General features: G+C 46.2%; 3 protein-coding genes across 4 annotated transcripts; 1 reads left to right on the top strand and 2 right to left on the bottom strand.

Annotated features, from left to right (window-relative positions):
• Positions 1-19,666: 19,666 nt before the first annotated feature.
• On the bottom strand, positions 19,667-25,747 carry Atp5mj (ATP synthase membrane subunit j). The gene is made up of 4 exons (XM_076921033.1): positions 25,587-25,747; positions 21,539-21,662; positions 20,720-20,743; positions 19,667-19,829 (listed from the first exon to the last, which is right to left on the bottom strand). Exons 2-4 carry the CDS (start codon positions 21,660-21,662, stop codon positions 19,795-19,797), a joined length of 183 nt encoding a protein of 60 aa, XP_076777148.1. The 5' UTR covers positions 25,587-25,747; the 3' UTR covers positions 19,667-19,794.
• A 4,078-nt stretch (positions 25,748-29,825) lies between these two features.
• On the top strand, positions 29,826-123,838 carry Tdrd9 (tudor domain containing 9). 2 transcript variants are annotated; one of them, XM_076921032.1, is made up of 36 exons: positions 29,826-30,151; positions 44,018-44,124; positions 50,463-50,560; positions 51,747-51,968; positions 52,481-52,603; positions 54,696-54,776; positions 56,065-56,229; positions 59,850-59,953; positions 65,426-65,490; positions 71,332-71,386; positions 73,789-73,873; positions 74,846-74,903; positions 76,365-76,469; positions 77,501-77,598; positions 78,813-78,944; positions 79,652-79,817; positions 79,914-79,977; positions 80,050-80,113; positions 80,385-80,429; positions 81,293-81,346; positions 84,026-84,142; positions 85,559-85,666; positions 87,541-87,641; positions 88,869-89,042; positions 91,496-91,607; positions 92,748-92,960; positions 93,997-94,086; positions 95,036-95,296; positions 97,414-97,569; positions 98,014-98,084; positions 99,312-99,421; positions 100,148-100,244; positions 104,619-104,757; positions 108,529-108,647; positions 121,968-122,040; positions 123,127-123,838. In XM_076921032.1, exons 1-36 carry the CDS (start codon positions 29,943-29,945, stop codon positions 123,226-123,228), a joined length of 4,143 nt encoding a protein of 1,380 aa, XP_076777147.1. In that variant the 5' UTR covers positions 29,826-29,942; the 3' UTR covers positions 123,229-123,838. The 2 variants fall into 2 exon arrangements, 1 of the variants encoding a protein (XP_076777147.1); XR_013106558.1 differs by lacking the exon at positions 123,127-123,838 and having other exon boundaries at positions 108,543-108,647.
• Positions 38,098-40,152, bottom strand: Rd3l (RD3 like). The gene is made up of 4 exons (XM_076921031.1): positions 39,971-40,152; positions 39,720-39,858; positions 39,033-39,338; positions 38,098-38,731 (listed from the first exon to the last, which is right to left on the bottom strand). Exons 3-4 carry the CDS (start codon positions 39,329-39,331, stop codon positions 38,437-38,439), a joined length of 594 nt encoding a protein of 197 aa, XP_076777146.1. The 5' UTR covers positions 39,332-39,338; positions 39,720-39,858; positions 39,971-40,152; the 3' UTR covers positions 38,098-38,436.
• Positions 123,839-142,555: the final 18,717 nt, after the last annotated feature.

The following is a 142,555-nucleotide window of genomic DNA, read 5'->3' as shown; positions in this document are numbered from 1 at the left end:
CATAAAATAAAACTTACAAGTGTGTGCCAGTGCCCCGTGTTTTTAGATTTAAGTACGGAGAAAGGCCTACAGAACAGACACAAACCCCCATATCAGAGTGGTTATCTCAAAGTTACCTTTCCTGTAAAGAGGACAGGGATAGAGAGCGAGGAAGACATAAGATTGGTTAGCTTCCAGTCACTTGGGTTAGATAACAGGTGGTTTGGGTTGGCAAAGTCTGGCAGTGAGTGACACGTGTGAGCACCTCCATTGTGATTTTAATCTTGCTTTCCCAGTGGCGTTCTAGATTTTGTATTTAACAACAGAAAGACAAGTAGGTCAATATTACACATTTATAAACATTTCCCTCAGAAAATAAGTTTATTTTTCTCCTGACTTTGGGAGAAATGCATATATAGCTACAGATCCTGCAATGGTCCTGCTGTGCTCCCTGGGGAGTCGTCCTGGCTTCCTAAGGTGACCACTTGAGCCTGAAGATCCCTCCCTTCTTCTGGTAGATGTTCCCAGAGCTGGTGTTGGTGCTGGGTGCTACCGTTTGAAGGAGTCATAACTGCCTTCTCCCATGGCCATGGCCTATTTGAGGGGAGGCTCCCCACAAACTTCTGTGAGCTGGAGCAGTTGGATAGCTTCCCCAGACTGGGGAAGTGAGGGACAGCCCGGCTGAGATGCAAACATAAGTTCTCAACCCAAAGTCCAGGCTCTAAGAGTTAGTGCTTGGGATGGTTTTTCTTTTCTTTTTTCTTTTTTTCTTTCTTTCTTTCTTTCTTTCTTTCTTTTTTTTTTTTTTTTTTTTTTTTTTGGTTTTTCTAGACAGGGTTTCTCTGTGTAGCCCTGGCTGGCTTCGAACTCAGAAATTCACCTGCCTCTGTCTCCCAAGTGCTGGGATTAAAGGCATGTGACATCACTGCCCGGTGGGATGGTTTTTTCTTTTTAAGATTTTTTTATTTGTGTGTGTGTGTGTATGTGCAAGAGCACATGTGTTCTCTGGTGTGCACACATATGGATGAAAGTACTCATGGAGGCCAAAGAAATTGTCAAAGTGGTGCTGGCACACGCCTTTAATCCCAGCACTCGGGAGGCAGAGGAATCTCTGAGGTTCTAGGCCAGCCTGGTCTGCAGAATGAGTTCTAGGACAGGTGGACTACATGGAGACACTGTCTCAAACAAACAGACAGACAACAACAACATAACCATACACACATACAAAAAGAAAGAAAAGAAAAAGAATTTTCTGTGTTCCCTAGAGTTGTAGGTGATTGTGAACCACCCAGTGTGGGTGCTGGGCACTAAACTTGGGTCCTCTCCAAGAGCAGGACTTGCCCTTAAGTGCCAAGCCATCTCTCTAGCCTTGGTGGGTGGTTTGTTTTTCTATGCAGAGTTATACCCTTGTAGCCCATGCTGGCCCTTGTAGCCCATGCTGGCCCTTGTAGCCCATGTTGGCACAGAATTCACTACTCCCAGTAACTTTCCTGCCTCAGCCTGCTGAGTGCTTGAATTAAAGGCGCTCTAGAACAGTCTACAGAAAAGACTGAGCAGCTTCCCTCCATTTTCTCGGACCTTCCTCCTCCCCTAGTTCCTTCTGGTCATCTGAGTGTAAGTCAACAAGCTGAAGTGGGAGGAAGACTCAGAGTATCCCAGTCTTCCTTCCTGCTCAGTCTTGACAAGCAGTGGTGCCCCAAGGCTACCCTGCAGCAAGATGATCCTCCCTGGGACCCCGTAGGAGCCACACATGGCTCTGTTCTGAGAGAGGAACAGGTTTAGATGAGAAGCCAAGCCGGGCGGTGGTGGCGCACGCCTTTAATCCCAGCACTTGGGAGGCAGAGGCAGGCGGATTTCTGAGTTCGAGGCCAGCCTGATCTACCGAGTGAGTTCCAGGACAGCCAAAGGCTATACAGAGAAACCCTGTCTCGAAAAACCAAAAAAAAAAAAAAAAAAAAAAAAAGAAGCCAAGAGCGGCCTCTGACATCTCGGAAAACCTCCAGACTTCATGACAACAGCTTTTATCTAGAACGGAAAAGAAGCCGGAAGTGAGCGTGAACAACAGAAGCCAGAAGCTCCAGCCAGTCTGAGCAGCTCTGGAGTCCCCATCACAGGAGGCTAGGCTTGCATATTCCCATAACCACCTTCAGCTCTGCTGAGCCTCCTTCTGTCTGCTCTGGGCCACAGGGACCTTCCAGACTGGGCACCATGGTGATTCAAGAGGATGGCCAGTTGTCTGTCGGTCCAGACTAAAGGGCTAAAATGGCCCTGCAAGGCAGACCTGGGTTTTGAGAGCCTGAGCCCTCTGGCTGTGCCTCCTAAGGCCCCTCTGTCCCTGTAGGGCCTGGCCCGTGGAAGCACACACGGTATTAGCTTTAAAACCAGCAGGTGAGGAAAAGCCAGGTCTAACTGACCTCCTAATTAGGGTGGCTTGAGCAAGCTGTTCCTGAGCCTCCACCCCATGACAGAGGCAAACCAGGGCTGCTGGGGACCGAGAGCACAATTACAGCTCCAGCCCCCTCCTGCCCTCTTCTGCTGGAAGCGGTCTTCCTCCCTTCTGTTCATCAACCAATTTTTCTTCCCATCAGCATGGTGGGGGGCAGGGCTCATGGATACTGCGGCTACAGCAGCACCTGTGTTCTTGCTCCAAGCTGAAGCCATATTGCTCTCCTGGTTCATCAGAGACCAGGCTTTCCTTCCTCTAGCCTTGGACTGCCTACCTGGAAAAGCATTGTGTTGGGTTCCATTCAGGCTAATCCCTCATTAAACAGACACGCCCCTTGAAAGTTCCGGTTTCCTGGTCACTCAGTGGGAAACCCCCGTTCCTGTCCTATCTTCATGAGAGAACGGGGAGCCGAGCTGTGCAAACTGTGGAGGCCCCACTCTGCAGGAAAAAGATCTCTCTAGGAGCCAGCAGCAGATGCCCCTGGCCCTGGCCATGCTCATCCTGCTTGCAGGGACTCATGAGTCCTTCTTCTCCCAGCCCCACTTAGATGAGGCTACAGGTGAGCCAGACTCAGCGATGACCCCAGAAGCAGAAGGAAATCCTGAGTCACCCTGGCCGGGAGCAGGAAGTGGTTATCACCAGAGCCAACACTACCAAAGCCCAGGAAGCCAGAGTGTGACATCACGGCGATGACATCACCAGCCAGCAGGGATAGGAAGCATCTGCCAGCTTCTCAGCAGCCAGTCCTGTGCTTCTCCGTCCATCCTCTGTCCCTCTGTCCTCCGTGTGAGCTGCGGTCTACCCTGAGCACCATGGCGGAGAATAGGTGGGTGAGGGCCTTGTCTAGTCTAGTAGGACACAGTGTGTGTGGTTCAGAGCTGGCAGGCAGAGCCTGGGTGGTTAGGAGGCGGGGCAGTGCTTGGGACAGTGCTTGGGACATTGCTTGGGACCACCCTCGGGAAAGGCCTCACTGAGCTGTTGGTGGTATCTGCTTTGGGGCTTTGTGGGGTTCTGGGCCAGTTAAAACTGCCCTTCCTGATGGAGGCAGTTTCACACAGCCTCAGTGTGGATGGACTCTGGCTATTTACAGGGTTGTAGGAAGAGGCTGAGTCACCAGGTAGCCTCCCTGAAGGCCTATGAAACTGGTCACCAAGGTCACAACCCTTATGAGGCTGGTGGCCTGGAGCATCTGGACCCTGACCCGACTGGGAGTCAACTCTGCCCTGACAAGATATCATCTGCAGCCCTCTGGGCTTGGGGACTGTCACTTTATTGGTTTTGAAGTGCCTTGTTATTTTTTGGTTATAGAGGTGATGTGGGCACATGATAACGTCCTGTAAACATGAGTGTGTGTGGGCGATGTTGTTGTTGGTACCACCTCATGATGGGATGACTCGCCAATCATAATTCACCAAAATCACAACTCATCTAAGACCCTGGCAGAGAGAAATGTCATAAACCCTGGTCCTTCCCCAACTAAAGTCCATCCACAACACACTTGTTGGGAGCCTCGGTGTGAACTGTAGGGTATAGGTCTGGGTAGGAGCTGGACAACAGAGTTGCTGACCCGGCCCGCCTGCCCTCCCCCCACCCCCAGCTGCTGTGACCACCCGGCACGCTGCTTATCTTGTTTCCCCAGATGCTTCCTGTGTGGGATGCAGGGGTAGGAGTGAGGGCTGGGCACACTTCCAGATCCCTGTGCTTCAGGTCGCTCTGGAGACCTGGTGTATCCCAAAGCTGAACCGTGGGGTGAGGACTCCTGATGGTTTGCACGTGGGTCTTGAGGGACAGACTGAGGGGGCACTCAGTGCCTGCATACCATCCTGTGATAAGGGTCCTCACCCACAACGATGCTGTAGGAGGCTGCCCCTGCCGGGAAGGAAGGGCAAAGCCCACTTCCTGTGCTGCCCTTGGAATGCCCTAGCCATGGAAGCAGGTCAGGCCTCAGGGCAGCCCTCATACCAAGCTCCACTAAGTGGCACCCCTAGTTACTTCTCTTCAGCCCAGACGGCATCCTCTTCCTCTAGTCTCTGAACACAGAGGAGCATGCAGGGACAGACCAGGGTGCAATGGTGACACGTCTGAGAACTCCACGGAAAGGACCAATTGTAGGTGCCCTCGGACACTGCCAGGCTTTCACCAGGCCCCCCTCCTTCATATCCTCTGGAACTTGTTTGCTCAATCCTGGTTCTGGCCTAGGAGTCTAGCTTCCCAAAGGACCTCTGAGACCAGAGCCACCTCCATTGTATGCTTAGTGGGGTTGGGCGGGAGCGGGGTGGGTGGGTGGGAAAGAATGCCTAACTAGTTACAAACCTTCCACATTCACAAAAGCTTACGGTTCATAATGGAATCTTTTCTGGCCCACAGCCCTGCAAAGCCCCAAAGCAGACACCACCAACAGCTCAGTGAGGCCTTTCCCGAGGGCGGTCCCAAGCACTGTCCCAAGCACGGCCCCGCCTCCTAACCACCCAGGCTCTGCCTGCCAGCTCTGAACCACACACACTGTGTCCTACTAGACTAGACAAGGCCCTCACCCACCTATTCTCCGCCATGGTGCTCAGGATAGACCACAGCTCACACGGAGGACAGAGGGACAGAGGATGGACGGAGAAGCACAGGACTGGCTGCTGAGAAGCTGGCAGATGCTTCCTATCCCTGCTGGCTGGTGATGTCATCGCCGTGATGTCACACTCTGGCTTCCTGGGCTTTGGTAGTGTTGGCTCTGGTGATAACCACTTCCTGCTCCCGGCCAGGGTGACTCAGGATTTCCTTCTGCTTCTGGGGTCATCGCTGAGTCTGGCTCACCTGTAGCCTCATCTAGGTGGGGCTGGGAGAAGAAGGACTCATGAGTCCCTGCAAGCAGGATGAGCATGGCCAGGGCCAGGGGCATCTGCTGCTGGCTCCTAGAGAGACCTTTTTCCTGCAGAGTGGGGCCTCCACAGTCTACACAGCTCGGATCCCCGTTCTTTCTCTGGCAGCAGGGCAGAGGTCTTATCTCTCTCCCTGATTTTAAGTTGAACTTCCGCTCCACCTCCTGCACCTTACCTATCCCAGACTGCTGTGTCCAGAGGAACTTGGGTCACCTAAGTTCTTTTTGTTTGTTTGTTTTTTGTTTTTTGAGACAGGGTTTCTCTGTGTAGTCCTGGCTGTCCTGGAACTCACTCTGTAGACCAAGCTGGCCTCGAACTCAGAAATCTGCCTGCCTCTGCCTCCCAAGTGCTGGGATTAAAGGTGTGTGCCACCACTGCCCGGCAGGGGCACCTAAGTTCACTGTCATATGGGCATACACTGCCTTGCTGATTGGTATTGCCACCTCATCTGCAGTTGAAGACCGTTCACCCTTGACTGGACCCCAGTATAGTGTGCCGTCTTTCATCTTTCTGCCACATGTGCATCAGGTCCAGGCTGGGGTGTAGGAGGCAGCATCTGGAAAATGGAAGCAACCAGGGTGACTTTCAGATGGGCTCTGGAGACAGGACCACTTACTGTGACACTTTGATCTGGGCCCAGCACTTCCTCTTTTTCCTGGCTGGCTCTCAGGCAAGCCCTGGCCTAGGCACTGGTGTTCTACTGCCCTCTTGGGGACATCTCTGCTTTTGGGCTCCACCTATCTGCTACTTGGTATCCCTTCTGTCTGCCAAGCAGCTTCTTAGACCTTTGCCTTCTGGTGGGGCCATTGCAAGCCTTGTACTGGCTCTGGCACCCTCCAAAGCCACCTTGGCACCCTTCCTCACATGTGATCATGCTGTTGTCCCTTTTCAAATGCAGGCTCTCCTCAGCTTCCTCAGCCCAGGGGTCACTGGGCAGCAGGTGAGGTTTCCTGGGAGGAGGGCCCTGGAACTCACTTTTCATGGTGCTCTCTCTGGAAGGATGTACCATGAAAGGACTGTGGGCTGACCTACAGCTCCACATACTCCTAGTCACAGTGGGATCTTTAGGAGTAAGGTGACAGGTCTGGGGAGGCCACTGGAGCCCATGGACGAGTGAGAGGCTGGGTTGTAGGGTCTGGCCTGGGGTAGTTGCTGGTTACGCCCATGGGAAAGGGGTAGGTGGTAGATGCTTAGAGGCCAGAGAATTTGGACCTGGAGGAAGGGTTTGACAGAGCACATTGGAAAGGCCTGGATACCCATCAGGGGAGGTCTGCCTGTGGGGCTTGGAAAGGTACCACAGTCAGCACTGTATGCAGGAAAGGTCCTTTAAGCACAGAGGCCATGAGTGTGTGGCAGGTGTCTGGAAAGACCCCGGGCTTACCTGCTTTCTGCTACTTCTGTGCTGTAAGAAGTCAGTGTGCTCAACTCCTTTGTTTTTTGTTTTTTGTTGTTGTTGGTTTTGTTGTTGTTGTTGTTGTTTCTGTTTTTCTGAGACAGGGTTTCTCTGTATAGCCTTGGCTGTCCTGGAACTCACTCTGTAGACCAGGCTGGCCTCGAACTCAGAAATCCGCCTGCCTCTGCCTCCCAAGTGCTGAGATTAAAGGCATGCACCATCACTGCCTGGCCGACTCCTTTGGTTTTGCTGAGGATTTTACCATCTTGTTAACTTTGATCTGACACGTCTTTTCTTCTGATGAAAACTTCTCTAATGTCTGGCACAGTAAACATGACAGCGGTTTGGGGGTCTTCCCAATGTAGAAGAACTATTTGCTGGAGCGCTGGCATTTGGCTCTTCCAGAAACTCCTGTAGGGCCAGAGTCCCTCCAGACCCAGCTGGGGAGGAATCCTCTGGCATAGAGGCTAGCCTGAGGTCAGCATACAGGCGGTGGTGTGTGCCCTCTGTAAGTGGATCAATGACCTTTTCCTAGGGCTTTGAGAGGCAAGGAGCCAGGGTGGCCGCAAGGTGGTCTTATCAGTCTTTAAGGCTGTCAGCCTTTCTGCAAACCTGCAATAAGAGTCCACTTTATATTTTATTCTTTAAAGTCACATGGGAAGCCAGGCATGATGATGCATACCCATAATGTCAGCACTGGGGAGGTTGGGGCTGGAGGATTGCCATGAGTTTAATGTTAGGCTAGGTAGGGTACATACAGACTACCCAGGTTACTCATAGGAAGACCTTATCTGAAAATAGGAACAACAAAAAGTAAATAAAATGAAAGAAAGAAAACCACATAGTAACTCTTACAGTACACTTTTGTAAAAACTGAAGCATTGCCCACAAATTTAAAGTTCATCTTGACAAGTCCCATCTGATCTTGCCCCCTGTTCAAGGTGTATTCACTATTTTGTTTTTGGGCTCATTTTGTATTGTTTACATATGTGGACGAGTTTTTGTTGGTGCTGTTTGTTTTTAGATAGGTTCTCACTGTGTAGTCCTGGCTGGCCTGGAACCTACCATGTAGACCAGACTGGATTTGAACTCACAGAGAGCCATCTGCCTCTGCCTCCTGAGTGCTGGGATGCACCATGATGTCTGGTAATATATACGGGTTTTAAATCATGGTCATTGTGCATATAGCTCGCCTCGGCAGGTCTCTCTTGGAGCTCTTATTGCTTTTGTTTGTAGGAACTGACTTTAGGACCTGTCTCTGATGCAAAGGACCTTATCTACAGCCCTGTCCTCTACAGCAATCCTGACTCCATTTTATCTACGAGAAGGCTGGAGCTGTATGTGCGTGCGTGCGTGCGTGCGTGCGTGTGTGTGTGTGTGTGTGTGTGTGTGTGTGTTGGATTGATTTGCTCAGGGTCTGGAAGAAGACTAGGAGGAGCAGGCATGGCCGGTCAGCAAGGAGTGGTGACCAGGGCCCCAGCCACAGGGCAGCAAGGGCTGCTGGGGAATGTTGTGACTCCAGCAGTGTTGGATTTGGGGATAATGGGGGAAAGATAATCACTCTGGGACCTGAAGGCATTACTGAGGTGTAATATCTGGTCACATGTTCTCCCTCCCAGGCACCAGGCTCCACTGCTGGCCGGGCTGGATTTGCAAAGCTGGGCCCTGCCCTTTAGGACATCAACTCTGACCCACTTCCACACCGACTGCTCCCAGGTGTTCTCAGCCCTATTCCTAAGGGGAATGCCAGTCCTCCTACCTCACCAGCATAGAGTGGCCTCTCTACCTAATGTCTGTCCCCTAGGACCTGGGTCAGGGCCAGGCATACGCTGTTATAGAAAGGTCAAGCTTGCTGGGTGGTTGGGGGTATGACAAACAATGAGGCCCACCTTGGTCAAGGGGCCAATGTGGTAATTGGGGCAGGTATCCATCAGAAAGGCATCCATCAGAACAGGAGGATAAGTGCTGGGAGATGTTTACCTGTGTCCTAAGCCTGGCTTCCTTCTGATTCAAGGCTGCTTACTATTTGCCACCCTGAAATAGTTAAAACCTGGCATCTGGCAGATCATGGTCTTACTCCACTCTTCTGAAATGAGCCTCTCTCAGCTCTCTCTCAGCCTCCATTCCTGGTGTTTGGGTGACTCAGGCTAAGGCCATCCCCAGTTCTGGGCAGTGTTCTTGGCCTAGTTCCCCACTTGATTACCTTGTTCAGTCTCCTTGGAGACCACTAGCTACAAAAAGCTACAGGTGCCCTGTGGTAAGGGCACCTTCGCTCAGAGCTGTGGCATGGGCCTGAGAATTCCTTAAACCGTGGTCTACTGCTCAGTGGACCATGGGGCTGGCCAGGCCAGCTGTACTCCCACAAGAATTTTTCTTCATTTTAAATAAAATTTTGTTAAAGCAGAATTTTATAATCCAAATTATATCTCTTCGCTTAGCTCTCAACTCTGTTACCTAAAGCAGGACTCCCACCCTAAGCCATGTCACAGTAAAGAATTTTAAAGCTAAAGGAAGGAATGCCTTAATTTTGCATTTTGCTAAAAATTCTTTTTTTCTGGGGCCTTTAAACAACTTTTGGGGACTGGTTCTCTCCTTCCACCATGTGAGCCTCACGGATCGGTCTCAGGCTGTTGGACTTGGCTGCAGGCACCTTTACCTCCTGAGCCAGCTCAGCAACCATTTGTCCATCTGTCATTTTAAATCAAGTAATTTAGGGCCAGCATTGTTCACTAGATCTGGCATCTGCTCAGTACATAAATAAGACTCAAGGTTTATTTTTCCTTTTTTATTTTATATTTTTCAAATTTTCACAATATTAATGTTGCGAACTATTTCTAAATAAATAAATAGTTTTCAAATAAACTATTTGAAAAATGCTAACATTTTTCAAATGTTTAGATATTTTCCTTTGGTGAAGCATGAGTTTATCTTCACGGCTCACGATCCCTTTTAAACAGTTGTAGCTCTGTGCTCTGTTAGCTGCTATCGGGCAGCTGTTGAGCTTGGTGGCCTTGCAGGACAGCTATAGTTCCATCGTCCTTAGAGCAAAGGGGTTGACTGGAGATTGCATCATATGAAGGGGATCTGAGGTATGAGCCTCCAACGTGGCTGTGGTTCTGCCAGCAAATGCAGGGTATGTGGCTTGAAGCAGAGGTGACAGCAGCTGTCCACCCAATGCTTGCTTTTGCTTTTGAGGCAGATGCCAACAGGGAAGCTAACAGTTTCTGACCTCATATGTGAACAACAGGCCATTTCAAGGTAGCTCATGGCTATGCATTAAGATGTTGCTGGGTATTTTCGACTCTGCAGTGTACTGATATGGGGGAACAATGCAGACAGCAGGAGCAGCAGCAGCAGCAGCCACTGAGGACAAGGACATGTTCCCTGTGTTAACACGTTGTAAACCATGTGCTTGTTGAGGTGACACATCTTGTCTTCTATAGTCTCCATATTGCTCCCTTCTGCCCTATTATTCTGAGGACAACAAAAGAGCTTTCTGTTGACAACATTTACCAGATTCACTCCAGGAACTGAACTCTAGGCTGGGGCCCAGAATAGATGTGCTTGAACAGAGTTCTCTCAGAGACATGGAGGAACAGCCAAAGCGGAGTGCTGGGACACTGAGAGACCCCAGGGGAGGTGGAAGAGATGAGCTTACCTGGGCCCGTTAAAGGACACTGGTATCCTTCCTCTAGGTTCCCTCCAGAGAAAGAGCTGTTACCAGGTGGGGATGAATCCCCCTGGTATTCCCCCACCTCCTCCTGTAGGATCTTGGCAGTGAGAGAGCAACACGTTCCAGTGTCTCCTTGATGATGTACCAGCCATGTCAGCCCCCCCATCGTGCACAGTGAGAGAAAAGGCCTGTGGGACATGCCCATCTGCAAGGGTTAACTGAGAGATCATGAGGATAAACGTTCCCTAGGCCTCAGCCAGCTGGATCCTGTGATCCAGAGCCTGGTGCTGGCGTAGCCAGTGGACAAAGATGCTTTGTTCATGTACTAGAATAAACACTTCCCCTGGATATTTACTCCCAGGCTCAAATGTAATATGGGGTGTAAGTTACTCTTTAACAGGCAATTGGATACTGGCTGTTGAGTTCTGAACTAATTTCCTGGAGGGAAGGGATGGCCATGTCTGCCCAGGGGATGATCAGCCTCTGGAGCACCTATGGCTGGCCATTACCAGGACCCTGAGAACAGACACAGGGGCTACTGCAGTCTTTTCCCAGAGGCAGAGAGAAGCTAAATGAAATGGAGGCCCAGCAGAGGGGATGTTTATTTTGCCCAGGCAAGGAGGCTGTCTGTTCATCCCCCTGCATCCACACCAGCTACTTGGGAGAAATCAGTCATATGCTTTGGGTAGGAATAGGCTGTCCAGTGCCATGATCCCCAGCCCCAAGCTCTGCTCCCACCATTAGCTATTCCCACCCAAGTCCAAACCTGGTCTTCTAGATCAGGGTCAATGGCCGACATACCATGACCTGTCAATCTTTAGAGACTAAATAAAACTGCACGGGAGTGAGGAGTGGTGATTACTTGGCAGAGTTCTTGTCTAGCATGTGGCAGGCGCTGGGTTCTGTCTCTGACATCACAGAAATAAATAAATAGGTTCTGCACACGGTTTTACATGTCAAATGTTAAAAATCTAGATGAGGACATTGCACAGAGATTGTGTAAGGATCCATGGGGAGGAAAGGAAGCCATCTCCCTTCGTGCCTCCTGCTTTTATTGGACCGGACCTCTGCCCCAAGGGAGTTTGTTCATGGCTTGCTAGAGCCCCACTACTTGGTACAAAAAGATGAGCAAGGCTATTGACTTGACCCTGCGGGTATATGGACCAGAAAGAGAAGAGGAGGGAATCACTTTGCAGGAGGATGATGTGAGAAAATGCTATGTGGGTATCATGGAGGTCCCTGCACGATGCCATCCTCCATGGAGGGCACAGGAGGACACAGGGGACAGACTCAGGAAGAGGTGTGGGAGGAAGTGAGTCAGAAGCCCTGAGCTAGAGCAACAGAGAGCTGTCCTTTCCTTGACTGTTTGGTGGTTTGAATGAGAACAGTCTCCATCTGCTCAAAGATTTGAGTGTTTGTTCTTGGAAAGGTTCAAAGGGGTGTCCTTGTTGGAGGGGGTATGTCACAGGTAGTTGGCTTTGAGGTTTTAAAAGCCTATGCTGGGCCCAGTCTCCATCTCTCCTTGTCCATCTTGCAGATAAGATATACATTCTTAGAAATTGCTCCAACACCATGCCTGCCTGCCACCATGCTCCTCTCCGTGATGGTAAGGACACACCCCCTCAGACTGTAAGCAAGCCCCCAATTAAATACTTTCTTCTGAAGCTTACCTTGCTCATGGTGTCTCATTACAGCAATAGAAAAGTAACAGAGACAACTTGTTTTGATGCAGGGTCCAGCCACAGTACTAGGATCCAGGATCCTGTGTCCTATCAGTAGATCTGGGCTCCATGAGCTCTCGAGAGAGGCATCTCAGGATGGTACCTGTGGGCCCCGGGCTTCACTCTTCTTCATGCTCCCAGCTGCTTTTATTGACAGGTGGGGAAATAAAGAAGGTCAGGTATGGAGTCGGAGGCGTCATGTGTGCAAATGAGTCAGTACATACTCCACCTGTAGTAGACTTAGGTTGACCCGTATTGGTTCAAACACTGAGTGTGTGGAGATCTAACAGATTTGGGTGGGCAAGAAGAGAGTCTGAACCTGGGTTCTAAAGAGAGTAGAAACCTGTCTGTGGTGGTCATTCTTGGTTGTCAACTTGACTATATCTGGAATGAACTAAAACTCAAGCAGCTGGGTACATCTGTGTGAGATTTTAATATATATATATATATATACATATATATGTGTATATATGTATATACCTGTATATATATGTATATATGTGTGTATATATATACACACACATATATACATATATATATTCTATCAGTTCTGTTCCTCTATAGATCCCTAGTACACTGCCTGAGGGGGTCAGGTAGCATGAGACAGTTGTGGTTGGTGGGGATGGAGGAAGGGCATTCTGGCCTGTAGTGACACTAAGTATTTCTTTATTTTATGTGCATGTTTGGATGTGTGCACGCGTGCATGAGGGAGAAAGAGAGGACTTCTCTAGATATAAAAATCCTCAGATGTTCAGAGCCTCCTGTAAAAGGTGTAGTTTGGTGGCTGGAGATAGGGCTTCGTGGTTAAGAGGGCCCAGGTTTGATGCCCAGCACCCACATGGCAGTTCACAACTGTCTGGACTTACAGTTCCAGGGGATCCAACATCCTCTTCTGGATTTTGTACAACACCTGGTACACAGACATACATGCAGCAAAAAATCCTTAAGTATAAAAATTTAAACTAAACAATCTTTAAAAGAAAGGTGTGTGTTGCACAGAAGCTCACACCCTTCCCTCTGGCCTTTAAATCATCTCTAGGTGACGTTTAAGAATTGAAGCAATGGATCCAGGCACATACCCTTAATCCCCACACCTGCAGAGGCAGGTGGATCTCTGTGAGTTCAAAGCCAGCCTGGTCTACAGAGTGAGTTCCAGGACAGCCAGGGCTACACACAGGAATCTTGCCTTGAAAACCCAGTGGGGGAAAATCCGATGCAATGGAAGTGTTATGCGAATAATGCTATGTGAATATTACCTGTCCTGTCCTGTTTAGGTTGTAAGAAAAAGGGTAAGGGTGTGTGTATGTTCAGCACAGATGTACTTTTTTTCAAATACTTTAAATTTGCTATTGGTTACATGTGTGGCTATGGAATTCATGGATATTGAGAGATGACTAGATTTTTTGAACTGTATAGTGGGAGTTGGAAAAGCACATGTGTCCTAAGGAGCGCTGCATTAGGGAGGAAGGCAGAGCCTCTCATGATAAATTTAATGAGACAAAAATAAGGCCAAGGGGAGCCCAGCATGCTGGTCTAATGTGCCTCCGGGCAGGGAGGGGAGAGAGGATCACTGTCCCAAGTCTCCAAGTTGTACTCCTTGAATACTAGCCTCTGTCACCTAGCCCTTGTGGGCAGGAACACAGTAAGTAGGTGGAGGGTGGGAAGGCAGGATGGATGTCTAGATGCACAGCCCTGCTTCTGTAGCTGTTTCCCTCAGGAGGTCTGGAGGCTGGGACCAGAGAGGGACACTCTGTAGAAGAGTGGACATTGTATCAGGAAAGCTGCTCTGAGCATGCTCTGCAGGTGGTGACGCCTTGCTTTGGGCTTCCTTCACAGGCATGCCCTTGGAACTCAGGGACTCCTGTGTGCATTGTCATCTCCCCAGGGGCTCTGCAGGGCGGAGTACCTGACCCTTTCAGGCCCAGAGCAGTAGGTCTGCCCTTCTGCCCCAGGACCCCACTGGGGAATAGCTACTAGCCAGCACTGATTACCTTGGACCTGCAATCAATCCCTAAAGAAGATCTGAAGGAAACAACTCTCCTCTGCCAGTTCCCATGGCTGGAGAAGCAGACACTCTGTGGGGTCAGGAGAAGCCTGAAATATCTAAGAGTTGGTACCTGCTGTCCATTGGGCTTGGGGAGCATGCATCCCTCACAGATTGTAAGGCAGCAGAGCCTCTGCAGATGGGGTGAGTCTCACCCACTCTTGCTGCCTGGGTGGATGCAAGGAAGGTTACCAGTTCCAGTTTCAGTAGAACAGCCATTTGGCTATCAGGCCAGAGTGGGGACAAAAACACAAGGTCCCACTCTGTCCCTTTTCAAAAGAGAAAAAGCCTGTATTTCTATAGCAGAGTGACTTCATTGTGGCTGTAAGAACCTGAGCCTGTTAGGACAGGTAGTGTCTCTGTGTGGCTCCTCACTGTCCCCACAGCAGTTCCTTTGTGGGGCAGGAGAGATGGTGGCCTCCTGCCAGTCTCCTGGACACTTGAGGACACTAGTAGTCCATCATGATGTTCCCGAGCCTTGGTTTGGGGCTATCAGGTCACCTGAAGACAGGTGGGTGGGAAGGGCACTAGTGAACCCTATGTGTGGTTGGGAGTCTTCTTCTGTTCCTGCCTTCTTCAGAAGGCATCCAGAGTCCTAGGGTGGCCTATCAGGTGGCTCCCACATGGTGCCAATCTGGGCAGGGGTGGGGTTTCTGATCCAAGTTTTATTGGGAGAATGGTGGCCTGTCCCCATGCAGGCCTGAGTGGCCAAAGGTCACAGGCTGCCCTGAGGTAGCATGAACCTGTGAGTTCAAAGCCCTGGTTCTGCAGAGAGAATGCTTCACTAGCTTTCTGGCCCTCCCTTCAATGTTTCTGCCCAGCATGGCCTGAAAGCAACGGGCAGTTGACCATGGACTGAAACTTCGAGACTATGAGCCCCAAATAAATTATTTTTGAAATTGATTTTCTCAGTTATGTTGTGGCAGCAACAAACACTAACAAAGTTCTTTTGAAATTTATTTATTTATTTATTTATTTATTTATTTATTTATTTATGAGACAGGGTCTGTCTATATAGTCCTGGCTGCCCTGGAACTTGCCATATAGACCAGGCTGGCCTCAAACCCACAGGTCCTCTCTTGGGTCTTGCCTTCCAAGAGCTGGGATTAAAGGCACATGCCACCACGCCTGATCTAACAGTTTGAAACCACAAATTCGAATTGTTTAATAGACATAGGGCCACCTAGGCTATTTCTTTCTGTTTTTAACACTTGTGTGTGCTCTAAGAGAATAATTTCTGTTTTTGTTTTGCTTTGTTTTTTTGAGACAGGGTTTTTCTCTATAGCCCTGGCTGTCCTAGAACTCACTCTGTAGACCAGGCTAGCCTCAAACTCAGAAGTCTGCAGCCCGGCAAAAGAACAATTCCTAAGCGTTGGTTGGTTTGCTCCTTCCCCATATGGGCTCTATGGATGAACGCAGGCCCAGCATGCTTACAGGCAAGGGCCTGTGCCACCATCTTGCCAGCCTATTTTTTCTTGGCATGAACTCTGGAATGATGGAACTTGCTTACATGGGATTCCACCATTTCTTCTATCTTGTAGTATTTGTTGGCATTCTCTTATTGTCCTTTCGATCTGTATGTGTCCAGTTACTGAGGACTGAAGCCAGGCCAACACTCCTGTTACCGGTCCACACCCTAGTCCATGTCCCTTTAAGGTCTGTAGACTCTGTACCGACACCTGTCCATTTCTGACACTGTCTTCTCTGCCAGTTTGGCTGGGGGGTTTACTCCTTTATTGATCTTCTCAAGGAACTGGCATCTATGTTCATCAGTTTTGCTCCATTGTTTTTCTGACTTCAATCTCACTGTAATAGATTATCTTTTGATTTCTTGGTTATTGTTTCTTTTTGACAGAGTTTTCACTATTCAGCCTTACTGGCCTAGAACTTATTAGATGAGGCTATCCTGAAATTCACAGATTTGCCTGCCCTGTAGTGCTGAGATTAAAGGTATGCACCACTATGCATGGCTCTACAGGGTTTTGTTTGTTTTTTAAATTTGCCTGTATAGTTTCTAGAGCAGGCTCATAGTCTCTGTGCTTCAGTCTCTAGCCCACCTGCTGGTTGGTTGACTTTATTCTTCCTCAGTCAGTGGGTTAATCAACAGGGTCCTAAAGTTCAGGTCTCTCGAGGCTTGTCATCTCTAGACTTCTTAGCCCTGGAGTACAAATTTAATCAAGTTTCTGCCCTGGCAGAAGTGGCCATATTCCCAGACCTCTGCTGCTACACTGAGCCAGATCTTGTATATGGTGGTGTGGCCCGTGGAGTGGGAAGTCCCAGCCTCATTTCCTTGTCGTTATTAGCAGTCGTTTATATATGCTCACTAACAACACTGCTTGTTGTGTCTTGCCAGGGGCTAGAAATTATATTGATAGGGAGTGGGAACATTGCTCAGGCTGGCCCAGCCTGTGCCCCTCCTTGCTATGTCTCTCAAGCAGCTGGTTGGGGCTACAGATGCACATCACACTTGGCTATGAATCTACTTAACTGCCATGCCTGTCCATTCAATGACACTTATCAGAAAACCAGAATGCAGGGAGGAGCTGAAGAAACAGCTCATAAGAATGCTTACTGCTTTTTTAGAAGACCCGGATTTGGTTTCAGTGCCTATACTGTGTAGCTCCCAATTCCAGCTCCATGCCCTCTTCTGGCCTCTGTGAGCACACGAACACACGTGACACTCAGACATACATACACACACACATAAAACAGCAAAATCGTGATCCGTCTCTTAATGTTCCTCAGTGCCCAGTAGTGGCAAGAGCACAGTTGTCACCTATGCTCCTGGCCCACAAGGACACTATGGTGATCAGTTTGCCCACATTCTGGCTCCACCTACAGGCCACTTTCGGAAGACTTGCAGTTTCTGAAACCCCGGTGGATTCAGATTTTTTACCAAGTGATGTCTGGATGGCACAGTTAAGATGTTCTTTCTTGGTTGCTTTTTAAAAACATGCTCTCACCATGGAAACAAAGCTGGCTTCCACTTGTAATCGCCTTGCCTCTGCTCAGGAGTGCTGAGATTAGGAGCCTCTGTCCCTGCTCCCAGTGTGCTACAGACAGCCCCACATGGACTTGCTCTCACTTCTCTAATGGAAGGACCACTTGGTAGAAATGGGGGAAGAGCAGCTGCCAGCCTGTGCGGGAAGCAATTCCTGAATCCTTCCTGCCTGGCACGTGATAGCCCCAACTGCACTAAGCTGTGCACCAGATGGCAGCTGTCCATGAACTAAAGCAACTGTCAAGGGGCTGGTGGGAGGCAAGGCAGCCTTCACGCCTGTTTCTAGTGTGACTGCCCCTTTCTAAGACTTGGTTTGGGGCATTAAGCACATCTGGGGGAACTCAGAAATATTAACTTGTCAAGCTCTTCCCCAGACCAGTGGAAAGGGACACACAGGAGCCTTAGTCCACGCCAAGGGCCTTTAGTTGGTTCCAGTGCAGACTGAGAAGAGCGGGTGCAGCCAGCTATTTTGTTTTTTATTGTTGTTTTGAGTCAGGTTCTGACCATGGAGACTCCGGCTGGCTTGAAATTCAGTAGCGTAGAACTTTACTCAGGATATCTGCTTCCAGAGCTGTACTGGACAGTGCACGTCAACTTGACCCAAGCTAGAGTCTTCTGAGAGCGGTAAACCTTAAGTGAAATGTGGGCCGTAGGCAGCCTGGAGGGTGTGGGAGGACCCAGCCCCACCTGGGGGGGTGATGCCTCCCCTCAGCTGGTGGTTCTGGGTGCTTTAAGTAGGCTGGGGGCCAGGTGTAGTAGCACAAGTCTTTAATCCCAGCACTTGGGAGGCAGAGGTAGGCAGATCTCCATGAACTCAAGACCAGCCTGGTCTAGCAAAGTAAGTCTAGGATAGACAGGCTTTGTTACACAGAAACCCTGTTCTCAAATCAAAACAAAACTGAAACAAAGAGAAAGCAGGCCGGGGTGGGGGTGGGGGAAGATGGCTCAGCAGTTAAGAACACTGGCTGCTCTTCCAGATGATCCAGGTTCAATTCTTAGTACCCACATGGTAGTTCACAGCTATCTATAACTCCAATTCCAGGGTCTTCAATACCCTACAGATATAGATGTGAAAACAATGCACGTTAAGATAAATAATAAAACAACCAAGCAGGTTGAGCCAGCTATGGGGAGCAAGTCAGTAAGCAGCACCCCTCCATGGCCTCTGTCAGTAAGCAGCACCCCTCCATGGCCTCTGTCGGTAAGCAGCACCCCTCCATGACCTCTGTCAGTAAGCAGCACCCCCCCATGGCCTCTGTCAGTAAGCAGCACCCCTCCATGGCCTCTGTATCAGCTCCTGCCTTGGCTTCCCTCAATGAACTGTGATTCAGAGTATGTAACCCAAATTAAGCCTCTTCCTCCCCAAGCTGGACATCGTGTTTTACCATAGGTTACCCTAGGAGAGGAGCTATGGAGTTAGAGGTGTGTCCCACCACCCTCTAATGTATGAAGACGTCCAGTGTAGCCTCAAATTCATCACATCATTAATAAAGACTCAAAACTCTCTCCTCTGGCCTCAGCCTCCCAATAGCTGAGACCACAGGTATGAGGCACCATGCCTACCTTCTCTGTGAACAAGGTCAAAATCCATAGGACAGGCTGTTCTAGAACTTGTGACCATCCTCATCTCTGCTTCCCTCACACTGTGGCTATAAGTGTGCAACACAATTCATTGTGTTTTTTCACACTGCTTATTTTGCCCTATGATTAATTACTCGGATATAATTTTGCCCAGAGATTATGCATACCATGTGCTCTAAGGCTACCTTACCATTAAAAAAAAAATGTGTGCAAATGTGTGATCATGCACATGAGGAGGTCAGAGAACTTCCAAGAGCTGGCTTTCTCCTTCCCCACATAGGCCCTGGGAATCAAACTCAGGTTATCAGGCTTGGGGAAGTGCATCCTTACCCACCACACCAGGCTTCTTTCCGTTAAATTTCTTACTGATGGGTATACATGTGTGTGTTATATGCATATGGAGCCCAATCAGGGTGCTGGGTCCACTGGAGCCAGCGTCAACAGGTACTTGTGAGCTGCTTGATGCGGGTGCTGGGAACCAAACCTGGGTCCTCTGCGAGAGCAGCGAGTGACGCGGTCTTAACCACCCACGCAGCCATCCTTCTGGCTTTCTCCTAAACTTTCTTTTTTCAGACAGGGCTTTCAGTAGTTCAAGCTGGCCATGAACTCCTGAACTTGGGATTCTCCCTGCTTCAGCTGGGATTAGTTATGTGTTTTCCCCTTACCTTCTTACTGATCCTAGTAAAAAATTCCTTAAAATAATTAACATCTTCTTTCTCAAAATATGAAAACAAGACAGAAAGGTCAGATGATAGGCAGAAGCAAAACCATTTGACAAATAATTATTGAATATTGGAATCAAAGTTAACATCTAGATCCTAATGTCCAATCTTAAGGCAGCAAACACTGCTTCTCATTCTTCAGGCTTCCCAATGAAGGTGGCTCAGAGGTTCTGACAGAGCCTGCTGCATTACCAAGGATTTACTCAGGGGAAGCAGAGAGTGGTAGCCACAGGGAGTGGGGCGTCTCAAACACATTTATTAATGCCACATTATAAACGGTACTAGGTGAGTGTACAGTGATGTTCTGTGTTCCCATCTAACACAGCTGGCTTCAGTTTAGCTGACGTGTTCATATTCGGAGCAGTCAGTGATGGCCATGGGCAGGTGCAGGACTGGAGCCTTTGAAGAAGAGAAACAAAGTGGAACGGTTTAGCAGTACAGAATGTAGCTTATTGTTTGAAGTAACAAGTCAGAAAATGCAAATATTCATTTTAATGCTACAAAAAGCATGGGGGCTGGGCATGGTGTACACACCTTTAATCCTAACACTTGGGAGGTAGAGGCAAGAGGATTTCTGAGACTCTTCATCAAAAAACAAGCCCTATTCCCCACAATCCAACCAACCAACCAACCAACCAACCAACCAACCAACCAACCAACCAACCAGGCTATCCAGAATGGGGATGTGGGCCACTTCAGTGGAAAATACTGAGCACAGTTCCAGGTTTGTGCAAGTGAGGCTGTTCCAGCTGTCCACCTGGAGTGGAGAAAGCTTTCTTCCCAAAGCTCAGGAAGTCAGTCCTGGGCTCCAGCTGTCCACCTGGAGTGGAGAAAGCTCTCTTCCCAAAGTTCAGGAAGTCAGCCCTGGGTTTGTGTAAGCTTCAAATGACCGCAGTTTCACTGCCACCAGAGAAACAGAATAGACACCCAGTGCCAGGGCACAACTTTTGCAGCCATTTTCCTTCAAAATTACATGGAAACATCACGAGTTTCAGTAGCATGCTTGCCCAGCTAGCCTGCCCCTTCCTAGTGGCATCAGCTACCCGCTTTCTCTGTCACTGCCAGAAGTGTAACTTGGCCCAAATGGCTACGCATGGTTTTGCTTTTTAACATTTTGGTTGGTTGGTTTTTGAGATAGGGCATCTCTGTGTAGCCCTGGCTGCCCTGGAACTCAGAGATCCATCTGCCTCTGCCTCCCAAGTACTGGGATTGAAGGTCAGCTGCAACTTCTTGAAAAGCTAAGATGGACTTTTTCACCCCTCAAACATTCCAAAAAGCAGAAATCTTACCTTTCAAAGCTTTACTTCTTTTATCTAAAACAGAAAGGAGCAATCAGTCACACCAGTGCCCTACAGAAGGGCCGCTAGTCAATTTACTAGTGAAAAGCAAGATGTGATAGCATGCTTTCAGAGGGATGCCTGTGTCACAGCCGTTCCCTGTCCACAATTTATATCTGGAGCAGGTGGTCTGGTAGCAGTGGGCGCACACACCCATGGCTGCCCTCCCCGGCCGTCCTCTCCCTTTCCCGGTTTCTTCCTGTCTGCAACAGCCTTCTGACTTTCAGGTCAGGTCAGGGGTGTGTGTGTGTGTGTGTGTAAGTCAACTGTGCACATGAGGAAAGCATGCACTATCTTTTTTAGTCTGGCTCATCTCATTTAGCAGGATAACCTTTATTTCTACTGCAAAAAAAAATTTTTTTTTTTTTTTAATGGCTGAATAAAATTCCACTGTGTGGAATTGTTCAGGCTAAGCTCTCCTAACAAGGGCCATTTCAGCTATTACTCTATGTTTTCTTTATCTACATTTGCTGATGAACGTCTAAGGTCGTAGTTACGGACTAGCCAGATGGCTCAGCAGGTAAAGGTGCTTGCTATAGAAGCCTGGTGACCCAAGTTCAATCACTGGGACCCGTGCACAGGTGGAAGATGACGACCAATTACATACCCTGAACGAGGGCTATGGCGTGTGTGCTCACACATGTATGTGTGTATTTACGTGCACAGGAAATAATAATTTTAAAAGTCAAGGTTCCTTAGTAGATAAGAATGATTTTTTTCCCTGAACACATTTCCCCCTGCTAAATGCAAAGAAATAAAAACATAACGTACCAGCACTCCGGATTTTATAAAGGATGAGGCTCATCAACCCCACTCCTACCCAGATCTCCTGGTAAACCTGGGTATAGTAGGGTTTCATGGGGACCCAGACTTTTTTAATGAAGGTTTGAAGCATCTGAAATAGAAATGACAAACATTAAGATAATTGCTACTGTATACCTAACTGACAAGGTATTTTCATCATTTCTACCTGACAAGAGTGCTATTCTATTCCCCACTGCCTCTGTGGAGCTCTCTGAACTCCTGACATCCCTCCAGCATCTTGCTAGCAGGCTGTCCCTCCCACAAGCCTCTCTGCCACTAAAAGCTGGCCCCAAGCCAGACATCATTCTTTTGACCTTTGGGTAGAAACACTCCTTATAGCATCCTTAGCATTTCAAGTCGAAAACAAAACAAACAAACAAAAACACAAACCATGGTCAGGTGTGGTCATTTCCTAGAAAATGAATACCGAGGCCTGTTATACTAATACACTTAAACCTCCAGGAGCTCAGGCCTGAGGTTGTCAGACAAATACAGAACAAATGGTACAGAATGAGCCAAATGTGACAGCCCTCAAAGTAATGTTCCAGTGACTGTTACAGGTTACTACAGATTCTAAACTAGATACCCTAGTGTCTCTCTCTCTCTCTCTCTCTCATTAAACTCTGGCAGAGTCACACGGGGAAAGCGGGATTCAAACCAGGAGAGACAGAGCAGAGGGCACGGGCTCGCCCTCTGCAGGCGGCTACCTTAGCCGCTGTGCCACCGCTGGCTTGATACCTCATTCTCAAATTGGGGCTTTGAAACACCTGATGAATTTGACAGCTGCCAGGAGGATCCAGCTCTGAGCCCTTCCCACCTGGCTGGGAAACCCTGGGCTGCAGTGCCTTACCTTGCTAGGACTACTGCACATAAAATCCTACTTTGCAGCACTATAGAACTGACATACTGTTGTGGCAAACCAGAAAGTGTTCACTGACATACAACAGTATATTATTCTTATAGCACCAACTGAATTTAGTCAAATGGCTGTCCTTGAATTACTGAAACCTGGACCATATTCACTCAGCAAAAAATGAAGGGCACATGTGGCTGTCGAAGGAAGAGACAAGAGAGAGCCAGGCCACCCAGAGAAGTGTCTCCAGCAGAAGCACAGATAGTGAACTCGAAGATGGGAGAGAGGGCGGCTGCCCCGGTTTCACCCACTGACTGACATAACCTCACTTGTGTGACAGGGGTAATACGAGTCGCACTTCACGCGGCTCTAGGACTCTTGCATTAGTCCGTGTAAAATGCACACAGCCGTGGCATGGTGTCAGGAGTGCTTGTTATACAGAGTGCTTCTGCTGGACTAGGGAAACAGGGAAGATGTGCACATGTGCACACCATTTACACTAGAATTTAGGGATGTCTCCTGGGGGCGGAGATGGGGGTGGGACAGCTCAGCAAGTTCCTGTCCCAGAATCTATAAGATGGTTTACCACCATCTGTGATGTACTCCAGTTCCAGGGAGTCTTTTGACCTCCTAGGGCACCAGACAATATAGAATGCTTATTCATACAGTTTGACATATTTCTACACTGTGCCCCAAAGCTATCAATGATCCAAACAAGACTGGATCACAACAAATCTGGCCCATATTGCTGATTACTACAGGAATCAACCTGCCTCTAAGGCCCCACTTTCTGCTCTTTCCTACGGGAGTGAAGGTAAGTGGAGGGAAGGCCTGAAGGGTTGCTAGTCCAGTGAGAGTTAACCTGTACAGTGGTGCTATCATCTTATCGTAGATCTGTCTATCTGGCCTTAAATTTCCTTCTAATATGTGTATCCAAATGTTCTAGTAGGATTGTCCTGCTTCAGATACCATTACAAGGCAGCCTCTGGAAAGCGTGAAGGAACCCAAGTCACTGAGTCAGTACAGAGGCATCTTTGTGGGACAGGCAAGCACTGAGAGAGAACTGTAGGGGACCAGTGGGCTAGAACCCTTGGGGCCCGGCTCTGTTCTTGACTTCAGGAATTCTCTAAACTTCCTTTATCAGGTCTCTCTGTCAAACATGGACCTCTTACTTTCTCCACAGACTCTTGAAATGTAAAGCATCCTAGCCGGGAGGTGGTAGCACAAGCCTTTAATCCCAGCAAACCAGCACTCAGGAGAGTGAGGGTACCTCTGTGAGTTCAAAGCCAGCCTGGTCTACAGGATAGCCAGGGCTACACAATGAGAACCTGTCTCAAAAAACAAAACCAAACACCCCACCTCCCACCCCAAACAACAACAAAAAAATGAATCCAGAATAGCACCCAGTGCACAGCGAGCACTCCGCAAATGACCAAATCAATAAGGAATTACTACAAAAACTCAATGGAAAGCAGCAATTCCTAGGCCACTGGGATTCTAAGGAAGTACTTAAAGAGGTTTCCTCTCATAGGCTGGGTAGAATTATTGAGCTATATCATGGTATCAGTGCCTGACTTTTAAAATTTTTTTTAAATCATTTATTTATTTACTTACTTATTTTAGTTTTTTGAGACAGGGTCTCTCTGTATAGCCTTGGCTGTCCTGGAACTCACTCTGTAGACCAGGCTGGCCTCGAACTCAGAAATCTGCCTGCCTCTGCCTCCCAAGTGCTGGGATTAAAGGCGTGTGCCACCACTGCCCGGTTTAGTGCCTGACTTTAATCCTAACATTTGGAAGGTAGGGGCAGGCAGATCTTTCTCAATTCAAGGCCAGCCTGGTCTATCTACAAAGGGAGTTCCAGGACAGTCAGGGTCGTTACAGAGAAACCCTGTCTTGACCTCCCCATGGCCTGAAAAAGAGATGTGGTATCACAGGAGGGTCTAGAAGGAAGAGATAAAGAGAAGGGTGTAAAGGGAATTCAGTGACCTTGGTACGTTGCTCAGGATGGAGGGATCCTGGCACTATGTCCTTACTCTAAACTGCCATGGGTCCCAACACAGTGGAAGCCTGCTGCCATCCAGTACATTCATGGATCCCCCCTTTTGTCTCTTGCTCCTGGACTTCCCTTTTGGTCAGCGTGGCTGTATTTGACTACACAAGTGACATGTTCTTAGTGTTCAGTAAGGCCTCTACTCTTCCCACCTAAGTCTCTCTGACCAACCACGTTTTCCAGTTGTTAGTTTTACAATACCAGATTCAATAAAAGATCATCCTACTCGAAGGCCAAATGGCTGTCTACTGAGACTGCCTATGCCTGCAGAGTTTGTGAAAATTACAGTAATAACAAGCTATTACCTGGCAGTACACTGGAAAGAGGGGACATGTAACGGTCTGAGGCTTATAATGTGGTTTCATACAATTTCAAACATCGGCCTTGCCAAAGCCAAACTTGGAAGAAACTTGTGGTATATGATGGAAAGACGGCACTAACTTTGAAGTGATGTTTCTTGGCTTGGATTCTAGCTGCATCCCTAACTAGCTGAGAAACTTGAGTAGGTAACAAGATGCTCACAGTGGATGGTGGCATGCTCCTCTGCCAAAGCTTATAGTTTCACAGGTCCATCCATGTGTCAGCACAAGGGCATAGTCCTGGCTGAGTGGACCTCCACTAGAACCTAGCTCCTGCACAACTTCTCTGTGAGGATGGATACTAGGGCCCCTACTCCTCTAAGTCCTGAGGAATAATCTCTCAGCATAGAGATTTGATGTCTGAGCACACCCTCGCTGACTCTTATTGGTCCAAGGGACTGACAACAACCCCTCTCCCCATACAATCAGGAAAACTAGCTCCAGAAACACCTTTTCAGTGCGGAGGGCTCAACGCCGTGCACATCCCCGCCCTCTGCGTGACTGAGTCCCGGACACTCTTGGGGAATCTGTTGGACTGACTCCGGGCACCCTCGCACTCCCTTCGTCACAGTCGGGGGGAACCCCGTGGACCCTCTTTGCAGTTGGCGGGGCAGGGGCTGACCCAAGGTCAGCGTGGATCCCAGAGTCCGTCGCCTGCGTTCGCGACCTACCAGGGCCCCACCGCACCCAGTCCCGGACTCTCTTCATTCCCCCGGTTGGGAACACAGCAAAAAGCCCAGGTCCCGCTCTTACCTCAGCAGAACCAAGGCCACAGGCAACACCAAATTCTGCAACAGAATGGGAAAGGTCACAGAGCACGCAGGCGCCGCGCGGGGCCTGCTGGGAAACCGGAAGGAGCGGAGACGCCACACGCCGGCTGCCGGACCTTCCGCGCCTGCGCACCACAGCGCCCCCAGTGGTCGCCCTGATGTTGCAAGCTTTGGTGGGGGGTTAGTCAAAACCAGCAGGAGTTGGGAGAAGAAGCCTACTGTGTTTCTAGATGTCATAAAACTGACCAGATTTCCCAGGGTTTGTGGGTTTCCAGGAACACAGGACTTTCAATGCTGAAACCAGGATAGTAGATAATCCGGACAAATTGATCTTAAAGAAAACAAACAAAAAGCCCCTTTTGCATGGTTTATGCCTTTAATCCTAGCCCTCAGGGGACAGAAGCAGCAGGATTGCCATAAATTTGACTTTCAGGCCAGCCTGAAAACCTAACCCAAAAGCGGTGCGTGTTGGCTCAAGCCTTTAATCCCAGCACTTAGGAGGCAGAGGCAGACAGAACTCTGTGAGTTCAAATCTAGTCTATTTTAGTGAGTTACAGGAGATCCAGAGCTACACAGTGAGAACCTGTCTCAAAAAATAAAAACAAGCCGGGCGGTGGCGCATGCCTTTAATCCCAGCACTTGGGAGGCAGAGGCAGGCGGATTTCTGAGTTCGAGGCCAGCCTGGTCTACAGAGTGAGTTCCAGGACAGCCAGGGCTACACAGAGAAACCCTGTCTTGAAAAAACCAAATAAATAAATAAAAATAAAAAATAAAAAAATAAAAACAATCAATTAAACCAAAGGCCAGGCATAGTCGCTCAAGTCCTCAATCCCAGCACTTAAGGGCCATGCCATTGGTGCGGGGGTGGAGGGTGGAGCTGTGGGTCTATTGAGTTTGACAAGTTGTTGTCTGGGCTACTTAGTGAGACTCTCACACTCCCCCCATCCCCCAACAAACAAAAAGATCAAAGGAAACAAAGCAACAATGGAAAAGGGCAACCCCTCTTATACTTGAATTTTTTTTTTTTTGAGACAGGTCTTTCTATGACATGTTATGTAGACTAGGCTGACCTCAGATTCAGAGATTTGCCTGTCCCCGTCTCTTAGCTACTGGGATTAAAGGCTTGTACCACTATGCCAGGCTTTTGGCATTTCTTGCCATTTTCCTTTGTATTGTTACTTTTTGCTCTACATAGTTGATTAAGCAGCCATTCTGTGCATAGTAATTATTCTTAAAAATGTTCTAAAGTGATGCAAAGACTTCTGCAGGAGCTCTGGGAACTAGACCTAAGTTGGTTTTTTTGTTTTATTTATTTATTTTTTAAATAAGCATGCTAGCTGGTTGTGTGGTGATTTAATTCTAGCACTTGGAAAGTAGAGGCAGATGATCAGGGTTTTAAGAGCATCCTGAGACCGCGTTTTACAAAAACAAAAACAAAACAGATGAACAAAAATTTTTCTTGCCTGTTTTTAGTTTGTTAAAAAAAGATTTTTTTTTATGTGTATGAGTGTTTTGCTCACATCTAGGTCTGTGTACCAAGTATGTGCCTGTTCACTCTCAGAAGTTAGAAGAGGGCATTGGATACCCTGCAGCTGGAATCATGGATGGTTGTGTTCTAACACACTGGTGCTGGGATTTGAGCCTGGGTCCTTTGGAAAAGCAACAAATGCCGTGATTCACTAAGGCATCTGAAGAAGGGTGGGGAAGGCAGAGAAGAGTGAGCGCAGTGACCACAGTCCCGCTCTGAAGGGAAAGGGGCTTTGGGTCTGATGAAGCTGCATACAACACTCAGGAAGTTTGCTATTTCAGGGCATAGATCCTCCAGGTTTAGTGGTTTCTAAGGCCTCAGAGGACCAAAACCTTTCATCATAGTAGTAATGTCTGCCTTTTCTTGCTAGAATTCTCTTATGTGCACAATGGAATTTTCCAGAGGCTATGAAACGTGTGATGTCATATAGTGTTAACAAACAGACAGAAAAGCTGCTGTCTTCCATCCAGTTAGACACTAAGGGACTGGTGAAGATTTCTAAGTGTCACTCTGGGGCTGGAAAGATGACTCAGCAGTTAAGAGCAGCGGCTGCTCTACCAGAGGACCAGAGTATCCAGCATCCATATTGGGCAGCTCACAGCCGCCTTTATCTCCAGCTCCATGAGGATCTATCATCCCCTCCTGTCCTTTATGGGCCCTGCACTCACATAGAACATACACTTGTACATACCTGTAAATAAAAATATAAAATTTTCATTTATGTAGGAATGTATATAAAATCTATATAAAATATAAAAATTTAAGTGTTGCTCTTCCATATGAGCCTCTTGGAAATATACTGATTATCATAAAGTAATAATGCTTGACGGCAAGTGAGCTTTTAATTGCTATTTTAAGTTAATCAGTACTGTCTTATTTTGATCTCTGTCCTTGCAATAAAATATTCTGATTAGAGGAATTTGGAGAGGAAAGGGTTAAGTTCAGCTTACACTTAAAAGTCTAGCAATCTAGGGCTGGACAGATTGGCTCAGTGGTTAAGAGCACTGGCTGCTCTTTCAGAGGTCCTGAGTTCAATTCGCAGCAACCACATAGTGGCTCACAACCACCTGCAATGGTCATCTGATGCCCTCTTCTGGTGTGTCTGAAGACAGCAACAGTGTACCCACATACGTGAAATAAATAAACAAATCTTTTTTTAAAGGTTAAAACAACAACAACAACAACAACAACAACAACAACAACACCCTCACAATCTATTACGGAGGGAAGACAAGGCGGGAACTTCAGGCAGGAGCCGAAGGAGGAGCCATGGAAAAAAGGATGCTCAGCTCCGCCTGCCTGGGAATAGCGCCACCCGCGGTGGGTTGGACGTTCAAACATCACCCACCCATCAACCAAGACAATGTCTGACAGACATGGCCACATTCCAGTCTGATCTGGGCAGTCTCTCTGACCATCCCTATTTGAAGAAGGTCAAGACTTCTTCAGATAATTCTGGGCTGTGCCAAACTGACAGCTGAAAATCATTTGGACGAATATATAAAACTTCTTGGTTGTGATCCCCCGTAGACAGATATAAACCATAAACAAAAGCTCTTTAGGGTCTCCAGGCAGTATTAAGAGTGTAAAGAGGGTCTGGACAGGTAACTCGGGTTTAAGATGTGTTCCAAAAAGAATATTTCATTTTGATTTTTTTTTTTTTTTTAGATAATCTCTTACTCTGTTGCTCCGGCTGGCAAACTGTTTCAGGCTCCCAAGTGTGAGGATTACAGTTGTGAACCACCATGAGGAGCATCATAGTAAGCTATCCGAAGACGTTTCTAACCAGGAAATCAACAGCCTTTTAATGTAATTTCAAATCCAAAACACTGTAAACCATCTAAAATTTCAGATGTTATGGGCTATCCCAGCAGATTCATTCAAAGCGCCTAATGTTGCATTTTGAGGCTAAAATGTGGGCAAAACTGAAGCGGTTTCTCTTGCTTTATGGAGAGTGCTGTTTAGCAGATGCTTCACTGGGAAGTGTCGTTAGCAGTTTGAACTGTATTCTCCCAGAACCTCAAGCTGCTCTGTGAATTAAGTCAAATCTGCCCCAAAGGCCAAGGTCTAAGAGCTACCCAATAGTCTTTGCATGACCTAGAGCTTATAAGCCTTTTAAAAATTGCCTGATCTTTGGGTCATGTGAGAAGGAGACACTAAGAGGTGCCCTACTTAGAGGGAATGAGACCGTGGTTCAGCGACTGCTCTGGTGTCCCTGTAGGCATAAAAAGTTATAATCTCCATGGTTTGTGGTCCAGCTCCAGCTGAATTTAGTCCTTGTGGAGCCCTAGGCCAGGCTGGTAGCAGGGATGCAGTAAATATTTTCTTAAATTCTTATTTTTGTTAGTTTTCTTATATTACATCCAAACTGCACTTTTCTCTCCTTCCTCCCCAGTCCTGTGTCTTGGCTCCCCCTCTTCCCTTCAGAAAAGGGGAGGCCTCCCCAGGGATAGCAACCAAACACGGAGTATCAAGTGAGTCCAGTAAATATTATCAGCAGACTCTGACATCAAAACCACAAGAAGCTGGTCTTCATAAACACGGTGCCTGTCCAGGTCACCTGACTCCAGCTCACAGTCCTCGTGTGTGCGCGCGCGCGCGCATGCTCGTGCGCTCCAGAAGCCACGAGGCCCCCACGTGCACGCAGGGCCTGGCCCCACCCTCTTGCGTAACACAATCTGATTGGATGGCCTCAGTGAGGGGTGGGGGTAGGGGCTTCTGGAACGGTCGTTGCGGTGCTAGACAAGGCAGTGATCTGAAGCTTTGCCACCATTGGAGCTGGGCAGTTGAGGCTGCTCTTGGGCACCGAGGATGTTGCGTAAGCTCACGGTCGACCAGATAAACGACTGGTTCACCATAGGCAAGACGGTGACCAATGTGGAGCTTCTGGGTTTGCCGCCCGCCTTCCCTGCGGAGGCGCCTCGGGAGGAGGTACAGCGCTCAGAGGAGGTCGCCAGCGAGGCCCCTGCGGCCCAGGTTCCAGAAAAGGCCATAGCACCAGCCAGACCAGCCTTTGGGAGGTAGGGAGCCCAGGAAGGGATGGGGGGGGGGGTCCCCTCAAGCAGGTGAAGAGCTCGCAGTAAATAGGTGCTCTGCTTGTTTTTTGCAAGAAGCTGAGCATCCCAAGAATTTGGTAATTGGTTTATTTTAATTCCGCAGCCTGTTTTTTTTTTTTTTTTTTTTTTTTTTTTTTTTTTATCTTTGTTTCGAAAGAGTTCTGTGTAGCCCAGCCTGGCTTCAACTTATGCCTCGGTGGATAACCTTGAGTTTTTCAGCCTCTGGCCTCCATTTCCTCACGTCCTGAGATTACAGGGGTATGTCCACGGCCCCAGGTTCATAGACTGCTTTGAAATTTTCATCGCAAGGATTTCGGTGTGTGTGTGTGTGTGTGTGTACACCTGTGTGCTAAGATACCTGGTACCTGGTTAGAGTAGGTTCTTACACCATGTAGGCACCTGGGGATTGAACTCAGGTCGTCAGGATTGCTGATGATAAGTGCGATCAGCTCAGGCATCTATCTCACTGATGCAGACTCTGCCTACCCTCCTTTCTGAAGGTTTATTTCATGTTTGAGGTGTGTATGTGTGGGGAGGGAAACTCTCTAGTGCTGGAGTAAGAGGTCGTTGTGAGCCACGTGACCTGGGTGCTGGGAATGGAACTCAGGATCTCTGCTAAGCCATCATTACACACCCCTCCTCCCTGGTCTCCCTGACCCATCTGGACTTCTCAGACTCTGGTTTTTGAAGTTAGCCATAGGTGACTAGGAACTTTGTGCAGAGTCACCCCTGTTGTTAAGGTACACACAGCGGTGTGGTTCCACACATGGTGTGGATTTGGACACGTGGTGGTGCACGTTCGTCGCCCTCCTGGTATCGCTGGCTTTGAAATCACTGTGCTCCACCTGTTTTTACTATTCCTTAACTTTCGACAATGGTTTTTGTTTGTTCGTTTGTTTCCCTTCTCCAGAATGTCATGTTGTCTAAACCACAGTCTATAGCCCTCTGACACTGGCTGCTTCCACCTAGTAATGTGAAGTTGAAGTTGTGTCTGTTTATGGTACTTTTTAGCATAGACTGGGAACCTCCTGGTTGAATGTGACGTACTCATCTACTGGGTTGTTCCTAAGTTCTGGCAGTTATGACTGAAACTTCTGTAGATGTCCATGTGAAGGGTTTTGTGAAGACGTAAGTTTTCAGTACATTTGTACATTTCAGTAGATCAACAGCAAGGAGTTTGCATGCTGGTACCTTGTTCACTTTTATTGTTTTAGGGTCATGCATTTGTGTAGGTGTCCATAGAGGCCAACAGAGGGAGCCAGATCCTTGGAATTGGGAGTTGCAGGCAGTTATAAGCTGCCCAATTCACACGCTGGGAACCAAGCTCTGGTTCTTTGGAGGAGCAGCAAGTACTTTTATCCATCAAGCCGTCTCTCCAATTTCATTAATCTTCCATCTCTCACTGTCTTTGGGTTAAGAAGCCGCTTTCAGTTGTGTATGAACGTGGTGGAAATCAGGCTGGAGGGATGTCTTCTGTTTAGAAGACAGCTGCCTGTGGTGAGGAGAACCCAGCACAGTGTGTGGTACCCTAGTTGGGTCTCTCTGCTCCCACCCTAAATCCAGCACCATCTGCAGTTGAGGAGCCTTTGTTTTCAATAGAAATTTATTTTGAAACAGTGTTTTATGATTTTGCCCAATTTAATTTTGAACTGGGCATAAGTATTTCTATGATATATAGGTGTGTGCGCATGTGTGCATGTGTGTGGGGTGTGTGCGCGTGTGCATGTGTGTGCATGTGGGGTGTGTGTGCACGTGTGTGCATGTGTGCATGTGTGGGGGGCTGAGTGTGCATGTGTGTGAGGGGTGTGTGCACATGTGTGCATGTGTGGGGGGCTGTGTGTGCATGTGCACGTGTGTGCATGTGTGCGCACGCGTGTGCGTGTATGTGTGTGTGTGTGGGGTTCTAAGGATGGGACTAGGGTCATCAGGCTTGTGTGGCAAGTGCTCTTCCTTCTGAGCCATCTTGCTGCCAGTGTTTTCAGTTTTAAAAGGTCTTCTGGTTAGCACTGCTTCAGTCTTCTGTAGAGTCAAGTACAACCTTTAAATCTTTGGTAATTGTGCTTTTTGAAGGAACCCAGGGGACATAGAGGGGCTACTTTGTTTATATTTTTCACATTATTTCTTTGAGTTACTCTGGTAAATGACTTTGTTCCATAGCTTCTACTTAAGGGTTTACAACTGCTTTAGGTTTCCCTGGGGAAATGTAATGTTTTAATTCATTTATTTTGACATTGGAACTAAATATTTGTTGACCTTATCAGAAACTAAGCTAATAGATTCAACTGTCATTTTAATTGCTAAGAAGCAATTTTTAAAACTTTTCAATTCTTTATGGACTAAGACTTGTTAAATTGACAGTGAATTTGCAGAGCAGTGAAATGAGAAAAGGTAAGCCATTACAGAGTTAGACTTGTAACTTGTCAGATTGCTGTAATCATTTTAACTTACATTCCTAGCGAGTTACTAGCAATGTTTTTCTGAGTAGTGCTAGTGGGGATGGCATTTCCCTGCAGTGCCTTCCTGGACTCTAAACGTGCAGTGCTCCTAGCACGTGGAAGTCACTCAGATCGAATGCAGCTGTTATTTAATCCTTACAGCAGCACCTTAATGTTATCGGATTTTTATCAGTTAATCATCTGATGACTTTGTAAAGGAAAAAATGGCTTTGGGTGGCGGAATGATGTGCCCAATTTGCTGTGGCAGGTAGTCCTGTTAGGCAGAGTGACTTCACAAAGATGTGTGCCACAACCTATGAACATGCAGTGATACATGGAAAAATGTATGTGTATGAGTGTTCTGTCTGCATGTATGTGTTTGCACCATGTGAGTACCTGGTATCCAAGGAGGCCGGACGGCTGTTGGGTGCTGTGGAACTAGAGTTATACATGGGTGTACGCCACCAAGTGGCTGATGGACGTCAAAGCTGCAACCTCTGAAGAGCAGCCAGTGCTCTTAGCATCGGAACCATCTGTAGAGTTCTGGGAAAAGGGATTTTGCTGGCATAATTAAGTGTTGGGAGCCGACTTTAGTAGAAAGCAGTTAGATCAACTTTGCAGCCATCTGGAACCATATACCCTGCTGAAAGACTTGGTTTTCAAAAGCCTATAACAGCTGAAGCACACTCTGATAAATATATTGTTTATCCCACATAGCTTGTTTTGCTGTTTAGTGACCTCAGCTGTATGGTGCACGTGGTAAAGTGTTTTCACCTGTGTTCTCCTGCTTGCGTTGATAAATACCCCAGATTTCCTTTGAATAAAGTTGAGATGGGACGAGAGAGACTGGACGAGAATTAAGACCTGACCACATATCCTGTCTTGTCTCCATTCTTCGAGTCTCTTGCCCTTCCAGCTCTTGACCAGAGCACTTAGCCCCAAAGTGTTGAGGCAGAGTGAGGGTCTCAACAATTAAGATTGGTTTTTTTTACATGTGTTTACTGTGGGTATGCGTGCATCCACACACATGCAAGTGTATTTGTATGCATCCAGAGGCATGCAAGCGTGTCTGTATGCTATGTGTGCTGCAGCATGCACGTGGAGAACAGAGGAGAACGCATAGGACTCACTTCTCTCCTTGTATTATGTAGGTTCAAGGGATTCAGTTCAGGTTGTCAGGGATTGAAAGCAGGCATCTTTACCTTGTGAGCCATCTTGGCCACAGACTTTTTTAAAAATTGGTACTTGAAAAGCGAGTTATCCTCCATGATATCAGTGTGCCATTGACAGATGGCCATTGGACTTTCAGAGTTTGGCTCTTTCCTAGGTCTCCAGCCTATTTGCCTAGCTGTAATTATTGAACTTGTTCTTGGATGACTGTATGAACTAATGCCTTAAATCTCTCCATACATATACTTACGGTGTTTCTCTAAGAATTCCTGCTACATCAAACAAGAGTGTGTTTAGACTGGTAGTTGAGAAGAGGGGAGAATGACAGTTGCGTTTGTTTGTTTTTTGAGATAAATACATGATCTTTCTTCCCCAGCCTCCCAAGTTCTGGGATTAAAGGCCCGAGTCCTCAAGGCTGGTCAAGTGCTTTCTTTTAAGCCTGCAGATTGAATCTCGTGCCTCATGGATGGTAGCTAAGCACACAGCTGAGCCCCCACTCAGCTCTTGTACATACTCTTATGATAGAGGCACCTACTTTATAGCAGAATCAGAAACAACATGTGAGCGAGTACCAGGTGGTCATGGGTGACAAAAAGATTTCTGTCTGAGCCAAAAGAAAGAGAAACCCTTGAAAGAACCAGTATGAGGGAGATACACAGATGTGGACACAAGAACTCTTAGCCGTAACTGTAGTGAGTCTGGTTGAAAGAAGTCAGGCCAGAGCTGTACTACTGGGGGTCAAGATTCTGAGCCCAGTGTGACAAGAACACTGACACACTGTGTGTGTGACACACAGTGGATGTGTATGGTAGGTCTGTGGATGGTAGGTCCTGGTGGGGGAATGTAGAGATAGAGCAGAAAGCTCTACGATTTGATCTCAGTGTCTGGAGCTGAGCGCTTGGTAAGATGGATTGAGAAAAAAGAGAATTTTTTTGGGGGGTGGTGGTGGGTGTGGAAGGGTCAGGAAGCCATGGTGTGAGGCCACCTCTACCCTGCCCATGCATCTCTGAACCCTGCCCATGCATCTCTGCACCCTATCCATGCATCTCTGCACGCCGCCCATTCATCTCTTTGCATATTTTGGGAGTCGTCTATGTGTTGTTTCCCACGAAGAACTTACCAAGGGCAGAATTATCACTGAGTTGCTGCATTCTCTGCAGCCTCTGACATACAGTAGACACTCAGGGATTTGAATGAATGAAATGCCTACCAGACCCCAGGTTTTGCCTCACCAGTTCTTTATTCTAGACAGGAGAGTTGCTCCCATATAAAATGGGAACATGACTGCTCCAAAGTGTGATTGAGGGGAAGATTTCTATTTACTTCCCTCCCCCCCCCCCCGCACCTTCCCTTCTCCCTCTTGCTCTGGCCCAGAGGTTTTATTTATTTTATGTATGTGAGTACACTGCTGCTGTCTTCAGACACACCAGAAAGGGACATAGGATTCCATTACAGATGGTTGTGAGCCACCATGTGGTTGCTGGAATTTGAGCTCAGGACCTCTGGAAGAGCAGTCAGTGCTCTTAACCGCTGAGCCTGGTTTTTTATTGTGGCTAGGTGGAGAGTACAGGCATCTGGAAAAGTCCAGAGCAGGGAGAGAAAGTAGTAGACTGAACATGACCAGCAGAGCGGACCAGGCCGTGTGAGGGGTGAGGGAGGAGGACCAAGAGAGGAAGACAAGGGAGAGAGCCATGGACCCACTGAGCTGGAAGGGTGGGGTTATAGGAGACAAGAAGCTAGGGTGGGAAGGATCTGGAGGAGTTTGGGGCAGGGGTTGGGAGAGAGGAGTTGAGGAGAGCCACAGGTCCTGAGTGAGCCTGGAGGCCAGCAGGCACTTTGGTGTGCTAACGGGCACTACAGACAGCCGCTCGTCCCTTCTGACAGGTGAGGAGAGGGGAATGAGGGCCACTGTTGGAAGCAGGGCTTCCTTCAGACCTGACAGCTCTCTGATTCGGCCCCACCCCCCACCCCCAGTGACTCATAAGATAGACGTCACTCTCCAGAAGTATGGCTGACTTCCCTCAAGGCTGTTTCTGAGGATGTCTAAGTGTGCAGTACAATGAGAATGAAAATGAGGATTATCCTGGCAACTTACCGCACGTTTCCAGAGTAAGAGAGTGGCTATTGTTCACACATTACCATCCTGAGGAAGCCGCGTCTCTTGCTCATGTTACTGCAAGAACCTTCCGTCTTTGGTCTGGCTTCTCGTGATTTTCTGTTCTAGCACCTAGAGGAATGTCTGGCATGAGGCCAATCCTTAGTTACTATTTATAGAATGAAAGAATTCTCACACCAACACTCCCGCTGAGGCTGAATACACAAGTGACTTTCTGTGGCTGCATTGCTATTGGACACAACTGGAATGCGTAATTGAGGCCGTCAGTACTTGCCTGAATTACTGTGATCTCTGCGGCTGTCTGATGGTCTACTGTTGTTTTCTGTGCTGACGGCTCCAGCTGCACTTTTTCCTGGCAGTATCTGCATCTGCTCTTCTATATGGATTGTTCCCCTCTTGGGTTTTCCCTGTGATGGATTCCTGTCACCAGGGCCTGCTCACATGTCTGCTTAGAGAAGAGCTTGTGGTCGTCATAGCTGAAGACTTCTTCCCCTGCCTTCCTCCTAATTCTTTCCTCACTTTCATCCTTTTTCCTTCTCCAAGCACTGCCTGCACTCCATTTTTTGTTATTTGTGTTAACCGAAGGCCAGGCTTGCCAGTCATCTTTGTACTTGTGTGTTTCTGCCTTTGATCTGTCCCCATCCCAAGGGAACCCAAGCGATTATGAGACCCTCGCTTTTATACCTGGGTGGGCAGGTGGTCCTGTACCCACTGACATAGAACATGGAGTTGCTGAAGAACTTGAAGGATTGCTCTGTGTGCGTGTGTTAGACACAGTTTTAGCTTGTGTGTGTGCATGCTATGATACATGTGTGGAGGCGTGTGCATGTACATGTGTGGAGGCCAGCACAACTCGTAGGAGCCAGTTCTCTTTCTATTTTCTGGGTTCCAGTTGGTGGCAAGTGCCATTACCAGCTGAGCCATTTCACCCTCCCCCCTTTTTATATTTATATATTTACTGAAGTTAGTTTCTTACTGGCCTAGAGCTTGCCAAGTAGACTGGGCTGGCTGGCCTGCCATCTCAGGGATCCACCCGACTCTGGTTTTAGAGCTTATGCTACCATGCTTAGTTGTTATGTAGATTCTGGGCATCAGATTCAAGACCTCAAGCTTTCATGGAAGCACTTTACCAACCGAGCTGCTTTCTTGTTCCCCACCCCTTGGATTTTATTCTTTTAGGAAACAAACAAACCTCCTGAGACTTTGGTTTTGACATGTTGATGGTATGCTTCCTGTAAGCATGCAGGAGGACTTGTCAGATAGGCAGTGTCATTAGCACTTGGACTGCAGGAGGGAGCCTGGGCTCAGGGGGTGAGTCCAGCTCCACCAGTTACCTTGCATTTGGTAAGGCACTGTGCTTGTCTGAGTGGTTTGCTCCTTTGCCAAGTGAGAATAATATCTCAGATGTACAAGGTTTGGATTAAAGGAGAGGTAATGCACAGTACCCAGAATGGAGAATTACTTTATCATCGCTAGATAGATTGGTCTGGCTAGTGATAACAACTTTGAAGGTCTGTTGTATAAAGTACTGTACAGCTGTTCTGTGGATGAACTGATTTTCTCTATTTCCTAGCTAAAAATTTTAGCTACTGTGCCCATACCATCTTCAATAAAATGTGCCCAAAGCACCTTACACACACACACACACACACACACACACACACGCATCCGCATCCGCATCCGCACACACATGCACGTACACACAGATTTAACCTCAATTCCTTTGCTAAATTTAGGTATTGCAAACAGCTTGAGGTATAAAACCTGGATGTGTTTAACCAGGATTAGAAGTCAGATTGCCGGCGTCCCTGCGAGCTGCTGTGAGGTTCTGTTGGGTTTGCGTCAGACTCAGAAGGCGCGTCATGGCATTTTCTTTCCTTTCTTTGTTTTGGTTGTTAAGCAGACACTTAAGTATACCTTTTCTGGGACTCTGGGCTTCCTCACCCTCCATTTGTCATGTGTCAGCTTGCCTGCCTCATGGCTGACCCCTGTGCCTCGCTCAGAGGGCATGAGTCTTAAACTCCTACCTATGGCGAGTGAACTTCTCTCAGAAACAAGTCAGGGGAAAGAAAACACCGCCATGCTTTTAAATTGAAGATGGTTGTCATGCTCATGGACCCTTTGCCTTGTTCCCATGAAGGGCTGGGTCACATATGGATGTGGAGTTCATTTCAGTTGCGTTGGCAGGAGAAGCTTACATTAATCATTTATTTTACACATGGGCTCTCTTAGAATAAAAGCCAAGATTAATTAACTTTCACAAAGGATCCATATTAAATTTCTTTAGTTCTGTGACGTTTGACATATAAGAAACTTCAAACATTTAGACAGTATTTTAGTTAAAAGCATACTTTTCATTAAAATATTGAATATTGAGTTAGAATGGTTAGAAAACAGTACTACTTAGAGAAGTTGACAGTACAGGAATTTTAACTAAACCCTAATGTTGTAGCCAAGAAGCTTGGGGTCATATCACTGTTTGTCCTCAGCAGTGCTAAGGGTGGTTCTGAGGTGGTCTTGTTAACTCCTTAGCTCGGTGGGTAATAGTATGGCAGGTTCCATCCTCGGTATGACCATGGTGGAAGCCTGTTCCTGGCATTTCTGTCTACATAACGTGAGATCGTGGGTATCTCGTCTTTGTCTGGCCTCTCAGAGCTTTCACCTGGGAGTGCAGGGGCTGGGGGACAGTTGATGTCAGAGTCCCACAGGCCGACATGATGACCCCCTCTGTCAGGACAGCTGAGGAAGTCTTTCAGAACTTGCTTGAAGATGTAGACAATTTCCCAGGGAAGTACATCATTTTCTGCCAAAAGTTCTCGAAATCTAAGGGAGATCCAGGGGTGAATATTTAGAAATTTCTCTTGTACCCCATTTCCCAAATGTAGCTTACGTATGTAACTGTGCCCTAGATACTTACCTTTTTAGTAACAGAAAAGCATTATAATTAAGCTTTTAGTGAAGAAACTTTGTAATTAAAGTAAATTTCTACCAGTAAGCTGTCCAGAGGTATACAGGACTTTACCAGATAGGCATCCAGTACATGTGATTAAGCAGTTTATGTAATGAGGCAGATTTTAATGTAAAGCTCACACACCACAAGACCATAAAGAACCTGGTACTCTACCTGCTGAGAACAGTTCCCGTTTGACAAGGTTGTACTTGTGAGCAAAGGACTTCCAGTTGTCTCTGTTCGGTAGCTGGGATGCTTGTGTGAGGAGGCTGGTAGCTTCTCAGCCAGTTGTAGTCCACGCCTGTCCTTTTCACCTTCTGTTCGTTTTCAATCTCGTGTATTAATCTCTCTCGCTCCTTCAGATGCCATTTTAACTCCCGAAGCAGAGTCTTTGTCACTACCTCGGAGCCAGTGTAGCGTGTTTGTTTGTAGGAATAATTTTTTGGCCATTTTACCCAGCTAAAAAGTGGCATTTTTAGGCTGTGGAGATATTAAATGTTTAACTTACTTGCATAAAATTTTTATGGTTCTTATCTGTAAATATTTTTTCATTACTATTGCCAGAAAAGTACATGAATTTTTTCTACTGGTAGAACATGCAGGTCAAAATAAGATTAGAATGTGGATTAAAGTCTTTCAATGTCTAACTAGGTCAGTGCTAAACCCGAGCTCTGAAAATACCTAGATAAAAACTAAGCAGAAATGAAATAAAGTCAAAGATAATAATACAAACTGAACAATTTCTGAAAATAACACTTGCTAATAGAAGTTTTTAGGGGGCTTTGAAAGATCACTGTCTTGAAAAGTGCTGTCCACAAGCACACGTGTGACCAACTCTTAGTAAAGAAAACGTGAGCTTACCTGCCGAGCCGGAGGTCTGCTGAGGGAATGCTGCCACAGTCTGCCTGAGTTGAGGATGAAGCTGTGTTTCTCTCAGGCAGGTCTCATTCCTGGGGGTGTCCTCCAGGGAAGCAAATGTCTCTTCATTTACCCACTGGAACTGTGTTTGAAACAAACAACTTTCTATGTTAGGAATGAGGCTCTGTTGTCTTCATTTGGAGAGAAATATGTATATAAAACCTTTCATCTTGATGAATTATATAATTGTCTACCTTTTGAATGTAGCTTATTTTCCTTAAAAAGGATGCTGGCAGCTACGGATGCTGCTCCCAGATGCATGCTGCAGCGTCTCCAGGAGTGGAGTGAAAGCAGGCGTCTGAGGCACCACAGATGCTCCGAGCTGAGGAAGAGTGCCGCGTGGTGTGAGGCTCTGCTATGCAGAGCTGTGGGTCACAGGTCCTGCCGTATTTTTATGCCTGTAGAGCTCTAAAAATAACTACACTTCTGCTTTTATTCTTCAGCTTAACTTTGAGGCAATTTGGAAGCCAGGTCACTGTCCCTTCTAATGAAAGCAGGAAAAATAGATCAGACTTGACTATATGCAAAACACACACTCTGTGAAAGCTAACTGTAACTAAGTAAAATGGGCAGAGCATGCTGGCACCAGTCATGTGTGGGACAGTGAGCAAATGTTATATTCTACATTCATTTATTGCTTATAAAATAGCAAATTTGTGCATTGAAACAGGTTGAAATGCTAGAGGACACTAAAGCACCTAGGTGATAACTAGTGTGTATATGAGCATCACTGTTCATGGTGGGAAGAGATGGGTTATCAGTGAAAGTAGAGACGTGAACAACGATATAAATAGAGCTAAACAGGGTGGGTGTGCTTAGTGGGCAGAGTGCCTGGCATGTGTGGGGCCCTGAGTTCCATCCCGAGCATCACATAAAATCAGGTGGCAGTATTGCATTCCAGTAGTCTCCACTTGGGATATGGAGGAAGGAGTACCAGAAGTTCAAGGTCACCCACGACTGTGTATTGAGTTCAAGTCTCAAAGGTGCAGATGAAACAGTTACAGCCCCTGCTTAGGTGAGCTCATCTATGCCTTGGACTTTGCTGTACAAGTTTTCTGTTTCAGATGTTTTCTTATGAAACAGGCCAGCCGATAAAAGGTCCTTTGCTTCTTGGTTTTCTGTCAAGTGATGACATTATGTAGCTTTTCCTTTTATAACCTTTATTTCTTCTGTTGCTTTTCTTCCCAATGAGCCAAGAATAATACATTGTTCCCATCAGCCCTGTGTGCCATGTGTGATCAAGAGTGACATGTGTGGTCATGCTGTAGTTCTGTAATGTCTGGGAAAGGCCAGACGTCAGGCTTCATTATCCTCAGTGGGAGGCTTTCGTGTTACATTGCCTGCAGTAGCGGGAGAAAGGAAGGAGTGCTGTTTATGTGACAAGGTGTCCTTGCAAATTAAAACTAAAGTTGTACCAAGTCTTGCCACTTTTCCCTTTGAACAACTTTGTTTCTCTTCAGACTCCCCTTCCCTGAAGTGGAAACTAAAATATCCATGTATTAGAGAAGGAGAACAGCCCGGTTTCTGCTCAGGTGCTGCGCAGTCTTGAGTTACTTCCCTGTTGATCCGCTGCAGTGCCGGGCATACCAGCGCTGCGCTGCCCGGCTCAGGCTGCCCCTCAGTTTTGTTCTATTTTGAGACAGGGTCTCAGTGCGTAGTCCTGGCTGTCCTGGAACTTACGATGTAGACCAGGCTGCAAACTTTCAAACTTAGATGTCTCCACCTGCCCCCACCTCCTGAGTGCTGGCATTAAAGCACATGCCACCAGGCTGCCCCTCCCACCCCCACCCTAGATTCAGGTCCACTGACCACTCAAATGCTTAATCTTTCTCTTTTGTTTTTGCTGCTGTCCAATCATGTTTTGTTTGTTTTTGTTGTTTGTTTGTTTTGCTCAACTCATTTCTTTGTCTTCAACACTTTTGCCTGGCCCCTACTCTTGTTTGAACTTGCTCTAGTTCCCTTCTCTCCTCCGATCCTTAGGTGCTCTGAGTCAGCTCAACTATGCCTCGTGTGTTTGCTGGAGCTCAGTTGCTCTGCAGACGTCTACTGAGATCTCTTGTGATCTGGAGGCTTAGAACCTGAGGTGACTCCGTTCACTAGACAGGCCCACTTCCTGCTTTCCGGGGGCTGCCCTCCTAAGGGAAAGATGAATATGTGTGAATAAGATAATTACAAGTTGTCTCATGTTATTTAGTGTTCATGCCCTGCTTACTTCAAGTCAGATGAGGGGATCAGGCAAGGACTTTCTGGTTGGGATAATTCCTTTGAAGAGGGATTTATTTGTTGGTTCTTGATTCAAGGTCTCACTGTGTAGCCCTTGCTGGCCTTAGATTCACTGTCCTCCTGCCTCAGCCTCTTAGGTGGATCACTGGCATAGGCCGCAACGCCTGCTGGCCTTTGAGCAGACTTCAGTGGCCTTAGAGAACATCCTGATCTGTCTCTCTTCTCTCCTCGGCTTACTGGGCTTCTCTCCAGCTTCTGTGAGTGTTGCTTGTGTCTGACCTTCCCAGGGCTTTAGTCACCACCTCAGTCCACATGAGGACTCTCTCCTTTGAACTCACTGCACACACGTGTTATCTAGTGCTTGGTGTGTGCTACTTACATTAAATTTCATTTTCTACTTTCTTATGAAATTGTTAAGGTTAAAGTAGAGACCACATAACATTCTCTGTAAATATCTCTCCCACTACCCTGCAGTTAGAGAATGTCTTAGAGAATGTCTTACTAGAGAATGTCTTATTAGAGAATGTCTTACTAGAGAATGTCTTATTAGAGAATGTAGTCTGTGGGCAAGGCAAGGCTCTTCCTTTTTGAATTAATTTTTGCTGTTCATCAGGGTAAAACCAGATTAGCGTGAGAGCTTATCAACTATGAAGTAATTTAGTAAATGGGTCACTTCTGATGCATCCGAACCTTGTTAGCTATTGTGTATTGAAGACCTGAAACATCTGGGTCATTCTCTGTGTGATATTGTCTTGTTTACGTGTTTTCTTTTCTTTTTTCTTGTATGTGGATAGACTATTGAACCCTTTTACAGGTTTTAACTATGAATATTGTGAAAAGTTACCATTTTATCCTGGGATTCTTCTTTTAGTTTTTATTTCTGGATTTAAAAATACTTTTATTATGGTTCAACTATACATGTGTGTGTGGGGGGGGGGGAGGGGGATATGTGCACATGAGTGTCCATGGCCAAGGAGGACAGAGGCTTCAGGTGTGCCTGAGCCAGAGGTGCAGGCAGTTGTGAGCTGTGCAGTGTGGATGCTGGCAGCTGAACTGGGTTCATGTTCTGCAGGAGTGGTGTGTCCTCTTAACTACTGAACCATCTCTTTCACTGGGTTGTTTGTTTTTTCTTTTTTCTTTTGAGATAGTGTCTTGTAGTTCAGGCTGGTCTGGAACTTACTATGTAGGCCAAGCTGGCTTGAACTTGAACTCCTGCCTTAGCTTTCTGAGTGCTGAGACCACAGAATTCTCTGAAAAGCTTTGCTCTGTATTTATGGTCAGTGCATGCTTTGTTTCTGGTGTGGCATTTCACAAGCCCCCAGCTTAGCTTGCTGTGCTGTGTCTGACGTCTGAGACAATGCTTTCAAAGTGGCAGGTGCTCTATACGTGTTTGCATATTGGATGAGTTCTTCTATGCATGCTTGCATGCATGGCTTTATGTGTGCAGATTTGCAGGGTTCTAGGGAAGATGGTGAGGCTGTAGGAGAAGCATGTTTTAAGGTCTTAGTCTATCTGCAGGTTGCCCTGTGTCAGCGTGGATGGTCAGATCACTCACCTCCTCTTCTTCTGCTAGGACTTGCTCTTTTTGTCAGCTTAGTTTATTTTTAAAAAAAAATCAATTTGTATTACTTTTTAAATTTTACTTTTATTTGTATGCATATGGGTGTATTGCTTGCATGTATGATGTAAGTCTGCACCAGTTTTGTGCCTTGTGCTTGTGGAGATCAGAAGAGGCCATAAGATGCCCAAAACTGGAGTTACAAGTGGTTGTGAGCCATCGTGTGTGTGGTGCTGGGAACTGAAGCCTGCTCCTCTGGAAGAGCAGCGGGGTCTCCTCACTGCCACACGTGCCCTCTTTTCAGCACCATGCCTCTCAGTGTTTCAGTTCATCTCTATTTGCTAACTAAATTCGAGCGTTTACAATTGTTAGTGATATCTGTGTTTCCCATGACTTCCATAAAATAACCTCTCAGAAACTCTGTGCAGCAGTGTGGTGACCTTTTAACTGTTCTTTGCAGGTCACTCAGCCAGAGGAGCTCAGAAATGGAGTATATTAACAAATACAGACAACTTGAAGAGCAAGAACTTGATATTTATGGCCAGGATCAACTACCCAGTGGACCAGGTAAGCAGGTGTCCTCAGACACCTTATATGTGATGCATGGATAGTTCATTAAAACCTCATCGTGCATTAAAACCTCATCGTTCCAAACATTTAAGAAGTACAATATTTTGGTCAAAGTTAAAAAAAAAACTTATATGGCTTCTTAATCAAACATTTTTTGGGGAATGAGTGTATGGTAGATTATAAAGTATTAGTTTTTTAAATCTTAAATATAGAGCCAAAATGTCCTGTTCTCTGAAGATTAAATCTCTATTTACTCCCTTACCTTACTATTAATTAAGAACACTTAAACTGGTTCTTTAGCTGGGCGTGGTGGAGCTCACTTAACCTCAGTGTCTGCGAGGCTGAGGTCAGTGCTCAGCCTTGGAATCTTGGACTTTGAGCTGTCGGGTCTGCAAATCAAGTTCCAGGTCACCCAGAAAGTCTCCGTCTCTAAAAACAAACCAGCGGAACTTAGGAAAGGGCTGAGAAGATGGCACAGTTGGGGAAGTGTCTGCTGCACACAAACAAGGATCTGAGTTTGGATCTCACTCGTCCACATAGAAGCTTGATGTGGTGGCCTGCATTGTGGTCCCAAGGCTGGGAGAGCAGGGGCTGGCAGATCCCAGCAGTAGACTGCCTAGAAAACAGATGAGCTCCGGTCTCTGAGAGACTCTGTCTCACAAACCAAGATGGGGAGTGATTGAGGGAGACACATGGCATAGATCTCCACATGCATGCGAACATGTGACCATGTGCTCTCATGATCACACATAAGAGCACATGAATGCATACACACCACACACACACACACACACACACACAGAGTAACAAGAACACATGAATGTATATACAACACACACACACACACACACACACACATACACAAAGACTAACAAGACCACATGAATGTACACATACCACACACACACACAAAGAGTAACAAGAACACATGAATTATATATAACACACGCATGCAAAGACTAGATTTTTTTATAGTAAACATTAAAACAAAATTTTAAAGAGTAGAAATATATGAAATAAAAAATGATTTAAAATTTTTTTTTTTTTTTTTTTTTTTTTTTTTTTTTTGAGATGGGGTTTCACTCTGTAGACCTGGCTGGCCTGAAATTCCCTGTGGAGGTCAGACTGGTCTAAGAGTCACAGATCCATCAAACACTGCTTCTTGAGTTGGGTGGGCTTGCTGATGCATGCCTGCTAAACAGATTGTTCTCCATAGGCAGGGTGCACTGTGAGCTCCCGGGCTAAGTTGCTGCCATTGTTTTATTTGTGCTGGGCCCTTTCCTGTGAAGGAGGCTCCTCTGAGGGACTGGCCTGTGCCCACCTAGCCACCAAGCTCTGTCCCCACTCCTGCCCCATTTACTTGCACTCCCATTAAAGGATGTAACAGTTATGGAAACATTTCCTTATTTGCTTTTAGCCTTTTTAACGATTAGAAAGTGCAGTCTGTACCCAGTAGGACTACATTAACTCTAGCCTCGGGATTTATGTGAGCGTCTTGATAGTACAGATTGCTGCGTTCTGTTATTCCTCGAACATTCAGACATTACTTAATGCACATCCCTTCATTTAGTTTTGTGTTTTAATTTTTTTTTAAGGTCTTTGTGATGTATTTTATTTCTTGTCATTTCTTATTCACCTCAAGGCAGAAGCAGCCTTTAGTGCTTTGTTTTTTCTCTGTGTTCTTGCTTCAGTGGCATCTTCTGTCTGTCTCATTTCCCCTTCAGGGACTTTAAGAGGCTCTGCATTGCTGTTTCCTTTGGGTTGGATTCTGTCCTAGCTGCATTTCTTTTGCTGTGGCCATAACCCTTAAAAGAAGCAACACAGGGCAGGAAAGAGTTTGTTTGTCTTTTACCTTCAGGTTTCAGCCCTTAGCTGAGAGTCTAAGGGTATATTAGCTTTCTAACAAGAAAATCAAGTGTGTTTATGTGTGATCATGAGTGCACATGGTCACATGTTCACATGCATGTGGAGATCTACGTCATGTGTCTCCCTCAATCACTCTCCATGTGGTATCCACTCTATGCACTTGGGTTGGAAAGGAGAAACTGTGTTGAGCATGCAACTGTAGCCTATGGCTATTGCTGGGGAGTCAATGGCATAACTAGAACTTCACAGCTCATGGTGATTGTTGTGGCCGCACTGAGGTCATACGCTGCTTTCATTTACAGGTGTCCTTCAGGCTCCACAGCGTGGAACACTTTTGAATAGCTAAGCAAGTCATACAAAAACAGAAGTTCAGGGTTTTGTTATCTCTCAGGCAATTAAGTGGCTCACAAGTACAGGGAAATAGTCACAATTATCTTTGAAACAAATCAGAGCTGCTCTGAGCAGCTCACACTTAAGGGGATGAGGGAAGGGACTTAACGAGCAGACACTCCTGATGAATGAATCCCAAAAGATAGATGTCATGAAAACCTAAACCCAAATGACATCTCTCCACTGCATAGAAATCTTATTAGAGTTTCTAGGAAGCCTGATTAGTATGCTACTGGTTTTAAAGTTGTGTTTGAGGCAGTGCTCTTCAGCTAAGTTCTTTCTATGTAATGAAATGTTTTCTAAACAAGCTTATTGGTAATCTCATCTATATACTTAGGTATAATAATACTTACCTATAATACTAGTGTTAAAATGTATTATTTATTTTTATTGTTAAAGGAGAAACCAAGGTAGGAAGCCAGGCCGTAGTCCTTTCAGAGCTGCTGTTAGGAGCAGGGAGCGCACAGTACACTCAGCTGCCTGCCTGTCCCTGCTGCTCAGCCAGCTTTCTTCACGCTGGCTGATGCAGTTGTGGGCTGCCACCTCAGTCTACCATCAGGACAACCCTCTGAAGACATGCCTGTAGCCAACCTGATGTAGACAGTTTCTTGGTGGAGGCTTCCTCCTCAGGTGGCAGGGTTGTGGCAGGGTGACATTAGCGCTTCCTGTCACAGATGTGATTATTCTTGTGTTCCTTGGAGCAGTTAGGATTCCCTGGAAACCTCACAAGGTCAGGCAGAGAGGAGAGGCTCGGGTCTCCTGGCCTCATGAAGTCCTTACAGAGCTCTGTACCTTGGTGCTACTGTTTTTACTGTTCTTGCTTCTTTGATGGTGTCTTCAGATAGTCAACAGAAGCCACAGTGATCTTTTGTTATAAATGTGGAGGTATTTTAAAAAATATTTTAATTATGTGTAATGTGTCTGTGACTATGTGTGTGTCTGTTGTGTGAATGTATACACTTGAGTGATGGTGTTCATGGAGACCAGAGGTGTTGACTCCTCCCAGAGCTGGAGTTCTGGGTGGTTGTAAGGCAGCTAATGTGGATACTGGGAACTGAGTGGGGAGGGGACGTCCTCTGCGAGAGCATTGTACACACTTAGCCACCCTGCCATCTTTCTGGCTCCAGGTGTGGGGATATTTTTAATGGTTGTTTCATCCTATAAGCTTTTCTTCTGATCCTGTAGGAGAATAACCTTTGTGGAGTGCTGAGGAGAGAGCAGGGCCTCTCCTTTAGCTCAGCTCAGTTTTGAATACAGAACATCACCCCACCCTTGAAGAAAGTGAAACATTATTATTTTGAAGATTTATTTTTCTGTTTAAGGTATAAATCCAGTAATTAATCCAATAAATCCAGCTTGGGTTTTTGTTTTGTTTTTTGTTTTTTTTGTTTTTTTTTTTTTTTTGGTATGGATAACATCTAGATTTTGTTTGTCTTTGTTTTTGTTTTTAGAGACTGTCTCACCATGTAACTGGCTAGGCTAGCCTGAACTCATAGCAACCCACCTCTGTCTGCCTCCTGAGTACTGAGATTAAAGGCAAGATGGTGTCTAGATCATATCTGTCACACATGGACAGGTTCTAGGTTTTAAGGTAAACCTGATGCTCTCCGTGGCAGCCAGGTGACATTGAATTTAGCTGTGGAGTCGGTTACATCCTGTGACCTCTGGACTTGTGTCAGATTTTAGCTTGTGTGATCCGAGACGGATGTGAGGAGAGGAGCGGTGTCTGTGGCTCCCGTTCTCCCAGTGCATAGGACATAGTTTAAAGTTTTGATAACAAAGAAAATGGAAAATGAGAACAGCATAGTCTGAAATTGCAGTATTTTTATTTTTTACTTTTAGTCTTGTTTGTCACATGTAATCTGTTGGTTTGCCTTAAATTATTGTTGATGCTTTTCTTTTTCTTGTTTATACAATCCATCAGTCACACAGCTGGGACACTTCTGCTGCTGCTTTCCTGTCTACCCCGGGGCAGTGTCAGTGAGGGCAAGGCTTGCTCTGGGTTGGGTCTGCTTTAGCCAGTGACCTAAAACTGTCAGGTGATATCTTGTGCTACGTGGAGAAAGACTGTGGTTTAGATGCTGTGCCAAGGGCTTTTGATTTTTTTTCTTGTAAATGTTCTCTTTAAGTAGCAACCTTCAGAATGGATGTGGTCAAGTCCTGCAAGTCCGTCCATGTTGTCAGAGCAGCACGGTTCCTTTAGTAATACCGTGAACCAGGTTCAAGGTTTCTTAGCAGAAATAGAGACCTGCTTCTTTTTCCCACTGTCCTGCGTCCTCATCACTCTCTGTCCGTGGATGCTTATCCCTCAGCCTCTCTCACTTCTCCCCAGCTGCTCGCCTGCTCCTCTGCCCTCGCTGTATCCGTCTTCACGACTGTGGTGGCTTCTTCCTTTCCTGACCACAGGAAAGCAAGGACTCAGTCTTAAAAGCTTGGAGACATAGATGTCCCTGAGAGCAGACTGGTATTTTCCATCTCAGGTTCTACTAGAACTGGAGGCCACTGCCTAGTCTGTGAGGATGACAAGTTCAGTTGTTTTCATTTTTCAAATAAAATGGTTTAACATTAAAAACAAAAAGCTTCAGGGCAAAGCAGTGTGTGGCAGTGTGTGTAAGCTCAGGCCTGTAATTTCAGTATTCCTGAGATAGAGGCAGGAGATTGCATAAAGAGTTCAAGGTCATCTGTAGTTATATAAAGAGTTCAAAGTCAGTTTGGGCTACATGAGATCCAGTCTCAAAAATACAAAGCAAACATATAATACCCACCCCCAAACCAACCAACTAGCCAAAATAACAACAACAAACATCTATATCCACCCCAAACCAACCAACCAAAATAACAACAAACAAACAAACAAACCCAACCTGGCCCATACCAGAGAAGTTGGGAGCCACCGTGAATGAAAGTAAGACACAATATGGAGAGACTTCATTTCTATGTGCTTTTCAGTGTGTAGAGAAGGTGGTCAGAGACCAGCACAGAGCAGGGCTAGAGATGTCTTAGGAAGAGGACTCTCTCCCAGGAAGGAATAGATTTTCATTGACAGATTGTGACAGACCTGGATATGCTGGCTATAAACTTAAGAACAAGTACCTCACACTCAAATCCAGATGCAGGAGAAGCTGGGGTCGGGGAGGAGGATGTGGGAAGACCAGGGTTTGATCTCTAATGTAACTCCGCCAAATTTAAATGTGTGCATATGTATGTATATATTAAAAAAAATGTGTGTGCAAGGCCTAGGGTTTGATTCCCAGTGCCACAAAATAAAAAAAAAAGTAACACTTTAGTTACACATTGTTAGACTAATTATGAAAGAAAGATTGAGCACATAGTTTTTTAAGGTTAGAATAGGAAGTTGATGTATACAGGAAAGGATGAGAAAGAGAGAAAGGGGACCATGGAGGCAGAGGGGTTCAGTGTCAGTGAAGGCACGGGAGAGGAACATGTTTATCTGCAAAGGTTGTAGGCAGGAACTCCAGTGTTTTGTTCTTTGCCAAGTGGTGACCAGAGGCAGTTTAGAATTAAAGGTTGGCCAGAGCAGGCGCACGGGTTTACAAGGGAATGTTAAATAGGATCAGACAGACATCAGATCAAATAGATTAGCACAGCAAACAATCCCGTTTCACCTCACCCAGAGTTTGTGAGTTGTGTTTGATTTATCTGTCTCCATTATTGATTAATTTTGTAGCAAGGAGTGCACACTTCACCAGTTGTGTACACCACCAGAATCCCACACCTGTGAGTGGCTGTTGAATCAAGTGCTGCGTACTGATGTGTCAGCTCTGTTGACTTAGGAGGCAGTGTAGGCCAACAGTGTTGGTGCCTGAGATGGACAGCCACAAGCCTCTTGGTTGCTTGCCTACATTATTAATAGTGGACCCTCCAAGGGGGAAGGACTATCAGTCTGTAGAGAATGTATTTAGCACAGGTGTAGAAGAGTGTATGTCTGTGTGTATGTATGTATACACATGCACACATGTGTGTGTATTTGTGACAAGACATATACACAGATTAGATAGATCATTGGCTTGTTTACTTTCATTTCAGCTACAAAATAACTTTGTTTTGTCTGAATACAGGTCTAAGGTCACCACTGGCTAAGTTAAATAATGTGACATGTATCCCAGAGACAACTTACAAATATCCTGATTTGCCTATAAATCGGTGTAAAGAAGAGGTAAAATTTCTCCTGATGTAATTTTGTTGTTTGTTATAATAAAGCATAACACTATCTGGTAACATGTGGGGAGTTAATGTACACAAGCCAGAAGAATAACCAGCAGCGCGTGTCACATAAAACCTCCCCACAGCCCAGCTCAGAGCCCAGCGCAGGCTGCTCATGCCTCGCCCAGATGGACCTGTGCCCACCTATACTTCATCACACTGGAAACTGACAGTAGTATGCCCTCCCTTCCTGGTGGAGCTTTTTGTGTAAGGAGCACACAGCCAGGTGTTGCTCTGGAGAAGGCCGGTGCCGGAATCTGCACTGGGGCTGTGTGGCCCCTGCTCTCTTTCCTGCTTGTTGGCTGACTTACGGCATGCACACATCTTTTCATGACCAGTGCTAAGGCACCTGTAGGAATAGGTTGATTAGATTTTTGACTAGTTATATGTTGTTAATCATGGTTAAACATAAGTAAATTTAAACTGTTACTTGTTTTAGTTAAAAAAAGAGTTATAGATAAAATAGGAATTTTTCCATATTTCATTTTTATTTGCTGAAGATTGAATTATGCTTTTATGGAGTAGATATTCTTTATTTGTCTTAGATTCTGAAACCCACTTTCATTTCTATTTGCTGACCATTGTTGATTGTTGGAAGGGTGACTGGGATCTTACAACACTGCGTGTACATTGTAAGGGACAGTGTTATTAATTGCTCAAAATTTATCTGAGCAACTTGAAATGAAAGTTTAAAGTCATGTCATTATATTGATAGTTTTTTTAGTAGAATTACATCCAATCTCTTTATAAAATAATAGACATTTAGACTTAGAACTACAGAAATCAAGTTTGAAAGTTTCATTTTTTTTAAAAGAAAAAACTGAGACACAGTGCCCTGGTGACTTTGGCCTGGTTTCCATAGTTGTCAACGGTTGTGCATGGGGTGTGGTGTCCACTTGTGATTCCAGTACTTGGGAGGCAGAATGGTCTCGGGGCTACATAGTGTGGCCTTGTTCCATAAACCAACCAGCCAGCCGACACCCCAGTTATCGCTGGTAGAAGTGATCTTTTGTGTGATGTTAAGGTGGTGGACTCCTAAAGTTAGGGTGAGCCAGTCTGAAAGTCTTCTCAAGACAGACTTTACCTTGTTGTCTAATCTGTACTGATGGTGAAAGGTAATTTTTTAAAAAAAATTTCAGATTATTTCCTTGATAGAAAGCAATTCTGTGGTGATCATACACGGTGCCACAGGAAGCGGCAAGAGCACACAGCTCCCACAGTATGTCCTGGACCACTACACACAGTGCTCAGCCTTCTGCAACATTGTCGTCACCCAGCCACGGAAAATAGGGGCCAGCAGCATCGCCCGGTGGATCAGTGCGGAGCGCTCCTGGGCGCTGGGTGGCTTGGTCGGCTATCAGGTGAGATGCAGCAAGAAGCAAGCTTCCTCTTCTTGTTAAGTTTTTTACTCTATGTAAGTCGATGTCAGTGTATACCTACTTTCTACTGGACATTAAAGACCAGAACTATGCTATAATTTAAAAGTATTGAAAGTAAAATTCTTGAAAATAATTTAAAATTACTTCTGCAGTTGAATAGGAGAGAAGGGAGAATTCTTGGACTGGTGCTTTTTATTATTTGATCTTTTCAGTTAGACACTTGTAACATATAAAGCCTTATCACATTAAAAAACCGTAGACAGCATAATTGCATAAGCTAATCCTTGCCCAGAACAGAATGAAAGAAAATCAATTTGAGAACCTGGCTTTTCATCTGGACCCTATATATCTTCTGAAATACAGTAACTTTTATTCCTTAGTTACTTTATTCCTTAGTAACTTTTATTACCTTAGGTAAAATGCACATTTATTTGGGTAAATGGGAGCCAGGGAAGCCTATACTTTTCTTTCTCTCTTTCCTTCCTCACCTTTAGGTAGGGCTAGAGAAAATAGCCACGGAAGACACACGGTTAGTCTACATGACCACTGGGGTCCTGCTGCAGAAGATCGTGAGTGCCAAGAGTCTGATGGAGTTCACACACATCTTCATCGATGAGGTGGGTGCTCTGCCATCTGGGCAGTGTGGGCTGCCGTCCTGTGTCCTTGCAACAAGGTTCTTTCTGATCTTCTTTTTATACTTGTTAGATGAATTATCTGTTTTATTCTTTGTTCTTTGTCCCTCAAAATATAGATGGGATGTTGAGGACCAGGAAAAGATTGCTTTGTAGAGCAGAGATCCATAGGCGGGCTGTAGCCCAAATCAGAGCTGGCACCGGCTTCCTGTGAGGTGTCCCTCACTTGTGTTCTTGTGGTTTGAGTTGCTCTGGCCTGCGTCTCAGCAGGGTGCAGTAGTTGCAAGGGATGCTCACCCACCTGCTGGAGAGGGCTAGTCACAGCCCACATGTGGAGGCAGACTTTCTGCCTAGTCAGTCAAGGATGACAATAGCATTAAACCAGGGCTGAGGGTGTAGTTCAGCTGTAAAGTGCTGGCCGAGCAAGTGAGAGGCTCTAAGTTTAAACCCCAGCACTGTAGGAAAAACTTGAGTAAAGGTAAGATATATTAATTGACTCTGAAAAAGGCCCTCCGGATTTCTGCTCTGTGTCTGTGAGGCATGAGACAGCGGGGGGCCAAGAGCAGAACCAGCTGCAGAGTGAAGCCTTATCATTCTTGAGATTCAGTGGCTGTCTCCCTGTTTGCAGGGAGAGATCTGGATATAATCCTACTGTTCCAGTATGCTGTCATGTGTCCTAACCTAACAGGGCTTCTTTTGGAAACAGGTCCTGCCCCTGCTGCTTTGGTGGGATAGGGTGGTGTGGATGGAGTTGTTATGGCTCCCTGGGTGGCTCAGTCTGGATCTGCATTAGGGCTGGGAAACAGCTGCTACCCCATGTGTGCTCCTCTGTGACCCTGTTGACGTTCCTCCTGCTTGTCCTTGACTCTGACCTTCTGATACAGTCTGCTATATCTGACTGGCCAACCTCTTACCTACCCTGCGAGCCTCAGTTCTTTGTAGGCACGTAGTTTTTGCAGCCTACTTTGAATAAGAGTTCAACCTCTCCTCCTCTCTTGGTCCACACAGCAGGGGTAGTGGAAGGGAAAAGTTGTTAGGATACAGGAAGTGGACCTGCTCAGCAGTAGTTCTTTGGGGGCGAGCTTGATCTTCTTGGGCAGCAGTTTAGTCCCACAGAAAACATCAAATGTGACTCAGCAGCTGCAGACCAGTCCTCTAGGCCGACAGACACCAGGCACGAACCGGCAGGGCAGCTATAGTCCACTTCTTTCAGCAAACAGACACCAAACACAGAACCAGCAGTTGTAGTTCAATCCTGAAGAAACTGCCAGGCTTACCAACCAGCCTGACGTGAGGCTGCAGAAGTGGTAAGCTGTCACAAGAATCTTGAGAGCAGTTCTTGGGCGAGTTTCTCTCAATGTCAGCATTACCACAAGTTGAGCTCAACAGTGCTGTTAAGCAGGCAGTCGTCAGGGAACTGGCATTGCTCTGCCCTAATGCCAGTGAGTCCAAAGAAAAATATTAAGGGTGACAGTGATCCACATGATACCCTTAGGCTTGTGGGCAGATGCTGTTTGTATACTCTTCGGCTGGACAGGCATGGGTCCCCTGAAGACCTGCACTGAGCTGAGAGACCTAGTTTAGTTGAAAATTTAAAATTAAATTTTACAAATTTAGTTTAAATTTGTAAAATTCTACTTTTATGTGTATGGTATGCCTATGGATATGCATGTTTCAATGTGTGTTGGCACATGTATGTATATGCAGATGCATGTGCATACGCATGCTCATACATATTGGCACCTGTGTGTGTGGATGCATGTGCACACGCATGCTCATACATACGGAAGCTCAGGTTGATATCTGGAAGTGTCTGTGGTCTTCCACCTTATTTATTGGGATGGGTCTTTGAATCAAGCCAGAGCTTGCCTAGATGACTAGCAGCTTCCTCTGAAGAGTCTTTTGTCTCCACCATCTATCTGATGCTGGAATTACAGACTCACTGTGCTTACCATCTGATGCTGGAATTACAGACTCACTGTGTTTACCTGGTATTTACACGGATTCTGGATTCTGATTCTCATGTTTGTGCAGTCTTCCCTGATGTGTGTTCTTGATGCTGTGCCTCTTTCTGTAGGTGCATGAGCGAACCGAGGAGATGGATTTCCTGCTCTTGGTAGTCCGTAAACTCTTGAGGACAAATTCACGTTTTGTGAAGGTGAATTTTTAGATTTCATTCTGTTTCTCCCCTGTTAACAGTTGGATATTGTGCTGGTTGGATTTTGTCAGTGTGATACAAACCTAGATATATCTGGCAAAGTGACTCTTAACTGAGAAAATGCCTTTGTGAGACTGGCCTTGCTCAGTGGTGGGTGGCACACTTTTTAAAAAAAATTTTTTTTTATCCAATTTGTATCCAATTTTGTATTCAATTTTAAATTTTGTATCCAATTTTCTTTTTAAAATTTTCCTTTTTACTTTCTAAAGATTTATTTATTTATTATTATGTGAGTACACTGCACCTATCTTCAGACACACAGGAAGAGGGCATCAGATCCCATTACAGATGGTTGTGCTCTACCATGTGGTTGCTGGGAATTGAACTCAGGACCTCTGGCAGAGCAGTCAGTGCTCTTAACCAATGAGCCATCTCTTCAGCCCTGGTGGCACACTCTTAATCTCAGCACTTGGGAGGCAGAAGCAGGCAGATCTCTGTGAGTTCTAGAACAGCCTGGTCTACAGCCTGGTCTACAGCAAGAGTTCCAGGACAGTTATGAATATATGGAAACACTGGGCCACACACACACAAAGAAAAAGATTGGCCTGTAGGCAAGGCTGTAGGGAATGTTTTGATTGATTCATGTGGAAGTACCCTACCCACTGTGGGAGGTGCCATTTCTGAGCAAGAAGCAGGCTGAATAAACCGTGAGGAACAAGTCGGAAATCAGCATTTGCCATGGTCTCTGCTTCAGTGTCTACCACAGGGTTTCTTTCTTGAGTTCCTACCCTGACTTACCTCAGTGATAGATTCTGAACTAAGAGTTGTAAGAAGAAATAAATCCTTTCCTCCCGAGTTGCTATTGGTTATGGTGTTTATCACAGCAGCAGAAACCCTGGCTGAGAAAGATACGGTCTCCTGGACTCTGTTGTCAGACGTCATACTCCAGCTCCTGCCAGGGAGGAGGCCCAGGACATTCCTTATACTGTTTTAATTTAGATAATACACAAGAAAAAATCAAGATAATCTATTTAAAATTTATTGGAGGCCTGCCCTTACTGAAGAGAAATGGAAGAGTGAATGGGGAGGGGAGAGAGGGGAGTTGTGGGAGAGGGACTGTGAAGAGAGGAGAGATGGGAAATTCTGGTCAGGATGTAACAAAATAATAAATGAAATAAAATAAAATAAAATAAAATAAAATAAAGGCTCCAGCATGGGAGGTTGTAGCAGGTGGGCTCGGGCTCTGAGGTGGCTGGCACTGCTCACGGCTGGGCTCTCTTCCCTGCAGGTAATCCTCATGTCTGCCACCATCAACTGCAAGCAGTTTGCAGACTACTTTGCTGTTCCCGTTCAGAACAAGATGAACCCTGCATATGTTTTTGAAGTGGAAGGCAAGCCCCACGCTATTGAAGAGTATTACCTTAATGATCTGGGGCACATTTATCAGAGTGGGGTAGGTTGGGACACATTTGTTTCTTTTATAGTGAATGGACTTTGGTTTCTGACAAATTGAATTCCCCAGGTATGGTTGCGAGGCCCTTTTAGAACTTGTCAGAGGAGAAGCATGGGAGGAAGGGAGTAGAGAAAAAAAAAGGAGGAAAAGACTGGGCTTTTGTTCTAGCTGTGAGCTAGCAAATCCCCACGCCACACGTCCCCGTGGAAATCAGAGGCTAGCTCATGCTTGCTCGTGTTGAAAGCCAACGTTTCGGATTCTGTCATTATAAAATAGTAGATTTACTTAAGGATGGGTAATTGTACTTGAGACAGAACTCTGATTAAATGTACATTTCCTAATAGAGGGTGACAGTGAAGACTGGGGACATATGTAGACTTGTTTTCACATGTGTGGGACACTTGGAGGTCTCAGAAGTCTAAACCTGAAGTAGAAGCAGTTATGAAGCACTCCCTGTCCCATCCTTCTGGGACTGTGTTCAGCGAGAAAGTGCTTCTGCAGCCATGTGAGACCCTGGGTCCTACCCCAGCTCAGGAACGGAAGTAAAAACTTGCCTCAGTCCTCTCCTCTTCTGGGCTCTACCTGTCAGGCCTTCTTTCCCTTCCCAGGAGACACTGCTCTTGCACAGCTCTTGGGATCTGTCAGGCAGATGTGGGAGCTTTCTGTTGCAGAGATGGCAGGCTCTCTTCACACAGTGTTTGCCCTGCTCCCCACACATACGCCGTTCTTCCATGTAGGGCTAGTCTTTAACTGGTCTCTGACATCTTGGCTCACACTACAGATGGTGCTGCAGTGACCAGCTCTGCCACATGCTTCTGTGCACACGGGATAGCACGTCCTGTAGAACATTGTTTCCCAGCCTCAGCAATACTGGCATAGAATCCTGTGTGGCAGGGGTATCCTTAGCTTTACAAGATGTTTCTTCTTGCCCTTGTCCCTCTCCATTATCACAACCAACAGTGTCCTAGACAGTGCCAAATGTGTTGAGACCTCTGTGTGGACCATGCCTCCTGGAACCTCTGGATCTGGAAAGAGATTGATGGGGCAGAGAATTACATGTGCTTGCTGTTGACGAATGGAGCCCAGTTCTTCATAGTTTCTGTTAAAGATACTTGTATTGTTGAGGAGTGGGCTCCAATACAATGAAGGGCTGGTTAGGTTCACCTCACCCCAACATCAGACAGTTCTTTGTGGATGCATTTAAAGAAGGGTAAGGTCAGCTGTGTGCTATCCTGGGAGGCCCTCTGATTGGCCTGGGAGCCAGGGCATTTGGCTGAAGATGGGTTCTGTTCAGCAGTTTCGAAGGCACCCAGGCTTTCCATGGCTTATCACATAGGCTGTCTTTGGTACCTAGAAGGCACATAGTGAATATTTCAGGGCATAAACAAACATGACTGTACAGACCTAACTGCATATTGATTTTTGTGTGGACACTTAGGGGGAGGGTGCTGGGATGGAACTTAGGCCCTGTGTAGCTAAGCTATGCTCTCACTCCTGAGCCTGCCCAGTCTGTCAGCAGTGACGGTGGTGTTTTGTTTATTCATTTGTAACGTTCAACATCAGGAGAGTGTGTTCCTTTCAGGGCCTGTGAGGAACTTCCTTAATCTTTGTGCTCAAATTTTTTTTCCAGAATATCCTTAGAAGAGGTCTACCAGTGTAGTGTACACTCTAGTGAGATTGTACAGAGAGTGTTCATGATATATAACCCAGGCTCCAAAGTGTGGTGTCCCACCCTCAGTGTGGCGTCCCACCCTAATGCAGACTGCACTGCTGCATCTCGTCTGAGGCAGAATCTCATGTAGCCAGGCTAGCCTCAGTCTTGCTGTGTAGGCAAGGATGAGCTTGAACCCCTGCTCCTTCTGATTTTACTTTCCCTAGTGCTGGTACAAGTGTGTGCCACTGTGCCCATCTCACAGCACTTTTTATGCACACCCTTTAGGTCCCCTTAACACAAATGCCCACTGTCCTGCCACCATTTGGTTCCCACTATTGGAGTGTACCCATTTTCTTGACTCATGTATTTTCCCAATAACTCATTCCTTGTTTTCTGGAACTCCCTGGCCAGCGTGGACATGTCATTTTGGTGACATGTGTAGGGATGAACATGGGCATGAACGTGGCAGAAGGACTGTTGCAGGTGACTATTGCTTCTCTCACATCCATGCTTTGTTGCAGTGCACTTGTGCAGTCACTTGGCTCAGAATACAGGGGATGTGGGCCTCTCCCTTCCTTCTAGTCCCAAGAGACAGCCAGGGCCACAACCAACCATGCCCTTGGCGTCTGCTAGTGTTGTTAGGAAGCATAACGGGTCTAGTGACAGCTCAGGTGCTACGTGTTCCTCTCACTACGTGAGAACCTGAGTTTGCTCAGCAGACAGTTGTTTGCTGTCGTAACTCTCATACTGGGGAGCTGGAGACGGCCAGATCCCTAGGGATTCCTGGCCAAACACCAACAAGAACATCAATTCAGAGGGCTTGGGTTCTAGACTCAGCAGAGTTACTGTGACTCAGCTGCGTCCTTCCCCACATGGTTTGCCTACAGCAGACTTCTGGGTGGGTTTGTGGAGCACATAGCTTTTCCTCAGTTCTATATCTGAGTAATTGTGTTATAGAATACCAGTCCCTGTTAGGATAAGGTGGGAGATGAAGGTATATCAGGGATGACCAGATTAAATGCGCTTTGTTTAAATAAAAGTAAGCTTGTCATAACCAAGTTACTAGGATTGTAGTAATATTGAGAAATGTCTATTAGGATACTAGCTGACTTGATTTACTCTAAGTAATTGTTGTAAGAATATTTCCATATATAGCTAACTTCTGAGCACAGGAAGACTCCTTTCTGCATGTTCATGACAACATGATGCGTGGGGTCTCATAGATTGTAGTTGATCCAGTTATTAAACAAAATGCTTTCTTTCTCTTGGTGGGAAACACAGAACGGCTATAAATAGACTCTGTAAAAACTGTGTTGTAGGGGTTGGAGAAACACTATGTAGCTGTGGTCTCAGCTCCTGCAGAGCTCTCTGTGCAAACACAGGCCTGCTGGCCTGGCCAAGGGAGGTGGCTGCATGGGGTTGGTGCCCAGTGTTCTCTACAGGACTCCGGGGGAACACTAAGCCACTAGGCCACGTTTGGTTTGTTTAATGTTGAAAGTGTCAGCAATCTTCTAAGCCTTGGCGGACAGCTGCTGTGTCACGTGGTATTCTTAGTGTACACTGGTCGTTCCTGTGTGTAGCTGTTGGGATGTCAGTACTCTTAGAGGCAGGGATTTGATACCCTGGAAGGGCTCTGACGTGGGAATCGGAAACTACTTGGAGTTCCTTAGGGTTAGGCTCTGATGCAGTTCATCCTGTGCCTTCAAAGTGCTCTCTGCTTGAGCCCCTGCATCCCATCTGTGCTGCCAGTGACTTCAACCTCACACATCTCAGGGGTCCCAGGCAGCCAACACTTGCTGCCAAGTGTTCAAGAGTGGTTATGAGTGGAGTTATTTTTATTATTATTATTAATTATTATTAGTCATTACTTAGGGTCTCTTAGAGGGAGGGCTAAAGGCGTAAGCACACTTCTTATCCGTACCTGTCTGCAGCTCCGTTCAGCTGTCCTGTTCTTTTATTGTTTCAGCTCCCCCCATACCGTCTGGAGGAGCCAGTGATAACAAAGGATGTCTATGAAGTCGCTGTCTCTCTCATTCAGATGTTTGATGACCTGGACATGAAAGAGAGCGGGTAAGAGTCCCTCCAGCTGCCACTCCATGTGCATAACTTGAAACACTGGTCCCTCATTCGCGGTGATGTGGTGTTCTTACAGTATTAAGGGAACAGCTGTGAACTCTTGGGCTTGAGCTGTGGTCTTCCTGTCTTCAGGTGCTGAGGATTCAGGTGTGTGCTGCCTGCCCCGCCTCTGTGGACACCTGCGCAGCAGCCACAGTCACTACGAAAACTTCTACTAATGGAAGTCTAAGCCCTGCCAAGTGCAGCTTTAAGACTGTTGTTTGTTTTAAGCTAGTATTGGGCCAGAAAGTGGGACAGAGTCACACAGACATGGGAGTCACGTGCTTTCTCTGCTCACATTAGTTCTCTTTGTTTCAGGGATATTTTCTGACACCCATAGGCAATTTAGATATTTGTTCTTTTAACTTTTTTTCTTTTAATTTGAGATTTTTTTCCTTTTAGGACAGTTTAGGTTCTAAGTGCTGGTTTGCATCTCACAAATAGCATTTATTATTTTAGAAACAAATAATGATAATGTGTATTCTCCCTTAGTAACCAAAGCTAGATGGCTGGGGTGACATTTTTCCTGTTTACCTTGGGATACCCCTTAATTAATCCTTGTCAAATCTGGACTTCTTACCTTGGATGACTTATTTTTCCCAAATTCTGCCCTCCAAAGACTGTTGGTAAATGTTCTCAGCTTTTATTTGGGTAAAAAGTTATTTTATTTCAGTTTCATCCTTTGTTTAAAAAAAATCTAAATCTAAATCAGCAGATAAAAAAACTCATGCTGGGGAGATTTGGTAAAGTGCTTGGTTTGCAGGACTTGAGTTTGAGCCCCAGAAACTCCAGGGAAAAAGGCAGGCATGGTGGTGTGTGCTTGTAATTCCACTGGGAAGGTGAGGCAGGTGGTCCTGATGTCAGTCTGGCCTGACTAGTGAGAATCAGGCCAGTGAGAGACCCTGTCTGGAAGAAGTGGGCAGAGTTCTTGAGGATAAAACCCAAAGCTGGCACTCACACTTTTCTGTCTTATCTTCTCCCACCCTCTCTCCTTTCCCTCCATCCCTTCCTCATTCCCTTCCTTTTTTCCTTTCTCCTTCCTCTTTGTTTTCCCTCTCCTTTCTCCCTACTCCTGCATGCACATATTCCCCTCACATGTACACACACGAGCAAATGCATACATTGAAAACCTTGTGTCTTTACTGTATATAGCATGACTTGAAGCATGCAGACACTGGATGGACTCCATGGTCGTGGTCTCATTCTTATGTGCATACACTGCTGGTGGCTGCAGCTTGGGCCTCTCTCTCCTGAAATGCTTGGACCATGATGTTTTGTACATTGGAGTGTTTTCACAGACTTCAGTGGCTGAACCTATAAACACCCCAAACTTGAAAACTACTTTGTGGCTCAAAGTGAAGTGTCAGACACTGGAACAGTTCAGATTTGGATTTTCAGAGCAGGGATACCTGACTTGTGTGAGGCTCTAGGTTCTTAGGTGCTCCCTGTATTTTGCTTTTCTAACTCTGTATACACAGTGTCTCTGAGCTAAGCATGTAACAAAATGCAGACCTGGGAGCAGGTACAGGTTTCTTTGTGGTTCCTGTGCCTGTGATTGACTGGGCTCCTTGTTGCCACGTGAGTGTTAAATGCTGCCCAGCAGCCTTTTTTCCATGGATTCTTGTCTGAGTCCTTCCTATATCTGCTGTGGTCTTGTTTTTCTTTGTTCTGTATGCCCTAAGACTGTTCCACAAGGAAGAACTTCCCTCTTCCTGCTCATTAAATACTTAACCCACCAAGCCATCTCCTTGGCTCCGACTTTTTAATTGGTGATTAGTATTCTGTTGTCTACAGTGACCATGGATTATTTACCTAGTAACTAACATTTTGATTGTCTTAGTCTCAAACTATAAATGGAGCTGCTATAAAAACCTGCATGCTGGTTTTATGTAGGCCTGACATCCAGTGTATTCATTGGCTACATTCTAAGGCACACAGTTGCTGGTATCCATGGGGAGTGCACAGTTAGTTTTTGAAGGAACCATTAGCCCATCTTTCATTGTGGCTGCACCATATCACATTACTACCAGCAAATGGCTCAGATGCTTTGCCAGCTCTGTGTGTGGTCTGGGTTTTGCTCTCAGAGTGGGCATGGTGCCAGCTCACTGCTGCTTCGACATGGTGTTTGTTCGTGTCTTTGCCTATTTTTCAATCCAGTTATTTGTTGTTTTATTTCTTTGAGACAAGGTGTTACTAGATAACACTAGTTGGCCTGGAACTTGCTTGTAGACCAGGGTAGCCTAGAACTCACAGATCTGCCTGTCTCTGCCTCCCGAGTGCTGGGATTAAAAGTATATGCCATCACACCTGGCTTTCTTTTTTTCAATGCTGAGTTTAAGTATTCTTTATGTATTTGGACAACAGTTCTTTATGTCAGAAAAACTCTTTGCATATATCTTTTCATTTATGAGGCTTGTTGTCTTATTTTTAAAAGATTGATGGATTTTGTTAATTTCAGTAGATTTTTTTGTGCCCCAGTTGTCCTAAATGTCTTGAGTCTTCTTGGGAGCCTTCTTGGGATGTCTGTTACATCCTTGGGCTGAACCCATCCATCTGTGGACACTTGTTTCTGGCCACTCACCAGTTTTAACCCTGCTCTTTACCGGGAACTGCCCATTCTTCCAGGGAGTCTAGCTCTCGCAGAGAGCAGTGTGAGTCTGTCTTTAAAAACCACAGCCTGACTCGGGCTTTGCACTTTGTTATTGGTTTGTCACTGTCTGTAGGTATTTTCAGTGGTCATAATTGGAAATGAGTGAATGAGTAATGTGTGCCTTTGTATGTGAGTGTGCATGCGTGTGTGTGTGTGTGTTTTGTGTGCGTGTACACATGTGTGTATGTGGAAGCCAGAGGACAACCTTGTATTTTATCGGGAACATCTCACCTCCTTTGAAGAAAGGTTCTCACTGGCTAGAACTCACAGCAGTGCAAGCCTGGCTGGTCAGTGAGTTCCAGGGCCCGTCTGTCCCTGCCTCTTCTCCTCGGTGCTGGGGTTGTAAGCAGATGTCACCACACCTTGCCTGTTTGTGGGGTGCTAGGAACTGAATCAGGTCTCATGAGTGTGAGGCCATCTCCCTAGCTTCTTGGGAAGATAATTTTAAAACTAGTCTCCTATGTAGTACAGGCTAGTCTTGAACCCCATCAATTTTTACATGGTCACTTTTATGATTGAATCTCCATAAACTTTGGATGAACACTGCTTTTTTAAAATCATTTTTATTTTGTAATAATTTAATTTTTAATTCACTTTATATCCCAGTCACAGCCCAAGGCTGAAGGTTTTGTGGGTAAATGGATGTCCCCTCCCTTCTCTGGAAATCCTGCCTGGCCCACAGGAAGTGGCCACTTCAGTCTCTGTTACACCCTCTGGTAGGGATCTCAGCTAGGGTCACCCCCATAGACTTCCTATATCCTCTCTCCTGATCTCTGGTCCAGGTCTCCACTCCCAGAGACCCCCCCACTCCACCGAATTCCATTCTCACTTCCAGCCCTCCCCCTTCCACTCCCCACACGTGATCACCATCCCGGTTCCTCTCCTCACCTCCTCTCCTACCCAGTTCCCTCTCCATCCACATCCGATGACTGTCTCCCTTCTGAGTGGAGTTTGCACATCCTCCCTTGGGACCTACTTGTTACCCAGTTACTTTGGGTCTGTAGATTATAACATGGTTGTCCTGTGCTTTCTGGCTAATGTCCATTTATAGGTGAGCCCATGCCATGTGTGTCTTTCTGGCTCTGGGCTCCCTCACTCAGGATGCTGTTCTCTAGTTCCATGCATTTGCCTGCAGATTTCATGGTGTCCTTGTCTTTAATGGCTGACTAGTACTCCATTGTGTAAATGAGCCACACTTTCTTTATCCATTCTTCAGTTGAGGGCATCTAGGTTGTTTCCAGTTTCTGGCTATTACTAATAAAGCTGCTATGAACATAGTTGAACAAGTATCCCTGTGGTATAGTGGGGCATCTTTTGGGTATATGCCCAGGAGTGGTATAGCTAAATTTTGGGGTAGAGCTATTGCCAGTTTTCTGAGAAACTGCCAGTTGATTTACAGAGTAGTTGTACAAGTTTACATTTCGACAAGTCAGTTTCCGTCTAGTATTTTCCCTTTGAGCCAATGGTTGTTTCCCCCGGTGCTGATATTGAACCCAGGTTTTTGTATGTGTTAAACATATTCCTTACCCCACTGTACCTCCAGCCAACTTTTATACACTGGTATTGATCTTGAATCCTACAACTTGTTGAACCTGTTAAAAATCAACCTCCCAATCCCCATCCCCCCCTTGTGTTCGTTCTATTTGCACCCCTTGGGTATTGTTCTTCAGGCACCGTCCACCATTCGGAACAATATCTTTTGCTGGTCTAGAACTCACTGACTAGGCTCTGCTAGGTTGGGTGGCCAGCATGCCCCAGAGATCTGTCTGTTTCCTCCTCCCCAATACAGGATGACAAGCCTTTCCATGTGGGTCAGTACATACCCTTCTCCTCCATTGAGGCTGCTATTCCCAGATTACAGCCTGGCTTGCCCTTCTTGGACTTTTATATGGCTGCCTCCTCCTTCATGCCCTTGCCATCTCTCTGAGCAGTCATTCCATATACAGCTTGGAGTGTTTTGCCTGCATTTGTGTCTATGTACCATTGTGCGTGCCTGGTGCCCAGCCTGCATGTGTGGTGCCCATGGAGGCTAGAACAGCACATTAGATCCCTGGAACTGGAGTTACAGATTCTTATAAGTGACCATATTGGTGCTGGAAATTGAACCCGGATCCCCTGGAAGAGAAGCCGGTACTTCTCAACGGTTGAGACATCTCTCCAGCAGCAGCTCCGTGCCCTTTGTCCGTTTGTCTCCTTCGGTCTTGTCACTGAGCTGACAGGGTCTCCTTCCTTCCTTCTCGCACATTGCAGTCTGTCTCTCTAGTCAGGGCATCGGCTGCAGAGCAGTGTAGGGTCCTTGTATCTGTTCCTGCTGTCCCCAGACTGCATACAGGAAAAGTATCAAATGTAGGGAGGGCCCACAGGTCTGTGGAGGAGAAAAATTCTATTTCATACAGAAATAAGTGTAGTAGTACGATGTGGTTATCCTAGATCTGCATCTGTAAGCATCCTTTGTAGTGATAATCTGGCCCTTAATAAGGTTTGCTTATAGTTATTCTAAGGTTTGTGTTTTGGGTTTCTGGATTATAGTATGTAAATTTGCAGGAAAACTTTTGCAGATAGTGTCTTGCAGGCAAATGCAGTGGAAATGAAGAGCCCTGACCTTTTGCCTGGTTGGCCTTGCTCTTTCTGCATGCCTCTATCTTTGTGTGAACTGAAGAGCGTTACCTGGCATGATCTGCAAGAGCTTTCATGAACAAAGCCTGTAGCATCAGGGTCTCACACAGCAGGGACTCTGCCAGCCTTGATTCAAACTTGTTCACCTCACATTTTGACAGGAACAAGACCTGGTCCGGGGCGCAGTTTGTGTCGGAGCGGAGCAGCGTGCTGGTGTTCCTGCCAGGTGTGCATGTCATGATTTTGTGACTAGAACGTTAATACTCTGGACAGCACATTTTGAACAGTGGTGTTCTTGCTGCCTGTTGTCTTAGACACGAGAACATAAGCCACTGTGACTCAGTTTGGCTTGTCCGTGACCTTTGTGTTGCTCCGGAGTTCATAGGAAGGACGAGTACCTTTTTAAGGCAGGCCTGTCAGCTTCACAGGTTCTGGTAAGACGTTTTGCTTTGTTAAGAACATTCCTTTGCATGGTCATGAATGTGAAGTGATTGTCCTGAGCTCGAAGTGTGACATTCTTAATGAGAGCAAAGCATGAAGCCCTGCGGAGCCACCAGCAGTCCCTGAGTCCCCTCTCAGTGCTAAAGAAAATGGGCTTTTACTGCACCTCACTGAAGAGACTCCATTGTGTGTATTGGCACTTTGTCAAAATGACTTTATCGAGTAGTGTAGTTTGATGAAATTATAACAATAATTCACATATTTTGTTGCTGAAAGGCAATATACGGAACATGTAACAAGAGAAACCTAACTTTGGAATGTAACATGAGTTTCAAATCCTAGACACATTTTGCTTTCTGAATAGACTCATGTTACATACAGAAACAGACGCTAGCTGGCAGGTGCAGAGAGAGTTTGCATCTGTGTGTATTTGTCACATAACTTCTGAGTCCACGAACTGTAAGGAAAAGGCAGAGCTGTGGTGCTCCTCAGTAGTCCCTCACAAGGTAAACATGGCCCAGCAAGGTGTTGACAAGTGACGTTTTACCTTCAGCTCTGTGACTTTCTGTTATATTAATGTAAATCAAGTCTGCCATCTTATGTTTACTCTCTCATTGGCTTGTTTCCAGCAGATATGAATTAGTTTTTACAGGGCTGCTCCAACAAGGCATTGCAAATTGGATGCTTAAAGGGGTGGTGTGTTTGCCTGTGGTTAAAACAATTAGGCATGCTGGAACAAGTTGTCAGGAGACATGCTACCTCTCAGGCACCAGGCTCTTCCTAGCTCCGTGAGCCATCCTCAGGCTTTGGGGTTGTTTTGTTGTTGGTTCCACCTGCATAGCTGTCACATGACATTCCTGTGCCTCTGTCTCTTCCCTCTTTTTATGAGACCAACTGTCCCGTTAGATGTAGGTCCCAATCAACTACACCAGGACCGTATTGTAGCTCCTGTACGTGCAATGACTGTTTCTAAGTCAGGCCACTCACATTTTCAATTACTGGAGTTGGAATCTACAGTAGTTGTTGGGAGACAAAGTTGAACATGTTCAAAATATTGATAATCCATGTGAGGCACATGGCATACGCAGATGCTGTCAGTCAGTGCACGTGTGTAAATCTACTGATGCTGTCAGTCAGTGCACGTGTGTAAATCTACTGATGCTGTCAGTCAGTGCACGTGTGTAAATCTACTGATGCTGTCAGTCAGTGCACGTGTGTAAATCTACCGAGGAGGACCAAGTCCTGTAAAATATTAGTACTAGCTTTGTACTCTTGGGATCAAACGCAGCCGCCTGCTCGAGCCACTAAGTTACACTCCAGCCCGCTTTGGTTTTTTGTTTGTTTGGTTTTGGTTATGAGACAAAGTTTTAATGTAGCCTTGCCTGGTTCGGAGCTGTCTGTGTAGCCAAGTCTAGCCTTGAACTGGATAGTACCTTGCTTCCGTCTCCCAGTTTCTGAGATTTCACACTGGAGTTACCTTATCTGGTTAAAAAAATTATTTTTGATAAGAAACATTTTGTGTATTCATTGGAGACAATTTGAAAAACAGGAGGGAAGAGAAGTTACTTATGTGGCCAACACTCATCAGTAGTCTCTGCTCTGACAAGGAAAACACTGAAATAGTGTATTTATTTTAAAACAGCTTTAAGTTATTACTAATTAATATCACAATGCATTTGTCCTAGTTCTGGTACAAAAGGGTAAAGAGTCAAAATGAACTGGTAAGCTTGTCTTTGAAAAAGTTGTTATTTTATCTTAAGGGTAACCTAATGAAGTAAAAGACTTGCTCAGTAAAAAAATTTTAATCTCAGAAAAAAGAGATTGAAGAAGATTCTAGAAGATGGAAAGCCCCCCACCCCCACCCTGTGCTCAGGCGTCAGTAGAATTAACGCTGTAGAAATGTCATCCTACAGAGTCAGTGCAGTCCTCATCTAAATTCCAGTGCAGTTCTTCACAGAAATAGTTTCAAAATTCATATGGAAACATGAAAGAGCAGACCATCTAAGACAATCCTGGACAATGAAACACTGCCGGGGAGAGCACTAGGCCTGATCTCAGTTATAGAGCCACAGAATAAAAACAGCCTGGTATTGGTATAAAAATACTGAGGACCCACTTAGGAGCTCACACTCACCCTGCAGTCACCTGTGAGCTCACACTCACCCCTGCAGTCACCTATGAGCTCACACTCACCCAGCAGTCACCTGTGAGCTCACACTCACCCCTGCAGTCACCTATGAACTCACACTCACTCCTGCAGTCATCTGTGAGCTCACACTCACCCCTGTAGTCACCTGTGAGCTCACATTCACCCCTGCAGTCACCTATGAACTCACACTCACCCCTGCAGTCACCTATGAGCTCACACTTACCCCTGTAGTCACCTATGAACTCACACCCCTGCAGTCACCTATGAACTCACACTCACCCCTGCAGTCACCTATGAGCTCACACTCACCCAGCAGTCACCTGTGAGCTCACACTCACCCCTGCAGTCACCTATGAACTCACACTCACTCCTGCAGTCATCTGTGAGCTCACACTCACCCCTGTAGTCACCTGTGAGCTCACATTCACCCCTGCAGTCATCTGTGAGCTCACACTCACCCCTGCAGTCACCTATAAACTTACACTCACTCCTGCAGTCACCGGGATCTTGACAAGAGGCCAAAAATACATATTGGAGAAAAGACAGCATCTTCAGCAAATGGGGCTGGTCAGACTAGATACCATGTAAAGAACAGAACTAGATCTTATCTCACGCCTCGTGCACATCCAGTTCCAGGTGGATCAGGTCCCACAACATAGTATCTGACAGAGAAGGCAGGGAACACACTCACCTTACAGGCACAGGAAGGACTTTGTGAACTGACCTCAGGAGTACAGGCATTGAGGTTAACAGCAGCAAATGGAACACCATTGTTCAAATGAAGGCACAGCTTACAGGGTGAGAAAAAATACATCTGACCAAGGGTTGGTATCTAGCATATATAAAGAACTCAGAAAACTAAACACCAAGAAAACAACCTGATTGAAAACCAGGGCAAAGAAATAAACAGAGTTCTTAAAATAAGATGGTGGCCAAGAACAATGTTTAAATTTAGAGTTTATTTTTATGTATGTAAGTGGTGTCACCTGCAGGTATGTCTGTGCACTGTGTGCATTGCCTGGTGACTGTGGGCAGCCGAGAGGGCATCAGATTCCCTGGAGTTGGAGTTACAGATGGTTCTCAGTCACCGAATCAGTACTGGACACTGAACTTCTGTCTTTTGGAAGAGTAGCATGCACCTTTAACTGCTCAGACATCTCTCCAACCCAACTGATAAATATTTTAGAAAACATTTTTAGTCATCAGGGAAATGCACATTAAACCTACTTTGAGAATTCATCTTACTGTAAACAGATGACTAAGATGAAAGAAAACCAACAAACACAAAGGATGGCAGGTGTGGGTGATGTGGGTGTGGTATGGGGCAACGTGGGTGTGGCTATGTGTCATGTGGGCGTGGCTGTGTGCTGAGCATAGAAGGGCTTGAAGGGCTCTTCCTCTAGGGAGACTTGCTAATCCATCAACTGATGGCAGTGAGAAGGTGTCACAGGCACAGTGGGGTGCTGCTTAGCTGAAAAGAAAGATGGTATTAGTGACTTTCATTCTGTGAGGTGACTGAAACCAGAAAGACAAGCAGCATGTTCTTTCCCCTGGCTACGACCTTTGCCTCTTCAGATATGTGTGTTTGTTTAGTTAGTTTTGAGACAGGGTCTCACTATGTAGACCAGGCTGACTTGGAACTTACAGAGCTTCTCCTATCTCTGCCTTCCAAGTGCTGGGATTACTGAGTGCTGGGTGCACATTTCCCCCTCCCTTCTCTGTGTAATTTAAGTTGAAGTACTTACACAAGTCAGGAACCTTGTAAGGATCCGTGGTAGCTGTCAGATTTCAAGATTGGAGGGACAGACAAAACTTGTAGGAGACTTAAGGGAGTAACAGAACAGGAAGGATTAAATTGTGTAATGGGTGGGGATAGGGCAGACAGAGATGGGAGTACAGGGAGTTCTGACTAACACTAAAGAGTTTTGGAAACGCCATATAGAAACCTACTACCATATATGATTCCTAGCCATGAAAGCAGTTTAAATGGTGTTACCGTATAATAGAGCAGTGACTCCCAATTCACCCACGTTAGGCATTCGTGTCAGGTACAGGTTACTTCCTTTGACTTGTTGGTCAGTGGAAGGTCCATAGACTCCTGCACATCACAGGCCATTGCCGTTGCTTCAGCCTTACCCTACAGAACTAAAGATACCACATGCATGACTCATAGGACACAGAGGAGTCGAGCAGATAGAGACCTGGAGGGTTTATCTCTTACTGATTAGTTTTAATAGTGCTGGAAGGTTCTATCTGTGCTAACTGGGGAGAAGAGTGACAAACACTCTTACCCAGCTGTGAACTCTGAGCTACAGTTATAATCTGGCTGGCGGGATAGGCCTGCTGGTACAGTCGTGGCAGCCATAGATGTTATGGGAGCAACCAACTACTTGGTTTAAAAGTGGATTAAGAGCCCACTCCACCAGGTGGCACTTCAGAGCTGTTACTGGGCCCAAACCTGGAGGCTGGTGAGGTCATAGGCCTCAGGGAGAGTCTAATGCCAGGATTCTGCTAAATGGACACAATAAGAAACTGTTCCCTAAGTTCTTATCTTTATACCTATAGGTTATTCTCTCCACACTCATGAGAGGGACCTGTTTTTGCAGTAGGTGGTGATTTAATAGAGGCGCACAATTAATGATTGTGCAGAGAATGAAAGTCTATGGAGTATTTAGCTCTAAATGGCACACTGGCCCCCATAACCCCCCAGGGCCCAGGGATCATTATGGAGGGGGCAGAAAGATTGTAAGAGCCAGAGGGAGTAGATATGTGTAGAGAAACAGTATTGCTGGAAATGACAGTGCTGTTACAGACATGAACTCAGAGTGGTATGACTGCATGCACTATGACCTGTACAAGAAAGAGCCAGACACATCCCAGTATGGATTGGGGACAGATAGTCTCCCACCCATGCAGATCCAGGCAGCACCAAGTAAACTCGTGTGTGTGTGTGTATGTATATGTATGTGTGTGTCTGTGTGTTTTAAAGGGGCACATGAAGGTAGGAGAGAGAAATGAATTGGCATTAGTGAGAGGGACTGGAATACCAGGAATGTGGAGAAAATTTGATCAAAACACATTATATGCAGGCATGAAATTGTCAAACAATAAAAAAAAGCCTCTTCTTACTGAGGACTCTACTGATCAGAGCACTGCATCCATAGACAGGTCCCGATGCTCTCACTGCCCGCCCCCCGCCCCCGCCCTTCATGCTGCATGTACTCCTCGGCAACTCCGCACTCATTGGTAAATTTCTGATTATCTGTGCTTGTGTTCTAGAAGATGAGCCATTGGGGAGCAGGGCCTTCGTTGTGTTGGCTGTACCTCTGCAGGATGTGGCATGGTGCATGCAACAGGCCCTACGAGCTTCTCTGTTGAATGCATAAAGATATAAGGACCCTTAAAACTAAGTTACCACTTTAATTTAAAGATTAGTTATTAGCAATAAATTCACATTTGCCTTTCCCTCTCCCCTAGGTCTGGGTGAGATAAATTATATGCATGAGCTTCTCACCAACATGATTCACAAAAGGTATGTGTATATGGTGCCCTCTGCTTTGTGTGTACATGGTGCCCTCTGCTTTGTGTGTACATGGTGCCCTGTGCTTTGTGTGTACATGATGCCTTTGCTTTGTGTGTGCATGGTGCCCTGTGCTTTGTGTGTGCATGATGCCTTTGCTTTGTGTGTGCATGATGCCTTTGCTTTGTGTGTGCATGATGCCTTTGCTTTGTGTGTGCATGGTGCCCTTTGCTTTGTGTGTACATGATGCCTTTGCTTTGTGTGTACATGGTGCCCTTTGCTTTGTGTGTGCATGGTGCCCTCTGTTTTGTGTGTGCATGGTGCCCTTTGCTTTGTGTGTGCATGGTGCCCTCTGCTTTGTGTGTACATGATGCCTTTGCTTTGTGTGTACATGGTGCCCTCTTCTTTGTGTGTACATGGTGCCCTTTGCTTTGTGTGTGCATGATGCCTTTGCTTTGTGTGTACATGGTGCCCTTTGCTTTGTGTGTGCATGATGCCTTTGCTTTGTGTGTACATGATGCCTTTGCTTTGTGTGTACATGGTGCCCTTTGCTTTGTGTGTACATGGTGCCCTTTGCTTTGTGTGTACATGGTGCCTTTGCTTTGTATGTACATGATGCCTCTGCTTTGTGTGTGCATGATGCCTCTGCTTTGTGTGTGCATGGTGCCCTCTGCTTTGTGTGTGCATGATGCCTTTGCTTTGTGTGTGCATGATGCCTTTGCTTTGTGTGTACATGGTGCCCTGTGCTTTGTGTGTACATGGTGCCCTTTGCTTTGTGTGTGCATGATGCCTTTGCTTTGTGTGTACATGATGCCTTTGCTTTGTGTGTACACGGTGCCCTTTGCTTTGTGTGTACATGGTGCCCTCTGCTTTGTGTGTACATGATGCCTTTGCTTTTTGTGTACATGGTGCCCTGTGCTTTGTGTGTACATGATGCCTTTGCTTTGTGTGTACATGATGCCTCTGCTTTGTGTGTGCATGATGCCTTTGCTTTGTGTGTGCATGGTGCCCTCTGCTTTGTGTGTGCATGATGCCTTTGCTTTGTGTGTGCATGATGCCTTTGCTTTGTGTGTACATGGTGCCCTGTGCTTTGTGTGTACATGGTGCCCTTTGCTTTGTGTGTGCATGATGCCTTTGCTTTGTGTGTACATGATGCCTTTGCTTTGTGTGTACATGGTGCCCTTTGCTTTGTGTGTACATGGTGCCCTCTGCTTTGTGTGTACATGATGCCTTTGCTTTTTGTGTACATGGTGCCCTGTGCTTTGTGTGTACATGATGCCTTTGCTTTGTATGTACATGATGCCTCTGCTTTGTGTGTGCATGATGCCTCTGCTTTGTGTGTACATGATGCCTCTGCTTTGTGTGTGCATGATGCCTCTGCTTTGTGTGTACATGGTGCCCTTTGCTTTGTGTGTGCATGATGCCTTTGCTTTGTGTGTGCATGGTGCCCTCTGCTTTGTGTGTGCATGGTGCCCTCTGCTTTGTGTGTACATGGTGCCCTCTGCTTTGTGTGTACATGGTGCCCTCTGCTTTGTGTGTGCATGGTGCCCTGTGCTTTGTGTGTGTATGATGCCTTTGCTTTGTGTGTACATGATGCCTTTGCTTTGTGTGTGCATGATGCCTTTGCTTTGTGTGTGCATGGTGCCCTTTGCTTTGTGTGTACATGATGCCCTGTGCTTTGTGTGTACATGGTGCCCTCTGTTTTGTGTGTACATGGTGCCCTTTGCTTTGTGTGTACATGATGCCTTTGCTTTGTGTGTACATGGTGCCCTGTGCTTTGTGCGTACATGATGCCTTTGCTTTGTGTGTGCATGGTGCCCTTTGCTTTGTGTGTACATGATGCCTCTGCTTTGTGTGTGCATGCCCCTTTGCTTTGTGTGTACATGGTGCCCTTTGCTTTGTGTGTGCATGATGCCCTCTGCTTTGTGTGTGCATGGTGCCCTCTGCTTTGTGTGTACATGGTGCCCTCTGCTTTGTGTGTACATGGTGCCCTCTGCTTTGTGTGTGCATGGTGCCCTCTGCTTTGTGTGTACATGGTGCCCTCTGCTTTGTGTGTGCATGGTGCCCTCTGCTTTGTGTGTACATGGTGCCCTCTGCTTTGTGTGTACATGGTGCCCTCTGCTTTGTGTGTACATGGTGCCCTCTGCTTTGTGTGTACATGGTGCCCTCTGCTTTGTGTGTACATGGTGACCTCTGCTTTGTGTGTACATGGTGACCTTTGCATTGTGTGTACATGGTGACCTTTGCTTTGTGTGTGCATGATACCCTCTGCTTTGTGTGTACATGGTGCCCCGTACTTTGGATTTTAGAGCTTGGTGTTGTTTACACCTTACATAATCTAATGACCTCACTAAATTGTTACTTGCATCTGCTATCTATCATGTGACATTTTATTTTAGTACTTTGTTTCTTAGGTTGCAGGTCTACCCACTTCACTCCAGTGTGACTTTAGAAGAACAGAATAATATATTTTTAAGTCCAGTCCCTGGGTACAGAAAGGTAGGAAACTGGGAAGACGAAGTGTGAGATGACATCATCCTTGCTGGGGAGGACTGGTGCTTGAACCTCTCTCCCAGTGTGCCCCACACTGCTATTGAGTCACCAGGCCATAGGCATTGATGGGAATCTGGGCCCTTTCGTGTTGTGTGTTAATTTGTAAGTCAGTTACGTGAAAGACAGGCACTGCTATGTAGCCTAGGCCGGCTTTGAACTTGAGCTCACTTTGTACCTTCCTGCTGAGTTCTGAGACTGTAGGTATATACTACCATGCCTGGCAGAATTACCGTTTTTGTATATTTGATTTCCTGAATCCCCAGGGCGCTGCTGATAGGGAGTTTGCTGCCTTGGGAGTGATGATCTTGTCAGAAGCTGAGGCCTGAGTCGTCTGGAGGTTGTCAGCTTTTCTGTTTCTGCTGCTCCTCAGAGCTCCCTGGGAGGAACAGGATCTGGGACGTGGAGCTTCTGCCTCAGATCTCGGACATTCTTTAGGATGTTTATAATCTTTAGGCAAATGAGACGTTGGGTACTACTTTAGGATGCCCAGGGTAATGGCCCTCACTCTAAATTCTGCCTGCTTTTGCCTTTTGCTTCCTGGCAAGTCCACAGTCTCTCCACTATCGTAATGGGTTCATGAACAGACCCTTGGCCGTGTCATATGCGTCTCTTTTAAGCATCCCTTGTATTGTGTGTGTCTGGCTTTCCATGTAGTGGGAGCTTCTTGATGAGCTGTGGCCTGCATACAGTATGAGCATAGTTAGTGATGTTGATCACCAGCACACATACTGACGTTCATCACCAGCACACACACTGACGTTCATCACCAGCACACACACTGACGTTCATCACCAGCACACACACTGACGTTCATCACCAGCACACACACTGACGTTCATCACCAAGACCCTTTTCTAACTGTGCAACAGTGTCCTGAAGAGTGAAATACATCAGCCTGTTTTGTTTGATGCTCCACAGATTATTCTGTCAACCAATATTGCTGAGAGTTCTGTCACAGTTCCTGATGTCAAATATGGTAAGGCCTTTCTTTCCTGCTCACTTCTCCCTGTAAAGAGGCACCCCAGGCTTTTCTGACCTCTGGAGGTGTTCTCTGCTCCCCCCCACCCCCCCATGCTTGGAGAAGACTCAGAGCGAGGCTCACAAAGGTCCAGTCTCTCATGATCTCGGCTCATCACCATTTCTCCAAGCATAAGTTTCCTTCAGGCAGGGCCACCTCTAGGGGACGCCAGGGGATTTCAAGGCATCTTATGGGAAGCAGAATCTTGGGGCTGCCTTGGTGGAGCCAGTGATAGAAAGGCAAGTAGAGGGAGCTCAGAAGGAAGCCATGCCAACTCCATTGTCTGGTCCTATGTATATATGGAGTTAGCTTGCTAACTCTGTGTGTGTGTGTGTGTGTGTGTGTGTTTGTGTGTGTAGTATATATGTATTTAGCTTGCTAACTCTTAAGTTGTTAACTCTTGCTGGGCAGTGGTGGCACACGCCTTTAATCCCAGCACTTGGGAGGCAGAGGCAGGCGGATTTCTGAGTTCAAGGCCAGCCTGGTCTACAGAGTGAGTTCCAGGACAGCCAGAACTACACAGAGAAACCCTGTCTCGAAAAACAAAACAAAAAAAAAGTTGTTAACTCTTGTAACCATAGATATAGTACCCATGTGAGGAAGACTGTATTATGTTGACTACAGTCTGCTGGGAGACAGCAGATGAATTACAGTTTCACGTAGAAACAAATGTTATATAGGAAAAGAAATAGACGGAAGGAAATTCCAGTTTTAGGGGGAAAAGATATTTTCCACAGGGCATGTCTTAGTTGGGTTATTATTGCTCTGATGAAACACTGTGATCAAAAGCAGCTTGTGAGGAAAGGAAAGGGTTTCCATGTCAGAGTCCCTCCTTAATGGAGCTGTTAGGGCAGCTGGTATGAGGTGACCGCAGGCTCAGGTGAAGGGAGAGGCTGTGTGTGGCACAGCCTGAGGAGGGCAGGAGTCTGCCTCTGTCTCCGAAGGACAACTTCCACCATGCACAAGAGGTAGGTGCTATCCCGAGGGAAGCAGAGGGGCTCTTTCACCTGGCCTGATAGACCTTCTTGAAGGAAGGAGAATCTAGCTGACTTACTACACTCAATGCTAGGTAGACAGATAGCACGGAGACAGACAAGAACACAGGGTTTGAGTCCAGATAATCCAGAACACACGCCTGTCATCCCTACCTCTGGTATAAAAAAATTTTGGAGTAACTAATTAATCTTTTGGGTGCATCCAGACAGGTCTGTATGATGATTTGGTCCTTAGATTCAAAAGCTTCCAGTTCTGATGTAGAAAGAGACCTTGGTTTCCTATTGCAGGAGATAAGGAGCAGGCGGCACGCCCAGAGGTGTCTGCCAGCATGCCAGCATGCCAGCTCCAACAGCTGTATGGCCACACTCTGGGTTGTCACAATCCCACCTTGCCATGTATTCATACTTTTTTTTTTAATGCCAGTTATAGATTTTTGTCTGACCAGAACTCTGGTTTGTGATGAAGATACAAATTACCAGAGTCTGCGACTAAGCTGGGCCTCGAAGACCAGCTGTGACCAGAGAAAAGGTAAGGAGTTTGTGGCAGACACCCTGAAAACTTCAGTGGTCACATGGTGCACCTGGAAGTCCTTATGTAACTTGGCCTAGCTCCCACCCTAACTTAGATCCACTTTCTTGGCTTCCTAAATGCTGGGATTATGGGCATGTACCTTTTTGTTGTTGTTTTGGGGGTTTTGACATTCTATCTATCTATCTATCTATCTATCTATCTATCTATTTATTTTTGGAGTCAGAATCTCTCTTATCTGTGGTATCTCTGGCTGTCCTGGAACACATTGTGTAAATCAGATTGGCCTTGAACTCACAGAGACCTTTCTGGCTTCTGAGTGCTGGGATTAAAGGCCTGTACACCACACCTGGCTTGTTTGTTTATTTATTTAAGGTTTACATCTATTAAGGATACTCCTCACTCTTTTTTTGTCTTGTAAGATTTGCTTTCACTCCACAAATAGTAATTGTCCCACACAAAAGGAGCAGTTTGTGTCATCTTCTGCTTGGGTGGAACCTGGCTCTGAGCTCTTGCACGTACAGTTCTTGGTTAATATCAGGTGGCCTTGCTGAAGGATGTCTTATAGAAATCCCAGGACAGGTGGTCACAGCAGTAGGGACAGCCTGGGCAGGGGGCTGCTCCACAGGGCTCTAAATATCATTTGTGGGCGAGCCAGGCTTCTGTCACCAGCCACATGGCTTCTCTGTGGTGAGCTCTTATTTTACTGGTTTGAACTAAATCTTGCAGGAAATGTGTATCCTTCAAAGTAATATGGTTTCTATTGCATTTTGGCCAGTTTGTTTCTTTTGACACACTAGATTTTTTTTTAAACATTGGCTAGGGAGTAGAAAGCAACACTCAATCTTAATTTAACTAGCTGTTTAGAATAATTTTACTTGGGATAATCTTAGAATAAAGATAATTTGTTTTTACTGGCACAGTGTGGTAGAAGACAAGCGTTTTCCATGTCAGTGTTAATGGTTGTTTTATATTTCCCTCTACACTGACTTATAGTGATCAGCCGTTGGAGTTGAGCCTCTCTTTTGCAGGCCGTGCTGGACGCGTGTCTAAAGGATACTGCTACAGACTGATCCACAGGGACTTCTGGGACAGCACTATCCCTGACCATGTTGTTCCTGAGATGCTGGTAATGACGTCTGCTCACTGTCAGTGTCAGCTGTTTGCATATATGTAGTTTTGTTTTTCACTCTGCTCTGACCCTTATACATATTGCTGATTCTCTCTCTCCCTCCCTCCCTCCCTCCCCTCATCTCTGTCTCTTGCTCTCTCTCCCTCTCTCTCTCTCTTTCTTGATTTCTTTCTGCTATTCTTAACAGAAACTCAGGAATTCAGCAAGTAGGCTAGGTTGGAGTCCAACCGCAGGGATTTACCTGACTGTGTGCATGGCGAGCACACACTCCACACAGATGTGGAGACTAGAGAATTTGTGGGAGGTTTTGACCATTGACTGTGTACATTGTTAAAGCTCTGGTTATTCGGTGGCAGGGCCGTTCACCTGTTAGACTTTCTCACTATCCTAGCCCTGCTTGTAACTATTTCTAAAACAAAGTTTTAAATCTTTTTATCTGTTGTGTATGGGGGTTTTCTTTGTCTGTCTCCAGGTATGAAGTGCCTGCAGAGGTCAGAAGAGGGTGTTTGGGTCCTCTGGAGTTGGCATTTTAGATGATTCTTATCCACCACATCAGTGCTGGGACCAAGCCTGGTCCTGGAAGAGCAGCCAGTGCTCTTAACCACCAAGCCACCCTCCAGCCCTCCTGTTCTTAAATCTTAATTCGAGGAATGCTGCCCTGTGTCTGTTGGCCCTGTTTTCTTTTACATGTCAGTCTCTTCTGTTTCTTTATACTGAGTAACTATGGAGTAGCCTTTGTCTTTCCTAACTTCTACCCTCTTCGTCCCCCTTACGTCTTTTTGCTTCCTTCTTTCCTACTTTTGACTTTGTCTTCTTCCTCTCTTTTTGGAGACAGAGAGGTCTTTCTATAGCCCATGCTGGTTTCAAACTCAAAATCCTCCCCTCTCGCCACCCCCCTCCAAGATGGGATCACAAGCAGGTGCCATTATGCCATGCTAACTTCCCTTTCTCCCCCACTTTGTATTTGTTTTCAGTCAGGGGCTGGTAGCACAACTGTTCTTGAACCTGTGTTCCCCTGCCTCCTTGTCCCACATGCTGGCACTGTGATGTGCTGCCATGCCCAGTGTCCTTCTGTCTTGTCTTCTTCCCTACCCCTCTTTGCTGGTCTCAGTCTCTACTGCTTCTCTTCCCCCCTCCCCTCCTTTGCACAAGGCCTATGAACAGTGAAGTGGTTTAGCGTCATCTCAGTACTGAAGTTCTGTTCTTTTCAGCGCTGTCCTCTGGGAAGCACAATATTGAAGGTGAAGTTGCTTGACATGGGTGAACCGAGAGCTCTACTGGCTACCGCCCTGTCTCCGCCCAGCCTGAGTGACATCGAACGCACCATTCTTCTGTTGAAGGAGGTGGGGCGTGTGCAGTTACTTAGTAGTGGGGAACGCTAAGGCTTTTACTTTGTGGGGGAGCCTAACTTTCATAGTCTATAAAGTAGTTTAGCTGTTACAGAGCTCGGCACGTGACTCCAGTCCTAGGCCTGCCCTTCAGCTCTCCTCCTTGGTGTTTCTGAAGCCCACTGCCTCTCCATCCTTATGGTCCCATCCTTAGAAGCAGCCAGCGCGTGTCTCAGTCACAGCCAGGCTGCTTTTGCTCTTTCTCTACCTTTGTCCTCCACCTTGTCCTCACCCTCCTGCCCACCATTGCCTGAGACTCACTTCCCACCTGCTCCCACGCTTGACTCAAGCGCTTGTGACTTGCCCTCGCTGGCCGGAGAGCTGTATCCTAATGTGTTCCCCGCAGACATTCTTTGTCAGTGTCGGTGTGCTCGGTGAGTGAGTGCCACTGGAGCCGATTGACTCCGTGTGGGCCGTATTTGTTAAGCTTGCCCTGGCTGGGCCTGTGGAAGTGTCCTTGCACGTTTTCCCCCAGTGGCATGACATGCTTCCTAAAAACATGGAAGCAGTGAGTTTCAGGAGGTGCTGGAGCCACCATCCTTTGCAGGTTGCCTTAGCTGTCTCAGAACCATGCACACTGCCTGTCTTGCACCTTCTACCTTAAGGATAAATGGAGTGTGGCTATGCTGACCCTCGTTAATGGCACTAACTTGTTTCACAAGGTTGGAGCACTGGCGGTTAGTGGGCAGAGAGAGGACGAAAACCCCCATGATGGTGAACTGACCTTCCTGGGAAGAGTGCTGGCACAGCTCCCCGTCAGTCAGCAGCTGGGGAAACTCATTGTGCTGGGACATGTATTTGGGTGCCTGGATGAGTGTCTCATCATAGGTAAGTGTGGGGACAGGTGTGGGCAGTGTGCGCTGGCATGTGCTAGCATGTGCTGGCATGTGCTGGCAGGTGTCATCCTCTGTTTTCTGTTTTTAGCGGCAGCCCTTTCTCTGAAGAATTTTTTCACGATGCCTTTTCGGCAGCATCTGGATGGATATAGGTACTTAATATTGTCCCTGTGGGGGTCACCTTCCTAGTGGCACTAGATGACACTTTATCAATGTGTTTGCAGGAACAAAGTACACTTCTCAGGTAGCAGCAGAAGTGACTGCCTGGCACTTGTGGAGGCGTTCAGGGTGAGTGTCTGCCCTCCAGAGGCAGAGGTGTGTTCTCACACGCTGGCTGTGAGTGGATAGAGTTTCTTCTCATGGTGTTGGTAAGGGCTTCTGTGGCCCTCACAGAGTAACAGCTCCTGGAGGGAGCAGTGGGGAGATGTCTGAGGCAGTTTTCTGAGGCTAATTAAAAGCATTACATGTGTACATTTTCTGTGTTTAGCCATGTGTTGACATTGGAATTAAATTCAACCAGCTAGTGAGTTATTTTGAGACTGGGATCTTGTTGTTCTAGGCCTGGCAGGCTTGCAGACAGCGAGGAGAGCTGCGGCATCCCAAGGTTAGTCACACTTCCTCTTGGTGCCTCAACTGATGGCTGGGAACGTTCAGAGTTCCTACAATTCTGTCTCAGCTTGGTCTTTGCCTGTGCACTGGGGTAGCATTAAGACCTGAGGTCACTGCAGGCGGTTGCTCATGCTGACCTCTGGGGTCAGCATGTGTGTAAGTGTATACACGTATGCAGAGGTGTATATGTGACCTGGTCCTACTGCTGTGGAATGCAAGCTGTCAGCCAGCAGCGTGGTACTCTGCTCCGCAGCTCTGCCTCACACTGCTGTGGGCCTGCTGGCTTTAGGACAGTGGCTTGGAATGACACTGTAGCCTTTGTAACTTTCTCTGAGTTTAGATAGTGGTCTTAACAGGACCCTAATCCAATCCAGTAGCCTCTGTTTCTTCTCTTTTTTCAGATAAGGCCTTTTCTTCTAAACTAATTAGGTTCCAAAGACCTTTGGTAGGTATGTTTGTGTATCCAGCCTTGCTGTGCCTCGGTGGGTCTTTACCAACAAGTGTGTGAGCTGCCTTTTAAAAACCCTCCACTAGATTTATTATCTTCCCTGGTGCTACAACATGACAAGTCTTTCTCCAGTCTGGTCATTCTGCCATTGATTTTGGGGGACAGATAGACTCATGTGAAGAGCTGTCCCTGTGTAGTGCTAGTAGTTTGGGTCTCGTGTTTCCAGACTCAGAGTGACATTGGAAGCTCTTATGGAGGGCGTCCTATATGTGGTCACTCAAGTGCGCTGCTGAGGATTGCACAGGCCGAGTCCTCCTTGTTGAGGTTCGAGATGTGACATGTATTATAGTAGCAAATGAACCTCTGACTTTCTGGCTCATGTTGAATATTGTACTTTTATGTGTTTAAAGGATGAGCTTGATTGGGGACGGCTAAACTACATTCAAATAAAGAGAATCAGAGAGGTAAGCTATCAATTCTTTGACTTGGCTGATGAGAATAAACTGACTTAAGTAGTGGTTATTAAGCAGGCCAGTGGGTGGTGGCCTACGCCTTTAATCCCAGCAGTTGGGAGGCAGAGGTAGGTGGATCTCTGAGTCAAGGCCAGCCTGGTCTACAAAGTGAGTTCCAGGACAACCAGGGCTACACAGAGAAACCTTGTCTCGAAAAACCAAAAAGATTTTATGTATTCTATACTTCCTTATCCAGGAACCACTCTTAAATGTTGTGTAAAACTCACTTCATAACTTCAATAGATTTTTTTTCTTTCTTAGGATCCCAATGTTGGCTCTATTTCATTTTCTAATAATTTCTCAAACTTTCTTTGCAAGTCAAGCATTAATCTGGAACTACCATTGTGCAGTTATTGCATTGTTTCCAGGATGAGAACACACGGCATGCACCTGTGCCATGTGGACTGTGCTGTGCTGGGCCCTAGGCCTCAATTTTTAATTGTTTAAGAATCATTACATCAAGGAACATCTAGTTTCACAGAACTCACCAGACCAGGAGGAGAAAGAAATGAGAAAATCAGATATAATAAAATAATTATGCACACCAAGGGCAACTGAAAAGCAGTCACACACAAATGAATTCTATACAGCCATTGTCCAGGGCTAAGGCTGGGAGAAATGGGAACAATTGTTTTTTACAAAGAGCTGCCGCGGTCTACTGAGATGTCTCCTTCCCGGCCTACTGCAGGCAGTCCCGGTCAGTATATGCTGTCTCCAGGAGCACGCCAGTGTTTGCAGGCACTTGCTATAGTAGGTTGTTAGGTTTGTAGCTGAGTAAGAACGAGGATCCCTTTCTCCTCTGGTAGCTCAGATAGTCGCTTTCAGCACTATGGGCACTAGTTAGTCAGCAAGGGTGAGGCTTCTAGTTGATCACCGTCTCTGTCTCTCCATGAAGACACTCCATAAGCATGTCGTCAGTAATAGGGCCTTAACATCAGGTTAGGAAGGGTAACCAGTAGCCTGTGATGTTTTGGGGGGAGGTCTGTGGGATCACATTGCCCAATGACTCAACAAACTGTAATCTGTTTCTGGTATTGGGGATTTTACTTGTTAGCATATGCTGCTTGGTCGGGGCATTGTCTCTCTTGTTATATGGCAACTCAATTTAAATTTCTCTTATATAGGAGAAGCTTCTGGAATGAAGGTTTCCACACAGCTTTTCAAAAGCTTTTTGTGTTAGTTATGCTTCCTTTATCTTTCCTTCCTCTCTTTCCTCTGTAATCCTCCTGTTCTAGTTCCCCGTATCGTTTATAACACTGTATTTCCCCTTCCTTGGACGATCCCATCCTTCTAGTCTTTACAAGCTACCTAACCTCTGGATATTCTACAGGAAATTCACATATCTGAAGCTTAAAAGCTCATGTCCACATTTAAGAGGAAGCATTCAGCATGTGTCTTTCTGGGTGCAGGTTACCTCTGCTGGATGATAGTCTCCAGCTCCGTCTGTTTACCTGAAATTTCATTTTTTCTTAGCAGCTGAATAACATTCCACTGTGTAAATAAATGTACCACATTATTGTTTTCCATCAGTTGGATTCTCTGGAACTGGAGTTACAGAAGGTTATAGGTTTCCATGTGTGTGCAAGCATGCACACTCACACACTAGTGATTTAGCTTAGGGTTTTGAACATATTAAGCACATACTTAAGTATGTTAATATGTCTTATTGAGTTATACCCCTTTCAATTTATCAAAGTATTTTCCCTCTGTTATTTTATGGGTTTTGCTTTTAAATTTTTATTGAGAAACTTTTGTGATGACTTAAAGTTGTTTATTTTCATATATGTGTGTGTGTGTGTGTTTTGATCTTTAGTGGTTTGCCTGCCTGTATGTCTGTGGGAGGGTGCCAGATCCCCTAGAAGTGAAGTTAAAGACAATGTTCTTAACCATAGAGCCGTCTCTCCAGCCCCATCATATATATGTTTTAAACATTAGACCCTTTGTATGAAAACATATTGAGAGAACCCCTCATGTAACTCTGGCTGGCCTTAAGCTCACTGTGTAGTTGAGGCTGGCCTTGGGCTCCTCATCCTCCCGCCTTTACCTCCCAGATACTCAGATCATAGGAATGTACTACTGTGCATGCATTGAGAGATTTTATTTTAACTTGATATTTTTATTTTCATTTAGGGGAACTCTGTAACATACCTTGTTTCTCTTTCTTTGAAAAAAATTCAAGATAAGGTTTTACAATATGAACCACACTGGCCTTGAGCTGTGTGGTCAAGGGTGGTCTCCAGCTTGAGATCCCCTGCATTATCTTCCTACATTGGGATTATAGGTATGTGTCACTATGTTTGCACATACTGTGTTTCTGAGCACAAAACCAGAACATGTTCATAGTGGAAGGTGAAGAAAACATAAGGCAGTTTGAAAGACACAAGGTTGTAATTGTAGTTTCGATCACATACATAAGCTGAGGCGCTGAGGCACAGACCTGCCGTCTGCTGCTCCTTTGTTACCTTGTCTCTCTCACTCCTTATTAGTGTTGAGTAAGTTGACTCCTGGTGGCTGGAATGTTTAACCCAGGGAGGTGCTCCTCTAACCTTCCCTGTTGTGTGCATTTGGTTTTACTACATGGAGTAATGTCTGTCAGTGCTTTGAGACATCAGATTTCCATGTGCCCTTTAGGTGGCTGAGTTATATGAAGAACTGAAGAATAGAATCTCACAGTTCAACATGTTTGTGGATCCTCGCCATCCTGTCTTGGATCGGGAGTATCCATATAAGCAGCGCTTCATCCTGCAGGTGTGCTGGGCCTTCCTTTTAGTGATTTTTTTTTTATTCATTTTTTCCTTCCTCCTTCTATCCTTCCCTCCCCCCTCTCTCCTTCACTTCCTCCCTCCCTTGAATTAACAGAGATCTCCCTACCTTTACCTCCTGAGTGTTGGGGCTGAAGATGTGCGCCACCACACCCATCGCCATAGGGTTCTGACTCAGGTTGTGGTTGACAGTGTGTGTGCTCTCTGCTGTTGGTGCTGGCTGTGCCTCTGAAATCTGGACACCATAGTGGATCTACCTGTTTGGAACCAGCATCCCTGCCTTGTGTACGCTCCTCCTGCTGGTGTTAGGATGTCAATCTGCCTTTCTCAGTGAGCTTGGGCTGTCACTGTGGCCAGCATTGGGGCCTTTTGCTGTAGAGTCCAGAGACTCTGTGTGCCCTACTGTTGCTGTGTGTGCAGACCAGGACACTTAACTCTGTGTCATGAAGTAGGTGACTAGCTGTGTGGTGAAACCCTCCAAGAACTTCCCAGAGATGTGTCTTGCACATGAACAGTGCTTCTGTTACAGACCTGCAGAGTAGGGTTGCCATTGCATTGTCTAAGTTACTATCAGAAACACCAAGACCAAGGCAGCTTACAGAAAGAAGCGATTGTAAAGGGCTTACAGCTCAGAGGATGAGTCCAGGGCCATCATGGTGGGAGCATGGGAGCAGGAAGGCCTGCAGGCATGATACTTGAGCAGTAGCTGGTAGCCTGCGTCTGATTCACAAGCATGAAGTGGAGAGCGTGAATGGTGTGGGCCTTTCAAAACGTAAAGCCCACCCATAGCGAAGCACTCCTCCAAAGAGTCTGCTCTGCCAACCCTTCCAGAACAGTTCCATCAACTGGGAACATATACTCAAACATCTGAGCAGATGGAGGCCGTTCTCATTCCAACCACCACATGCTACAGAACAGGGTTAAGGTGGACACCTGGAAACCAGGCATGCTGGGAGTACTAGTTCTTTTGTGGATGGGGAACTGACACGTGGCCAGGGAGAATCTTCTGTGGGTGTGCTTTATGAGGCAGATTCTTACTGAAGACAGGGCTTGGCAGAGTGCCTTTTAGATGTGAACATTAGGTGCCAACATGCTGTCCAGATGGAGAGTCCCCGCTGGAGTGATGTCTCTACAGCTGGGAGAGCACCTGGCCTGTCAGCGCTGAGGTTGGGTAAAGGTGGAGAACAGCTTAGTGCACTGTTGTGTCCACATTGGCTCCATTCTCAGAAGCATTCTAGCTATTCTGAAGAAGAGATTCAGGAAGCATGGCTATCACAGCGGATTCCCGGATGTGTGAGAGGCGTAGTGTGTGTAGTGCATGCGTGTCACAGTTTGTGCTGGTACTCTGGGATGACATGAAAGCATGATGGGAGGAAGACTTGAACATGCGCTCCTTTTCCAGGTCGTACTGGCAGGTGCTTTTTATCCAAATTACTTCACTTTTGGACAGCCAGATGAGGAGATGGCAGTGAGGGAACTGGCCGGCAAAGACCCAAAGACAACAGTTGTGGTAGGTGACACATAGGAAACTGTCCCAAGAGAATAGTGTGAATGTGGTGTCCAAAAGGATTGTCTCTAGTGCGGCTGGTGCATAAGTGCTGTGTGGATTCCTCCAGCTGAGCACAGGCTGTGTAACCTTTCAGAGACTGCGGCTTTCTTACAGCGTCTTCATCTTTACTAACCTCATTTTACAGAGAGGCCTTGAGAATTTATATATTCAGGGTGAGTGCTGCCTTGAACATGTGTTATTTTCAAGGATTCAAGGCACTTGAGGGTAAGTTTTTAATTGACAATTTAATGATACACAAAATAAAATGTTTCTGGTTGGCAGCTGACTGTTGTAAGTAGCAGTGATCCCCTGCCCTGACACCCAGCATAACTACTTAGAGGATATTAAGTTCAGAGCTGAAGCCCCTCAAAGTCTGCACTAGAGGGTGTGACCTAGGGAGGGTGTGTAAGCAGCGTGAACTAGGAGGTGGGATAGAGAATAGGATCTGACCATGAGCCGTGGGCACTGACTGCTGGATTTATAGGGGCCGTTTGTTTTTATGCCAGCAGTAACACGTGACAACTGGAATGACATAATTGAGCACTGGGCTTTCAGTAGACTCCTTGGTTGATTTAGGGCAACGTAAAGCACCTGGTAAAGTTAGCGCCTGGCGTGTAGTAAGTGCCCAGTTAGTGCTCTCTGTAGTTCCGGTGTTGTTACACTACTTTGCAGCTGTGGAGTCTGAAGATTGACAAGGACAGAGCCACAGATCCTGGAACATTTTCAGTCAGATCTTTGAAGAGCACAACAGGCAAGATGGATGCAGGGATGCAGTGTGTGCCGGGGGAAGATTTCCATTTAAAGGCTGCCTGCCATGAGCTCCTGTCGCTCCAAGGACTGTGGGCTTTTTGTTACTTCTCTCTTTGGAGAAAGCTTTCTGATTAGCTTTGATTAGCTACTTCTGCACTCTTCCTGCTGTCTGTCCTTCAGCTGTGTGCAGTGGCCAGGCCCCACAGGACCCTACTCAGACACACTCCTCAGCCCCAGTCAGCCTAGTCACTTGACACATGACTAACCATGTGTCATACAAACTAAATCATAGCTAGTTTTGCTTTAGAAAGTCTGGGAGGAGCCAAACAGTTTTTTTGTTTTTGTTTTTGTTTTTTGTTTTGTTTTGTTTTCTTTTTTGTTTTTTTTACAGTGTATGTTTCTCTGAGCTTCACATTAATCCTTTAATGTGAAGGCTTGACCATCATCCCGACACGCTTGTAGTGTAGTGGGTCCATGGCTTGACCTTAGACTCTGTCCAGACAGTGTTCTTACCTCCTTCCTGCCACCCACAGCTGGGAGACACTTCACTCTTCAGGGACTGGCAGAGGAAGGGGCCTGAGGGACCAGAGCTTGGGACATAGTGATCAGGACGCCTGATGCTCGTAGGGGTGGAGTGCTGGGAGGGCTTTGGAGCAGCTAGAGGTGAGACTGCTGGGTAGGAACCTGGCTCTGCTGCCCTGAGGGGCAACAGCCTCTGAGGTGACCAGTCCATCTCCCCTAACTCTGTCACTCTTTATCATAAGAGTGATGTCTCAGGAAGTTGCAGTTAGCATAATTTTTTTTTAAGTAACAAAATGAAAGCAAAAAAAATTACTTTTACTGCAATCAACTGTTGAACTGTTTCAACAAGGGAAAAAGTAGCCTTCATTTCATGCATTTTTGTTAAAACAGTTATAAGTTAAAGTCATTTGTTTGGTTGTTAGGTACACCGACAGGCCAAGTCTGTCGTGTATTTATATAAGCTGAGTTTGCAAATGAGGGCAGCAAGCAGCTGCTTCTGCGCCTGGATGTTTGGGCAGTCAGGTCCTTACTGATGGCACTGACGTGCCTGTGTTCCCTTCCAGCTGAAGCACATCCCTCCCTATGGATTTCTTTACTACAAGCAACTGCAGTCTCTCTTCAGACAGTGTGGTCAAGTCAAATCCATTGTGTTTGACGGTGCAAAGTAAGTGGTCACTTTCTAGTCAGCTGCAGTTCCTGAGGAGTCCCCAGCTTCCATGTTCCCAGAGCCCTCCCGGGGCCGCATGTGTGTCTGCGTGGGGCCATTGGGCTGGCTCTCAGGTAGCGCTTTGGTGGATCTCACTGTCAGTGGGAGTCGTCCTTTCCAGCTTAAAGTGGCTGTGCCGTGGCCTGTGCTTTATGTGCTTGTCCTGGTTCTTTGCAGGGGTCTTCTTGTCAGAGTCCATTCCCAGGTTTCCATGGGAAGTCCTTAATCTCATTCTCTGTGGCTGTAGGGATTCCCCAAAGGGCAGCATTTTTCTGTGTACTTCTTTAGCACATAGGCACTTGTCATAGGTGACTCTAGAAGACACAGAGTACAGAAACTCCGTTAATTTGGCCCTATTTTATTAGCAGGTCAGTAACAAACGGTTAGTTAAAAGAATCACCATGTGCTTTTGTTCCGGAAAGGAAATACTCATGCACACAAGGTTACAGTTTTTAAATTGATTAGAAAGAAACGTTTCCCCAGAGCTGAGGATTGAACCCAGGGCCTGGTTTGTGTATTCCTTATAATTTTGCCTTTTTACTCACAATGGAAATGTCACACCAATATTTCAAAAGAAAGCAACTATGTTCTTTTTGGTTCTGCCAGGACCAGTTAGAGATACAAAGCAACAATCAAAGAGTAATGATTGTTTTTCTCCCACACGGCCCCCACGCTGTCGAAGCTGTATGCGTGTGGAGGCAGGCGGGGAGGAGGGGAAGGGGCACCGCACAGAGGGCACCCGGGCAGTGTGCAGGGGCAGGACACTGTCGGCGCTACTTACTAACTGACCTTCAGTTGACTTCAAGGGTCTTGACAGAGCTACCGTGCTGTAAGTTTGATGGTGTTCTGCAGCACAGGCTCGGCCTCTGATGTTTAGGAACAGGAATGCTGCTCTGTGCTGGAGTTCTGAAAACTAGCATCCCTTGGCTGGAACTCCCCTGGGAACTGTGCACTCGTGCACTCTGCTGTGTCAGGGTGAGGCCTGGCCTCACGGACTTGTAACTTACTTTCCTCAGCAAACAACCTGTCTTCAACCAACTAATATTTCTACTGATTAATTAAAATGAAGACTTACTAGCATTTTAAGAAGTATGCAGTGAGAATTTTTCCTAACCGTCAGAGAAATTAATGTTTTATTACTTATATATTATTATTTCATGTTTTAATTCATATTTTATGGAACAGAGCCTTTGTGGAGTTTTCACGGAATCCAACAGAAAGATTTAAGACCCTCCCTGCTGTGAACTTGGCAGTCAAGATGTCCCAGTTAAAAGTGTCCCTTGAGCTCTGTGTCCATGCTGCAGAGGAGATTGAGGGGAAGGTGCAAGGCGGGTCGGTGTCAAAGCTCAGGAACACAAGGTATTTCCAGAAGATTCCACTGGCACCACTGTTCCCACTATGTTCCCACAAGACTGTTGGAGGAGCTGTAGCTGGTGTTGGCCTGGCTTTGTCTGGCATCATGTCTCCGTGGGTGTCCTGGGGCTGCTGTCTGCTTATTCTCGGTGGGTTTGGCTGTACAGTAGATACGATGCCTGCTGTGGAGCCGCTGAAGGACTGAGTGAAATCATTTAGATTTTCAGTGTAGACTGGAGAAACTAGCCCTGTGCTTCTTTCCTTTCTTCCTTGTGAGGTTTATGAATTTCATTTGGAGAATTCTTTTTTTGGCAGAGCAAAAGGTAGGCTCTGGTGGAGGTACCTTTGGGCCTGGTTCTTAGCAGGGCCAGCTCCTGAGCAGTCGCCGTCTCCTCCTCACAGCCTGCGTGGCCACTGGGAGGCAGGTCTGTTCTTGGACACAAGTTAAATACCGTCTAGTACTTAGAACAGGTTCTTCCCTTTTAGTGCCATACAGGCAAAAGTCTCCCTTTTAAATTTTTATTTGAGTCAGGGTTTCTCCATGTAGCCTTGGCTGGCCTCAAACTCACAGAGATCCATGCCTGGCTTTATTTATTGGTTTTTTTTCAAAGTCCACTTTATCTCTTATTGTGTGTAATCGTTTGTGATTCCAGAAAGGGTCTTGTGAATATGAGCAGTTGGTGTGGGAGAGACACAGGCATTCCAGATCCATCCAGTGTGTGGTGCTGTGGGTCCTTTTTGCTTGGTTGTTTGCTGTCTGTGGCTCAGGTACTTGTTAGATGCCTGACTGTGGAGGCCAGCGCTGAGAGCCCTGTCTTGGTAACTTTGTAACTCAGTGAGCCTGGAGCTCATCCGTTTCGGTTGGGCTGACTGGCCAGTGTGCCTCAGGAGCGGCCTGCATCGATGCCTCAGCCAGTGCAGTAGGTGTTTCCTCTGGCTTGTCCCATGGGTTTTGGGAACCACGAGGACTCAGGTCCTCATGCCTGTGCCAGGCACTTTACCAAGCTCTGTTCTGACCATTTGGGAGAAGGGTAGGCTTAGCCTTCAAAGATCCCTGTCTGCCTTTGTCCAAGTCCGACTGCTGACATTTGGGCCTGCTGTCTGCGACTGCGAACCTGCTGATGAAAACGAGGAGGAGCTGGGTCTCTCCTGGAATCTTTCCCTTATTTTAGGATAAAAGTATCAAGAGGAAGTTTGTGATCATTGGTTTTGTCTTTCACATCCTGTAGCGTCTACTGTCTTTCTGCTCTAGGAGGTGAATGATATTTCTAGAGCCTGTTTGATAACCATGTGTTTTATGTACATGAGTGCTCTATCTGCATGTACACCTGCATGCCAGAAGAGGCCATCAGAGCCTGTTATAGATTAAACTCAGGACCTCTGGGAGAGCAGCCAGTGCTCTTAACTGGTGAGCCATCTCTAAAGTCAAGGTCTTCTGTAACCTGGGCTGACCTCACACTCCTGTAGCTGCTCTTCCTGCTTTTACCTTTAAAGTGTGTGTGTGTGTGTTTCTCTCTGTGTAGCCCTGGATCTCCTAGAACTTGGATCTGTAGCCCAGGCTGGCCTGGAACTCAGAGATCCACCTGCCTCTGCCTCCTTAGTGCTGGGAATAAAGACGTGCACCACCCCGCTCAGCCACCTCTTATTTTAATTATACATGTTTACGTGTCTGTGTGGGTGCCTGTGGACATGTGGTGTATGTGGACATGCGTGTGGGTGTCTGTGAAGGCGAGAGGCTGTGGTTCCTCCTGGAGCTGGTGTTACTGGCAGTGGTGAGCTGCATGTGTGCGTGCCGGGAGGTGAACTGCAGTCCTTTGGAGGAGCAGTCAGGATTGTTCTTAACCACTCAGCCGTCCCTCCAGCCCCTTCTTCCTTCTTCTACGTTCTGGGATCACAGCATGCATCACCCAGTTTTATGCTGTGCTGAGGATCACACACAGGGCTTTGTATGGACCAGACAAGCACTCTGTCAACGGAATTCTTTGTTTTCTAGTTAGTTTTCTGAAGTGAAAAAAGTAGAAAGGATTGCAGGCCCTAGATTTAGAATGTATGTTCTTCAAAGCAGAGATTCTGCCTTTTAGGGTGTATTTTTGGCGGGAAGTGGATAATAATTAGGTTATACATGACTTCCATGATAGCCAAGGAAGTCACCAGACATTCTTTATTGCAGTGAGGTCAAACTGTAACAAGTACCTGAGACGATCAGCTTGCAAGAGGAAAAGCTAATTTGGCTCATGGCCTCAGAAGTTTTAGTCCGTGGTTGGCTGGTTCTGTTACTTGGGCCCTGAGCTCCACCTCCCAAAGACCCACTGGCACCGACAGTTCCCCATAGGCCTTTAGGGGACGATGAAGAACCAAACTCTAGTGCCAGAAATGCTGGGGTAGATGAGGTGGTGACTCACATGTGGAAATAAAGCCATTTAGCTCTTACTTGCTTCCTTCACACTCCTGTTATTCAGGGTGAACGTGGACTTCCAGAAGCAGACAGTAGATCCCATGCAAGTGTCATTCAGCACCTTGGACAGACCCTGGACAGTTGCAGATCTTCTCCTGACAGTCGATGTCACTGAGGTGAGAGTGTCCCACTCAGTCCCTAGAGCCCTTCCCACTCCATGTCTGAAGATTCTGGTCATGCAGCAGGCTCATCATGTGCACTGTGAGCCAGCTCCTCCTCGGGTAAACGTGGCTGGGCAGGAGTGCCTCAGAATTAAAGTATTTGACATGTTGTGGGGACATACACCTTTAATCCTAGTACTTAGGAGGCAGAGGTGGGTCACTGTGCATTTGAGGCTAGCCTTGTCTCCATAGAGAGTTCTAGGCAAGCCAGGACTATACCCTGAGATATCTCAAAAGGAAAAAAAAAAAAAAACCTAAATATTTGACAAGATAAAACTTAAAAAGTTAGTTGGCATGACACATGCTATAGAATTCTTTACATCAACAAAACTAGTGTTGAAATATTTGGGTGTTTTAAAAACTTCTTTAAAATAACTCATATAGACTCAAGGATGAGGTTCCACAGTGGAGCTGCTGTCTCACGTGTGTGAGGCCCTGATTTAAACCCAGCACAAAAAACACATAAGCAAACATGTTGATTTTCTAGTAAATCTAAAGCTATACTTGGCTGGGGAATTTCATGTAGAAATCTGAAATCCAAGCAATCGAGAACACTGCTGTGCGCAGCCCCTGTGGTCTGAGGCAGCCGTGGAGAAGTTGCCCAGTGAGTCTTACACAAGGCTGGCTTTTCTCTGCCAGACCTCACATGTTCTTCGTATTCGTGGACTGGGCGCTTGGCCCTGCACCTGAACTCAGCAGCTTCGAGGGCACAGGAGGTCCCATGGTATTGACTTGTCTGGACCAAATCCAGACCTCCCGAAGCCTTCAGGCCCTGGGCCATGGAGTCCCCTCTGGGTAGCATGTGGTTCATGCACTTGCTGCTGTTGCTGACAAGAAGCTCCTCATGTGCTTCACAGAGGCTGTTAGGGCCTGTGAAGGACACTGACACAGAAATAAGCCTTTACCACACGTGGCCGTGTGGCCCATCGGTGGCCTTTATGTGTGCCCACACTCGGCCGTGTGGCCCATCAGTGTTCTTTATGTGTGTCCACATGTGGCTGTGTAGCCCATCGGTGGTCTTTAGGTGTGCTCACACATGGCTGCCTGTGTGGCCCATTGGTGGTCTTTATGGGTGCCCACACTCTTCTCCTGCAGGTGGTGGAAGTTGGGCACTTCTGGGGGTACAGGATTGATGAAAGGAATGCTGAGCTGCTGAAACAGCTGACGGCTGAGATAAACCGCCTAGAACTGGTCCCTCTGCCTATCCACCCACATCCGGACTTGGTCTGCCTGGCACCTTTTACCGATTACAACAAGGAAAGCTACTTTAGAGCTCAGATTCTTTATGTTTCTGGAAATTCTGCTGAGGTATGTTTTTCTGTTAACAAGAAAGGAAATAAGACTAGAAATTTATAGAAAATTTTGGGACTGGAGAGATGGCTCAGTGGTTAAGAGCACTGGCTGCTTTTCAAGAGGACCCTGGTTCAATTCCCATCACCCACATGGAGGCTAACAACCATTTGTAACTCCAGACCTGGGGATCTGACACCCTCTTCCAGCCTTCATGGGCAGTGTATACATGTGGTGCACATCATATAAAAAGTAGAAAATTTGCCTTTAACAAGGAATGAAACATGAAGTGATTAGCAGTGGTGCACACCTTTAATCCCAGCACTTGGGGCAGGGGCAGTAGCAGGCCTGTGTGAATTCAAGGCCAGCCTGATCTACATGGTGTGTTCCAGAACAGCCAACGCTATGTACATAGAGATACCCTGTCTCAAAAAAACCATAAACAAACAAACAAACAAATAAATGCAGCAAAGACATAGAGAGTGGTTACTCTAAGAATGGGAGTGTAAGAGACATAGGTGGTGTCTGTAATTACCTCTTTCCACCCTCAATCCCCAAGAAGAAAGTAACAGCCTAGATTGAAAGCCATCAAAGAGGACTCTTGAGCATTGGAGAGTAGCTCTCCACAGTTGATAGCTTCTGGCAGGGGTGGGGGTGGGGTAGGACTCAGTTTCCTTTAAGGGCTGGCTACTGGGAGTTTGACTATGCTCTAGCAAGTATACGGGCAACACAAATTGGACATGGTATTTTTTCTTTTCTTTTCTTTTGGGGGAGGTCACAATGGTAGGGGGTGAACCTGGGAGGACTAGGAAGTGAATGTGATCAGGGTGCAATATGTGAAATTTCCAAATAAAAGAATTCTAACAGTGGATTTGAATTAGCATTTCCTGGCCAAAAAAAAAAAAAATGAGAATATAAGGAATTTTCTTTGTCTGCGTGTGGACTGAGTCCCATGTACGCAGTTGTAGAAGCAGAGAAGGCATTTCTCTGTGCTGCAGAGAGAACCGTGTAGAGACTCTACTCTGTCAGAGTATTTGTTTCCTTTATCTTGTAGGTATTCTTCGTAGACTATGGGAATAGGTCTCATGTAGACCTGGATCTCCTGAGGGAGATCCCCTGTCAGTTTCTGGAGCTTCCATTTCAGGTAAGGCTGAGAAAAGGCTGGGGAGTGAGTGTTAGACACCAGAGGGAACCTGGCTAGAGGTCGCCATGGCAGCTGAAGTCCATAACAGGCAAGGATGGCTCACACTAGCCAAATGTGGTATCTACTCTTAAAAACTATATCACCATAGCTATCGCTGCCACATTAGTCTTGGAGAAAACCAGAATGTATGGAGGATCTGACTTTGAGCAAAAGAAAATGGTTTTAATTCAGCAGTGTTGTCTTAGCTACTGTTGTGTTGCTGAGAAGAGGCAAGGCCACTTATAAAGGAAAGCATTTAATTGGGGGGTGGTTTACAGCATTGGAGGCTTAGTCCATTATCATCATGGCAGAGAGCGTAGTGGCAGGCAGGTGTGGTGCTGGAGAAGGAGCTGAGAGCTGCATGCTGATGTGTAGGCAGAGGAAGTCTGGTGTGAGCTTTTGAAACCCCACTTCCTCTAACAAGACCACACAAGATTAGAAATCTTTCCAAGCTTTTCAGAAAAACTTCCACTCGTGATGATCAAGCATGCAAATATCTGAGCCTCTGGGGCCGTTCTTAGTTCTTACTCGGCACCACAGCCCTTCTGACACTGTCTGCTCAGGCTCTGTTGGCACCAGGTGTAGCTCCTTCCCAAAGAGCACACTCAAGTTCACTTTAAAATAGTGCACTTTGAAATAGATGACAAAGGAAGTCCGTGGCACCGACATACCGTCGTCATCGTCGTCCTAGCACTCGGTGGCAGAGGGAACACGGATGCCGGAGCTCAGGACAGCCTGGTCTGTACAGTGAGACTCTCCAAAACCAACAAATACATAAATTAAAAAATAAAAAAAGAAGTGAAGAGTGTTTATTTAGCTTCAGGACTTGTGTGGGAGTGCTGATTAACAGTTACATTTCAGGAGACTTTATCATTAGCACTGTGTCAGAGTGCTTTCCCTTCTGCCCCAGGCCTTGGAATTCAAGATTTGCAAAATGAGACCATCAGCAAAGTCTCTCATCTGTGGCGAGCACTGGAGTGGGGGTGCCAATGGGCGGTTCGCTGCCCTGGTCAGCGGCTGTCCTCTCCTGGTGAAGGTGTTCTCCATTGTACACAGCGTCCTGCACGTGGATGTGTACCGATACTCGGGGGCCCAGGATGCCGTCAACATTAGAGATGTTCTCATCAGGGAGGGCTATGCTGAGCTCGCAGAGGAGTCCTATGAGTCAAAGGTGTGACCCTTGTCTGTTGGTGGAACACATGTGCATGCTGGCTGGGCTAGGCCAGGCTGGGAGGCGACAGTGGGTGAAGCACGATTCTTCCTTTCTGTGGTGACCCCAACCATAAAATTATTCTCATTGCTACTTCATAACTAATTTTGCTACTGTTATGGTCATAATGTAAATATCTGATATGCAGATGGTCTTAGGCAACCCCTGTGAAAGGATTATTCAGCCTCTAAAAGGGTCAAGACCCATAGGTTGAAGACCACTGATCTAAAGTGTCTTCTTTATTTCTTGGGAACTGCATTATGGTGGATGCATGATATTTTTGGCAGTTTCCTAGTCAATTATTTTTGTTTTAGAAATGAAAATTAACTTAAAAATATTCTATATTTTAATTTTATCCATTTTTTTTTGTTTTGTTTTTTGTTTTTCAAGACAGGGTTTCTCTGTGTAGCCCTGGATGTCCTGGAATCCACTCTGTAGACCAGGCTGGCCTTGAACTCAGAAATCCACCTGCCTCTGCCTCCCAAGTGCTGGGATTAAAGGCGTGCGCCACCACTGCCCGGCTAATTTTATCCTTTTTAATGGATTCTAAAACTTATTTCTGCAATGGAAGTACTCAGTAAGCAAGTCATATGTAGTAAGCATTTCAGAATTTCTTTAACTACTTTTCAAGCTTTTTTATTTGCAAATTGTCAAAAATTAAAATACGGTTACACCATTTCCTCCTTGCAATTCTCCCACATCCCCTCACTCCACCCACACCCATGGCCTCCGTTTCTCTACTGTTACATATTAATATGAATGCATAAGTATATAAATACAGCGTTTAGTGTTGCTTATATGTGGATGCTGTCAGGACTGATCCCTTCATGTTAGAGAACCAGCTAGGGGGTGTTTCCTTCTCTCAGGAGTTAGTAATTCCTGTAGTTCTTTGTCTAGAGGTGGGGTTCTGTGAGCTCCCTCTTTCCACCCTAGTGTGGATGGTGTGGTCGATGCTCAGGTGGTCTTTAGGGCGCTGTGTTGTCGAGGTTTCCTGGTGTGGCTTCCCTCTCATTTCTAGGAGTTGCAGCCTTAAAGCAGACTTCCTGTCCTCTGGTCTTACAGCCCTTCCATCCCATCATCTCCACGGTGCTCCTTGAGCCTGAGGGGTGGGGGTGTCATGGATGCACCAAGTTGTGGTTTTCTAAAATGATGCCTGTAGACTGCAGAGAGGTGCCTTGTGACGAGAGGCGAGAGTGATAGTCACCTGTAGGTATATGATTTAGAATGAAGTTAGGAAAACACCGGTTTAATGAGTGCCACACCATATTCCTTGCAACTTGGGTCTGGAAACCTGACTGGGCTGGTGAGGGAATGAGAGCAGAACAGACACATAGACACGCTCAGAGGAGTTGTGGTCAGACGGGCTGTGCTGTGCGCACTTGAATGGAGAAGCACCATCTACCACAGCAACAACAGGGAACCTCCGCACAGCTCCTGAGAAGTGAGTTAGTCTCAGTAGGAAGTCTCTGTAGGTGATTGTCTCCAGCTGCAAACATCCAGGAGGAGGGAGCTACAGCTGATAGTTTGTAAACACCAGTTCTTGCCCACAATATTAGACTCAGACCGGAAGAGGACATTGCGGTTTTGTTTCCAGTTGGCCCCAGGCCATGTCCATGTCAGTAGTACATGTCCACTCAGGACTTGATCTGTGTTTGCACATTCACTCCAAGGCTTCCTCCACTCCCACACTGGCAAGAGTGGGTCCTTCTCTAAGACCGTGATCTCACTAACTACAGGACCTTGGCTGGGTTTCCAGTACCAGACACAAGTTCCTTCCTGTTAAGTGGGCTTTAAATCCAATTAGCTAGCTATTGATTACCACTAAGATAGGACTTACTAAAGCAGCTGCCTTTAATGTGTATTAAAAACAGTTCTTTCTCTAATATCCTATTATGTTAGAAAATATAGTTAGTCTTTATTTTTTGCTTGAATTTTAAATGAACTTGATAAAACAATCTCCCTATGCATACATGGCATTCAAATAGGAATAAGATTCTATCTATGAAACGTTTTGATATGAGATTTGTGCTTTTGCTTTCATTTCTGCCTTTGACACAATAAACACTTGTTTTGATCAGCAAAGCTATGAAGTTCTCAAGGGTTTCTTTGCGAAGTCAGTGGATGCCATGCTGGACGGCTCCATGTCCTCTCCTGTGAAGGACGATGAGAAGCACCTCATCCGGGTGCTATTGGAGAGCTTCACTTCCAACCGGCTGGGGGCTCCAAACTGCAAGGTGAGCGGTGTAAAACACATCTTGGACCTTGCTCGCTCTGCAGTTTGCCCTGGGCTGTGGCTACAGCCACGACGGCTTTCCCTCTTCCTGTGGTTCTTCTTGAGTCCTCTCTCGTCCCCTCTCTTCCTCCTCCTTCCTCCCTCTTTCCAGTCTGTTACTGTGCTGGGGACCAACTGGCTCGGCAAGCACTCTTCCTCTGCCTGCTTCCTCAGTGCAGAATTCCTGCTTTCCTTTTTTCTTCTTTCTTTCGAGACAGTCTTGTCAGTTTGGCTTAAGTGGGCCTTGGACCCATAATCCTCCTACTTCAGTTTTCTGAGTTCTGAGAGGATAGGTATGTGCCACCACACTCTGATATCATTGTAAAGCCTGAGCTGACTTTGGGACTACCACCATTTATACTGAGTGGCATATTGTGTATTGGTAACATATATTTTGTATATGCAGGCTGTTCTTCATGGGCCCTTTAACCCTTATGAACTGAAGTGTCATAGTCTGACCAGAATATCCAAGTTCAGGTATGACTAAATTAATTTTCCTATGAAATATTTCCGTTTCTTTATCTGTAAGCCCCATGAGAGACTTACCTTTCTTTGTACATAAGCTACAAGACTGTTTTAGCATGTCCCTGATGCCCCTGCTCCCTGTGAAAACAGTAGACAGTTTTGTTTCTTCTGTCCTGGTTATAGCTGTCACTCAGCAGGCAGTGAGTTCCCTCTGTGCCTAGACTGCTGAAGGATCTGTGTTCTGGGAGAGTTATGATCTGGGAAACAGATGCAGCTGTCATTTTTACTAATACCGTATGTTGAATGGTGACAGAGAATTAGTGACAGTTGTCTTGACAGGGGCCAGGGATGCATGGAAGCATCTGGGGTCCTGGCTGTACTTAGAAGGCCACAGGGTATTTGCTGTGGTATAGTGTGGGGGATGCAGGGTGGGGACTGACAGGTTCCAGTGATACTGTGTAGGACTAGGTTGGAGAATGTGTTTGTAACAGCTTTGAGTAAGCTAAGTACAATTGCAGACTTGGGTGGAGGAGAAGGGCTGCACTTCTGTAGTCTCATTTCAAGAGTATCCAAACGTAGTTGAAAAGCTTTAACCTTGTACTTTTGTAAGGAGCACTCTGGGCAAACACTGGCTTCTCTGAATTCTTCCAAAGACTAGGAATAGGTGTCCTGATAGCAGTGCAGATGCTCGGGCCTTGTGCAGACCGTCTGAATGGTCTTCAGGAGGCCGAATATACACGGCCGTATGCTGAATTGTTGGTACGAGCAGGCCTGTGAGACCGTTCGCAGTGTAACCTGAAGCCAGAGAAGAGGTGTGCACACCGGCGGCTTCATGAGCATTTTTAGAAATGGGACAGAGTTAGAGGCAGTGGTGGCAGAGAAGCTTGCAGGTGACTTTGTAGAGACGTAGCCATCTCTGTTCAGAAGCAGTGGGGTGGGGTGGGGTGGTGAGGCAGGCTGGATGGGCCACACCGAGACCACTCTGCTGGGAGGCAGGCAGAGGCTTCAAGGGCTACAGAGCCTGACAGAGCAAGGGTAGAAAGGCAGGCTTGAGAGCTGATGTAGATGGTGCCCAAGGGTAGGGGCAGGGAGGGCGTGAACTGACTCAAAGAGGAGCCCAGGGCCTGTGTGCATCCTGGGTTCGCCTGTGCCATCATCTTTCTGAGGTTCACTATGGGCTGGCATGCTCCATCACCTGGCCAGTGAGGCAACAGCCTGTGCCCTGCTGCTTCTTCCCAGATGTGTGTGGATTGAGAAGGAGAGCATCAATTCTGTGGTCATCAGTGACAGCCCTGCCGACCTGCACCAGAGGATGCTGGTCGCAGCTTCACTTTCAGTTAACGAGACTGGTAATGAGATGGCTTCTGTTATCTGTTGTCTCTCCTTTTCTTTGACTTGAAATTATGGAGAATTCATGCATGCGTATTCACTTGCTCAGCTCTTGTCTCACTCTGTGTGTGTGTGTGTTCTGTGTGTGTTGTTTCTCCCCCCCCCGTGTGTGAGCGTGTGTGTGTGTGTGTGTGTGTAAGAGAGGGAGAGGGAGAGAGAGAGAGCGCGCAAGCACCACATGTGCACAGGAGCCCATGGAAGTCAGAAGAGGAATCAGATCACCTAGAACTGGAATTAGAGTTGAGTATGAGCTGTCTTGTAGGTGTAGGAAGTGAACCTGGGTCCTGTGCAGAGCAGTAAGCACTCTGTACAACGGAGCCGGCTCTCCAGCTGTGTTAAGCTGTTTCCTGAGTGCAGTGGCTAGTTCAAACTTAAGCAACAAAGCATTAGTACCTTTTGTTTTATACAAGAATATGGGAATTAAATGATTATTGTTTCTCCATGCCTGTCTACAGAGTTCTTGGCTCTAGGAAATCCTGTTAAGATCTAAGAAGACACTGAAGACAATGGGCTCAGTGGGTTATCTCTTCAGGGATAAATGCCCAAGCATGGTCATGAGTCTGCCTGTAGGATGCGCAGGAGCCAAGGGCAGGACCCCGTGTCAGATCTGTACTACAGATGAGCCAGCTGGATTGGGAGCAGTGACCCTAACCTGTGTGTTGTGCTGGTTCTCTACCATGTGGCAGGGTCGACCATGCTCCTGAGAGAGACCTCCCTGATGCCTCACATCCCAGGCCTCCCAGCCCTCCTCAGCATGCTCTTCGCACCAGTGATGGAGTTACGGTATGTGTGGGCTTGCGTTTGTCTGCATGCAGGCTTTTGCACAGAGAGAATCTAGGTGGGGAAGAGAGTGTGGAGTCAGGATGTGGCTCATCCTGCACTGGTTCACTGTGTGTTTCTGTGTGACTCTGCATTGCATACTGCTCACTGCCCCTGACTTAGGAGATTTTAACCTCTCTCTCTCTCTCTCTCTCTCTCTCTCTCTCTCTCTCTCTCTCTCTCTCTCTCTCTCTCTCTCTCTCTCTCTTTGAGACAGGGTTTCTTTGTGTAGTCCTGGCTATCCTGGAACTCACTCTGTAGACCAGGCTGGCCTCGAACTCGGAAATCCGCCTGCCTCTGCCTCCCAAGTGCTGGGATTAAAGGTGTGCGCCACCACTGCCCAGCTGAGACTTTAACTTCTTTAAGTTTTAGTTTTATGGTGATGCCAAAGTAAGACTTGTTCAGTTTCTCTGGTTATTAATCCGACACGCTAGCGTGTGCTGAGCTATTCAGAAGCCCACTATAATTGATGCATTTTCCACTGTGGGTCTTTTAAGCTGGGATATAGTTATGGTTAAGTCTGGAGTGTGTACTGCAGCTCGGATGGTACTGTTCTGGGAGCCTCTGGAGCCTCTGGGACATGAGACCTAGACAGCGGGGATAAGATCACTGGGGCCAGGCCTGTGAAGACAACACCAGCTCCTGGGCTGGCCTGCTTCCTCTGCTTCCTGCCTGCTGCAGTGTAAACATCCAGAGGCCACTCTCCCTGTCTTTACCCACAGAGGACCTGACCTGAGCTCCCCTGAAACTGAACCTAGATAACCTCCCTCACTAACCTTCCTTGCTCAAGCTACTTCTGTCAGGCATTTTTTCACAGTGACAAGAAACTAACAGACTTGTTGGGTGTGGATCCACTGTCAGCAGAGGAGCGTCTGTTCTTGGGTTTTGATTATTCAAAGAGCAGTTTAAACACTTATAAAGGAGCAGACAGCATTACAGGCCATCTTCGGGCTTGATTGCTGTGAAGAAGCAACGTGACTAAGGCAACTCTTATCAGGAGAAAGTGGAGCTGATTTACAGTTTTAGAGGTTCAGTCCATTATCATCATGGTGGGAAACATGGCAGTGTCCAGGCAGACATGATGCTGGAGGAGCTGAGAGTTCTACATCTTGATCCATAGGCGGCAGAAGGGGACTGTGTACCACACTGGGTGTAGCTTGAGCATAGGAGACCACAAAGCCCACCCCTCACAGTGGCACACTTCCTTCAGCAAGGACACACCTACTCCCAACAAAGCCATACTTCCTGATAATGCCACCTCCTATGGGCTAAGCATTCAAACCCCTGAGTCTATGGGAACCATACCTATTCAAAACATCTTAATTAACTAATTAAAACTAGACAAACACATGTTGTGAAATTAGAAATATGGAATAGTAAATCAAAGTGGCACCCTGTTGTCTACAGCCTATGAGTGAGAGTTGAAGCTTTTTGGTGGCCAGTTCCAATGAGGAACCTTGTCAGCCTCTCTTCCCATGGGAACTAGGAAGCAAAGAGGTGAACTCAATAGACCATAGCTCCCTATCCAACCTGGGTTTTCCCTCGGAGACTTGAGTACAGAGACGTGTGATGAGAAGGTCATTATTAGGCTTTATGTCAGCAATATGGGCTTTCTAACATCTCTGCAGAGTGAGGCAACATGTCACCTTTGGTCACTGTCTTAGTTAAGGTTACTATTGCCGAGATGAAACTTGGGAAGCTTCCACGTCACTGTCTATCACTGGTGGAAGCCGGAACAGGAGTTCAGTAGGGTAGGAACTTGAAGGCAGGAGCTGATGCAGAGTCCATGGAGGGGTGTTGCTTACTGGTTTGCTTCCCTGGCTTGCTCAGCCTGCTTTCTTTTAGAACCCAGGACCACCAGCCCAGGGATGGTACCACCCACCATGAGCTGGACCCATCCCCATCAATTACTACTTAAGAAGATGCCTACAGCTGGATCTCATGGAGGCATTTTCTTAGTTGAGACTCCTTCCTCTTTGGTGACTTCAGCTGTGACAAGATGACATAAAACCAGCCAGGACAGTCACTATGACGATACACCTGGGAAAACAGCTGGGAAGATGACAGGTGTTCCAGCTTATTGTCAGAGTCTTGAGCCAGCATGCATCTGACTCTGCCCTGGGGCCTGTGGTAAGGCAGAAAATTAGGATAGAGACATGGCAGAGCAAAGCCACCCAAGTTAGTAAGTAGGCAGAGGGAAAGGAGGGGCCAGGGTCCTGGTATTCTTCAAGAACATGCTTTCAGTGACCCAGAGGCTCCACCACCGCCCCATAGGACTACAGGCAGCAAACTAAAACTTTACAGGGGTCTCTGGGGGAGACTTGGAATTCAAACCACAGTGAACTGCTTGCATTAGTTTTTTTTTACCTTATTAACACATAAAGCAGAACACAGGTATGATGACACACACCTCTAAAGCATAAGAGTTGAGAGGCTGATGCAGGAGGATTGTGAGTTCAGAGCTAGTCTTAGGCTAAATAGCAAGTTCAAGGCTGGTCTGGATTATTGGGTAAGACCCTATCTCAAACAAACAAACAAACAAACCGAAATGTAAGTATGTATGTATGTATGTATGTATGTGTTAACTAAGTTTGAACAACCTGGGGGGTCAGGTGCTATGCTGTTCTAATGAAACTAATAAATAGAGGTTGGAGAGATGGCTCAGCAGTTAACAGCACTGACTGCTATTCCAGAGGTCCTGAGTTCAATTCCCAGCAACCACATGGTGGCTCACGACCATCTGTAATGGGATTCGATGCCCTCTTCTGGCATTCAGGTGTAAATAAAGAGAACACTCATATACATAAAATAAATAATTTTTTAAAAAAACCTTGATAGTCACTCCTGGTTTCTTATTACCTCTGTTCTAAAAAGGTTTTATATACATTGAAATCATAACAAATTATATTAATAATGTGGTGGCATGTAGAATTTAAAAAACATTTTTAATTTTTATTGCATTTAAGAAAAATATTTTTACTTAAATTTATATTAATGTATTTTCTATTATGTATATGAGTGTTTTGCCAGCACTCATGTATGTACACCTGTACATAGCTGGTCAGAAGAAGATGTAAAATCCCTGGAACTGGAGTTAAAATTGCAGCCATGTGAGTGTTAGGGACAGAACTTGGGTCCTTTGCAAGAGCAGTAGATGCTCATAACTGCTGAGCCACCTCTCCAGCCCAGTGTCACCCTGCGCATGTGCAGGTCAGCGGACAACTCGTAGGAAGTTTGTGCTCTCCTTCCATCATGGGGGTTCCTGGGATGGAACTCGGGTCGTCTGGCTTGGCAGCTGTGCCTTTATGCCTAGTCATCCTGCCGACCTAAGAAACACTTTCAGATTACTCAAAACCTGGCTCATAAGTCTGAATTCGAGTTTCTAGTCCTTGAGTTTACTTATACACAGGGTCCCCTTCACTTTTATTAAGCTGATGAAGGAGACTTCTCATTTCCTCATCTGCTCCAGAGAGAGTTAATAGCCCAGGATGAAGGACTAGAGAGATGGCTCAGTGGTTAAGAACACTGGCTACTCTTCTGGAGGTTCCTAGCACCAACATGGCAGCTCACAAACATCTCTAACCCCTTCTGGGACAGGTGAGGGCACCAGACATGCGTGTGGTGCACATACAGACACACAGGCAAAACACCCATACACATAAAATAAAAATCTGTACAAAAAAACCCAACATTGGTAATATGAATTGATATTTTTAAAACAAAATCCCAATCATCCGGTTTTAACAAATGAAGACTTGGGAGCCAGGTGCTGGAATGAAAACCTGGTAGCTCAGAGAGGCAGAGAAAGCACCCAGCCGACCTTCCTCTTCAGCTGATGCCCCATATGGAAAAAGCCTGTTCTTCTTCACACTGTCTTAAGAACCCTTCCAAGTGCAAGTCCCTCCTTTCTACTTCCTGTTCGTCTCTCTATCCATCCTCCTGACTTCCTCCCACTCTATGGCTTTTTCCTATGTTCACTCCCTGTCAACTGGTTACTTGCTCTATCTCTTGACCTAAGGTGGACTTTATTTAATCCTGTTTACAACAAACAGAAAGCTCCTGGATTAACGGTGTGTGCTAGGGCTGAGCCCCACCACAACTGGAAACAGGCTCTCCCAGTAGACAGTCTCACGGTGTGATCAGCTATCATACAACAATAATTAAATTATCTTCATTATAGTGATTGATATTTAATCTGTATTTCTGCGTAAAAACTGAGGAATCACATAATTTAGTTACGGTACAGGTGCTAGAGAAAGCACCAGGTAACTTTACCAGCCACATATCTAACTAACCTTGAAACAGTGGCTTAACTTAACTCCTCTAAATGCTTTTCAGAGTTGACCGTGATGGAAAATGTTACACTGGGGTCCTTTGTGGTTTGGGATGGAATTCAGCTACGGAGGCCCCTATACTGCCTGAGCATGACATCGAGCTGGCCTTCGATGTGTGCTTCAACGTGGAGGACATCATTGAGGTAAGTGTGGCATTCTCGGCGTGGATTCTTCCCCACCCCCAATGGCTTTTGCACCCATGTGACTTAGCATCAACCACAGACTGTATGTGGTGATATGTTTGCCTGTTACCCATGGTGGCCTCAGCCAATGCAGGACACTCCTTATCTGGCTTGTTCTCGGTGGCCTACACTCTCCTTTCCTTTACACGGGCCTCACTTTGAGCTAGTAACACAGGGAGATAAAGAAACAACCTGCCCATGGTCTGGAGAGATGGTTCAATGGTTAAGAGCACTGACTGCTCTTCCAGAGGTTCTGAGTTCAATTCCCAGCAACCACATGGTGGCTCACAACCATCTATAATGGGATCTGATGCCCTCTTCTGGTGTGTCTGAAGACAGCAATGGTGTACTATATACATAAACTAAAAAAATGAATCTAAAAAAGAAAACAACCTGCCCCACTCTGCCTGGAGAGCAGCCACCAGCGGCTCTGTCACTGTACCAGACCCGCTGAGTATACCTGTGCAGTCAGGGCCAGTCTTTAGAGTGTGCCAATCAAGTGAGCAGGTGCTAATTAAAAATGTTTATTATTCTGTTTCTGTTTTTGTATTTTCTTATTCTAGCAATTCATGTCCATTTGCATTTACATAAAAATGAAAACTGACCTTTCTCTAAAAATACCTTGAGAAATGCCACTCTAGGGACTTTTCAGAAATTGCATGACACAGTTGACCATCTGTGTGAGGACCTGCAGGGAGGAGTGGCTGCATCATGGCATCTGTCCTAACTCCTAGAACACAGGCTGGCAGTGCCCTCAGCTTTTATTGTTGTCAGTGACTATGCTGTCACATGGGGAGACTTAAGGTGACTGGAGCGGTGGCTCCATCGTTAAGAGGCCTGGCTGCTCTTAAAAGTATTCCTTTGATCACAGACTTAGTTTTAAAATGAAGAACAAACATTCTAGAAACAAGTAGTCCCATGCATACATTTGGGTTTGGCACAAGTCTTGTGGGTATATACCAGAGGTTCTGTCTATGAAGGGCAAGTTGGCTGTGCAAAGGATCCTGATAGGACCATGAAGAAACGGTGCGTATTAGGCAAAGGGGCCTATTTCATGTCTGATCGCATCCATAGTAGCCAGTCTCCTGCTCACTAGAAACAAAATAGGACGGAAATGAACAGATGAGAGGCTGGGTGGCTGGCTTGTGAGGAGATGCAGGCGAGGCCCTTGCACATCCCAGTCTACAGCGCTGACATGACAGGTGGGCGGGAAACAGAGGGGCTGCCCTCTGAGGACTGGTCTCTTACCAGATTAAGCCTGAGTCTACTGGTGCTAGAGAGGTAGCTGAGAGTTCTGTATCTGCAGGCGGCAGGAAGAGAGTGAACCACTGGGCCGGGCTTGAGCTTCTGAAACTGCAGTGCCTACCTCTGTGACATATTTTCCCCTAACAAGGCCACACCTCCTAATACTGCCACTCTGTGAGCCTGTGGGAGCCATTTTCATTCAAACCACCACACTCAACCTACTTTTTTAAAGAGCCCACAACTCCCAGTCCAGGGATGGAACTACCCACGATGGGCTGGGCCCTCCCTGATCAATCACTAATTAAGAAAATACCCTACAATTTTTGGATCTTATGGAGGCATTTTGTCAGTTGAGGTTCCTCCTCTCAGGTGACTACTTTGTGTGTCAAGTTGACATAAGACCACCCAGAACTGACCCCTTGTCAGCTTGACACACAAGTGCATCACTGTTAAGCCACACCTTCTTTTCTTATTCATACCCAAGAACTCACATTAGAAATATAAATAATTTAAAAACTTCCATGGTATTTACAAATTAAAACACACTAAAATTTCAATTTCTTTAAACTATCTAATCTCTCTAAAAATCCAAAATCTCTGTTAGCTGTGGGCTTCTGTAAAAATCTAAATTAAATTAAATACCTTCTTCAACAGGAAAGAACCAGGGCACAGTCATAAACTGAACCAAGCAAAACCAAACTCCAACAGTGTAAATAATTCAATGTCCAGTTATCTGGGATTTGCTCACCATCTCCTGGGCTCCTCCAAGGAGTTCAGTCACTTCTCCAGCTCCGCCCTCTGCAGCACATAGCTTGTCTTCTAGGCTCCAGCTCCACTCCACTGCTGCTCTTGGTGGTCATCCGTGGTACTGGCATCTGCAAAACGCCGGGGTCTTCTCCTACAACTGGGCTGCACTTTCACCAATGACCTCTCCTGACCTCTAGCATTGCTGAGCCCCAGGCGTTCTCTATGACCCCTGCATGGTCTCCAAACCACCACACAGGTGACTTTTACACTACCAAGTTAAGCTGTAGCACAAGGTACAACTTTGGTCATGTCTGGAACACAGCTTCTGTGTGCTGACTCAGAAAACACTTCTCAGATTTCACCTTGGGGATGCTGGTCTTTTCTCAGTCACTGCTAATTTCTTAGCTCCAGCTGACCAGCATCAAGTGTCCGGTAATAGACATGTTTCACCTCCGTGTTGCCTCTTATTGATTCTGACTGACGCTTCAGCCCCAGCTGACCAGAATTAAATAATCTCAATTCAGAATAGCAAATGGCTCTGATAGTCTTTGACTATCATTTTGAAACTTCAAAATCCAGCCCTCCATCCTATGCACTGTCTCAACAGTCTCATCTTCCAGGCTCCCACAGAACATCCCACTGAGCTCTCAACACTCAGTGGTCAGGAGAGGTCATTGGTGAAGGTGCAGCCTCAGTGACAGTTGAAGTCCCAGGACTGAAGAGGTTAGGCAAAGAAGTTGCAGCAGAAGACTCCAGCATTCTGCAGATGCTGGCACCATGGATGACCCCCACGAACAGCAGCAGCAGTGGAGTGGAGCTGGAACCTAGAAGACAAACACTGCTGCAGAGGGTGGAGCTGGAGAAGTGACTCAGGGTCCTTGGAGGAGCCCAGATGATGGTGAACAAGTCCTAGATAACTTTGTCCCAAAGTCCCACAGTCCAGAGCACACAGGGATAGGATGCATGCAAGGACATAAGAGCCAGCAAGAAGGAAAGCTACCTGCCAGTGAGCAGAGCTGAACAGTGATGTATTACTGTTTTACATACGTATTTATTTACATATAGGAAAGTAAATATATTGGATTATAACCCAGAGTTTAAAATATCTAGGAAGAAAACCGATACAATAATTAGTTGGGGAAAAGCAGTTATCCCTAACAAAATTAGTCTAAGTTCAGGTGGGTTCTATGGGTCTCTGAGGACATGTGAGGCTTGATGAACTGAGAGGAGGGAGCCAGGAGGCTTGGAGAGTCCCCAGCCAAGCACCATGGCCACGTCCTCTGGTGCGGGCAGGTCTACCTATGGAGTGTGAGAGAGGGGACAGTGTCTCCCTTCTGGACAATGACAAACTCAAAATCTCCAACCAGAACAAAATCTTGTAAAGCAAAAGGCTGGGAAGCCATTCTGTAACAGAGAAGGCGGCATGGTAAGTTCAGGGTGGTTCTTGGACCCAGGTCCTAGAGGAGAAATGGGATGCTCACAGGAAATGGGTCCAACCTAAGCATCCAGACTTGTAGCAACGTCCCAGCGTTGGCTTCTCGGCTGTAACAAATGTAGGAGAGACTGGATATGGGCTTATGGGGCCTGGTCACTCTTCACTGCTATTTCTGTTGTTCTCCTAATTCTCTAGACTCTTAACTGATGCTAGTCACAGAACACAGTGTAAATGCTGTGGCCTGTTAGCTGTGAGATGAAATGCAGCTATATGTAGCCACATGGTATGTCACTATTCATTTACAGATTAATATTCTCAGGGCCGCCATCAACAAGCTAGTGTGTGATGGGCCAAATGGATCCAAGTATCTTGGGCCTGAAAGAATCGCCCAGTTACAGGAGAATGCACGTCAGAAACTTCTAGGGTAAGTATGGTGACGTACTGCTAAGGTATACACTAGGCAATATACAGTGTGTGTGTGTGTGTGTGTGTGTGGTTATTTTGATGTCTGGATCATTTAGGAGATGTTACAGGTAAGTTACTTAAAGTGGGGTTCCAGGACTGAGGGACCCCTGAGGGCACTGGGGTGTGGGTGTCCTGTCTGTATCATTTGGGGTTTGGGCAGAATAATCATCCCTCATCCATGTGAGCAACTTGAGGAAACATGGTAAGGTGATCGTTCCGTATGGCAGGGCATGGGGGGCAGGGGCCGCAGAGAGTGTTATATCCCTGCCCTTAGTTACACACGGGGGCTGGGTGGGGTGGAGAGAAGTGGACTCTGTTACTTGGAGACTAGGTGGTCCCTTGACAATCCCTCCCTTGTACCTTTCACCTCTCATTGCCATTCCCAACAAGAGTTCAGAGGGCAAGGGGTGTCCTTTGGTGCCCTCGGTGGGCTACCTCCGCTTCCCAGGTGCTAGGACTATAGGCATGTGCCAGAGTACCACCTGGTTTTGTATTCATTCATTCATTCATTCATTCATTCTCTCCCTCTCTCCCCCCTTCTGTCCCCCCTTCCTCCTGTAGCTGGAATTGAGGTTTACTGTATATAGATCACCCGGATATATGCCCATGGGACCCAGCAGTCTCCTGTGGCCTCCGATGGCACTGTCACCCCAGCCCAACAGAGACAATGATGCTGATTTGAGGAGTAGATTTGTTTTAAACAATTAAATGATTTTTAGTTGGTGAACTACTCAGTTTAATAGAGGTTACTTTCAAGAATACAGGCAACTTAAAAACAAAAAATTAAAAAGAATACAGACAACTTATGGGCAACTGCACAATTAAAATAATATTTTTTCTAATATTTTTATTTAAAACAATTTTTAAATTTAAATATAGTTGATCATATTTTCGCTCCAAGTCCTTCCAGATCCTCCCCTTCCCTACCCACCCCCAAGTTCTTTCTCAAAATAGCACCAACCCAGTACAGCAACAAAAATCCCCACAATCAAGAAAACAAAATATAAGCACACCCTAAGAGAAACACAACAATGAAACCCACCAGACTGTAACCAATAAAACCACACAAATCTCTGAAGTTGATTTCCTGTTGTTCAGCTGCTCCTGAACATGAGGCCTGTGTGGAGAGGTGACATCCCCAGGGACGCTTTATTGGGGAACAGATTTCTCTCTCCCAGCAGGTGTGACAGCTCAGTTGCTCATCTTTATTCTAGTGGCTAGGTATTCATTCATTCATTCATTCATTCATTCTAAATATAACAAAATAAATATAATGAAACAAAAGTTGTTACTTCAGAGTTGGGCAGGACAAACCAACAGAAGGCACACATGTCAGAGGCACACTCAGGACTCCTGTAAAAACACTGAACTGGAAGCCATGATCCACACAGAGGACCTGGTACAGCCCCACACAGGCCCTGTGCTCGCTGCCTCAGTCTCTGAGCTCATGAGCTTTTCCCGTGTTGATTTAGAGGGGCTTGTTTTCTCGGTGCCCTCCTTCCCTATTGGCTCTTACAGTCTTTCCTCTTCCTCTCCCAGGGCTCCCTGAGCTCCGAGGCAGGGATTTCATGGAGACATCCCATTGAGGGCTGAGTGTTCAGGGGTCTCTCTGTGTGATATTCGGCTCTGGGTCTCTGTATTTGTTTCTGTCTGCTCCAGGAAGAGGTTTCTCTGATGACAGCTGAACAAGGCAGTGATCTTAGTGGACTCTGATTAGGAGTCATTTTATTAATGTGTTTTTCTTGTTCTTTTAGAACAGAATTATTTGGTTTTTTTTCCCTAGGTCCTCGGCTACCTAATCTCAAGTCACCCAAGCAGTGTTGTGTATGGGTTCCATCTCATGGAGTGGGCCGTAGTCAAACCAGACATTGGTTGGTCACTCCCACAAGCTTGTGCCACTATTGCCCTGGCATATCTTGTAGGCAGGGCAGGGTGTAGACAAAAGAGTGTGTGGCGGCTTTGTGTTTATGTTACTCTTTTGATAGTGTCCAGAGACACTGGAACCTCGGGGTGGAAGCGCTCTGTAGATGCCAGCTCAACAACTCCATATTTAATATGGGCGGTGTGTTCACAGTGGGGCCTTGCTGTCAGTTGGTGGAGATTAACAACCTGGTTTGTTTAGGGATTCCCACGGAGCCCTTTGACCCACAACTCAGTTGGATGTAACCCAACCCTGGTATCATAAACAAGAGATGACCTGTCTCCCCCATTATTTGGCATTTTCATTTAGATCGGCTTCATGTATGTATGTATATAGTATGTATGTATGTATATTTATATGGATTTTATATTTACATATTTATGATATATTTATATGTATATATTTTAAAAGAAGTTTCTACTGTATTGTTTCCATACTAGCCCTCTAATGCCCCTTAATTTTAGCTGTCTCTCTCCATATTCCCTTCCCACAACCCTTCCCCCTCCTCCCTGCTTGGTCCTCCAATTCCCTCCTCTCCAACAACATCTCTTCATTCTGTTTCCCTTTCCTAACAAGACCCATCTGTTTCATCTGGTCCCTTGTTCTGTACCTACTCTCTGTGGTGCTATGGATTGTTGCTTGGTTATCATTGACTTAACAGCTAATATTCACATATAACCAAATACATATTATACTTGTCTTCCTAGGTTTGGGACACCTCATTCAGGATGATTTTTTTTTTTTAGTTCCATCCATTTGCCTGTAACTTTCATGATGTCATTTTTTTTCAGTAGCAAAGTCATGCTCCATTGTGTAAACATGGCATGTTTTCTCTATCTGTTCCTCTGTTCAGGGGTTTCTAGGTTGTTTGGAATTTCTGGCTGTTTAAGAATAGAGTAGCAGCTAAGATGGTCGAGCCAATGTACTTATGGAGGGAAATCCATCCTCTGGGTATATGACCAGGACTAGTGTAGATCTCAAGATAGTTTGCCTCCCGTCTTCCTGAGGAAACAGCACTGTGAGCTCCATAGTGGTTGTATGGGTTTGCACTCCCACCGGCAATGGATGGGCGTCCCCGTTACTCCACATTCTCGTCAGCATGAGCTGTCACCTGTTCTGTTGATCCTAGCCATTCTGACGGGTGTAAAATGGACTCTCAAATTACTTTTGGTTTGCATTTCCCTGATGGCTAAGGATGTTGAACATTTCTTTAAGTGTTTCTCAGCCATTTGAGTTTCCATTTGAGAATTCTGTTTAGATCTGTACTCCATTTTTTTAAAAATCGGGTTGTTTTCTTGTTACCAAGCTTCTTGAGTTCTTTATGTATTTTGGATATTAGCTCCCTATCACATGTGTAGTTGGTAAAAAAATCTTTCCCATTCAGTAGGCTGCCTCCATGTCCAAGTGATGGCATCGCCTTCTGAGCAGAAGCTTCTCAATTTTGCAACGTTCACTTTTTAAGCATTGATCTTGGTGCCTGGACTAATTGAGTCTTTTCCTGGCCAGTGAGTGCCAGGCTGTGCCCACCTTCTCCTCCGTCAGGTTCAGTGTGTCTGATAGTAGTGCCAGGCTGTGCCCACCTTCTCCTCCGTCAGGTTCAGTGTGTCTGATAGTATGTTGGAGGCTTTGGTCCTTTAGAGTTGGGTTGTGCAGGGTGATAAGTATGTGTGTGTTTGGATTCTTCTACATGCAGACATCCAACTTTACAGGTTTCATTTGTTGAAGATTCTTTCTTTTCCCCGTGTGTATTTTTTGCCTCTTTATCAAAAATCAGATGTCCATAGGTTTGTGGACTTAGTCTGGATCTTTAGTTTGATTCCTTTGATCAACATGTCTGTTTTGTGCCAAAAATATACTTCTTTTTTGGTTTTTGTTTGTTTTTTACTAAAGCTTTGTAGAGCAACTTGAAATTGGGGACAGTGATAGCTCCAGCAGGTTCTTGACTATTCAGGATTGTTTTAGCTATCGTGTGTGTGTGTGTGTGTGTGTGTGTGTGTGTGTGTATTTCCATATGGAGCTGTAAATTTTCAAGATCTGTGAAGAATTATGTTGGAATTTTGAAAGGAGTTGCACTGAATCTGTGTTTACTTTTGGTAAGATGGTCATGTGTTTAGCTACGACAGATCTTTCCATCTGCTGAGACCTTCCTCAGTTTCTTTATTCAGTGACTTGAAGTTCTTGTCATACAGGTCTTTTTCACTTGGTTAGAGTTACCCCAGCTGGGCGGTGGTGGCTCACGCCTTTAATCCCAGCACTTGGGAGGTAGAGGCAGGCAGATTTCTGAGTTTGAGGCCAGCCTGGTCTACAGAGTGAGTTCCAGGACAGCCTGGGCTATACAAAGAAACCCTGTCTCAAAAAACCAAAAAAAAAAAAAACCAAAAAAAAAAAAAAAAAAAAAAAAAAAAAAAAAGAAAGAAAAAAAGAAAAAGAAAAAAGTAGAGTTACCCCAGATATTTTATTTTCTTTTATTGTCATTTCTGTATAGGAGGACTGCTAATTTTTGTCAGTTAATTTTGTATAAAGCTACTTTGTTGAAAGTGTTTATTAGCTGTAGAATTTACCAGGGGAATGTTTAGGGTCCTTTGTGTATATTATCATATCATATCATATCATCTGCGAATAAAGATGCTTTGACTTCTTTTGCGATTTGTATTCCCTCGATCTCCTTCAGTTGTTGTATTTCTCTAGCTAAGACTTCAAGTGTGACAACGACTAGGTATGGAGAGAGGGAACAACCTTGTCGTCTTCTGGATTTTAGTAGAACTTTGGGTTTCTCTCCACTTAAGTTTATGCTGTCTATGAGCTTGCTGTAAACTGCCTTTATTATGTTATTATGTTTATTATATCCCGTGTGTCTCTAATCTCTCTAGGACTTTTAACATGAAGGAATGTTGAATTTTGTCAAAGGCCCTTTCTTTCTGCATCTAATGAGATGATCATGTGGTTTTTGTCTTTCATTGTGTTTATATGGCAGATTACATTTATTGATTTAAATATGTTGATCCTCTCTGAGATGAAACTTGATCATGGTGAATTATCTTTTTTAATGTATTCTTGACTTTAGTTTGCAAGTATTTTATTGAGTTTTTTTGCATCTCTGTTCATAAGGGAAATTGGTCTGTAATTCTCTTTCTTTGTTGAGTCTTTATGTGGTTTGGGTATCACAGTGGCTGTGGCTCCACAGAATGAATTGGAAAGTGTTCATTCTGTTTCTGTTTTGTGGAATAATTTGAAGAGTATTGGCATTGCTCTTTGAAAATCTGGTGGAATTCTGCCCAAAATCTATCTGGCCCTGGTCTTCTTTTGGTTGGAATGTTTTAATGACAGCTTCTATTTTACTAGGGATCACAGGTCTCTTTAAATTGCTTATCTGACCTGGATTTAGCTTTGGTAAATGGTACCTATCAAGAAAATTATCCATTTATTTTAGATTTTTAAATTTGGCGGAGTACAGGTTTTTAAAGTGTGTCCATATGAGTCTCTGGAGTTCCTCAGTGTTTGTTGTTATATTCCTCTTTCATTTCTGATTTTATTAATTTGAATATTCTTTCTCTGCCTTTTAGTTAATTTGGATAAGTGTTTATTAATCTTTTTTAAAAAATTTTTATTGGTTCTTTGTGAGTTTCACATCCTGTACCCCAGTCCCACTCATCTCCCTGCCCCCTCATGTTTGCCCTTTGTCCTTGCAACCTCCCCTTTAAAATAAAAAGAATACACAAAAAACAAAAAAACCAAAGCATAGCAAACATCTCATCATGGAAGCTGTAGTATGTCACAGTGTGTCCCACAGTGTGTTCCTCTGTCCACACATCTTCACTTGCAAATGTTCATTGCAATGAGTCATTGGTCTGGTCTGAGATCTCTGGCTTTTGGGACACCATCAATATTTGATCCTCATCTGAACTCCTCCAGGTTCTCCTGTTGTTGCCTGTGTCATGGAGATCCTGCTGCTTTGGATCAGACAGCATTTACCTGTCTCGACCATCCACATAATATAGATTCTGGAGTGAGCCAACTCAGAGCCCTGAATCTGGGCCTGGGTAGTAGTTGAGCTGGTCAGCATACTGGTGGACTCTCCCTTTTCCACACCAACAGGGCAAGCTCTCCAATACTGCTCCAGCTAGGCCACCCAATGCTGCGGTCATCAGAAGGCAGAGTCAGCTCTCGTGCTCTCAGGGCTGGCTCGTTTGCAGCCACCCCCCTCCAGAGCCAGCTCCAATGTGCTGCTCAGTCAAGGTGCCAGCCCACTCTCCCAAGTGCTGCAGCCTGTGAGGGGCTGGACCAGCTCTCCGGCCCTTACACCCTTAGGGGTGGTTCACCCGCACCTTTACCATCAGGACCAGCTTCACAGGGTTGTCTAGGTGAGGTGCAGGGCCCACTGTCCTGAGTGCTACAGCCAGTGAGTGGGCAGGGTCAGCTCTCCTAACTGCATCAGGTGGGGAGGGGCCAGAGGATGGAGGGCCTTGCTCTCCCCCAGGCCACTTCACAGGCAGAGGATTGGTGGGGCCATCTTTCTTCCTTCACACTCTCGCACCCCCACCCTCAGGGCCATCTCTCCTGTGTTGCTCAGTGAGAGGCAGGGCAAGTTCTGCTGCACTTGTGGCCCTGTGGCTGCTTTCCCAACTGCTGGTGGGGAGGATGGGAGGGGCATCACCTCTGTGTTCATGCCACCCATAGCAGATGAGTGTCAGGTCAGCTCCCCCATGCTCACACCATAGGACTGGCTTACCCACACTCCTGCTGCCAGGGCCAGCTCCACTGTGCTGCCTAGATGAAGTACAGGGCCTACTCTCCTGAGTTCTGCTGCCTAGTTCTGCACAGCCCTGGGACATCCGTATGGTCCCTAGCAGCTGCCCAGAACAAAGACATCCCCATGTTCTTTGGTGGTAACATGAGCTATGGACATAGACACTGACCCTTGCTGCTATGTAGTCGCTGGCCTTAAGCAGCAGCTCAGGCTGGGACCTCACCATGGTCCTAGGTAGCAGGGCTGGCCACTCACAACAGACTCCTCCTCCACCCCTCCAGTCTCCAGTTCCATCTGTCTTTATAATACTCAAACTGCTCCACTTCTTTCTCGCCCGTCTGAACACCACAGATTCAGACATTATGGTGGCTGCAGCTGTAGAAATGCTGGGTGACATCCTCCATGTATGCTGCGTAGTGTAGCATCAAGCGTCAAATGTCAGGTCTCTGTCTTCTGCCTCCTGCGCTGCACTGTGTGTCTGTGCCCATGCCATGGGGCAGCGGTTAGGTCTGTGGTGGAGAGTGGCTTGGTGGGATGCAGGTCTCTGTATTCTCTCTTCCTAACTGCACTGTTAAATTAGATTTTTATGAATCCTAGGCATAAGACAGCTTTGGCTGCCAAGCCAGGCACCAGGCTAGGATGAACAAAGGACTGCCATTAGCCCTGCCCCTGACTGACATAAAAACGCCACCAACAAGGTGTCTCTTTGCTCATTGTTATTAATCTTCATGATTCTTTTTCAAATGTTTCATTGATTAATTGTTTATATTTTTGTTGTTGTTTCTAGTTTGCTGATCTCAGTCCTGAGTTTGATCATTTCTGTTACTTTTGGATGTGATTTTTTGTTGTTGTTCTAGAGCATCTAGCATGTTGTTCTAGAGCATCTAGTATGTTCTAGAGCATCTAGCATGTTGTTCTAGAGCATTTGGCATGTTCTAGAACATCTAGCATGTTGTTCTAGAGCATCTAGCATGTTGTTCTAGCGCTTACATCTTACACTAGTCATGTTGCTAGTATAAGACTGCTTCAGTTGTTTTGTTGTTTAGGGGTTTTTTGTTTTTGTTTTTCACGACAGGGCTGACAGCAGAACCAGCCCTGGTTGACCTGCAATTTTGTAGATCAGACTGTCCTCGAACTCACAGAGATCCACCTGCTTCTGCCTCTTGAGTGCTGGGAATAAAGGAGTGCACATTATGCCTGGTTTTCTCTTTTTCTTCCTCTTCCTTCTTTTTTTTAATGTAGGCACTTAGTGCTATGAACTTGCTTCTTGGAACAGCCTTCACTGTGTCCACAAGCTGGGATATGCTGTGTATTCATTTTCATTCAATTCTAGAAAGTCTTTAATTTCTTTTTCAATTTGTCTTGACCCATTTTTTTCATGTAGAGAATTGTTCAGTTTCCATAAGTTTGAGGCTTTCTGTTGTTTCTGTTGTTGAAATCCAGTTTTAATCTGTGGTGGTCTGATGGGATACAGGAGGTTATTTCAATTTTCTTGTACTGTTGAGACTTTTTATCTGTTGCTTTTTGTCTGAATATATTGTCAGTTTTGGAGAAAATTCCATGAGGTACCTAGAACAAGGTATATTTTTTATGTCTGGGTAGAACTGTTTGCAGATACCTGTTATGTTCATCGCGTCTGTAATTTCACTGAGCTTCAACATTTCCCTCCTAGTTTTGTCTGGATGACCAGTTGGTTGACGAGAGTTAGGGTACTGAAGTCTCCCACGGTCAGCGTGTTTGGGTCAATATGTGAGTTCAGCTGTAGACGTATTTGTTTTACAAATATGGGTGCCCTTATGTTTGAGGCACAGATGTTAAGAATTGTAGTTTCCCTACCTGCTTCTCTAGCTGGAGAGGCCTGTGTCTCAGCCTGCTTTCTTAAAGGACCACCAGCCCAAGGATGACGCTACCCACAGTGGCCTGAGCCTTCCTCTCATCAATCATTAATTTGAAAATGCCCTTCAGTCCAATCTGATGGAGAAATTTTCTTAATTAATGTTCCCTCCTTCCAGATAGCTCTGGCATGTGTCAAGTTGACATAAACTAGCCAACACACACACGCACACACACACACACACACACACACACACACACACACACACATATACTAAAACCCTGTCTTTGTGTTTATGCCCAGTGTTCACTCACTAACCCTTCTGGGGAAGGCAGTGCTGGCCGCAGCCCACCTTACTTACCTGTCTAAGAATGGTATACGGCCTGGCAGACCTGGCATACATCATCAATCCCAGAACTCAGGAGGCAGAGACAGGAGGATCTCTGCGAGTTTGATGCTACCCTGTTCTACAGAGTGAGTTCCATGACAGCCAGGCTCCACAGAGAAACCCTGTCCTCTCCTCAAAAACAGTGGTCCCAGCTCTGGCATACTTACACACTGAAGGGCCCAGCGTGCTCTCAGTCTGAGTTGCGCACCTTGGCTGTGCTAGGACTTGCAAACTCCATACTACAGGGAAGATGGGTTCTTCCTGTGCCTACATCACAGAGGCATTTGTAGGCCAAGTTATATTAGCTATTCAAGGGACCCATTGGCCATGCAGACTGACACCTGCCCCTGTGACTGGCTTTCTCTCTTCCTATCTGTAGGAGAGCGTCTTTGTTCCAGTCAGTTCTTATATTTTTATTAGTTACTCTAAGATGCCACTGGTGACTGGGTGCTCAGACTTAGGCTCCTGAGAGGCCACGGATGCTGCCTGCTCCAGGAATACTTTAAATGGAATTGTGGTGATATTGGCACAGCTCTGTGAAACTAACGAATCTTGTGTGTAAACCACACCTCAGTCAGTTCTGTAGAACCCAAAGTCCCACCCTTGTGTTGTGTCTCTTGCCCCACCATAGCCTGCCTTCTCGGAGACGATGTCATGGGTCTTCGAATTTGCCTCTGACTCTCTATCTCTGAGCTTCTGGCACTTTGTTCCTTCACTGTCCTTCGTCTGTGTGCTATGCTGTGTGCAGTGCTTCGCGGCTGTCCACATTATGTCCAGAGTTTGGTTGGTATAAGTAGTTAGTAAAGACAGCCCTGTACTCTCTTCCTGTGACCGACCTGTGCTTCACCTGTTCAGTGGACAGCCAGGGATGGATTTGGTAGGTCTTATTGGTAGGGTTGTGTTAATTAAAAGGGTCTTAATTTTTTTTAAATAAGGATGAGTGTTTTGTCTGTGTGTATTTCTGTGTACTATATGCACGCACTGCCCAGGAAGGTAGAGAAGAGGGCACTGGATCCCCTGAGCTAAAATCACAGGTGTTTGTGGGCTGCCATGGAAGTGTTGAAAACAGAACCCAAGCCCTCTGGAAAAGCAGCCAGAGCTCAAGCACTGAGCCAGTTCTCCATCCCTGGATTAGTTATTAAACTCATGTAAATATATTTATACCTAGCTGGTCTAGCATTAATTATGTAAACGAGGGAGCCCTTGAAGTTTCAGCGATCCTTCTGCCTTAGTCTCCCAAGTGCTGGGGCTACAGTTGGGGGAACCTGGTCTCCAGCCTTCACATGGGTGCTGTGGGTTTGCACACACAATAATGTTAAGAACTTAAAATGGCTAAACTGTATTTAAAGAAAGCATCTTTGTGATCCCTCACACGTGTGAGGCTTCAGTCTCTCCTCATCCCCAGAGCACCAGGTAGGCCAGAGCTGTTGTACCTACTGTTATTAGGTGCTGTGTGGTGACACGTCACGGTGGCTTTAGTGTACACTTCTGAATGGGTAGAGATGTACACTGTAGTCTGTTACATTGTCTGCTCACCTTTGGACTGCAGAAACACTTTATAAATTCTAGACAGAAGCCTTCTATCTGTAAATGTTATCTCTGGCCCTCTGTTGGGTGTTTTTTGTTTTAAAGTTATGCACTGTATTTGTGTTTGTTTGAGTCGGCATCTCACTGCATGTGCTGGTGTGAGGTTGAACTCCTAATCTCTGCCTCAGCCTTCCACATGCTGGGATTAGTTGACTCTGTTATTTTTTTTAAGACTTATTTTATTTATATGAGTACACTGTAGCTTCTTCAGACACACACCAGAAGAGCACATCGGATCCCATTACAGATGGTTGTGAGCCACCATGTGGGTGCTGGGAATTGAACTCAGGACCTCTGGAAGAGCAGTCAGTGCTCTTAACCACTGAGCCATCTCTCCAGCCCCAACTCTATAATTTTCTATCATATTGTGGGCATGAGTCTCACTGTCTTGCTTGCTGTGGCTACCTAGTAAGCCTGGAACCAGGCAGCATCGTAGTCTTGTTGTGTATTCTCTGACTGTGTTTCTTGTTTGGATCCTTTGTTTCCTTTGACCACGGCAATATCAGTGGTCATCAGTCTGCACAGAAAGTCTCGCTGGGATGGGACAGTGTGTGGTGAATTATGGGAAATTTGCTGTCTTAATGGTGAAGCAGGACTGCTGGATGGTCTTCCATTTCTTTGTTGTGTTCATGTGCATGTGCTCACATGTGTGTGTGCATTCGTGTGTGTGTGTGTGTGTGTGTGTGTGTGTGTGTCTCGTTGGCAGGCTTGCTTGCTCAGTGTGGGTGAGCTGGATTGCGGGTGTGGGCTGTTACAGCAGCTTACATGATCCCCCAGGAGCTCAGCCCTGGCTTACATGCTTGCACAGCAAATGCTGTATCCACGGGGCGTCTTCCCAGCCCCCCTCCTTCTCAGTGCACTGTTAGTTGTTAGTGTGCAGACCCTGGGCTTTTGCATGATTATTTTTGAGCATGTTAGTCCCTTGATGACACTGTGAATAAAGTTGTTTTGGTTTTGATTTGTTCATTTCTAAGAAATGATTACATATGGATCTTAACATGACTGGTTAGTTTTAGTGGGTTTTCAGGATGTCCTACATGCAGCAGCATCACTGGTGGGAAATATCTCTTTTTGTCTCCAGCAGCAGTAGTGTTTTAAGGTCTGTTTTGTCTAATGCTGGCATGACTACTCTTGCTCCTCTGGGTTGATATTTGCATGGTGTATCTGTCTAGTCTACCTGTAATCTATCTGCTTTAAGAAACTTACGGGCATTTTTTAATGTATTAAATTTCTGGTGACAATTTTACAAATGCATAGTATATATTCTGTTTGCTGTCACTATCCCCTCTCTTCCTCTACACCGCTGCAGCCAGTCTCCCTCTCCCACCAGGCCCTGCTCGTACTCCTGCAGGACTGTCTGTCTAACTGCATGTTTGGAACTGTCAGCCGGGGCCTGATGGGCTCACCATTGAGGACTCAGCTGAAAACAGTGACTGCCCCAGAGGGGTGGGGCCCATGGCCCTCCAAGATCATGACTGATTTGCAGGCCTGGTATTGTGCAGCTGCCATGCTGTGAGATCAGGTTGGAAGAGCCGTGTCGGGCCCTGAAGATAGATACGGCTTCACAGGCCTTCTCCTCATTTCCCCAGATACGTTCTTTCTGTTTCCTCTTCCAGAATGTTCTCTGAGCCTTTGAAGGTAGTGGTGTGACATCCTGTTTAGGGCGGGCGCTCGGCTCTGCCCTGTTTCTGGTCATGAAGATGCTGTGTTACACAACTGTTCTGTATACTTGCTTTGTTCAGCGTCTACGAGCAGTGGGCCTTGCATACAACCAATGCCCAGCTCTCAGATGCGCTGATTGCTTTTCTTCACATGCCTCTCACACAATATTTTATCTTTTAAAAGCAATGTCTGGGAATTTCCATTTCAATTATTTTACTTCAGAATTTCCATTTTTATACAGTTTTCCATTTTAAGGTTAATACACTGGTTTTTTCTTTGATCTCATAGTTTTCTATTCTATAGTTTGTTTGTTTGTAGTTGTTTCCATCAGATTTTAAGTCTTTCTGTGCAGTTTGCTGTAATTCTGTCAATGTATCTGCCATTGGTGCTTTGTAAGCCCTGTGTACTGGTCCCTCCCCTGCGTGTGCTCACTGGTGTCAGCTCGCTGGGTGTCTGTCCCTGCTCCTTATTTCTGAACAGAGTCATGTGTTCTTGTCTCCTGACTAACATGTCTCCTAAGTTGCTTGTTGAAAAACATTTTAGGGGCTGGAGAGATGGCTCAGTGGTTAAGAGCACTGACTGCTCTTCCTGAGTTCAATTCCCAGCAACCACATGGTGGTTCACAACCATCTGTAATGGGATCCAGTGCCCTCTTCTGGTGTGTCTGAAGACAGCTGTAGTGTACCCATATAAATAAAATAAATAAATCTTTTTTAAAAATAGACTTTTAAAAAAAAGAAAAAGAAAAACATTTCAGGTGATGTATATAATAATCTCCCTAAAGCTTGTTATGTTGTGTTTCTTTGTTTTTAAATGAACTATAAATTTAATGTTATAAGTATATAAACTTTGATACTTTGAAAACCTATCATAGTTTTAATTCTGGGATATTTATAGACTCTAAATACATATACACATTTTCTTAAAAAGCTCATCCTACTGTTTTTGAGTGCTAATGAATAATTAAAATAATTTGCTCCTCAGCTTAGGAGACTGAAGCAGGGGATGAGAAGGTTGGGACTAGCCTGGACTATATAGTAAATCTGAGGCCAACCTGAGCTACCAAGCAAAGCCTTGTCATTTAAAACAGTGCAAAATAAGCCAGCAGCAAAACCTTTGGTTTTCTTTTTTAAAATTTAGCTTGTTCTGTCGGTTGAAACCTCGAGAGAAGATTACTCCTCAGTGGCATGAGAAGCCCTACGAGTGGAACCAGGTACGTGGGCTGGATGCCTGCAGGACCGGCTGCTGCTGGAGGGAGGGAAAGGTCACTGAGTGGACATGGGCTCAGACCAGGACAGCAAGGGTGACAGGAGCAGCCTCTCCGGGCAGAGTAGGCAGCCATGTATCAGAGAGCTACATGAGAGTTTCTGGTTTCTGAGTGGCATCCTCTGTGTAGCCTTGGGAGGAGGCCGGCCTCCGGGAAAGGCAAGTGCGAGCTCTTTCAGACCAGTGCAGTGTGTGTTTGTGAGCACCAGGAAGCTAACTTTTGCAAAGGTGCTAACTTTACTATTCCCCTCCTCCAGCCCTAGTCATCCCTCAGCCCTCACCTCCTGATCCTGTCACTGCAGACCAGCACTGCAGCGCAGTTCAGGGGTGCAGCAGGATGTGGCCCTTCATCTCCTTAGCATTTCTCTGTAAGGCTTAGAAAATGGAGGAGTTGTTCGAGGGCAGTTCTCAGCTCTAGCATTAGAGCCAGGCATGTCTTTGCAAGCCAGGCTCTCTATCTCTGGGCTATCACTGGAGCAGCTGCTATTACGGACTTCTGAATGGTGCACGAAGCTCGTCAAGCAGGGCCATGAAGTTGGCACAGTAATGGGCAGTGGCTGAAAGTAGAGTTGTACTTGAGAGTTAGTGTGCTTTAGAAAACTTGTTTAAATAAGTCCCCAAGTCACTCTTCCCACATAGACGTGTGTGGGAGATTTTTTAGTAAAGGTGACTGCAGTAGTAAGATCCATTTTGAAATGTTTGATCGGGCAGCAAAATGGTTCAGCTTGACATGACACCCAGAGCCTTGTTGTGAAAGGAGAGATCCATCTATCACAGGTTGTGCTCTAACCACACATGTGCTGTGGCACACGCACACACGCATGTACGCACACAAATGAAATTTTAAAACCCCACAATGTGCATTAAAATGGACGATCAGATATGTGGGGTGAATTACGAAAGTAGAGACAGATCTTCAATAGTTTTGTAAACTGGACAGAAACTTGGCTGTCTTACATGTCCGTATCTGTGAGCACATATCTAGACAGGTTTCATCCGGAGCCTGACTTGCTTCTCTTCTGTGCACAACTAGGTGGATCCAAGGCTGGTCATGGAGCAAGCTGAGCAGGAGGGCAGCCGAGGGAAGAGCACGTCCCTGTACCAGCTGCACACGCCTGTGGTGCTCAACCCTTGACGGCGTGTCTCAGCAGAAGTCTGCTACAGGCTTTTCTGCAGCTGCTTCCTGTCCCTGCTGCCCCTGCACAGGGCTTCTGCGGCTTGCTGCCTTTGCTCAGAGTGGACAGTGGTCTTTCTGCTTGGGTGGGAAAGATCAGAAAGTCAAGTATTTTCAAGAAATGTGGGTCACGGTATTAAATACTTTGCAAAAAGTTGTTCTGAAAGAAGATTTTGTTTTGGAAAAGCTGTATTCTTCTTTGAATGTAGAGGGTAAATCTAAATAGTCCCAGGAGACAAGGTCCAGAGCGTGTTTGTATGCTTGTCCTGTCACAGTGTTAGCTGTGGTTCAGGAGAGAGCCAGACCTCTGGCTCACCACAGAGCACATGTGAACCCCACCCCCACTCCCAATGCGTGCGCATGTGTATGAGTGTGTGTGTGCATGTGCGCGTGCGCGCTCTTAAAAAAACATGTAGTGTTTTCTGATTTTTTTTTCTTCATTGAAAAGATGTGGTTTTAGTAAAACTTGAGTTTGGTATGTTTAGGACTTGTGGTTAAATTAAGCCTCCTGGTCTATGTTTTGGAAATGAGAAGATGTGACCTGGTGAGACAATAAAGGCATTGGACTTTGTTTCTGTTCTGATGACTTTTGCTCAGAGGTTATTATTGTCTTAGTCACTGTCCTGCTGCTGTGAAGAGATTTGCATAACCATGGCAGCACTTACAGGAGAAAGCATTTAACTGGGGCTTGCTTTCAGTTTCAGAGACTTAGTCCATTATCATCATGGAGGGGGGTATGGCGGCAGACTTGGTAGCTGGTGCTGGAGGGGTAGCTGAGAGCTATGCCCTAATTTTCAAGCAGAGAGAGGGATATTGGGTCTGGCATGGGGTTTTGAAACCTCAAAGACCATCCCCAGTGATATACAGCCTACACAGGCCACGCCTCCTAATCCTTCCCAAGTACTGCCACTCCCTGTGACTAAGCACTCTAACCCCAGCTTCCACAGTTAGGAATGTCACTGTGAAAGACTCTGGTTTATGAAGCTGGGGAAGAGACCACAGACATCTCTAGACACCAGACTCTTAGAGGATGTGAGGTCATTAGAAGTACCTGTCACCGTTTCCTCTGAGACAGAGGAGAAAACCAGTGGTGGAGGTTTATGTCTGTCGATACAGCACATGGACTGAGAAAGACTTCTTTGGCTACTTCTTGTAGCCAAAGAACAGAAAGCCAAAACCAACCCATGAACCACCAAGAACATCACAGAGGCAACTGACTGTGAAGGGGGACCAGAGAAAACTGTCTGTGTCGGAGGATGGCGAGATAGTCTAGCCCAGTGCCAGTGGCACTGCAGAGAGCTGAGGTGGATCCACCAGCACAGCTGGTGTCCATACTTCCCAGCATGCACTACTTCCCAGCATGCACTCACTGTGGTGGGAACCCACTGCCTTGGAAGTCAAGGGCCAGGGCTGCCCTGAGCTGCAGTGACTAAGGTCCACCCTGCCCTAGGTCTGCAGGACCAGCCTCTGAGTCCAGAATGCCCTGACTTCCTGAGGAGCAGGACAGCTGAGGAGTCAGTGGCCCATGGCTCTCTGACTGGTTCCTAGCAAGCCCACAAGACAGAAGAAAGAGTGAGTGAACTGCAGCCTGCATTCTCCCCAACAACTGCGCAGTGTGGACAATCACACAGATAACATGCCAGCCTCCCTGATAAAGGAGACTTTTTAAAATTAAGACCTTTTTGGTAATGCCTGATTTGTTTATATCTATATGTAATTCAGGTTTTCCCCCTTCTCTTTTCCCTCTTGTTCCAGATCCATTCACTCCGGGCCCCACTCGCTCCGGCCCTGCTTGCTCCAGCCCAAAGTCCACTGTAGCTGTCTTCAGACACCCATATGAGGGCATCAGATCTCATTACAGATGGTTGTGAGCCACCATGTGGTTGCTGAGATTTGAACTCATGACCTCCTGTAGAACAGTTGGTGCTCTTTCTTAGAATGTTTTTACATTATTTTGTGTATGTAATGTACATGTGCCACAGTGCGCATTCGTGGGGGTCCTCTCTTTCCACTCTCTGGGGTCTGGGGCTAGAACTCAGGATGTCAGCCTTGACAGCAAGTGCCTTTACCCGCTGAGGGCTCGCTCCAGCCTCCCCTGTTTATTCCTAATCCATTTCCATTTTCCTTTTCTCGTTTGTGGGCGGCTGTTCTCCCTCATCTCCCCCTTTACAGGTTTCTACTTTTATTAGCATTTCTGTTCATCTAGTTATTTTGTTCCCTTTTCTTGTGTTTTATGCTGGTGATTTGTATTTGGTGGTTATTGTATCTGTGCATCTGGATTTTTAGGTATCATGCTTGTTGTCACTGTCTCCCCCTGTGCTGTGACGAGAGCAGCCTTGCCCTCAGGTGTTCGGGACAGACGCACTTTCAGGCAGGCTGAGAGAAACCGCACAACCACACACTGGTCACACTCAAACCCTGATAGGTTCTTCAGCTTGAAGAATAATGGAGACTAAAGCGCCCAGCACACAGCCTGGCCCAGCAAGGCCTGGACCTTCAGAGGGCCGGAGTCTGCTGCCAGTCCTCTGCCCTCAGCAGCAGTGGGCAGGAGTGAGACAGACCTCAGGATGCACAGGTTGCTTCCGTATCCTTTCAGACCACACACTGCTGACAAGACTAGAAGAGTAACCATGGATGATATACCATGTCCAAGTACTCGGACACTTAGAACCCACCTTCCTGGATTTCCAGAGGCTCTCCGCTTTCATGAGACCTGAGGAGAACGTATATCATGTAGGCTCTGACACTGTGTACATTGTGTTCTAACCTAATCACAGTCACAGAAGCCATAGAGAAACTACACTAAGATGACGGAACCCTGGAGAAGACAGATGGCTCTCCAAGAGGACCCTTCCTGGACATGCACAGACCTCAACACAGAAACAGCAGAGGGAAAGGTAACATGACTCCTCTGAAAAATCTTACTTCTCTAGCATGTGATTGTGAAGATATCAGAATGAAATGCTGGACAAAAATCCAGAAGAAAGTGTATTAAAACTTATTTCAAAGACGATAAAATAACTAAGTGGGTTAGGAAGTGAGGGTATGAGAGATCAATTAGTCTAGAGAGATGCAGATGCTTGGACAGAGCAAGCAGAAGAGTGGATGCCAAGCCTTGTCTGACAACGCTGGTGAGACTTTGATTCGGATTATAATATGAATGAACAGCTCCCATGACACTTGAGACAGTGCTGAGACACTAAGCGCAGGGACTGGCAAGGGCCAGGAGCTGCAGGCTTAAAGGCATAGGAAACCTATTTGGTAAAATAAGAGAAATTTTCTTAAATGTTGGGGGAATAAAGACACAGGTAACGGGGCATTTAGAACCTCAAATAGACATGGTAAGAGAAAAGGAACTTAATACATCATAGTTAAACTTTCAAAAATACAAAGACTATTTAAAAATACAAGAAAAATACTGAATTGTGTAGAAAGACAATCCCAGCAAAATAATAGCATGTGTCTCAACAGAAACTGCAAAGATCAGGAAAACATGGAACAATATAGTTTAAGCCCCCAAAATTACTGCCAAATTAGGCAGCTGTATCCAGTAAGGCTATCCTTCAAAATCAGAGGGTAAAGACCTTCCAAGATAAACATAAAATGGAGTCGTGCACACTAAGCCAGCATGCCAAAGGCCATTTAAGTAATTCCACACCTGCAAGAGAACAAGATGAATGTAATCACGAGAGCATTAGAGATCAGGAAACTACTAACCCAGTCAGTTACCAAACGAGGTGAATACAGGAGAGAGAAATGTGGCTGCAGGTCACCATAGGCAGCAAAATGACAGGAAATGCATCATAGCCCCAAAGGGCGTCTTAATTCTCCACAGAACCAATAGTGTGCTGTTTGCAAGGACCCTCACTGTCGGTGGATGAGACGGCTCCGGGCATGGGTGGGTGGATGGCACCTTGAAGGTGTCCTCTGACCTCCACATGTGCCACAATATATATAGAACTTCATTCACATGCCACACACACAAGATTAAGATTTTAAAACAAACCTCACTGTGAAAAACGGACTGAAAGTAAAAGGATAGAAAGTGATATTCCAAGCAAATGAAAAAAAGCAAGCACCCGCATCCCATGGTGGAGCCGTCTATGCGGTAAGCCAATTAGAACAAAAATGAAACATTAAGATGATTTTTTTTCTTCAAAAGAGTTAAGTCTTTGGATTTTGTCGGAGACCAACTACTGAACATCAGACCGAGGGGTGCTCCTGTGTGTCTGCTGGTGCTCACTGAGGGGGACATGAGGTGAAGAAGCCTCAGAGTTGACAGAAGGAGCTTGTGAGAAAAGGTGAGCCATGCCTTCATGCTTGGGCACTGCTGAGTCAGACATGCTGTACCTGGGGATTGTCTGTAGTGGGGAAGCTCAGGCAGGTTCCCGCAGCAGTATGGGCCCCATTCGCTGTGTCACCCGGATGCACACCATCTCCCATCACTGATTACTCTTGTCTGCCTTATTCCTCTGTCCAGCAGGGACCCTGGGATTGTGCTTCCCAGCCGTCAGCAGCAGGTGGCAGTCCGAGCTAGCAACACACAATCCTTTGAAGGGGAGAGACCTCAGAGACTGGGCTGCCAAAGGCTCCGGGGCCAGCGCAGGCTGCCTGACGTGCTTTGTTGAGTGGTGTGCACACTGGCCACCAGGTCAGCAGCATGGGATACAGCAGACATGCACAGCTGCTTCCTAGTCCCACTTAGGAAATGGGCAACTATCTAGTAGTTCCAATAGGAACAAAGAAAACAGCAGCAGGGTCCCTGCTCCCATCTTGAAGTTTTTCTTGAAGTTGGCCCCATCCTAAGTAATTTCACAATTTCCCTGTGAAGCAGGGAGGAGCAGATGCTGTTCCGGACCTCCACACACCCTGCACCCTTCTCACCTACCCTGCAGCACATCAATCTTTCAGACTAAAAAATTACATCCTAGCCAGGCAGTGGTGGCGCATGCCTTTAATCCAGCACTTGGGAGGCAGAGGCAGGCGGATTTCTGAGTTCGAGGCCAGCCTGGTCTACCCAGTGAGTTTCAGGACAGCCAGGGCTATACAGAGAAACCCTGTCTCAAAAAAAAAAAAAAAAAAAAAAAACAACAACAACAAAGAAAAAACAAATCAAAACAAATGATATACTGCCCAATAACATTGACTTGATACCAATTTTCTTTCTGTAAAAATCAAGTAATGCAGAGTTTGGTTATACAGCACAGCACACTTATAGGGCTTTAATACAGAAGGTTTTGTTTCATGTGTATAATTCTGTATTCACATATTTTAAAATAATTATTGTTGTGACCCGTACTCTGCCTCAGCCCTTTGGGGCTAAGTGCTCTGGTCAAGAGAGAGAGAGAGAGTGGGGCTGCAGGGGCAGGAGATGCGAAGAATGGAGGCAAGACAGGGTGTGATCAAGTCTCTCCTATTGAAGGGAATTCTGAGGTATTTATATACACAAGCAGGAGAACACAGGTGAAAACACTTTACCACGTGCACCATACAGCTGAGGTCACTAAACAGCAAAACAAGCTATGTGGGATAAACAGTATATTTATCAGAGTGTGCTTCAGCTGTTGTAGGCTTTTGACAACCAAGTCTTTCATCAGGGTATATGGTTCCAGATGGCTGCAAAGTTGATCTAGCCGCTTTCTACTAAAGTCGGCTCCCAACAAATTATTATCTTAGTATATTTACATGTTATAAAGCAATCTGGAAAGTGGCCTCAGGCAAAAGCTTAGCTCTCTGTGTCTTCCCCAGTGCTCTGCAAGGATGGTTTCTGCTTCTGTCTACACATTCCTTCAACAAGCACCTATTGGCCACTTGCTGTATTCCAGGCAGAGTTGGGCGACTCTGGAAACCACGGGTGAGCATAGCACACCCCATCCCTGTGTCCTGTGGAAGCTCACTGTGCTGTATGGAGCCCATAACACATGAATTAGGCAACAGTGGGGCCATCAAGCCAGACTAGGGAGAGTCAGGGAAGTAGCACTGTCACTCAGGCTTCCGCTCACACCACCTGTCACTGAACAGCCCAACTTGGAGCCATCCAGAGGGACGAAGTTTTGCAAGCACAGAACTCGGTCAAGTGAACAAACTGCAGACAGGAGCCTGGCCCTGCATGGAGGGAGGCACAGGAGGGTCCTTCTGAGGGGACATTGGCAGAGTCCTCATCTGGGTCAAGTGCAGACGGCCTGGGAGCAGAGGGGTGTGGCCAAGCTATGAGTGGGGTGTTCTGGAGGGGTTTTTGTTGGTAGTAGAAACTAAGAGGATTTACAAGAAGATGCACTACCCCAGTGACCTAGTGAATATGCAGCTGCTTTGGGGGGCAGAGTGCAGTATTGTCACACAAAGGACCCAGGGGAGACACTGGCGGCCAGCAGAAGTGATCAGGCAAGGCAGGATGGCTGAATAGGCAGGCACAAGAAGTCAGGAGAGCCCTCGATGACACTGGTGTAGCAAGCTAAAGTGTCTACCATGCATCACAGTGCCCTGCAGCCGGGCTGTCCTCTGTAGATGTGAGGTCTAAGGGGTTCCTGTTAACGTGATCAAGTTCAGACCTCAGGGTCGTCCTGGCTTGTGGTTTAGTCAGTGACTGTGTCCTTGTGAGAGGCCCATGAGGATGGAGGCGGGCATGAGCCACTGGAGCTTGTCACAGGCCTGGCTCGTGACTCCTCAGGGGGAACCATTAGACCTGGTTCCTGTTGTGAAGCCCCCGTGCCTGTAATGGTGTGGTAGTGTCTTCGTTCCCTTTTCTGTTGCTATGATAAAAATACTTTGTCAAAAGCAGCTTAGGGAGAAAGATTTGGGTTAGTTCACAGTTCAAGGGACAATCCACTGTGGCTGGAAAGTCAAAGCCATGGGAGCTCGAAGCAGCGGGTGCATGGCTGGTTATATGTGCTCAGGTAACATGCACCCATCTCTTACATCTTCCTGGACCAATCTCCCACTTCTGGCTCTATTCCAGAATCCTTTCTGCCCCCCAAGAAATCCAACCTTCTATTTCCTGCCTAAGCCATAGGCCATGGGCTTTTTAATTGGTGCTGCATCCATACAATACACAGGATATTCTCTATACGTGTGTATGTGGTGTGTGTGTGTGTGTGCGTGTGTGTGTGCATGTGTGCGTGTGTCTGCTCATGTAGAGAATCTGAGTTAGATTCCCAGCTCTGCGTGTGTGCATGCATGTGTGTGTGTGCATGTGTCTGCTCATGTAAGGGATCTGAGTTAGATTCCCAGCTCTGTGTGTTTGTGTGCATGTGTGTATGTATGTGTGCATGTGTGTGTCTGCTCATGTAAGGGATCTGAGTTAGATTCCCAGCATCCCATGGTAGCTCAGAACCACCTGTCACTCCACTTGCAGATCTGATGCCCTCTTCTGGGCTCCACAACACCTGCGCACGCACACACACACACACACACACACACAAAAAATACAAATAAATAAATAGGAAAACAAAAGGCCTTGAAATCATTTCTCTGATACCCACAAAATAACTTTCTGGGAGTGGATTCTCAGGCCAATAGACTTCCCATCTGTGAGCACCAAGTGTCTGCTCATCCCTTCAGTGCTTTGGCTGTCATTAGATACTCTAGTGTTCCATACAGAGATCATATACACATTTGACTACATTTAAAACTAAATATTTATTTATGGTGACAAACTGTTTTATAGTATTTTAAATTTTAAATTCCAATTGTTCAAGCCAGGAGTAGTGGTGCACACCTTTAATCCCAGCACTCACAAGGCAGAGACAGGCAGGTTAAAGGCCAGCCTGGTCTATAAGCAAGTTCCAGGTTAGCCAGGGCTACACAGTCAGACTTTGTCTAAAAGGGAAAGGAAGGAAGGAAGAAAGAAGGGAGGGAGGGAGAGAGAAGGAGAGAGAGAGAAGAAGGGAGGAAGGGAGGGCCCATGGTTTATTGTCAGGATGTAGGAAAGCAACTGGCTTGTGTTCACCTTGTCTGTACACCTCTATAACTGCTTGCTTGTTCCAACACCCCACTTCTTGGGGAGTTTAAAGATTCTTCAGGGTGTTTGACATAATACTTATACTGTATGAGAACAAGGACAGTTTTGTTTCTTTTTGTCCAGGTTGTATGGCTTTTCTTTCCTTTAAATTTTTTCCTTAACATATGTTAGATTTACAAAACAGCCTTATTTTTAGCATTTTCATATGTAAGATACACTGCTCAGTTTCCACCCCCACTCCCACCCCACTCCCCCGCCCCGCCCCGCCCCTGTTCTCTTGTTTCCGCCCTTTTCTCTTGTCTCCTCCACTGGCTCCTGTCCCCGCCTCTTTCTCTTGTCCCCGCCCCTTTCTCTTGTCCCCGCCCCTTTCTCGTGTCTCCTCCACTGGCTCTTGTCCCTGCCCCTTTCTCTTGTCTCCGCCCCTTTCTCTTGTCTCCTCCACTGGCTCTTGTCCCCGCCCTGTGCTCTTGTCCTCTGGAATAGTCCCTCTCCTACTTTCATGACTTAAAAACACCAGGCTGCTTACATGAGAGAAACGAGGTTCCTGCCATCGATTTGTGGGCAGCTCTTTTCTGGTCGTGTTCATTTGGGACTCTCCAGTACTTGGGTGTCCTTTCCACCCCCCAAACTTTGAAATATGTAAAATAAAAGTGACTAAATAAAATTAGATAAACGTGTTGCAAGATATTTGATCACACTGTGAACCCCAAGACTGTAAACTGGGAAAACCTCATTGTGGTGTGGCTCAGCCCTAGCATACTCCTTTAATTCGAGAGCTAAGCAAAGTCAACGCTAGGTAAAGAAGTGGAGCAAGCTGACGGGGAGCGAACGTAAGCAAACCGGAAAGAGGCGAACGTAAGCAAACTGGAAGGCGGGAACGTTGGCTGGGAGGTACTTAAGACAGCGTGGAAAAGGAGGAACTTTTTCCTTCTGGGACATCAGTGGACAGGAAGGCCAGCTGGGTGCTTCCTCTCTCTCTGAGCTAGCAGGCTTTCACCCCAGCAGCTGGTTCCTGCGTCATCATTTGGTAAGATTGAATGTTTGGGATTTTTGGTTTTTTAAAAAACAACAGAAAAGTAGGAAGAGGAATAAAACGGCTTTTATCTGTTGGTTCTGGGTATCAAATCCAGGTCCTTATACTTGTGTGGCCGTCACTTGGCTGAGTGGGTAGCTGGTCCCACTCCTGTTTTTTATTCCAACAGTTTTATGGTTTAAGCTTCTATATCACAGTGCTGATCCATTTTGTACTAATATTTGTATAGAGGTGAGGCAGATACCCTGACTTCAGCTAGCCCAAGAAAAGCAGAAGACACAAACAGTTAAAGGTAGAAACCCAAGTGCAGACTGCGGCACTAACCTTAACCACAGAAAGGTCTCTAAGAGCGCACCTAACAGCTGCACGATGCCAGAAAAATCAGAGAATCCAGATGAAAGGGCATGGAGACAGGAGGATCCTGTGTCAGGAGGCTGGCCACATGACAGCACTGAGGAAGCAGGAAGGGAGGGAGAGAGGGGCAGGGAAGAGGCTTTCTAAGATAGGAATTCTTTGATGATGATGATGAAGTATGTGCATACACAGTAGCTGTCCTCAGACACACCAGCAGAGGGCATCGGATCCCATTACACAGGGTTGTGAGCCACCACGTGGTTGCTGGGAATTGAACTCAGGACCTCTGGAAGAGCAATCAGTGCTTTTATCCATTGAGCCATCTCTCCAGCCTTAAGGCATACTTTTAGTGACCTGCTTCTTCCAGCCAAACCTCATCCTCGGAAGTTCCCATCACCTCCCAATACCGTCAACCTTCTATCCCTCTGTAGACTCATCACTGACGGTGTCTTGGGATCCATGGATCAGCAACCACACCCTTAACACATGGCCCCTCGGGAGGCATTTCAGATTAGAAGCATAAAAGAATTATACAGCTTTCAGAAAACACTTGTTCAGTAAAAATTCATCCCTTGATATAATGTTGACAGATACACCTTAAACTCACAAGCTCAAGGCCAAAATGGCAGGGAAGAGGTGTTGGAGTCTGGGTACCTTAGCTGAGGTTTCACAAGCATGCCTTGTTCATCGTCTGCCCTGTGGTCTCAGTTTTGTCTGCAGCTGCTCACCAGGGCAGCACAGGGATTTCTGCAGCTGCAAGGAGAATAAGGTTGGTGCAGTGTGCAGGGTGGACAGATTGTGCGGTCTGTGTGGAAGACCGTGGCTGTCCTGATGCCTCCCTCACAGCCTGCTCCCATCCCTGTGGCTTCTGCTTGGACTTGTCCTTCTTTTGCTCCTGGGTGAACCCTCCTCTTTCTTCCAACTTCCAACAGCGTTGCCTCTGGCCTCTGGATAGACGTAAGTATCTCCCGAGCTACAAGATGTGTATGGGCTGCCAGAATTAAGCAACATATTGACTCACGCCCATTTTTATTGCTGGGAGGAGCTCTGTTGAATCTCGCCCTCGGCTGGCTGGTGCTGGCCTCCCTGAGTCAGGGATGTCCGCTGGGAAGAATGGGCTGAGAAGCCTGACATCTAATTCAGAGGAAGGAATTACAGCAATGTGTGGGGGTCTGTCAGGGCAGAGGAGGCAGCAGGTCTGTGTCCAGGAATGACTGGGATGAAGCACTCCACACAATAAGCAGGAACAGCACAACTACCATGGAGACAACCTGGACCCCCAGAGTCGCCCCAGCAACAGCATCCTGGGGCTGGTTGCTATGGAGATGTCAAAGTGCCATGTTCAGACATGACAACGACCTGTTAATGTAAAAATGGGTTGTGGCAATGACAGTGGCTCACAGAGACTAGCAAGTACAGAAATAAATCACCTCAAATGCAAATACATTTAGGGAAAAGAACAAGAAGACAAACCCAGCTTTCCACAGAATAGAAGACTCTCAGTACCAGGCTACTGGTAACAACACCCTTCCGCCTGGGAAAGCTCACAGCTCAGCCAGGAGACAAGACCCTCAGCGCACCACCGCAGGACTGTGCACGCAGAGCTCTCGACCAGGCCCTGACCTGCTCTCTGATTCAGTGGGTGTGGAGGGCTTTGAAGGAAGGTTGAATAGTCAGGTGGGAAAAGTAAGTGGAAGTGGGACAGGCTGAAGGCATTCTGAAAATGTGTGTGGAGACTTACAGCTTACCACGTGCTGGGCCAAACAGTGTGTCTGGGCTGTGGGCCAAAGGGAGAGAAAACTGGGGAGGCACAGAGCACACGATGACACTGGGTTTCACCTCCCATCTGGAAATGTCTGATCCTGGACAATTCAGCCCCAGCACTGCTGAGGAATGCGTGGTGTACAGGAGGAAGCCTTTGAAATGCCAGGAGAAGGTCATAAAAACAGTGAGGATGGCCAGGGGCCTATAATCCCGCTACATGCGAGTCAGGAGCAGGAGGATCACAAGTTCCAGGTCAGCGTGGCTTGTAATATTTTTTTTCTTACGTTTGTGAGAGATCTACGTAAAGTGATGGTGCTTGACTATAAAGAGACACGTTTTTAATGAGAAGAATTTAGAAACCACGCTTTCATCATAGTCCACTAAAATTATGCACACACATGATAAAAATGTAGCTTCTCTCTTTCAACTGTTCGGAAGTTAAATGCAAATAGCATGTTCCTAGACCACTCTTTAAGTCAAAGAGGAGATCACAGAGTGTAATTACAGCCAGCCAGAAGGAAAGAGACCGTCTATGACTAACACCTGTGAAATGCCCAGGCTGAAAGATACCCACCATATGCTCTTTAAAACTCAGGAAAACAATTGCCAACAAGAGATGTCTTTGAGTAGGCGGGGCTAGCAGTGAATGAGGACACGTGTATCAGGAGCCAGAGCCACAAACAGATAAGCCCCTCAACTGCTCAGATTTAAAACCAAGGTGCCCAGACTACACTAATACCTCACACTTCCAACTCCAGCCAATCGCCCAGTGCTGTCAGAAGAGCCCCATCAGCAGGTAGTGCTGAGTGTTGTCTACCAGTAAGCTCCTCAGAGCGCTCACACAGACAGCACCTGCTTCACGAGAACCCTGCTTCCAGACTCCCAGTTCGGCACAGCCCACCGTGTTTGTCCCATAGCATAAGCACCCATGTGCATATGGAGAGAGAGCAAGCATCTAACGGAAAGCAATGAATCAAATCTGGACAGGAAAAGTGAACCATCGAGTCTCCCAATTAGTGTGCAAGTGTAATGCGGTCCTAACCTAATTAGAATCCCAATGGGATGGTGTTTATTTTAGAATTGGGTAAAACCATCTTAAAGCCTGTATGGATGTGAGCTGCCTTCAGCAGTTGGAGAATGGCGGAAATCTCCAGAAATCCAAGTTTCCAGATGCACCTTCAGGCCCTGCCTTGCCAGTAACTTTCTATGGCATGACCCTGCAGGCTCTTTGGGTTTGGTCTGTGTTACAAGCAGCCAGATACATCTCCTATCTGATAAGGTGTGTACCAAAAACAAAGAAAAGAATGCAGATCCAGTGAACTAGTGAGGAACGTGTTAGGATCAGAGGCTGACTGAGATGGAGACCCGGACAAGTGTAGCGTGAGCCTTTGTTTCTTCCAGGCTGCTTATTCAGACACTGAAACTCAAAGTCAGTTTTGACTCAGACCAGCTCCCCCATCCAGAGAGCAGAGAGCCAGGCCTGGACGTACAAGTCAGTAATCTCAGAACTCAGGAGGCCGCCTCCGGTGGAGCCCAAATCTGAAGCCAGCCTTCAGGATACAAAAAAGGCAATTAACCCAGAGAGAGGAGGTATGAAGGCTTAAGTTAAAAACCAGGACTTGGCTGGGGCTGTAGCTCAGTCAGTAGACTGCTTGCCTAGCACGACAAGCCCCTGAGTCTGAGAGCCCAGCACTCAGGAGGCAGATATCTGAGTTTGAGGCCAGCCTGCTTTATAGAGCTAGGTCCAGGACACCCAGGGCTACACAGAGAAACCCCCTCTTGAAAAGAAATAAAGGAAGGAAGGAAGGAAGGAAGGAAGGAAGGAAGGAAGGAAGGAAGGAACAAAGAAAGAAAAAAAGGAAAGAGGATACTGAGTTTGACTCCCAGCCCCACATAAACTGGAGGTGGTGGTGCTCACCTGTGCTCTTGCTATGGACACAGAGGCAGGAGAATCGGAGAAGTTCAAGGCCCTCTTCACATAATAGTAAGCTTGAAAGCAGACAGAGCTACATAAGACCTTGTCCAAAATAAATCAAAACTCAATCACGCACCTCAAAGGCTTAGGAAAACATGAGCAAGCCATTCCACAAACCTGTGGGGAGATGAAGGGGGCGGCAGAGGCTGAGGAGACAGAGAGGAGAGAAGAACAAACGGTCAAGAAAACAGAGTTGGTTCTTTGAAAATACAAACAAGATCACCAGGCATTAACCAAACTACTCAGGAGGCGGAGCCCCAGATGATAGAAAAAGGGAGCAAAGACAGGCTTGTGAAATTCGCAGGACCTTTAAGGAGTATAAATGTATATATTTAAAATCTGGGAAATCTAAAAGAAACAGATGAAGTCTTAGGTATGTATGTATGGCTTGCCAAAACGTAATCAAGAGAATATAAACAACTTCAACAGATCTAAAATGAACAATGATGTTAATGCGGTAATAATAAAAAAAAATCTTCTGACGCAGGAAAGGCCAGGACAGATCCAATGCTGAATTTTATCAGACTGTAAAAGAAGAATTATCACCCATACCCCCCAAACCTCATCAGCAAATACAAAAGCACTACCAATCTGCTGTCCAGAGCCAGTGCCATCCTGATTCCCTGACCAGACAAAGGTAAACAAAGAAACAAACTATAGACTAATTTCCATGATAAACAAATGCGCAGGCATTCCCAATAAGGGGCTGGAGAGATGGCTCAGAGGTTAAGAGCTCTGGCTGCTCTTCCAGAGGCCCTGGGTTCAATTCCCAGCACCTACACAGCAGCTCACAACTGTCTGTAACTTCTGTTTCTGGGAATCTGATGCTCTCTTCTGGCCTGTTCAGACTCAAGCACACAGGTGATCCACAGACCCACCTGTGGGCAATATACCCAGACACATAAAAATAAATACTTTTTAAAAATAGAAAAAAGAAACAAAAATACTTTGAAGCCAAATTTAATAGCATATTTTTAAATATATATATATATATATATCATGATTGATTTTTTCTTTCATTCTGGGGATGCAAAGATGGTTCAAAATACATCAATAAATGTAATTTAACACGTGAACAAGCTGGGGCGGAGCTGATCACATGATCATTTCAAAAGATGCAGAAGAGACCTTTAACAAAGCTCAACATCTTTCCCACTGAGGACCCTGAGGAAACTAGAAATAAAGGACAATGCTTCCACTCAGTGAAGCCTGTGTGCTGCAGACTATACCATCACCATGTTACAGGGGAGGCTGAGGGCGTTTCCTAAAGTCAGGCAGGAGACGAAGATGCCCACGCTCCCCACACATATTCAATATAAACTTTAAACTCCCAGCCAGAGAAATAAAGCAGGAGAGAGAAACCAGGGGCCACAAATAGGAGAGGAGTCCAATGTGTCTCTGTGTGGATGGTATGATTCTGTATTTCAAAGACCGTACAGATGCCAAAACCAGCCACGTTACCAGAAGCAACCTCTGGATTAGTGCAACCCAATAAGGCTCCAGTGCCTCTCTCCACAGAAATAAAGCAAAGACGCGTGCAAAAGACTCAGGATGACCAAAGCAATCCAGACAGAAGAGCAATGCTGGGAACCTTACCTCACCTCATCTCAAATGATATCACAGAGCCGTGGAATAGAACCCAGCAACACTCGAGCAGAAAAGGCAGACAGGCCAGGAGACAGAGGACACAAAAGCCATGTAGCAACAGCCACCTGTGGTCGACAGAAGTGCCCCAAACTGGCATTTGAGCAAAGACAGCCTCAACACATGGAGCTGAGGAAGCTGAGTGTCCACGTATGGAGCAATGACATTAGATCTGTCTCTCTCACTCTCTATAAAAATGAGTTCAAAATGGATGCCAGACCTTAATGACTTTAAGACCCAAAATTCTGCAACCAATGGGAGGAAATGCACGGGCCACGCTGTCTAACAGGGACTCAGCGTCTCAAGAAATCATAGCAAGGACCGAATGTCAGGGTTATAGAAAAATTAACATCCTTCACATGGCAAAGGAAACAAGAACAAAGAGACAGATTGGAAAAAAAGCTTTTCCATCTGAAGGTCAATCTCGGCCACAGAGAACTGAAACCATAAACACAGACAGAACGAGTCAGCCAGTTGGTGTGAGATGAACAGACAGTTGTCCAGAGAAGCGCTAGTGGTCCATAAACAGCCATGCAAGCCCATCCCTGGGGAAAGTCTTCATCTCAGAAGTCCTTAGTTACCTGTAGTCCTCCCATTCCTCCTGCTGCTCCTCCTCCTTCCTTCTTGCTTTTTTTTTCTTTTTGTTTGGTTTTGTATTTCTTTGCAAGACATGATTTCTCTGTGTAGCCCTGGCTGACTTGGAACTTGCTCTGTAGACCAGGTTGGCCTCCAACTCACAGAGACACACCTTCCTCTGGCTTCAGAATGCTGGGATTAAAGTTGTCACCACACCACCTAGCTGTAGTCCTCCTTTTAAGGTGCGGCCTTGTGTCCCTCCTCACCCTGTCTTCCCCCAACCATGTTTGCCCATCTGTTTGTGTTGTCCTTGTTTAGGGAAGAGCACACAATTGGCTATCCAATGCCACATGGTCAGCCCTGAAAACATGTAACTGAGTAAGTTGTGTTTGTACATTTAGGAATACAGACAGACAGACAGATAGACAGACAGACAGACATATCTGCAGCAACAATGAAAGAAAAAAGAGGCCAAAGATTTGAAAGAGAATGAAGTTATATTTTATATACAAATATGTGCATATGCATATATGTACACAGTATAGGTATACACACATAGACACACACACACACACACACACACACACACACACACACACGGACATTGAGAATCCAGGCCAGGCACAGTAGTGCACACTTATAATCCCTGTGCTCTGAAGGCAAAGGCAGGTGGCTCTCTGTGCATTCTAGGCCAGCCTGGTCTACCTAGAGAGAGACTCTATCTCAAAAAACAAACAAACAAACAAACAAACAAACAACCTCTCTTGATATCCATCTCACCAAAGGAATTTCAAATTAGCATGCTATAGAGATACCTGTACAATGTTCGTTGTGACACCATTCACAGTGGCCATATTAAATCAGCCTCAACGCCTGTTAGCGTATAAACTGGTGAGAAACAGTTGGTGTGCACATACGATGGGGGTTTCCTTAATTGTAAAAAATACAATTTCTTTTTTTTTTTTTTTTTTCAGAAAAAAAAAAAAATGGATGGACTGGGAGATCATCCTGCTAAGAGAAATGAAGAACAGACTTAAAAAGACAAATGGCTTGTGTTTTCCCCGGCATCCAGAATCTGGAGTTTCTAAAACATAGACACATGTGGGAAATAAGAACGCAGAGAGGGGAGCGGAGGTCTCCCAGGAGCAGGGCAGGGGAGACGAGAGAGCAGCTGGGGGTGAATATGGGCAAAAGCAGGATGCACAGACGTGAGGGGGTGGCGTCAGGCCGCTGTTTCCTGGGCTGATGTCTCTCTGCCCTTGAAGAGCACGGGCAGGTGTCAGAGTCCATGCCAGCAAGTACGCTGGGTGTCTTCTCTTTCCACAGAGTGGGCTACAAAAGCCAGGCAGGGCCTGTGCCTATCTGGAGCCTCACTGTAGAGCCAAGCAGTCACTCCACAGGCAGGAAGATGCTGGAGACAGCCAGTGCTTGCCTTTCAGTGTGCTATTTATTGTTCAGATTTCTAAAAGAAAATGCCATGTTGACCTCAGAACACTGAAACATTCAAAGGTTTCCAAGGAGCCTGGGATTATACCGTGCTCTTGAAGACCTGCAATTAGGAAGCAGCATGCCGACGTTCACATGATGCTCTCCCCTGAAATAATATTTTCCAATAAGCCAGTTTCAAGAAAGAGAGTCTGGGAAGGCTTCCCTAGCATCTGACTTGGTCATTTGAACCACTACTGCCACCCACTGTATGCATCCCAGCACTGCAGGTTGCCAGTACCTGAGACACTAGATGGCAGTGACATCCTGTGAGTACAGGGGACCTGCAATCAACCCACGGAAGCAGGATTTTTGCTTGTTTTATGTGTATTTGATTTATGGGTATTTTTGTCTGCATGTACATATGTGCATCAAGGAATGTTTGGTGCACTCAAAGGCCAGAAGAGGGCTTTGAATCTCTGGAAATGGGCTTGCAGACTGTAATGAGGTGCTATGTGGGTGCTAGGAATGGAACTTGGGTCCTTTGGAGGAGCAGCCAATGTTCTTAGCTGCAGAGTCAGCGCTCTGGCTACTTTTGTATGACACTGTGGCTTACTCAGTGTCCTAGTTTCATTTCTGTTGCTATGATAAACATACCGACAAAAAGCAACTTGCAGGAGAAAGGGGTTTATTTCAGTTTATAATTCCAGGTCACAGACCACAGTTGTGGGGACTTCAAGGCATGAACTTCAAACAGCTATTGTGTCCACAGTGAGGAGCAGAGCGAAATGAGCACAGGCACATTCACCTGCTTGCTTGCTCTGCTCAACTTGGTTTCTCCACACTTAGACAGTTCTGGACCCCAGCCTAGGGAATGGAGCTGCCCACAGTGGGCTGGGTCTTCCCACGTCAGTTAATTTAGACGACCCCTTACAAACATACCCACAACACATCCCAGTGTGGACAGTCCCTTTCTGAGTCTCTTTTCCCAGCTTGTGTCAGGTTAACAAACCACCTTTTGGCAAGGGCTGATATATGAAATAGCCAGCATGATCAATCAATACAAGTTCAATTCCAATTGAATTGGAATCAATACAATTTCAACATCGATACGTGTATTACTTTTCTCATCACTGTGACGAAGCACCCAGTGAAAGAGTTTGAGGTCACTCTGCATCCAGTCAGGATGTAGAGCAAATGGAAGCTGGCGCTCAGATTTCTGTCTGTTTTCTTCAGTCTAGGACCACATGGGATGGTGCCGTCCACATTTAGGATAGAGCGTCCTCCCTTGACTAACCCTAGCTGGAAACGTCTTCACAGACATGCCCAAAGGCCAGTCTCCTAGTTGACTCTAGATCCTGCCCAGTTGACAGCATTCACTGCTGGGGCTATGGAGACACCAGTTTCCCGAGGAAGGCAGAGAAGGGGTATGAGATCTGACCAAGCTGTTTTACCTCTGGCAATTCCGTCAGAGATTGCGTAGTCAAAAGCTGTTTACTTTTTGGCAATTCTTCCGTCCTTAACTCTTCGCTATTGCGTGGCTAAAAGCCACTGGTTTCTGATACTTTACTCCCTCTGATAGCAGAAGGGGAATTAGAAAAAAAAAAAAAGGCTTAGTTTCTCTCTGGCTCTAGGACCAGGGGAGAGGCTTGGAGTCTGTTAACTCTTTGTGAACCAGAGAGAGAAGAAGAGAGAAAAAGTGAGAATTCAAGTACACACACACACACACACACACACTTTGGCCACACCCAACCACCTGTCTCAACAATTCCACAAGCACTCATGCATACTTACATACATACACATACACCTACACACATGTATATATGTATATACATATAGACAAACAGAGATACACATATATACATTTGGTGGATGGGGCTGAGCCCCAAATGCCACACTTTGTTTCTTTTCTCGATCGATTTATACTTTCTCAGACAAAAGTTCTTTATAAAATTACCTCACAGATAAAATGTTACACAAAGAAGAGTTACAGAAGGACGTCAATAGTAAGTTCAAAGCAGTGTTTCATTCTCTAAGCTCATTTTAAGTTCAGAGCCACAGTTTAACATGACCTTGCTTTATCAGAGTGCACACCTGTGGCCTCATCCTTGGACCTGACCTGGAATGAGTGTTTTTCCTTGATCACAAATCCACCCCAAGCCTGTTTTTCTTCTTAGTGCAATTTATGAAACCTCCTTGTATTCCTTATTGTGCAGCCTTTACTAGCCATTCTGTGAGGAGGGGGCACATTCTACTCTCAATTTTTTATTACATCTTTCTGGCAAAACAACTAAAACCATCCCCTTAAAATTTCTTCTTAAAATTATTTGAATCACTGGGCAGTGGTGGCACATGCCTTTAATCTCAGCACTTGGGGGGCAGAGACAGGTGGATTTTAAAGTCATTAATTCATCTAAATAGCATTAATTCCTGAAAGTTCATTTTCATGTTGATCTGCAGGGAATTTTCCCAGTAGGATGGGCTGATGCCCAAGAATCATTAGGCTATGCAATAATGGCAGAAAGGACATATGGGCAGTGAGAAGCAATCCTGGGGC

Source organism: Arvicanthis niloticus, chromosome 23 (genome assembly GCF_011762505.2).
Source record: "Arvicanthis niloticus isolate mArvNil1 chromosome 23, mArvNil1.pat.X, whole genome shotgun sequence".
In the NCBI taxonomy this organism is placed as follows: Eukaryota; Metazoa; Chordata; class Mammalia; order Rodentia; family Muridae; genus Arvicanthis; species Arvicanthis niloticus.
Note: the sequence above shows the minus strand (reverse complement) of the source record. Positions and strands in the feature narration are given on the sequence as shown.

Excerpts from the sequence above, each read along its gene's own strand:
- Atp5mj (XM_076921033.1), bottom strand. The coding sequence starts at position 21,662 with ATGCTTCAAACCTTCATTAAAAAAGTCTGGGTCCCCATGAAACCCTAC. Across the intron at positions 20,744-21,538 it reads TTATAAAATCCGGAGTGCTG|ATAAAAGAAGTAAAGCTTTG; the intron begins GTACGTTATGTT and ends TTTCTGTTTTAG. Across the intron at positions 19,830-20,719 it reads AAGAAGTAAAGCTTTGAAAG|GCTCCAGTCCTGCACCTGCC; the intron begins GTAAGATTTCTG and ends TCTTCTTCAAAG.
- Tdrd9 (XM_076921032.1), top strand. The coding sequence starts at position 29,943 with ATGTTGCGTAAGCTCACGGTCGACCAGATAAACGACTGGTTCACCATA. Across the intron at positions 44,125-50,462 it reads TCAACTACCCAGTGGACCAG|GTCTAAGGTCACCACTGGCT; the intron begins GTAAGCAGGTGT and ends GTCTGAATACAG. Across the intron at positions 50,561-51,746 it reads TAAATCGGTGTAAAGAAGAG|ATTATTTCCTTGATAGAAAG; the intron begins GTAAAATTTCTC and ends AAAAAATTTCAG.
- Rd3l (XM_076921031.1), bottom strand. The coding sequence starts at position 39,331 with ATGCCACTTTTTAGCTGGGTAAAATGGCCAAAAAATTATTCCTACAAA. Across the intron at positions 38,732-39,032 it reads ACGGGAACTGTTCTCAGCAG|ATTTCGAGAACTTTTGGCAG; the intron begins GTAGAGTACCAG and ends GATCTCCCTTAG.